Source organism: Nuphar pumila, chromosome 17 (assembly GCF_984573655.1).
Source record: "Nuphar pumila chromosome 17, dmNupPumi1.hap1.1, whole genome shotgun sequence".
NCBI lineage: Eukaryota > Viridiplantae > Streptophyta > Magnoliopsida > Nymphaeales > Nymphaeaceae > Nuphar > Nuphar pumila.
This window is the reverse complement of record NC_143265.1, coordinates 59,616,155-59,738,050: the sequence shown is the minus strand read 5'-3', so window position 1 is coordinate 59,738,050 and position 121,896 is coordinate 59,616,155. Positions and strand designations below refer to the sequence as shown.

The 121,896-nt window shown below is 37.9% G+C and overlaps 1 protein-coding gene across 2 annotated transcripts; it reads left to right on the top strand.

The window, feature by feature from the left end:
• The first annotated feature begins 3,182 nt into the window (after nucleotides 1-3,182).
• Nucleotides 3,183-71,822, top strand: CPSF73-II (cleavage and polyadenylation specificity factor 73 kDa subunit-II). Of its 2 annotated transcripts, none has more exons than XM_089992735.1 (13): nucleotides 3,183-3,280; nucleotides 3,353-3,524; nucleotides 3,636-3,708; nucleotides 5,547-5,664; nucleotides 6,745-6,818; nucleotides 7,581-7,717; nucleotides 8,751-8,814; nucleotides 51,519-51,584; nucleotides 57,749-57,818; nucleotides 58,455-58,559; nucleotides 60,405-60,546; nucleotides 68,210-68,306; nucleotides 70,838-71,822. In XM_089992735.1, exons 1-13 carry the CDS (start codon nucleotides 3,256-3,258, stop codon nucleotides 71,708-71,710), a joined length of 2,016 nt encoding a protein of 671 aa, XP_089848861.1. In that variant the 5' UTR covers nucleotides 3,183-3,255; the 3' UTR covers nucleotides 71,711-71,822. The 2 variants fall into 2 exon arrangements, with proteins under 2 accessions (XP_089848861.1, XP_089848862.1); XM_089992736.1 differs by having other exon boundaries at nucleotides 68,210-68,250; nucleotides 70,838-70,994.
• The last annotated feature ends 50,074 nt before the right edge of the window (nucleotides 71,823-121,896 follow it).

Genomic DNA, 121,896 nt, shown 5'->3' with positions numbered 1-121,896 from the left:
CTTTTTCCTATAGAACCCTAAAGTAAGCTTGTGTGATAAACTGTTTACCTAGGAAACCGATCTTTTGAATTTGCTTGTAAGGTGAATTAATTACGTCCTTGTTTGTCATCCTAACCCAATTGGTAGATCTAGGAAGAGGGTTATCATGGAGTGAACAACTGACATTTGTGACAACCTCAAAATTTTTAATGGATTTATTTTTGAATTAAATAGTCTTTCATTGAAACAAACAACCCCTCTTCCAATCAAAAATGGAAGATTGACGTACTACAAAACGAATTCCTTCCAACCGGTCGCATAACAAGGTGGATGGACTAAGGTTTGCAAATCAAATGAAAGAAAAATTTCCGTAACAAGGTATTTGGGTCCTACAAACTGATCCAAAGCATAAAGATGTTGCACACATACATAAAACATCATTGGTAATTTACCAAAAGTTCACATATCGCCACTAAGGCAATTATATACAAAACAAAATGTTCAAAATAACATCAGAAGTGTCCCAGATCGGTCAATTCAGGTCCTTGAGTGTGTCTGCATCCATCTGCCTGCCGACTTTTGAGCAGCTGAAAAAAAACAATTAAAACAGTAGTGTGAGACAACAACCATCTCCGTAGGTCTTTCTACTCAACACACTCTAAGGGTAGTATAATGGTGTAAGCATAGTTAAAACATTTTCCCATCAAAACATGAGTCACATATGAACCATTAGCCCACCCCTCTAAGGCGACAAACAACACTTTAAATCCCACTACCTAAGGAGGGGGCACTTATCAAGGTGTTTATGGGACCAACCCGTCCCAAAATGCAATGCTCTCATAATGCATGCACATATCTTATTTATTTACCTTTTGTTTCTATTGTATTTACATCATACACACACAAACATTGTTTTGATCATGTTTACTTAATCTAGGGCATAACTCCTTAATGTTACTATGGGCTAGGATATATATAAATTGTCATGCTAAATCCCAAAATCTCATTTTTCATAAAGATAAACATGTTGGTCTAAGATCTCGTACATTCAGATCATCATAAATAAAACAACACAGGTAGGAGTCGACTCATGTATAGCAGGAGTCGACCTATAGGTTACAAGGTATAAAAATCACAAACAAAAGTCTATCGTTGCATTGCATGTAACAACACAAAATTCTATAGCAGGAGTCGGCCCTTGAAAAACAAAATAATTGTCTTCCTTGGGTGGTCATGCGGGAGTCTACAAGACCCAACAATAGATCAAGGGCTAACTCTATTGGCCTAAGATGAAGGAGCATGTCATGAAGTTTGTTAGAAAGTACCTCGCTTGCCAAGCTAACAAGTATGAAGTCATCAAGCTCGCCGGCTGCCTCCACTCATCCATTATGGACTATGCTTGGTCCAACATCTCTGTGGACTTCATTGAAGGTTGATATATTTATTTTTTTTATTTTTTATTTATGTAGTGGTTGATATATTTATCAAGTTCTCATATTTCATGATTTTAGCTTGCAAGTATTCTACTCAAATCGTAGTAAAGGTCTTTTACCGAAATGTAAGAAAACTCTATAGAATGCCTGTCTATTGTCTGTGATCGAAACTCCTTATTCACTATCCGGTTTTGAAAGAAGTACTTCAACCTCTTAGGAACCAAGATGAAATACAACACAACCTATCACCCACAAACCAAAGTAGTTAACTGAACCATATAGACTTGCCTTCATTGTTTCACCAGTGAAAAATCCAAGTCATAGAACACCTTCTTCCTCTTCAACCCAAATGTCACTCTATGAAGCCTTTTATAGTTAACACTCACCTAAAACCTTAACGTATGAAGAATGAAGTGCCAAGTCCCTAGATGTACACTGACAACTCTAGACAAAAGATGAACTCTTTCTAGTTTTCAAAGATAACTTGGCTAGGGCACAAAATCGAATGCGACAATTGCACGATAAGAACCAGAAGGATATGAAGTTTTAAGTTGGGGAATGGGTATGGCTCAAAAGGACTCAAAAGCAAATACCCGAGCAAGAACAGGTCATGCACAAGCTCACTCCTCGCTACTATGGGTTGTACCAGATTCTTGAGCAGATTGACCCAGCCGCCTACAAGGTCAATTTGCCCCTTATGTCCATATACTTCCCGTGTTCCATGTGTTTAAGGAACACCATTGAGACCTTACTGATGGAGTGATAGCTTCCCTAAACTAGGTTGAACCCAAGAGATCAGTTCAGGTCCTCAAAACCTGGAAGTTGCACATCAATGATTATAGAGTCAGGAAGCATCTCGTGGAATGAAACGATGATGAAGCTCCAACATAGGAATTCAATTATAATTTGCAAAGTGGGTACCTTGACTTTTTGCCTAGTGGACAAAGCAATTCTTAAGGGAAGGGGATGACGAAGACTCAGTTCTAGATCCAAACCTTTAAATGGATACGTCCTATTCCAGAAATCACAGATAATGTTTGTTGGATTGCTTCATCCATATTTGTAATTGTGAGACAAACCAATTCATAAAAAACAACACAATAAAGTTTCATTGATATACGTAGTGACATACCTATCCTCAGTCTCCTAATGTTGGACGTGAAGGTTCAGGCAATGGAACTCTGCAGTGTATTCGGCCACGCACTTCGAACACACATTATCAGTAGGCTTGCTGAGATTAGCTGAGAGGGACAAACTTGACCTCCATAATCCGTTGCATTTTATCCCATGTCTCAATTGGTCTAAAACCTTGCTCCTCACTAACAACCTGGTGCAAGTCATCCACCACACCAAAGCTAAGCCACAAAGTCGAGTTAAGTCAGGTCGGACACTAATTCAGGCTTCAGGCTAAACAAGGCAGCCTGAACCCAGCCCATCTCGGGTTGGATAGCCAACCCGGTGCACACGACACAGATAAAGTGATCTGCCAAATCACTTTAAAAGTGATTTGGCATCCTCAGCGTTCACGATGTACACAAGACCATGAGGTCCTTGTTGGATGAAGAAATGGACGGTGAAGATCTTGAAGTGATTTGACAGATCACCTGATCTGGGGCTGGGTAGCCAACCCGATGCACACCCATGCTTGAAACTTGAAAGCAAAAAATACGGACCCTGTCGGACCTGATCCGGACCCACGATAATCTGACACAAACAGGACCCGTTTGGCGCCTATACAAGAACTCCCAAGCGCGAAACTTTGGCGCCGATCCCTTCGAAAGCTCGCCCTCACTGGCTGAGGTGCTCGAGCGCTGAAGCAGCGAAGCGGTCGCGGGGGAAGGCGATGGGGATCGACTGCCTGGTCTTAGGTAACACAACAGTTTGCCCCTTCCGAAACCCCTAGGAACCCTCAAAACCCTAACCCTAGCGAGGTATCGCAGGTGCGGGGCAGGAGGTGGGGAAGAGCTGCGTGGTGGTGACGATGGGCGGGAAGAGGATCATGTTCGACTGTGGCATGCACATGGCCTACCAGGACCTCCGCCGCTTCCCGGACTTCTCCTCCGTCCTCCGTTCCGGCGAGCCCGACATCGCCTGCGTCATCATCACCCACTTGTGAGTTCTTTTACCCCTTGCAATTGTAGCTCTCATCGCGGAGAATTCACAGAATTTTTGTTAGCTTTTGCTATTTTTGGGGGTTTTGGATTTTTTTTCGGTCGTTTTCAGCCATTTGGACCATGTCGGGGCGCTTCCTTACTTCACGGAGGTTTGCGGATACAGCGGGCCGATCTACATGACAGTGAGCTCCTCCTCTCTGGTTATTGTTGTTGTTGAACTTGAAAATCTTTAGTTCCGCAATGCTGCATTTAGAAGCCACTTTTCCAGAAATGTGAGATTAATGGAGAAATTGTGGTACTCACCCCCAATGCAATTCCCCAGCTTATTCGATTGTTGGGGATGTATCGATGCATCCCAACATGGCCAAATGAGCTGCTTGGACGCATATCACATGGCAGAGAATTGCGTTGTGCGCCAATGCGTTTCCCAAATTACCCCGCTTTTCTGGATAAGTTGGAGAGATTTGGTAGTGTTGTTAGTGGAATTTAGCAAAGTATAGTTTTAGTTTGTTCACTTTGAGTTTTGCCATATCATGGTTTTTCTGCACCGAGTTTTACGCTCTTGGTATTCATAGCTAATTAGGAGTTACTTGGAAAAGTTTGTGCAAGTCATAGCTGACGACAGAATCTCATTCCTGCCATTTTTGTTTTTCTTTTCAAGCTTTGTTTTCATCATTTACCTATGGGGTATAGAGATATATCACAACAGTGGGTTGTGGATTTCAAATCTGAGAGTAATTTTATATGTAAGAGATCTGATGCCATTGGAGCTTTCAAATACGAAATGGGTTCTAAATCGATGCAGGTCTTACTTTAGAAGGCCAGATATGGCATTGTGTTCTGTCTTGAATTGTATTGCTAACGATGATGAACAAGTCCTGTGGAAGGACAAAACCCATGATTGGATTGTTATATCCAGCACACAATAATTGGTTGTTTGGACATGAGGGGGTCTTAATCACCCATATTAATAATAGAAAAAATTCATTTACCTATGGGTGAACTGGTATAAATATGTTCTTGTTGTAATATTTCTGCATACTGGAGAGTGACCTTCATCTCCAACATCTTCAGCTCATTTTGTGCATATCATATTAGTTTCGGCCTGGCTGAACCCCAACAGAGCTCTTACATGGGCTGATCTTGTGGTCTGATTGGGTTTGGATTGGGTCACATCCAAAACCGCTCCACCTATAGAACCATTTTGGTTGGGAATCGAGGCCTATAGACTCGAAGAAAGTAGAGATCGGACTACACACCAGAAGGAACAACTCTTTCTCTGACCCATACCTGTGAAGTACCATAACCATACCTCTGTCATAATGTGTCAACATTGAGTATGGGACCCTTCTGGAAGTGCCCATGTAATGTTGCTTATCGCAGCACATTGTTTATTTTTCCTAGTTTCATGGGTCTTGCCTAAGTTTTGCAACTAGACATACTTAGGTTAGATGCTGAATACTAGTTGTTCAACTAAGTGCATAGTCATGCCTTTAACTCTGTAGTTTTTATTATTGAAATTTGTATGGTTTTATCATTTCTTGCCCTGTTTGTTCCTTCCCAAAAGAAAAAAAGTTCTTGTTTCTAACTTTCTTCATTGCACAATTTATAGCAATGAGGTATGTTTTTGATCTTCTTTGAAGTAAAAGATTTTGTTTCTCTCCCTTAGGGAAGTTTTTCATCATAATGTATGTGGGTGTGGAGGCCATGTGATAAAACTCAGTAATGCAAAAATGAGGTAAATTCTCATGTTATATGTTATATGCACATATGTGTACATAAGTGCAAAATGATAGATCTATTCCTTGTACAGCTTGTATGGATTTTAAGGCATGCATTTTCTTCATATCGGTCTTAGAAAAAGTTCCATCTGCTATAAAATGTCCATTTAGCTATGTTGTGGACAAGAAGTTTGCTATATCCTTAATTTTTCTATTTGGGAAGGGTTTGTTTATGTATTCTAAACCAATACTGAAGTCATGTACCTTTAAATGTCTCTATGTTTGTTTAATTGGTAAAGTATCCAACAAAGGCTCTCGCACCTTTGATGCTCGAAGATTTCCGGAAGGTTATGGTTGAAAGAAGAGGGGAGGAAGAACAATTTACTGCTCATCAGATTCAGAGCTGTATGCAGAGAGGTGATTTTTCAAGCTTAAGGAATTAAATAATTTGGTGGCTATTATTTGCATTTTGCTGTTTTTTTCCTTTATTGCTAATAAACTGCTGATACTTTGAATCCACATGTATATAAGCACCATAGAATCAACATTGGAAAAATACATAGAGTGGTGCATAGCAATTGGTTGGAATATGTTGCTTGAAAATGGGTGGTGAGAGTTCAATATCCATTGTTATTAACCTTAAAAAAAAACCTTTTTTTCAGTTTGGGAAGATTCAGATTTGTCTTGGATTGGAATCACTACTAGATTAGGATCCACTTGATGTTAAAAATTTCGGTTTCTCTTATGTTACTTTGATGACTTCTTGCCACCTTCTTATTGATTAATTTATGCTAAACCAAAAATACTAAAATTATATCAATTATAACATGAATGATATTTTAATGATTAGCCTCCCTGCTAGTTTGTTAGAAAAATTTCTAACTTCAATTTGGTGGAGCAGCCTCGTCAGGAGAATTTCTAACTTCAATTTGGTTGAACCTGTCTTACTCAGTTTGTGCACGATGAATGCTTCAGCATGTTGCAGGCCTTACATTCTTAAACTTCTTTATTAATTAGTTACTCTATTATGCTTACATTTTGTTTCTTTAATATTTCATACAGGCTAAAATTCTATATGAGAGAGGTGATCTTTTCTATAGATTATCATGAACAAGTCATTCTTTATCTGCATCTATTTTGATTCTTTGTAACCTTCCTACAACGCATATGACATCTTTTATTGACTTCTTCTATTGTGTTCTTGGGTACGCAAAAGTGAAAGAGAAAGAATCCTATTTGATCCTAATTCCATCTGGGTAACATTTTTGTTATGTCTTAGAATGATTTGAATTAGATTGGTAAAATCAGCTCTCTAACAAGTTGTTCTTGCATTGAGAAAAAAAAGTATCTTAATTTGTTGCTATGATGTTGTTCAAACCCATACAGAGATTCTATCTTTTCAATATCAGATTCAGAAGGACCATTAAACCACCTAATATTTGTTCTCATGCAACTTGACTCTAATTGTATTTCTAAAATTTTTTATTGTCTATATAGTTATAGCAGTGGACTTGCGTCAGACAGTGCAAGTTGATCAGGACCTTCAGTTTCGTGCATACTATGCAGGACATGTAAGTTATATGATTTTTATTTATCTAGTTTAAACTATGAATCGTGCATTTCAGGTCCAAAGTAGTCTTACTTAATCCACTTCTATTAGTGTGGCATGTTGGATTAGGTATGCGGTATGCCTGTACTCCAACCACACCGGTAGAATTTAACCCTTAATTTGAACTCCTACAAATGAATGATTGGTTGGAACAATGGGGGAACCTTGCTGTGCCTTAGTTGAGATCCAAAGGTAGCGTTTCTTAAGTGAGTTCAAATTAAATTTTGACAAACTGAATCTTCAAGTCATGGCCATTCTGTTCTTTGTTTGAAAGAACAAAGATCATGTTTGGTCAAAAGTTCAAAACCGTGTTAGACACATTGACACTCGCCCACAATCCAACATACACTCTAGACATCATAATATTTTGTTTGGGTTCAATATCTTAAACGTCAAGCCTAATCCAATAAGTCTTGTGTGTAATTTTTAAATACATTCACTAAAGCTGTTTGTCTGTTTGGGGGTTCAAGAAACTGAAACCCTTAAAAAGCACATTCATAGTACAGCTGAAAACTCATCTCAATCTTATTTCTTGTTTCCACTTTTTCTTTTGCTTCTTTCGCTTTGCAATCTACTAGATGTAATGCATTTCTTCACATGATCTTGCATCTACTGTTATCTTGGGAATCTCCATTTGGGATAACTTTTTATCTGCAAGGAATATGGCATAAACATGACTGCATTTCTGCATTTCTTTGGGGATTAATTAGATGCATCTTTCAAGGTCTTGGGAGCGGCAATGATCTATGCAAAAGTTGGAAAAAGTAGTGTTCTATACACAGGGGACTATAATATGACGCCTGACAGACATCTTGGAGCAGCTCAGGTCGATTACTTGCAGCCAGACCTACTCATAACTGAGTAAGCGATCTTGCTGTGTTAGATTTTCTTTTGTTATGTCAGAAGTGCATGTGGAAGGAATTATTGCTTGTGATGCAATTTCTATCGTCCAACTTGTTCCAGAATTGAGTATTTAGTGGAGACTAATCCTTTTCTAGTCACTGTTGCCCATGGTTTTCCTTCAGTAGCAAGGAGCATGTGGGAGCAGCCTAGGAATGTGGGAATTGGAAATTCAACACAAAGATCTCAAATCTGATCCCCAATATTATTATCACCATGTTGTGATTGTGCAATAGGTGCAGACACAATACTCATGCCATAAGGAGTTTCATGATATTGACCACAACTCTGACCTATGAGTTCAGTTATAATTATTAATTTATCACTTTGTTACTCCTTGACATGATTTTGTGTGCATTCATCGGCATGCTGTAGGATTACATGGATCTCTAGGGCAGCTTAGTGACTATTATTTTGTTCTCATCAAGTTTGATGGTTGCAACTCAGGGATGTGAGAGAGATAAAATTAGCAAATGGAGGGCTAACCATGAAGTAAATATATAGGTGCCTTTTAATAAGAACCTTACATGATGCGTACAATGTTGATGAAAATTTCAAGTAATACATTGTGCAAATACTAAAGCTTTCAGTAAAAAAAATCTAGTAAAAAGGTTTTACTTGCCATAACTAGTATAATGTTGGTTGGATGCATCCCATTTCTCTGTGAAAATCATCCAAGATAAGTGCTTTGTCCTGATTCTACTCAAATAAGAGAAATGATTAACTACCTTGTTGTCTGTGATCTGGGGTTTTGTTTAAGTTACATTAAAACTTGTAATCTACTCTAGGCAAGATAGAATTACTTTGCTCGGATGAGTGTTTAAGTTTTTATCATCATGGTGCTCTGGAAAATTGTCTTTTTCTGATTGTTCACATTACTTCCCAATTCTCTTCTGGACCAATATTCTTGTGCAGATTGACATATTCAACAACCATCCCCTCCCCATTACTCCAAATATATTTTTAATTTTAAATCTTTTTAATTGTCATGCAGATCTACATATGCAACAACTGTGCGAGACTCAAAGCTTGCCCGTGAGCGGGAATTTGTTCAGGCAGTGAGTTGTATTGAAGCTAGACTAAAATTTACATTTCCAGATTAAGTTAAAATGTAGGCCATCTTTGGATGTTTTTGGGAATCATTAATAACAGCAACTTTATTTGACATGATTGTCATTACCTAGTTGACATTTTATGTATTTGTGTCATGTTAGAACTGTAAATTCAAGACATGCGATACTTGTTGAATCAGGCCAGACTAGATCCATGTGTATTAGTTATGGCACAAATAGGTATAGGACAGATGGAAACACCATACAGCTTAGTTATGTACCTCTATTTTTCTACTCATAAGAAGTGAATGATCAAGTACTGCACTATCCTTCAATACATTATGGGAGCATTGAAACGGAATTCTTGACAACTTACTTTGATCCACGTATTAATTGACCGGAATTAGCCTTGGGATGCATGCCCTGCAGTTTTTTCAATAAAGAAAGGAAAGTAAGAGAGAAGGGGAAAAGTTAGAGAGATGGGAGAACAAGGATCGTGCACTATTCCTTTAGGACATCTGTTTATATAAAGATTATAAGCTGATGTACAAAACTATCCTTTACATAATGCTACAATACCCTAACGTACCATATTAAACACAAATGACATAAATACCTCTTATATTGACTCTTCTGACATGCCTCCTCAAACTATACATGGGTTGCAAACAACCATGAAGAACTTTCCTTTAAGATGCTGATATCTTGTTCTAGGCAATGACTTGGTAGATAGATCCGCTACTTTATCATCTCTCTTGATACAAACAGGTTGAATCTTTTTGTTCTCAACCTTTTCTCTCACGAAATGTTGATCTAGTTCAACATGTTTCATTTTACCATGTTCAATTGGATTTGAAACAATGGTGATAGCACTTCTGTTGCCACAAAGCAATAATGATCTTCTAACATATTGACCCAATGATGTTAGTAAATGCCGAATCTGTAACGCCCCAAAAATCCAGGACTTGTAACCTTTAGAATAGTTTAGAAAGCTTTGAAATCATACAATAATCAGAGTTTGAATAGTACTTCAGCAGAAAATGATATTTTTAAAACCACAAGTCAATGGACCTTGAGCGCATTACAGCGTAAACTTTCTTTTGCCGAATTCCGCACAACTATTGAAATCAAATGATTTTGAAATGCAATTTCAATGATGGAGAATTTGTTTGTTGAAACCGAGAAGAAGTTTACTAAAACAGTTTTAGTAACTCAAGGTTTAATAAAAAGAGAAATTTTGGAATACCCTTTATACAAAATTTACCAACATGTCCTCAAGAGCGAAACGTCAGGGAAAGAGCTCTATCTTGATCTCATCACGCCATCGTGTCATCGCATACTGTATTACCTATCCATTACCTGCCCATAAAATGGGCCAGTTTCGCTAAAAACTGGTAGGTGCACAGACATGACAATATTGAACATAATTAAGCAGAATAATTTAATGTCAAGTAGACAGACAATTATATAGCAATTTAATTTCAACAGATTCAAAGAGCAACTATCATGAGCACAATGCTAAAATTATTACAAGCATTTTACTGACACAAGTAGGCTAACTATTACAAGCAAAGCACTGCACAAGAAAGTTAACTAGCAAAACACAATGCTTCATCAACCACACACACAATTCCATAAGTATTGAACATGTTGTACCCTATAACTTTCATACGTGCATAACTGAACACATTGTGTGATCGAATTTAAATTATGTTTCGATATTAACTGGCCAAGCGGGTACGCACAAGGCACGACTCTAGAAACAGCTTAGACTGATCCGGGGGTTTATTATGTTATGTATTTTATGATAACCCAGATAACTGACTGAGTCCGCACCTAAGGGGACAGTCGGTAACCAAGAGAGAAATCCCCAAAGCAGCATAAACAATGGATGCATCCCAAACATGGAGAGCTACCACCTAGGATAATTATGGTAGGCCCATTCCCCTAACTTCGATGACTGGGGAAGCCGAGTCTTTTGCTCGTAACTGCCATTAATGGCCTGTCCATCGAAGTTTTGTACCTTTCTGTCCTCTTTCCTGACAGGAGTCAGCGATTCGAATGAGTACATCAGGGGTAGTTAACTGAAGACCCATTCTACATACTCTGGCCTTTCGACCAATTCGAGTATCTTGCCGGTGAAGGCGGAAACATCACTTATTTAGGTGATCACAACATTTTGTTATTTGCACTCATCGAGGTTGCCACAACCTACTCATCCAATCATCGCTACTTAAGAAGACGTACTTGTCAAAAAGTACGGTCGTACTTGTCAAAAGTACGACTACGATGAAAGGGTAATGGTTCCACCAAAAGAAACCCTAACAAATATTATCTGCAAAAGAATTAATACAACACCGCCTGGCAAGATAAGTCTTGAGTTCACTTCAACGACATTTTTCATATATCATAATACAAGGTCATCTCGGATCTCTCGTCCGATCAACAAAGTACTTAACATGTTGTGCATGTCTAAAAGTACGCTATACTGAACCAGGGAGGTGTGTGGGCTTCTCAAAAGGAACACCCAACACACAACTTCATGATGATCCCAAGAATAAAGGAGTGCTCATTTGGCACGATTCATCCTTAAAAGCCATAATGCCACATTAAGTCATTCACACAAGACACAACACTATCAATCTTACATCCAAAATTTATCTTAGTATCGACATGTGACACTAGATTGATACATAAAGAATGGGTCCTTCAACAGAACCCCACTCATTCATATGCTCATGCCCCTGATCGGGGTTATTCAAAATGAGCCGCAACTTGAATCAAGGTTATAAAACATTTCTCCCAAGTGTGTGGACTTGGGAGGGGCCAAATGTGACTTCGCAATCCTGCAAGACTTAATCATACTTTGCAAAAGTTGTGCATTTTGAAGAGCACCGGGTTCGCAGAAGGAAACTCATTTTTAGAGAACTGAAATGCACAAGCACAACTTCTAGTGTTTTGAAAACAAGTGAAATCAGGATGGACACAAGACTACATTTATGTAGGTACATATTTACCATAAGTGTCAACATATGCAGGTTATAACATGACGACAGCAACTCTCGACTTGCGATGCCGCATATCGAGCGAAAAACACATAAGTAACACAGGAGGTACCAAAACCATACCTTGACCACTTAGATAAGCAAACACATAAGGTCATAAGTAATACACGAGACACGAAGTCGTACCTCACTCAAAGGTAATGTGCAAGCAAACAAGGGCGTACGTATTTCAAGAAATACGAAACCACACCTCAAATTCATAAACAACTACACAAAATAATAATCGAAGAATGAAATTGAACATCAACCCATGAGCATGCAAAACAAGAAAATACACATTTCAGAAGCCATATAACTCTAAGCATGTCTAGCATGGGCATCTTAATTATTTCAACTTAAATGCGTTCATCAATTGCCCTTTGTGCGACTTTACCCTACCTTGGGATGTCGTGCAGCTGCGTACGCCTACGCGAGAGGATAATACGAGGGTTGAGCCGTGGAGCACGATCGGGACCTGTTGCGTAAATATGCAAGAGTGTTAAATATTAAATTTTGCTAATATAATTAATGGTGCGACCAGGACATGGGTAGGTTTAGGCGACAGGGACGAGCCACTACCGAAAACAGCAAGGTGGCAGAGAAAGAGCCATTGCCAAACATAGCGAGGCGGCATGGGGCGAGCCCCTGCCGACAACAACGAATCGGCAGGGGGCTAACCCCTACCGACAACACTAAAGCGGCAGGGGTCGCACCCCTGCTGACGGCAGCGAAGCGGCAGGGGGCTAGCCCCTGCCGACAGCAACGAATCGGCAGGGGTCGCTCCCCTGCCGACAACACTGAAACGGAAGGGGGTCGCACCCCTGCCGACGACAGCGAAATGGCAGGGGGCTAGCCCCTGGCGACAGCAATGAATCGGCAGGGGTCGCTCCCCTGCCGACCATACTAAAACGGCAGGGGGTCACACCCCTGCCGACGATTGCGAATCGGCAGGGGGCTAGCCCCTGCCGACAGCAATGAATCGGCAGGGGTCGCTCCCCTGCCGACCACACTGAAACGGCAAGGGGTCGCACCCCTGCCGACGACTGCGAATTGGTAGGGGGGCTAGCCCCTCCCGACAGCAACAAAGCGGCAGATGTCGCACCCTTGCCGACGGCAGCAAAGCGGCAGGGGGCTAGCCCCTGCCGACAGTACTGAAGCGGCAGGGGTCGCACCCCTGCCGACGACAGCGAATCGGCAGGGGTCGAGCCCCTGCCGATGACAGCGAATCGGCAGGGGCCGTCCGACGAAAGGATGATGGCAGGGGGACAAACCCCTGCCGAAGAGAGAGAGAGAGAGATTGGGGCGAGGGGGTGTCACAGGGCCAATGGTCCCTCTGTCGTGCCTTCCGGCGAGGTGACAGAGAGAGGGGCGAAGAGGGAGGAGGAGGGGGAGGTGAAAAGAGAGGTGAAGAGGGCGTACCTGGAAGGAGAGGAGGCGAGATGGCTGGCGGTCGGCGGCGTGCGCAGGAAAGGAGGAGGCGTCGATCGAGGTTGCCGCCTGCAGGGAACGAGAAGGGGGGCGGGGCATCGATCCTCCCCTCCCGCAATGCTCTTAAAGAGCTCGGGGAGGGGCGACAAAAGGGGAAACCCCGATGGGTTTCCCTATCGGGCCGAAGGCGCGGTGGGGGGTTGCGGCGCACAGGAGAAAGACCTCCTGTGTCGGGTTTTAAAACCCTAAAGATGCTGGGCCCGGGTCGGGTCCGGACCCGACCCGGCCCGGGTCCGATTTTTTTTTTGCAGGTTTTACAGAATCAGTAGAATCTTTACTGTTACTGCCACCATCGCTTTGTATTCGGCTTCAGTACTAGACTGTGCCACGGTTCGTTGCTTGCGGCTGGACCATGATATTAGACGAGGACCCAAAAATACACCATATCACGTGACTGATCGTCTAGTAGCCGGATCACCTGCCCAATCTGCCATTATTGTAAGAGACAAGCATGTCTTTGTCTCTCTCATGTGGCTCTTATAGACAAGCCCATCCATAATGGTTCCTTTAATGTATCTCAGGATTCTCTTTGTCGTCTCCATGTGACTTCTTTTGGGAGCATTTATAAACTGACAACAAACACCAAATCAGTGTTAGATTTTCAATCTCCAGGTCGTTCCACGCGTGAGAGCTGAGAAACAGAGAGAGATAGAGAAAGGGAGAGAGAAGTTGGGGAAAAAACCGATACCCTATTATCTTAGGGTCGGTTGTTGTGTATACTCATTTATATTAACATGCTATTACAAAAATTAGGGTACTAAAGTACCCTCATTACAATAAATTATATTACACAATGCCATTAATGAGAAGTTAATGTCACGGGTCTGGATCTCCAGATCCATGACTCGTAACAAGGGAAAACACTTCTTTTCACCCTCCCTCAAGTTGTGCATGATCTTGAACCATGAACAACTTGCCTTTTAACATCCAAAATCTGTCTTTTGTCAATCCTTTTGTAAATATATCCGCCACTTGATCTGTAGTTCGTACAAATTCAGGCTCAATTTCTTTCTCTTCTACCTTTTGTCTCACAAAATGCTGGTCTATTTCAATATGTTTGGCACGACTGTGATGGATTGGATTAAAGGACATACTAATGGCACTCTGGTTGTCACACAAAAGAAGTGATCGAGAGATCAATTCTCCTACTTCTGTCAGTAGGTGTCTAATCCAAGTAGCCTCAGCAGTGGCGGCTGCCATTGACCTGTGTTCAGCTTCTGTACTGGATCTGGCAACAACCTTTTGTTTCTTACTACTCCAAGAAACCAAATTCATCCCAACAAACACACAATAGCCGGATACTGATCTGCGTTCATCTGGGTCTCCTGCCCAGTCCGCATCAGAATAAACAGTGATCTCATGTGCATTTTGCCCATTTGTCTTTCACTTATATATGAGGCCATCCCCAACCGTTCCCTTCAGATATCTAAGTATCCGTTTAACTGCTTCCATATGCCCTTCACATGGTGCATGCATAAACTGAGAAACTTGATTCACCGAGTAGACTATATCAGGGCGAGTAAAAGTGAGGTATTGTAACATACCCACTATGCTACGGTACTGTGTGAGATTATCAAATTGATCTCTGTCTTGAGAGCTAAGTTTTTAATGAAGAACGCTAGGAGTGCTCAAGGGCTTGCAGTCTTTCATACCCGCTTTATTGAGAACATCAATGATATACTTATGTTGAGTGAGAGTCATCTCTTCAGAAGTACTGTCGACTTCAACTCCAAGAAAGTACCGTAGTTTGCGAAGGTCCTTCATTTTGAACCTCTGATTCAAGAGATGTTTGACTTCTTCAATGTGCTCATTGGAATTACCAGTGATGATGATATCATCCACATATATCAACAACAGAGTAATTGTGTCTTGGTTCTTAAATATAAATAAGGAGTGGTCAAGAAGAGATTTCTTAAAACCATATTTTTGTATTTCAAGAGAAAAGCTGTCGAACCAAGATCGAGATGCCTGCTTCAATCCATATATCGCCCTTTTTAGTCTGTAGACATATTTTGTAGGATTGCCTTCTGCGTAACCAGTGGGTTGTTCCATGTATACTTCTCTCAAATCTCCATGAAGAAAAACATTCTTCACATCAAGTTGGCTAATAGTCCATTGATGTTCAATAGCTAAAGAAAGTATGACTCTGATTGTCCCCATCCTCACCACTGGACTAAAGGTTTCATCATAATCCTGTCCTTGCTCCTGTGTAAAACCTTTGGCTACAAGTCTCACCTTGTATCACTCTATAGTCCCATCTGGTTTATACTTTATTTTGTACACCCATTTCGAACCAACAACGTTTCTGTCAGGTGGTCTTGATACGACATCCCACGTACCTCATTCATTGCTTCAATCCATCTTCTGGAATTTGATGCTTGAGAGAACGTTGTGGGTTCATCTTCTTTATTCAAGGCTGTTAGAAAGAGTTGAAAATCTAATGAGAAATTTTCATAACTGACCCACCTTTCAATTGGATGGAGAGAACATGTGGATCTTCTAGTATCAATGATGTTGGATATAGAGGATGCGTCCATATCCGAATTAACTATGGTGGGCGGCTCTCTTTCTCGTCGAGTGTAGACGAGGCCTTTATACCTTTCTGGATTCAAAGTTGGGTCTGTATATTCATGGGCAATCATTTCATCAGTAGACACAGGTTTTTTATCCTTTTGAGTGCAGTTTGAGCAAACATCACTAGCTCCTGAGAGAAGTTCATAATTCAACCAAGGATAATAAGCCTCAACTTTAGGTTTTGATTTTAAAGAACTAGTACATCGACAATCAAAATTCAATTCATCGAAGATGACATTTCTTGATATTTTGATGCGCTTGCTCACCGGATCATAGCACCTGTACCCTTTATAGTCATCAACATAATCCACAAACCTACACTTCAGGGCCTTGTCCTGAAACTTATGTCTCATTGAACTGTCAACATGAACATAGCATAAACAACCAAACACATGCAAATCACAGTAGTTGGGATGTACACCAAAAAGGGACAAGTAAGGAGACTTGTTTTCCAAAATAGTCATGGGCAATCGATTTATCACATGAACTGCAGAATGAAAAGCCTCTGTCCATAAAGTGATCGGAAGACTACTGTCATGCATCATGCTCATCGCACTCTCAACAATATGGCGATGCTTCTTTTCAGCAATCCCATTCTCCTGAGGTGTGTGTGGGCAAGACACCTTTTTCCTTATCTCGTTACTTTGAAGGAAGTTAGTAAAGTCAATGGAAGAGAATTCACCTCCTCCGTCACATTGGAAACTTAGGATGTTTTCAGAAAATTGGTTTTTGACAAAGTAATGGAAGTTTCAGAACAACTTGAAAGTCTCAGATTTGTGTTTCATGAAAAATATCCAAGAATAGCGAGAATAACTGTCAACAAATAAAAGATAATATCTAGTTCCAGATATGAAAGCAACTGGAGCAGGCTCCCAAACATCAAAACAAATATTCTCAAAAGGTCTTGAAGCTCTTTTATTGATAGAATGAAATGGTAAAACATGACTCTTACATAAGAGACAACTAGAACATTTGTTGTCATTGACATTTATTCCTAAACTAATGAGGTTATTTGAAACAAGCTTTTCAATGAAACTACTACTGCAGTGACCTAGACGACCATGCCAAAGTTTTGGCTTATTGATTTGAGAGACACTAAAAACACAGGTAGGATTTTCAGAAGGCAACGATGATTGAAGTTTCAAGTTTGGGTCTGCAGAGCGAATATGTGCTGAAGGATCTTCTTGAAAGACATACATATTGCCTTGCCGTTTTCCTCTAGCGAACGTCTCCTTCGTGCAAAGATCCTTGACAAGAACAGAAGATGGAGTAAATTCAACTGAGGCTTTGATATCATCAACAAGTTTAGAAACTGAAACGATGTTTTTCTTGATATTAGGAGCATAAAGAACTTTTGAAAGGTTGATGGAAGATTCAGGCAAGGGTATAATGGAGTTTCCAATATGAGAGACAGAGTGGTGTGATCCATCTCCAGTAACTATACTACTTCTACCAATGTAAGGAACAAGTTTTAGGAGCTTACCTGCATCACCAGTAACGTGAGTCGCTGCGCCAGAGTCCACATACCAAGTACCTTGCTCATTTTGTTTCAGATTCAATTATGCTAAACTGACAACAATAACTCCTTTACTTCTCCGTTGGTCCTTGTACTGTTTGTGCCTCTTTTTGCTTCAGTTTGTGTTGATTTTCCTTTATTTAGGGGATTGAACCAACAATTAGCTTTGATATGTCCCTTTTTATTACACAAAAAGCAGGTAGGAATTGGCCTCTGTCTTTGTGGATTGGTATATATGTTGGGTGTAGGCAATAATCTACGATCTCCTTGACCACTTCTTCCTTGTGCTCCCTTTCCCTTGATATCATAGCTTCCTCGTCCTCGTGCATAACTAACCCCTGTAGCAAGAACTTCTTGTGCCCCAGTATGCATAGATGATTCTTCAGAAAATCCCTTTAGATTCATCTCATATTGTAATAATTTTGCACGCAGATCTTCAAAGTTGGGCAATTCAGGTAAACATAACAGGGAAGTGACAATCATATGATAGTCGTGTCCCAATCCACTGAGGGTTTGCTGTACCAAATCTTTATCAGTTACTGTACTTCCAACAACTGCTAGCCAATCTGTGATAACCTTCATTTTGTTCAAGTATTCCAGGATGGTCATGGAATCCTTTTTTAACATTTGAAATTCTCTTTTAAGAAACATAATCCTGGCCTGAGAAACCTGTGAGTATGTCTGAACAAGTCTGTTCCAAAGTTGCATGGCAATGCAATCATCTGGAATGATACAAGTACCTCTTGTGATAGTGTAGATGTAATATAAGCAACTAGCACTTGGTCTCTTTTCATCCAAGCCATAAATTCAGGATTTCTAACATATACTGTAGTAGATTCCCTTTTGCTGTCCCTTTCTTCTCGTGATATGAACTCAGGAGGAACTGGAATAGATCCATCCAGATGTCCAGAAAGATCCTGACTCCTAATGAAAGGTATGATTTGCCTCTTCCAAGTCAAGAAGTTACCATTATTTAATTTTTCAGACGCGAGTTGGCTGACGAAACTTGAAGAAAGAACCGACTGGCTAGGAAGTGAATCCATGTTTCACAGTATTAAGAGTGTGTTCAGCACAATCTGCCTACAGTTTCTGTAACCTTTTTTTTTTTGCAGAAACTAATTCAGATCAATGGCCATTAAATTGCTGATTTGAAACAAAAATTGAATATCTATCAAATTTCTGATTTGTATAGGAAATGGAATATTGGATATGAAAATCACAAAAAATTTGTGAATATGAATTCCCACTCGGTATTGACGCAATGCTTTCAAGCTAAAGGAGATAAAATGGTAGAAATGAGAGTGTATCGGCTTGATCAGATTTGATCAAGGGTGCACTGGATCAAAATAGGGCCCCGATTGCGTGATTAGATTACGCTGTGATCAAGAACGATAAACAGGGTATATTGATGACAGAATGAAGAATGAAAGAAAAAGGTATATTCAACAAAGGGTTTGGGGTCGAAAATCTGGGCTGAGTCACTCAGTCCTCTCTGAGTTGACTCAGATTAGGTAGGAAGATAGTTTGATCAGATCTGATTAACGTCAGATCTGAAAAAAAGAAGGAAGGCAGAAGAATGAAGGCAAATCTGATTATCGTCAGATCTGAATAATGTCAGATCTGATTGAGAAGAAAAGAATGGACTGGGTCAGACGTAAACAGAAAAAAAAATTCAGACGAGATGAGGAGACAGAAAAATATTTTCTTGACTTAGAAGAGAAAATCGAGAAGAGATAGATCTTTCAGATGTACCTTTGAGATCGATTCCAGTTTCAGCTGAAGCGTGACTCTGATACCATGTTAGATTTTCAATCTCCAGGTCGTTCCACGCGTGAGAGCTGAGAAACAGAGAGAGATAGAGAAAGGGAGAGAGAAGTTGGGGAAAAAACCGATACCCTATTATCTTAGGGTCGGCTGCTGTGTATACTTATTTATATTAACATGCTATTACAAAAATTAGGGTACTAAAGTACCCTCATTACTATAAATTATATTACACAATGCCATTAATGAGAAGTTAATGTCACGGGTTTGGATCTCCAGATCCATGACCCGTAACAAGGGAAAACAGTTATTTTCAATCAGATCAAGTAAAGGTCAAGTACTGTAAAGCTCCTACCAAACTATGAAACACTTGGGGTTCATCTAGCGTTTCATCCTTAGGATGATCCTCCACAAACTTTGTAACTCACTACTATAGGAATAGCTACTGGTTTGCAAATCGATCATCCCAAAATGACTAAGTCAAGGGCATATTTATGTTGTGTAAAAAACCATGGATGTTGATGTGCGATCAACCTCTGCTCCAAGAAACTATCTCAAATTTCCTAGATCTTTCATATGAAACTTAGAATTAAGCATGCTCTTCAACTGAATGATTATGGATCACTTCCAGTGATAACAATATCGGTAACAAACCAAAACTATAGTAACATGTCTACCATCAAGATGAATAGACAAGGAGTTGTCACATTGATTACAAATAAAGCCAAGAGAACAAAGAGCCTTACTGAACGTTTCAAACCACGTGTTTAAGTCCATAAATAACTTTCTTCAATCTAAGCACTGTGGCTTGTTGGTTTGCCTCTGAATGTCCAGGTGGATGTTTGATGTGCACTTTTTCTTGTAGGTCTCCATGTGAAAACGCGTTCTTCACATCCATCTAACTCAATTCCCAATTATAAATCACTGCAAGGGATAAGACAACTCTGATAGTTTCCATTCTAACCACCAGACTAAACGTCTCATCAAAATCTAATCTATGTTTTTGAGTGTAACCCTTAGCCACCAGCCAAACTTTAAATCTCTCTATGCTACCATTAGCCTTATTTTTTATTTTGTACACCTAACATGAACCTACTACATTTTTGTCAGTGGTCTAGGAACTACTTCCCCGGTGTTACATTCATGAAGGGATGCAATCTCTTCATTCATGGCCTCAATCCAATGTTTACTCTGACATGCTTCGTGGTAAAATCTAGGTTCCTTTTCATGCAATACATTTGCTGCAAAACCTTAAAATTTTGCTTAAAAAGTGTCTTAACTCACCCAACGAGATGGAGGATGCCTTGCTTGAACTGATCTCCTGAGTTGGCCAACCGACGGCAGATATGATGTACTGGTCTCACCATGCCGGTCATCTACACTTCCTAATTCAGATCCAGAACTGTTTGGGAACTCTGTAGAAGAAAAGCTCGCTTATTGCAGAACTTCATTTGATGACATGGATTGGGAACATGGGATCGGCTGCTGCTGTCCATGTTGGATTTGAATAGCTGGCTGAGTGCTGGCCTGTTTTCTTCTATAGTAAACATAAGGGAAGAACAGAAAATCTGTCACACTTAATTTTCTGCTTTGCTGCAACTTCTAATCTCGTTTCAGGCTGATTCATAGGCTGAATTACTGCTGGAACTGCACCTCTATTTTCACTCAACATAGGAAAATCATTTTCCTGCATGGGTAAAGAACTCAGCCAGAAAGAAAGTTATAGACTCATGCCCTGCATTATCACGTGGAATATAATCCTATTCACATATAACGTGTCTTGAGATCAAAAGTTTTTATGTTATAGGGTTAAAACTGTAAATTCAAGTCATGTCACCATATCTTCACAAGAGGGAAGACAAGAGAAAAGAGAAGGAAGAAGCTGCAGCAAATATTCTCCACACCCTTTCCTCATGGGTTGTGGGTTACTTTTATATCAAGATCATAATACATTTCAAGAATACCCTTGAATACAAATTAAAGATACACCAGAGGGGTAAAAATAGAAACATAAAATACTACATAAAATATTACATAGATGAGAAGAGAACACAAACATTTCAATATGGATTTGGATCAAAATCCGGAATGTCACATCTCAATAACCTCCTTCAAGTTGTGTGGATAACTTGCTCTTCAAGTACCAAAAATGTTGTTTGCTTAGCCTTTTAGTGAACAATCAGCTAATTGATCACGAGTCCCAACAAACTGAGTTGTGATCTCCCCACTTCTTATTTTGCTTCTGATGAAGTGTTGATCTATCTCAATATGCTTTGTTCTTCCATGTTGAATTGGATTGAGAGAAATCTTAATCGCACTTTGATTATCACAAAACAACATTGAACTTGGCTTTTTATGGTTTAGATCAAACAACAAATACCTGATCCAGTTGCTGCCATTGATTGTTATTGAGCTTCAATATTGGAACAAGCTACTGCCTTTTGCTTTTTGCTACTCTATGAAACTATATTTTTTTCGATGAAAATACGGTTAAAATATATGTACTCATATATATATATATATATATATATATATATATATATATATATATATATATATATATATATATATATATATATATGAAATACCTGATAGGGGTATTTTAGTCATTTCATATAGTTGTTTTAGAAATAAGATGTTTTTCTTTACTTAATTTTTTCTTTTTTTCTTTTTGAATTTGCTTTTTTATCAAAGCATTGGGGGTCCCACATGTAGTCGTTGGACCCCCAACGGTCATAAATATGACCGTTGGGGGCTCCAACGACCGGATGTGGGAGCCCCCAATGACTCCCACTTCTTCTCCTTTTTTGTATAAATAAGGGGTTCCCCTCTCTTGTATTTCATGACTTTTTAAGCCCTCATTCAATAAAGTTCATATATTTTTATGTGTTGCCTCTTTGACAGCTTCTTGTGTTGTCCTTTAGTGGACTATTTTTATATTCCTCATTGTGGGTTTGTGCTTGTCCATCATTGGACCGTGTGCATGCATTAAGCATTCTTGTTATACGTTTCCGCATACTTTTCTTACATGGTATTAGAGCTCGGTTGTAATCAAGCTAGTCCTTCGGTGCATCAAGAAGCGTGATATTAAAAAATTTGAAAAAGTGGTGAAGTATTTGTTATCTCTTATCTTTCTCTCTTCTGCTTGGACTTACTTGACATGTATTTTGACATTTTCAAGTATTTTAGCCCATGCATTACGCATGAGAAAAACACTTGTTTTTCTTTATCATTGTATATATATATATATAATCATATATATATATATATACATATTTTGTATGATTAAAATAAAAACAAAATACATGTTTTTGAAAATTTTAAAAAATAATATTTTAATCATCGTGGAACTTGTTTTAAGGAAACTAGATATATGTATCATGTTTGAATCTTGAAGTTTTTTTCGAAAATATCTCATATATATGTATATATAATCACGAATTATTGATTCTAGATGGTTCGTCAATTATATTCTTACCTTAAAATAATTTGATAATTCACAGAATATCATCTTGCTTGAACTTGCATTTCACACACACACACATACAACAACAACAACAACTACGCCTTCATCCCAAAACAATTGGGGTCGACGATATGAACCAAAAAAGAAAATCATTCTGGGTCCTCCACGTGAATCCTTCTCCTCCAATCATTTCTATCCAATGCCATGTCCTCGGTGAGGTTCAAAGCATTCATATACTTTCCTATCATCTCCATCCAAGTCTTCTTAGGCCTACCTCGACCTCTTTTGACTAATATATTTTTTCACTTGTCCATCCTTCTAACTGGAGCATCATTAGGCCTTCGCCGAATATGTCCAAACTACCATAAACGATTTTCTCTCATCTTATTTTCAATGGATGCAACGCCTACCTTCTTACGTATTTCCTCATTTCGAATCTTATCTTTTATTGTATTTCCACACATCCATCTCAGCACACACATCTCAGCTACACTCATTTTTTGAATATGATGTCTCTTGGCAGCCCAACATTCCGTACCATATAGTAAAGCGGGCCTAATCGTGGTCCTATAAAACTTTCCCTTCAACCGCAATGGCATTCTACGATCGCACAACACTCCAGTAGCACTCTTCCATTTCATCCACCCAACCTTTATCCTATGATTTACATCTCCATCAATTTCTCCATACTTTTAAATGATAGATCCCAAATATTTGAAACAATCATCCACCGATATTTCTTGCTCACCAAGCTTCACTATACTCCCATCACTACTTCGTTGCTTACTAAATCGACATTCTATGTTTTCTGTCTTACTCTTACTCAACTTAAAACCTCTTGCTTCCAATGTCTGTTTACATAATTCTAACTTAGCATTAACCCAGCTCTAGACTCATCAATCAAAACAATATCATCAGCAAACAACATACACCACAACACATTTTCTTGAATTGATTTCGTAAGCTCATCCATCACTATAGCAAATAGGAAAGGGCTTAATGTAGATCCTTGATGTAACCCAACTCTTATAGGAAAATTGTTTGTCACCCCTCCACAAGTGCGGACATTGATTACCACTCCTTCGTAAGTATCTTTAATTATAAAAATGTACTTGAGAGAAACACATTTCTTCATCATTGTCCACCAGAGAACATCCCTAGGTACTCTATCGTATGCCTTCTCCAAATCAATAAAAACCATATGCAAATCTTTGTTCCTCTCTCTATTTCTCTCAATAAGTTGTCTAAGAAGATGTATAGCTTCCATAGTTGATCTTTCAGGCATAAAACCAAATTGATTCTCCGATATCATGACAACCTTCCTCAACCTACACTCAATCACCCTCTCCCAAAGTTTCATAGTATGACTCATGAGTTTTATACCACGATAGTTTGTGCAATCTTGTATATCACCCTTGTTCTTATATAGAGGCACCAAAGTACTCTTCCTCCACTCATTAGGCATCTTATTTGTCCGCCAAATCTTGTTAAAAAGATTTGCCAACCATTCTACACTTTTCTCTCCCAAGCATTTCCAAGCCTCGATAGGTATACCATCTGGGCCAACTGCCCTTCTTGATTTCATTTTCTTCAAAGCCTTTGCAATTTCTTTCTTTTGAATCTTGCGCATAAAGTCACGATTCATTTCATGAAAAGGAATGGAGAAGTCTCCAAGATCCTGAGCATGACTTTCATTAAATAGCTTATCAAAATAATTTTTCCATCTCTCCTTAATCTCCTCATCTTTGACTAAAACCCTTTCGTTTCATCTTTGATACATCTAACCATACTCAGATTCCTCGATGTCCTATCTCTCATCTTTGTAAACCTATAAATATCCTTCTCGCCCTCTTTGGTATCAAACCTGTCATAAACCTCCTTATATACCTTATCCCTCGAGTTCCGAATTACTTTTTTAGCTTCCTTCTTTGCTATCATTTACTTCTCCAAATTCTCATTATCACGACTCTTACTTAGATTTCTATAACACTCTCTTTTAACCTTAATAGCTAATTTGACATCCTCGTTCCACCACGATGTATCCTTACCTAGCGGTGCATCGCCTTTAGACTCACCCAATACCTCCTTAGCCACCTTTCTCATGCCACCCGCTATCTTATTCCACATTGATTCTGAATCCTTCTCGAGACACCAATCAACTTCCTTAACTACCCGCTATACAAACATTTCCTGTTTAGCTTATTTTAGTGCTCACCACCTGATTCTAGGATTTATCCTATGTCTATCCTTTTTGCGGCATTGTCTAATTCTAAGATCTAAAATTAAGACTCTATGCTGTGTAGTTACACTTTCTCCCGGTATAACCTTACAATCGATACAACAACCCCTATATCTCTTTCTAAGTAGGAAAAAATCTACCTGACTCGTATTAACCCCACTTTTAAATGTTACTAGGTGAGACTCTCTTTTCCTAAACCAAGTGTTTGCTAAGATCATATCATAGGACAAACCAAAATCTAAAATCTTTTCTCCACGTTCGTTTCTTTCTCCTATACCATAGCCTCCATGGATACTCTCAAATCCATCCCTACTAATGCCTACATGCCCATTAAGGTGACCGCCGATGAAAAACCTTTCTCCATAAGATATCCTTTGTACTACTCCATCTAAATCTTCCCAAAATTGATGCTTAATGGAATCATCTAAACCTACTTGAGGTGTATAAACATTAATAATATTAATAATATCCGTACCTAATACTAATTTAATAAGTAAAATCCTATTACCCTTTCTACGGACCTCAACTACATTATCTATAAACTCACGAGTCATAACAATCCCTACTCCATTCTTATTCCTATTTATTCATGTATACCAAATCTTATATCCCCAAGGTTCTATCACTTTTGCTTTCTCACCTACCCATTTGGTCTCTTGTGGACATAAAGTATCAATCTTTCTCCTACACATAACATCTACTAACTCTACCAACTTACCAGTTAAAGACCCTATGTTCCAAGTGGCTAACCTAATTTTATAGTCTTGGACTAACTTCTTTACCCCCACCCGTCCAACAAAGTGAGGGAATCCTTGCCTATTTGACACCACACTCGGGCGTCGGTGTGACGCGTCGCTTCCGGGCGACGACCTAGCAACCCTTGCCCATTTATCACTGCCTCCGGGCCTATAAAGTACAACACGTCGCTCAATAGGGAACACCCCAACAAAATTCTCATATTGGTTCATATTCATAGGATATGACTAAGTTTTTATGCTGGCTGTCACAGGCCTACCGCAACCCTCCTCCTTTATCCGGGCTTGGGACCGGTAGTGTATAACTAAACAGTTACACACACACACACATATATATATATATATATATATATATATATATATATATATATATATATATATATATATGATAATCGTCAACTACAATTTGTATTTCATCCTTGATAGACATGCGTGTTCATGTTTGAAACCCTTGACTCATTACATGGTTAAAAATGTAAAATTTCATCACTTGCATATATGCTTAAATTTGATTGGAAGCATGTTTATTTTATGAGACATGTGGCTTTAATTATCGCATGAGTGCTTTTGATCTCTCTATGAGAATGTATGCACTTGGTCTCTTATATCGTTTCTTTTATCTATACATATAAACTCTTTTGTGTTATCTTTTTGTAATGTGTATTTTTGTATATCTCATTACAATTGATAACGTTAAGATGTTTTTCTCATAATACAAAACTAATTCTTTGAAAAACATTCTCGATTGATAATGCTTGAGAATGATCCTAGATTTTTGTGTTCATCTCTAGTTTGTTTTGTTTTTGAATGCATTTTATAATATTAACTCAATTTTCTCAAAAAATGTGTCATAACTACACAAAATAGATTGCATTATGGATAAATGATTGGTAATAATTGTGTTATAAAAGGTCCTTCTAAAAACTTCTTGTGTGGGCTTTATCCCACTTTAATGAGATATATTCTCTCTTTTGTGTGTGCAATTTTTTTTAGTAGTTCAGTTGTTGTGAGTGTGTTGTATGAACCATTGTGTTCATTGAAAAGATCTTTTATGAGCTTCCTCTTCTTACATGATATAAAAACTTCATATGCATTATTTGCTTAATATTTTATATTATGTTTGTTGCATAATAGACTTTTTGATATAAATGACTTCATTTTGAAGAATTGATTATGTTGAGCATGATCCGTGTTTATGCAAAATTGTTGTCGTAAGGCATATTGTTGTGTATCTAAGTAAGAGGAACTCGGCAAAGCAGGTGCCTCGACGCGGGTGCGGTCAACACACCCAGGGTCGTTTTCGTCCATATTTCATACGTTAAAAAAAACCCGATGAAAAGGAGTGATTAGGGCAATTTTTTTTTACTCAAATCACTCCTCTCCTCTCCTCTCCCGCGCAGCTCAGCTCGAGCCCTCTCCTCCCGACGCCTCGACGCCACCTCCTAAGCTCCTCCTCTCCCTCGTCGCAGGCATGTCCCTTTCGCTCTCTGCATGTGTCGGCAGGGGAGGGGCCGAGCCTCCCCTGCGCCCTCTCTTTCTCTTGTTGGGTCGGTAGGGGAGGGGCCGAGCCCTCCTACACCCTCTCTTTCTCTTGTTGGGTCGGCAGGGGAGGGGCCGAGCCCCCCTTGTGCCTTCTCGCTCTAAAGGTGGTTCAGCAGGGGGGGAGCCCACCCTGCTCCCTCTGATTTCGGCAAGGGAGGTGTCGAGCCACCCCTGCTCCCTTTGATTTCGGTAGGGGAGGGGCCGAGCCCCCCTTGCTCCCTTTGTTTTCGGCAGGGGAGGGGCCGAGCCCCCCCTCTCGCTCTCTTGTTGGGTCGGCAGGGGAGGGGCTGAGCCCCTTTGCTCCCTCTGTTTTCGGCAGGGGAGGGGCCGAGCCCCCCCTCTTGCTCTCTTGTTGGGTCGGCAGGGGAGGGGCCGAGCCCCCCCCCCTCTCGCTCTCTTGTTGGGTCGGCAAGGGAGGGGCTGAGTCCCTCCCTGTTTTTGGCAGGGGAGGGGCAGATCCCCTCTCCTTGGTGATTTTATATCAAGATAATGTCAATCTGTATAATTGATTTAAAATTTTGAATGTATTTTTTTTTTGTGTTTTCAGGATAAAAATGACGGATAAAGGGAAAGGACTTGCGTCATCCTCATCCCAACATGTGAGTTCTGCTGCTAGTTTTGCTAATAGTTGTAGTGAGATTGATGATGTGAGGCCGCTATGAGTATATATAGATAAACTTGCAAAAACTGGAGAAGGAGGTGGTGGAAACAAGAGATTTCGATGCAAGCTCTGCGAAAGAGATTTTGTTGGGCCTTACACAAGAGTGAAGGCTCATTTGTTGAAGATACCAGAATATGACATTTCAACTTGCAAAAAAGTTGATAAGGCAATGCGAAGACAATACAAGAAAATACAAGAATAATATGAGAAGAGAAAGACAATGGCCGGTTCTTGTGCAGTTAGTGTGCCATTTGCAAGCCACCAAGAAGATGCTGAAAAAAAGAAAAGTCAATGTAGGAGGTAGATGAACGATACAAGCATCATTCAGTACATATAGAAGAGAAGAATTGGATAGAAAAGTTGAGAGGTATTTTTATTCTGGTTCACTCCCATTTAATGTGGCTAGAAATCCTTATTGAAAGGATTTAGTAACATCCTTGGCAAATTGTAATTTGAGTGGTTATGTGCTTCCAAGTTCAAAAAAAATACGAACCACACTTCTTCAGAAGAGAGGGCAAATGTGGAGAGGTTGCTGGAGATTAAAAAATATTCATGGGAGCAAAATGGAGTTTCTATTGTGTTTGATGGATGGACAAATATTCAAAGGCGTCCATTAATCAATTTCATTGCTTGTTCGCTTAGTGGCCCAATATTCTTGAAAACAGTTGATGCATCTGGAGAATATAAAAATGTAGAGTATTTGAAGAGATTGTTTATAGAAGTGATAAAAGAAGTGGGTGATTAGAAAGTGGTATAAATCATTACAGACAACGTTTCAGTTTGTAAAAGTGCAACGTTGAGTTTGGAGAGTGAGTACCCTCATATTTTTTGGACTCCCTGTGTAGAACACAACTTAAATCTAGCCCTAAAGAGCATTTGCGACCTCAAAGAAGAAGAAAATTCACAAGCATATGCTTTATGTTCATGGATTGAAGATTTAGAAAGAAATGTCAAAAACATTAGGAATTTTGTTGTTAACCACCATCGTGCTAATGCTATATTTAATAGGCATTCTAGCCTGAAATTGTTGAAGGTCGCTGAAACACGTTTTGCGTCCATCATTGTGATGGTGAAGAAGATTAAAAAAGTGAAGAATGCTTTGGTTACCATGGTGACTGATGAAAATTAGACATTCTATCGTGCTGCTGATGATATCAAGGCTCAAGAAATTAAGAAATTCATTCTTGATGATGGATTTTGGAACATAGTGGTATACTTTCTTCAATTTACGCAACCTATTTGAGAAATGTTAAGAGAAGTTGATAAGGATGAGCCCATGCTTCACAGAGTTTATGAAATGTAGGATAATATGATTGAAAAAATACAAGCTATAGTTTTCAAGCATGAAGAAAAAAATCTTGCATTGGGTGATTCATAATTTTTTAACTATATTCATTCAATTTTAGCCAGAAGATGGGATAAGAACAACACTCCTTTGCATTGCATGATACATTCTCTTAATCCAAAATATTATGCAAATAAGTGACAGGCTGGTGGTATTGGTCGTGTCCCTCCAAATTTAGACCCAGCGCTATCAAGACATAGATATGTGTATGACAAGATTTTTTTCAGAAGCATATCTTCTATATCAAGTCACACAAGAGTTTGAAAAATTTTCATCTTCGAGATTATATGGATCAACATTATTCGCGAGAGAGGAGGATAATATAGATCCTATCACATGGTGGTCAACATTTGGATCAAAAACACCTCTTCTCCAACGTCTTGCATTAAGATTGCTATCGCAGCCTACTAGTTCATCTTGTTGTGAAAGAAATTAGAGCACATATTCTCAAATCCACAACATGAAGAGAAACAAACTCACCAGCAAGCGTGCAAAGCATTTAGTATATGTTCATTCAAATCTTCGACTACTTTCACGAACCAATAATGAATACAAGTACTAATTTGCTATCTTAGTTATTTGATTATTTCTTAGTTTTTCATTTAAATATACTTGTATTGTATTTAACATTTTCAAATTGGGTTTGTAACGTAGACAAGGAACATCCAAATTTTGGGATGTAAACCCAGAAGAGTGTGACTTCGAGAGAGAGCATGATTTCAACATAACAAACATGGATTTAGCTGAGCCCAGTATTCCTTCTAATGATGCATTTGATGATAAATAAGAAAATTATTAACATCCATTACTTCATCAGGATATACTTTGGTATGTAATTTAGTTCTTTTATGCTTTACTTATTTGATTTATATTAGGTTGATTTATGTAATTGCTTTACTTATTTGATTGATAATTTGATATTTAGGTCCATATACTGCATGCATGATGAATGATATTACGACAATGTTAATTGTTAAATGTTAAAACTTCAAAATTATATATATATATATATATATATATATATATATATATATATATATATTTTACATTTTTGCCCCTGTCGCACCCCCGCACCCAGTTTTTTTGGAAGTGCCGCATCCCGCACCCGCACCCATGTGACATAGTTGTGCATATGATTGTGCTTTTTCTAAGATTAATTATCTACCATTATTGGATCTTTGATTTGACTTTTCAAATCAGCTATCTTTATAAAATCACCTATTTGGAAAATGATTTCCGTAAGTGTTTATTGCCTTCTTATGGCAATTGTATTGTCCATCACAAACTTTATATAATGCATCAATTTTCTTGGCCTTATTATTACAAAGATGTTTGTTGGGGTGAGTTATGTGCACCTCGTGTTATGTCTTTTTTGATTGTCAACTTATAGTTTGACTCTAAATGACATGTTATGTGATATTTGATTGTGAGTGTGTGGTATCACTCGTTAGTTCTTTGTCCATTGATTTTATTATGAATGCTCTTAATTATGTGTACCTGTGATGAATGTCTAACTTTTGAAACCATAATGTTTCTAGATATATTGAAAAATTGATATCTTTTTAATTGTATTTCCATTACAAGCCTTCTTGCCTCAAGTGTCTTCTCTTTTTATTCCTCTTATCTAAGTGTCATCATATGTAGACAATAAATGGTTCTTCGCACCTTTGTGTGTGCTTTTAGCCCGTTGGCTTTGTGCTCTTGCTCTAGTAGCTGATATACTTGTTTTAAGTGTCATTATATATAAACAAGAGATGTTTAGTCACACCTTCGTGTGTTTTTGGCCCATTATTGGCTTTGTACTCTTGCTCTAGTAGCTTATACACTTATTTTAAGTGTCATTATACGTAGACAAGAGATGTTTAGTCACACCTTCGTGTGTGTTTTTAGTCCATTGTTGGCGTTGTACTCTTGTTCTAGTCCCTAAACATACTTGATTTTGAGTGTCATTATATGTAGACAAGAGATGTTTGTTCACACCTTTACGTGTGATTTTAGCCCATTGCTGACTGTCGTACTCTTGTTCTAGTCGCTGATACACTCATTTCAAGTATCATTATATGTAGACAAGAGGTGTTTATACCAAGGTTTTAAAACCCGTGACTCGGAACTCGACTCGTTCTTTATTGACTCGTGACTCGGCGGGTCAACTCGGTGACTCAGACCGGGTTTTGTTAACTTTTGATTTTAAAAGAAAAACAATATATAAATTATCATTTAAACATATAAAAGTTTGTAGAATGACTTAATTACTAGTATAATTGATTAATAAGTAAAATAACATCAAGTAAAACTATATCTAACTTATAATTACTCATCTAATAGCAATAAATCGAACAACCAAGCAAAACAATAATTCAATATTTCAATAGAAATAAGCCCTAAAGTAAAGTTAAGTTACAAAGTTCATAAATATAAAGTTAATGATCATAACACAATGACAAAATCAAATTTCAAACATCCAAAATTCATCCACTTTTACAAAATATGACATCTCAATTCTCAAGTCAAGAGTCAATGACTCAACTCTCAAATAGAGGCGAAGTGCTATTATTTGGAACTTCATTTGAATAAATTCTTGAGTTGGAAGTAGAAATTAATGGCTGAATTGGAGTACTAGTGGTTGCATTTTCCCTTGCATCTTCATCTTCAACTCCATCACCACCTTCGTCATCAATAAGATTAGCTTCTTCAATGTTTTCAACTTCCATCTACAAGTCTCTTAAGAAATCCTTCATTCAATAAAATATGACACATTTGAGTTAACATGCAATAGAGAAAGACGAAAAATTAAATTAAAAAAATTGATTTCAAGTTAAAATATCAAACAAACTTTTACGATTTTACCTCATCTCCATCTAAAACTCCTTGCATGACCCATTCATCCATTGGTGTTTGCAAATATATATTGTCCAAAGAAATTGGGTCAAGACGTGTTCTCTTTAATTGCTTTTCTCTTAGACGTAAATTATAATGGACAAACACTAAGTCATTAAGTTTCTTTTGAGCTAATCTATTTCTTCTCTTAGTGTGAATTTGATCAAAGGTACTCCAATTTCGTTCACATCCAGATGAAGAACATGTTTGACTAAGTATACGAATAACAATTTTTTGAAGATCGGGGGCACATATTCCATGCATTTTCCACCACATTGCTGCATAAAGCCAAAACACACAAAAATGAAAAGTTGATTAAAGAAATGTTCTTTTGCACAACACAACATTAATGTTAAAGATAAATCACCTGGCTTATGCTCATCTCTAGTCATAACAGCTATAGAAGTGCCAAAATCTGCACTTGCGTCTTCAAATAACTCAAGTTGCTTGCATGCTCTTACTCTAGCTGAAATATTTGACTCCAACTTCTCAATACATTGAATTAAACCACGCCTTACTTCAGGATGCTTTGTGAATTACATGAAATAGTGCAAATAGTCAAATACATTAAATTGGTAATTGATAAAAGAAATTTCATATTCAAAATTTAAAACAATTAATAAAAAGATATAAACAAATACACACCTTAGAAAATTGTGGAATATAGTGGTATTTGGGATTGAGATAGTATGCTGCTGCATGAAGAGGGTGATGAAGTTGATTTTCCCAACGATTGTCAATTATTTTTCAATAAGGTTTATACTTTTTCTCGTCAGTGTCATGAATTTCTTTTATAGCCTCTTTGGCTCTATCCATAGCTTCATAAAGATAACCCATTGTAGGATTTTCTTCTCCATCGACCATTCTCAAAACTTTGACCAGAGGTTCTATAGTTTTAACAGTTGATTCTACGACTCTCCAAAAATTACTATTCAATATAATATCCTCCATCTCTTTTCCCTCAGCAAATGATGAATATTTTGAATTGTTCCATTCATCTGATGCCATCATTTTTCTAAGACCACTTCGATGTTCTAGCAAAGATTGAAGCATGATAAAATTAGTGGCAAATCTTGTAGTAACCGGTCTTAGAATTTCTTTCTTATTAGAAAATTGAGTTCTCATTAGGTTCAAAACAAAAGTATGATTGTAGATGAACTTCGTGATCCTTTTTCCTTTTTCCACACATCTAACTATGTTTTTTATCTTAGAAAAATCTTAAAGCATGAGATCTATGCAATGAGCTGCACAAGGAGTCCAAAATATGGTTTTCCTCCTATCCTCCAACATCTTTCCAGCTGCTTGATAGTTGGTTGCATTATCTGTGATTATCTGTCATTTTTTAATTCAAAACATAGACAAATTATAAATATCAATGTTTAATAGAAAATTACAAAAGAACAGAATAATATACCTGAACAACATTTTCTGCACCTACTGTTTCCACCACTTCATCAAATATTTTTAATAAATTTTCTCGATTCTTCACGATACTTGTTGCATCAACTGATTTCAAGAAGTAAATGCCCCTTGGACAATGAACCAAAAAATTTATCAATGTCCTTTGTGTTGCATCTTTCCAACCATCAGCCATAATAGAACAACCCATTTCAGCCCAAGACTCCTTGTATTCTTTGAAATAATTATCAATTTTTTTAATTTCTTCTTGTAACAATCTTCCAGAAATCTCAGATGAAGAAGGCGGCTTCAATCCCATTCCTACTGAGGAACAAACTTCAATCATCTTCGTAAAGTAAGGAGAATTGGCTGCGTTGAAAGGAATGGCTGAATGATAAAAAAATCTCGCAATAGCTCCATCGTGCAACTTGCAAGCGTAAAGCCATTAGCATGCAAACATAAGAAGCGGGTCCGATAAGAACTGCAGTAGCACCGGACCCCGATACGAGGGTAGGCAGGGAGCTCAACTCCCTGCAGAAAAACAACAGAGGCAACAAGGCAAGGAGTCTTGCTGCTTGCCTGCCCAAACAGAAGAGAGGGTTAGGGGCTCAGTTCCCTGCCAACCCTGCAGAAGGCGCAGAGGCAGGGCTTTGCTCCGGCCTGCAAGAAACGCAGAGACAGGGGCTTGGCCTCTGTCTGCCAAACAAAATAGAAAGAAGGAAAGAAAAAGGAGAAGAGGGGCCCGACCCCTCTTCCACAAGGGCAGAACACAGGGAGGGGCTTGGCCCCTTCCCTGTGACAGGGGGAAACAGGGAAGGCTTAGCCCTTCCCTCGCAAGAATAGGGCGACAAGGAAGGTCCTAGCCCTCCCACTGCACCCACATGACGAAACGATAAAGACAGGCAAGGGGGGGGGGGGGGAATCCGCCCCTGCCGGCCAAAAGAAAACACAATGGCAGCGGGCGAAGCCCCTTGCCGGCCAAAGAAAAAGACATAGGCAGGGGGCTCCGCCCCGCCCTGCCTGACAAAAGAGGAACACGACAGGGGGTGGATCCCCCTGTCGGCAGAAGAAACACTCAGGCAGGGGCTTCGCCCTCCCTGCTTGACGAGAAGAGACAACAGCAGGGGCGAAGCCCCTTGCCGGCCGAAGAAAACAAGGACAGGGGGTTCTGCCCCCAAGCCAAAAAGAAAAAGCGGCAGGGGGCTGAGTCCCCTGTTAGTTAAACGAAAGCAAAGATGGGGGCTCAGCCCCCCACCGAGAAGAAATAACGGCAGGGGGCGGAGTCCCCCTGCCGGCCAAATGAAAACAAAGTTAAGGGGCGAAGCTCCCTGCTGGTCGAGCAAAAAGAAAGGCAAGGGGGCGGAGCCCCTTGCCGGAAAGAACTAGCGGCAGGGGGAGAGCCCCCTGTTGACCGGTCAGAAAGAGAGACACGGGGAGGCAGGATCCCGCTATCGACAAGAGACAACAACAGGGGGCTCTGCCCCCTGCCGTCCGAACAACGAGAAACGAAAGGGAGGGAGAGAGGAGGTTACATAAGGAGGAGGCCGACAGTGATGACTCCAACGTCATCGGAAAACACAGAAGAATAGGGAGAGGGCAACGAAGCCGAGCGGTCGATGGCGTCGGAGAACCCAGCAAGGATGAGAGAGTACGGGAGGCAGTGGAAAGGTGAGCTCGCCGACGCAGTCTCCGATGGACGTCGACCGAGTTGCCGGAGCGGGAGGAGCAGGCGGTGGGTCGTAGAGGGAAAACGGGAGGAGCCGAAGAAGAGAGAGAGAGAGAGGCGAGGGGTTTTTGCCCCTTGTCCGACTCAGCCTGTGTCTTAAAGACACATGCTCTCGAATGTGTGTGTGTGTGTATATATATATATATATATATATATATATATATATATAGAGAGAGAGAGAGAGAGAGAGAGAGAGAGAGAGAGAGAGAGAGAGAGAGAGAGAGAGAGAGGCATGTTTTTTTAAAGGTCATTTTTTTAGTTTCATTGACCAGGTTTGGATTTGTCCAAACCTGGTCAACGAAACCAACTTTGTGGTTTAACCAAGTTATAAAAAGGCAAAGGGCGTAGCCCTTTCGCTTCTCTCTCTGGTTTCTCTTTTCTATTTGTCTCTTTGTTTGTTGCAGCGAGATAAAGAAGAAGAAGAAGAGGAGAGGAGGTATTCTCTCTCTCTCCTTGGTCTCCTTCTCCCCCTCTCTTGCTCTCGTCTTCCCAATCTCTGTTTCTGTCTCTCTCGCTCACTCGATTTACCCCTCTTTCTCCCTCTCGCTCTCTCTCTTTCCCTAGTCTCACTCCCCCCCCCTTCGTCTTCCCTCTCTGAGAGAGAGGAAGACATAGAGGGAGAAGACAAGAGGGGTAAATTGAGAGAACGAGAGGGGGAAGACGAGAACCAGAGAGCGAGCCTCGGGGGGTGTAGCGACCCCAACTGACCCTCGTAAAAATGGTATTTTTTTAAAATAATTGCAGAAACTCACCCAAGGATCCAAGGCATCATAAATTTAATACACCAAACCACAAACCAAACCATGCATTGAATCAATTGAAGAAATAAATCAAACTTTATTAATTTAATCAACTGTCAAAATAGTTTAAGATACATGTATATGCGAATCAACAAATCGAAAACAACAAAACATATTAAGATGTATGCATATGAAACTCGACAACCTGAATCAAACTAAATATAATCAGGTTTGCGAATACATATATAACTCGACAAATTTGATTCAAATAGGTATATTCAAATGTATGAGCATGAGATTCAACAGAATCTGAATATGAACAAGCAACTCGTTAAGTCTGAAACACACACATATATGTTCAGCTTTATAGAAATCAACCAACCTGAAATTTATCTATATATACATATATATTCAGCTTGCATGAGCAAGAAAGCTCTACAAACCAGAATATATATATATATATATATATATATATATATATATATATATATATATATATATATATATATATATATATAATGCTGAAACAGAAAATAAAATTGACAACTATATATATACTCGGTATGCATAAGCAATAAAAATTGAAAATCGATATGCCTATTCTTAGATGTAAAAATCGTCAAATCTGAATATGTATATGCATATACATGTTCAGATGCATTAACCATGAAATCGACATTTATATTTTCAGACTTTTAATGCATAAGAGAGATCGTCATTCATAAAAAAAAATCTATATATAAATATATTTAAAGTCGACATTATATATTTATATATATACACATGAAATCAGATTTTTCTTTTCCTTCTAATACTTATACGTAAATCAATTTATACGTATTCTTAGCCCGTAACAATTTAGAAAGAAACCCGTACCTTGATCGAAGATCAGAAAAAGATCGAAAATCGATGGATGTTTTGGAAAAAAACTCTTTTCTTCTTCTCCTTTTCTTTTCTCTCTCTTTCTTTCTTTCTCTCTCTCTCCACACGATTTTCATGATTATTCTCTCACCTCTCTCTCTATTCTACACTCCCTCTCTCTCTCTAGAATACGAATTCTAGAGAGAGGGAGATCCTAATGTAAAACCCATTTTTTTTAAAAAAAAAAATTGTTTGGACCCGGGCTGGGTCGGGTCCGGACCTGACTCGGGCCCCTTTTTTTTAGGGTTTTAAGTAACCCGAGCTTTCGAGCGCCGCTCCTCCTCCCCTTCGGTACCGGGCGAATTAGGGAAACCCATTGAGGGTTTCCCCATTCGGTTGCCGCCTGTGGCTTTAAGAGAGGCGTTAGAGGGCGAGGGGAGTCACGGCTCCCTCTCGCAGCCCTCGCCCCCATTTGCGCTGATCTCCTCCCTGCTGCGCACGCCGTCGACGCCGACCACCACTCCCAGGTACGCCGCCCTCTTCTCCTCCCTCTTCTCTTCCTCACCACCTCCCTGTCACCTCGCCGGGAGGCCGACAGGCGGCTCACAGCCCCTGCCGCGGCCTCCCACCACCCCTATGTGCCCATCAGGGGCCTGACAGGTGGCCTACGGGGCCCCTGTCGTCCCCTTCTCCCTCTGGGATTCGCCGGAGTGCCGGCAGGGGACCTGTGGCCCCTGCGACACCACTTTTTGCTGCCCCCTTCGCACTGTCGGCAGGGGCTCAGCCCCTGCCACTTTGTGCTGTCGGCAGGGGCTCAACCCCTGCCACTTTGTGGCCGTTGGCAGGGGCTGGCCTTCCTGCCGTCCTGTGCTGTCGGCAGGGGCTCAGCCCCTGCCACTTTGTGGCCGTCGGTAGGGGCTGCCCCCCCTGCCGTCCTGTGCTGTCGTCAAGGGCTCAGCCCCTGCCACTTTGTGCTGTCGTCTGGGGCTGGCCCCCTTGCCGTCCTGTGCTGTCGGCAGGGGCTCGGCCCCTGCCACTTTGTGGCCGTCGGCAGGGGCTGGCCCCTTTGCCGTCCTGTGCTGTCGGCAGGGGCTCAACCCCTGCCACTTTGCGGCCGTCGGCAGGGGCTGGCCTCCCTTCCGTCCTGTGCTGTCGGCAGGGGCTCGGCCTCTGCCACTTTGTGGCCGTCGGCAGGGGCTGGCCCCCCTGCCGTCCTGTGCTGTCGGCAGGGGCTCAACCCTTGCCACTTTGTGCTGTCGGCAGGGGCTCAGCCCCTGCCACTTCGTGCTGTTGGCAGGGGCTCAGCCCCTGCCACTTGGTGGCCGTCGGCAGGGGCTGGCCCCCTGCCACCTCAGTGCTGTCAGCAAGGGCTGGCCACCTGCCACCTCGGTGCTGTCGGCAGGGGCTCAACCCCTGTCACTTGATGGTTGTCGGCAGGGGCTCAGCCCCTGTTGCTTCGTTGCTGTCGGCAGGGGCTGACCCCCTGCCGCCACGCTATTTTCGACAGGGGCTCATCCCCTGTCGCCCCGCTATTGTCGGCAGGCAGGGGCTTGTCCCCTGTCGCTTGTCTGTTTTCGGCCAGCAGGGTCACACCCCCGCTGCCTCTCTCTTTTTCTATTGGCAGGCTTGTTTTTCTACTTCTCCGCATGATAATTAACGTAGCACTGTTGCAGACCTCGTATCGGACCCCCGCTCTGGCTCCACGGCCTGAGCCTCGTATCATCTACACGCGTAGACGCACGCAGCTGCACGACATCCTGAGGTAGGGGAAAGTCGCACGAAAAGTTTGTATGAACAAAATAAAATAAGACTTCTGAGATAGAATAGTTATTTTACATACCTGCTTATCTGAAGAAGTATTGGCTGGTCAGAGTTTTACTTATTTCGATTCTTTTGAAATTGCATGTTTAATGTAAATTCTGTGGTTTGACTCATTCTAGAAAGAATCAAGTAGTTTAATTGGCATACTTGTTTACGTGTAGGATTACTTAACTCGTGATTGTCTGTTCAGCATGCTTATTATTTTGAAACTGCATACTTAAGGTAGACTTTGTGAATAGACTCAATTCTGGAAAGAAAACCACTGCAATTGCTATTGTAACCGAACCTTAAGTCATGTACGGTATGATATTTATGTGAGGTCATGGAGTATCCTGAAGTGGGAATCAACACTTTATTGATTTTGATGTGATATTATCGGTCTCCACAGACCAATTGCTCAGAAAAGCAATACATGTCATGTATGAACCAATAGAATCATAAAACCTTATATGTTGCCCTCTCATCATAGTCGTACCTCTAAGGAGGTACAACCGTACTTTTGGACAAGTACGTCCCATGTGGGTTACGATGGTTGGAGGATGAGGTTGTAGCAACCTCGATGAGTGCAATTAGCACAATGCTGAGATCACATAAATGGTGACCATTCTCCTTCACAGGCCCGATGCTCGAGTGGGTCTGATAGACCAGAGCAAGTAGGATGGGGCGGCGGTTAAGAAAATCCCGTCGTCCCCATCCGATATTCACGGTTCATCAAGGGAGATGATGGATGGTACAAAGACTCCGATGGACAGGTTGTTAACAACCACCCACGGGCAAAAAACTCGGTTTCCTCAGTCATCGAAGTTAGGGGAATTGGGATTACCATAAATTATCCTAGGTGGTAACTCCCAGGCACTTCTGCAGAAGTTGGATGCATCCATGGGCCACAAATGCCTTTGGGGATTTACTCTCTTGGTCACTGACCGTCGCCTTAGGAGCGGACTCAGTCAGCCATCCGGGTTAATGAAAACACCTGACATAATAAACCCCCGGATTGGTCTCGGCTGTTTCTACGTTTCGCGTCTGTGCGTACCCACAGGCAAGTTAATATCAGAACTTAAAGAATATCTTCATGAATAGTTGTAGATGACTGAGACTTACAGTGCTTCAACTAACAACTCTTTGCACATATTACATTTGTTAGAATAGACTACAATTGTATTAATTGCTTAAATATCATGACTGCTTATCTCATGAATGTCCTGTTTTATTTTTCTTCTACTTATCTGTTCGTGCACCTACTGGTTTATTATGAAACTGACCCATTTCATGGGCAGGTGAGGAGTAGGACTTCACTGGCGGCCGATGGCGTGGTGCAACATGAATCAAGATTTATCTTCTTTCTTCTGGCGGCTTGGCTCTGAGTCTTTTTGGAGTTTTCTTTAGTTTGATTGAACTTTGGAACAAAATGCTCATTTTGTAATAAACTGCAGATTTTTAATTTATTGCCTTATTTCTTAAATTCCTTTAAGTTGTTGTACATGTGAATGATGTTTTTTCAGCTAACGTACCCCGGATTGTTGACTTGTGCTCCTTTCTAAATATCTTCCGCTGTCGTTTTTAAAAATTAAAATTTTAAATCTTTGAAAGGTTTTTTGATAAGGTTTTCGAAATCACAAGTCGAAATTTTGGGGCGTTACAACTTGGTATCAGAGCCAGATCAGAAAGAGGTGAATCTTGACTATTGAGCATCCCATCGCGCTGTAAGTAAGTCTTTGATATTTCATAATATGTTTAGACTAAATTATATTCTTGTTTTATTCGTAGTACCGTCTGATAGATGGATCCGTTTACTGGTTCTAGTGGTTGTCGCGGTAGGGGCACGCGTAGAGTACGTGGCCGTTCCGTAAGGGAGAGGGGCGGACATGGGATGTTCGGGGCTGGTTACTGGGCTAACCGCCCTCCTCTACCCATTTTTACGGATGAGCAAGGCTTCCCACTACCGATCACCTACCAGATACCCTTGGCAGCAACGTGGGCTGAGGTGCATGCTCGAGAAGGTGGTTTCGCGCCTTCACACGTTCGGGTGCACCATCAGACACCACAGGAGTCGTCAGGAGATTTTGTTCCCCCTGAGTTAGCAGAGGAGTGTGGTTTCTACGGAGAAACATGACACACCATGGATGCTTGCCTCCACAAGGCCGAGCATGACAGCAAGATCGCAATTTCGACTGCAGGCGAGCAACCGCCACCTCCAGCAGACCCAGTGGGCGGTGTATCACCCACATACACACCTGCGACGGATTCTTCAAGTTATAGTCTTGGCTCACCGGAATATACTCCGGCGACGTCTCTCTACGGACATGAGACCTCCTACGGGGAGCCACTTCCCTTCACCCCTAAGCGCAGATTCAGGCGCACAGACAATAGAAGGGAATATCTTAGGAAGTACTCTAGCCGTCCCTAAGAGGAGGTAACACTTACCCAGTTTGGTTGGAGTCTGTGAACTCATTTATAATTACGGAATAGAACTTTTGCTTATGTACCAGCACAGCTGGATTTTAAATATTTGACTTTCGTAATAAAGATCTATGTTTTTGCCTTTGCTCCTATACTTATGCCTACTTGTACGTCTTCAGTATTTTTGACCTTAATCTTGGTTGCTTTTTAAGGATGGCGGGAAACTCAAGCAACAGCATGGCCGATGAGTTGCGTGAGCAGAGGGGATTCATGATGGATACCCTCAACTCCTTAGCTGAGGCGATTCGTAACCAGGGTCGCCCCCATCAAGATCCGGGTTCCCTTGTTGGGAATGCACCAACTGCCACCTATGAAAAATTTCTGAAGCTGGACCCTCCTACCTTCTCTGGCAAGGTTGACCCTGACTTAGCGGAGAGTTGGGTCAAAGAGGTGGAACGGGTGTTCCAAGTGTTGTCCGTCCCTGACGATAAGAAGACGATGTTCGGGTCCTTTCGATTGAAGGACGGCGCTCGCGAGTGGTGGGACACTACACGGGAGGTGCCTTTCGAAGGGTTTTTCTCGGAAACTACTTCCCTCATGCGAGGGAAAAGAAGAAGGTGGAATTTTTGGAGCTGTGCCAAGGCAGCTTAAGTTTGAATGAATATATCGCCAAATTTCAACGGTTGGAGCGCTATTGTCCTCACCTATTTGAGGATGATCATGAGCGGGCTAGGAAGTTCATTCGCAGACTGAAGGAAGGACTCAGGCATAGGGTTCTCACCAGCATGCCCGCGACTTTTTCCGCGGCGGTAGCAGCAGCCACCCTACTGAACGAGGATTGGGAGCGTTCAAAAAGTGTGCAAGCCAAAAAGTCACCCGCGTCAGGTGGTGATCAGAAAAAGACCTATCCCGGCGGCCCAGGGCAACGACCACCATTTCCACTGAAGACTGAGGGAGGGAAGAAACAGTTTCCTCCGGCAAAGCGCCAACGACAGCAGGGCCATCCACCGCCCAGACAGCCGTCGGGAGATAACTGCCCAAGTGCAAGAGGCCTTATGTGGGACAATCTTGTCCGCGGGACACTGGCGGATGCCTGTACTGTGGCAAGATGAGCCATTTCATACGTGACTGCCGGAAGAAAGCAACATATGACCTCTAGCGAACCGGCAACGTATCTCAGCCTCCTCGACCACCTCATCAGCAGCAACGAGCACAACCAAGCAGTGCCAGTGAGTCGGGTCGAGTTTATGCAGCCACGGTCGAACAATTGACGAAAGGGGATCTCGTTCAAGGTACCATTCTTGTTGCTGGTCAAGCAGCTTTTGCACTCTTTGATTGTGGTGCCACACACTCATTTGTTTCAGAAAAATTCGTAGAGCAATTGCACATAACTGTAAACTCACTTGATAATGCTTTAGACGTGTATAACCCCGTTGGGAAGAACACAGTTTGCACCACTTATATACCTGAATTGGACATAGTTGTGGCAGAGAGGCACTTGCCTGCTTGTGCTATCCTGCTTGAGATGACAGAATTTGACGTCATCCTATTCATGGATTGGTTGCACAAGTATCATGCCAAGATATTTTGCCGAGATGGCAAGATCGTTTTATCACCTCCAAGCTCTCCGAGAGTAGAATTCAGAATTCCCAGACCTGTTCGAGCAAGCCGGACGATCTCGACGCTTAAGGCACATAACTTTTTGCGGAAGGGATGCACTGCCTTTTTGGTTAGTGTTATCCAGTCAGATCCAATGCCTATTCCCATCAGTGAGTTGTATGTGGTTCGCGATTATCCCAACGTTTTTCCTAAAAAGCTGTCTGGACTTCCACCGTCTCGGGAGGTAGAATTCAATATTGAATTGCTACCAGGTACGATGCCAATCTCCAAAGCACCCTACAGAATGGCGCCAGCTGAGCTTGAGGAGCTGAATAAGCAGTTGCAGGAGTTGTTGGATCAGGGATTCATTCGCCCCAGCGTTTCTCCTTGGGGAGCTCCTGTGCTCTTCGTGAAGAAGAAGGACGGGACTTTGCGTCTGTGCATCGACTATCGAATGCTCAACCAGGCCACGATAAAAAACAAGTACCCATTGCCGCGTATCGAAGACTTGTTCGATCAATTGCAGAAGGCTAAGGTTTTCTCGAAAATCGATCTTAGGTCTGGATACCATCAACTCAGAATTAGGAATGATGATATTCCTAAGACGGCTTTTCGGACGAGATACAGTCATTACGAGTTCACAGTCATGCCGTTCGGACTGACCAATGCCCCCGCAGCTTTCATGGACTTGATGAATAGGGTGTTCAAACCATTTTTGGATACCTTCGTGATAGTATTCATCGACGACATCTTGGTGTACTCAGAAAGTCGAGAACAACATCGAGAGCACCTAACGATTGTGTTGGAGACCTTGCGAAAGGAACTTTTGTATGCCAAGTTCTCTAAATGTGAATTCTGTCTCGAGGAAGTTATGTTTTTGGGACACATTATTTCTAAGGAAGGAGTGTCCGTGGACCCTACAAAGGTTGAGGTTGTGATTAGTTGGCAGCAACCAAAGAACGCACGTGATATCAGAAGTTTTCTTGGACTAGCGGGTTACTACAGAAGATTCATTCAAGATTTTTCTAAAATTGCGTTACCCCTAACGAAGTTGCTGAAGAAAGAGGCTAAATTCTTATGGGACGAGAAGTGCGAGGCGAGTTTTCAGTTATTGAAGGAGCGACTTACCAGTGCTCCTATTTTGACATTACCTTCTGGTAAAGGCGGATTTGTGATTTATACTGATGCCTCTAGGTCAGGCTTAGGGGCTGTGCTGATGCAGAATGGGAAAGTAATCGCATACGCCTCTCGACAACTTAAAATTCACGAGAAGAACTACCCAACTCACGATTTAGAGTTAGCTGCGGTGGTGTTCGCATTGAAGATTTGACGACATTATTTGTATGAAGAGCAATTTGAGGCATTCACCGATCATAAGAGCCTTAAGTATCTATTTTCGCAGAAAGAATTGAACATGAGACAACGACGTTGGCTTGAATTCCTCAAGGATTACGACTTCACCCTCTCCTACCACACAGGAAAGGCGAACGTCGTGGCTGACGCTCTCAGCCGCAAAGCACCAGAAGTTTCGATTAATACCTTATTTGCTGGATGGAGGTTGGTCGAAGACCTAACCTCTTGGGAACCTTTCGCAATCACTCAAGGTTCAATCGGTCTATCCCACCTTGTTGCTCAACCTGAGCTACTTGCGAGGATCATCAATGGACAAAAAACTGATGCACGCTACGAGAAGTTGAAGGCTCAAGCGATACTGGCAGATACACCTTTTCGTCTAAAGGAGGATGAAAGTATATGGTTGAAGGAGCGCCTTTGGGTTCCTAATGACCCGGTCCTTCGAGATGAAATTCTTGCGGAAGCCCACAAGTCTAGGTACACCATTCACCCTGGCGGCACGAAGATGTTCAAAGACCTACAACGCAGTTATCGGTGGAACGGTATGAAGCGAGACGTGACTGTGTATGTCTCGAAGTGTTTAACGTGTCAGCAGATCAAGATCGAGAACCAGAGACCCGGGGGGGTCATGCAACAGATAGAGATCCCTCTATGGAAGTGGGAGGATGTTACCATGGACTTCATAGTCGGTCTTTCGAGGACGCGGAGAAAGCATGACGCAATTTGGGTGATCGTCGATAGACTCACCAAGTCGGCTCACTTCCTACCTATCCGTCTCAACCAATCGTTGGATAGTCTCATTGATCTCTATGTTAGAGAGATTGTGAGATTGCACGGTGTTCCAATCTCGATTATCTCCGATCGTGATCCTAGATTCACTTCAAGGTTTTGGGGACAACTTCAGTTAGCGTTGGGCACAAAGTTAAAGTTCAGCACTGCGTTTCACCCTCAGACTGACGGGCAGTCGGAACGTACGATTCAGACCTTGGAAGACATGCTTCGAGCCTGTATGATGGACTGGAAGGGAGAGTGGGATTCCCACATCAGTTTGGCGGAATTCGCGTATAACAACAACTATCATGCGAGCATCGGGATGGCCCCATACGAAGCTTTGTATGGGAGACCATGCCGATCACCTGTTTACTGGGACGAGGTTGGCGAACGAAAATTGGAGGCACCTATAGTCTTGCAACACTATACTCAACAAGTGCAGGTGATTCGAGAACGACTCCGTACCGCTCAGAGTCGGCAGAAAAGCTATGCAGATAGACGCCGACGAGAGCTTACTTTCGATATTGGCGAGATGGTTTTTGTTAAAGTATCTCCGACGAAGAGCGTATTTCGGTTCGGGAAGAAGGGAAAGCTGAGTCCTAGATACGTCGGACCGTTCGAAATCCTGGAGCGGATTGGAGAAGCAGCTTATCGCGTGGCGTTACCTCCGCAGTATGCTCAGATCCATAATGTTTTTCACGTATCCATGTTGAAAAAGTATGTTCACGATCCATCGCACATCATTCATTATGATGATGTGGACATTAGAGGGGAGTTGACATTCGAAGAAAGACCAGTGGAGATCGTCGACCGTCGTGACCAAGTGTTAAGATCAAAGACCATTTTCTTTGTAAAGGTTCGGTGACAACATCATGGAATTGCCGAGTGTACTTGAGAACCTGAGAACGATATTAGGGAAAAATATTCTGACCTGTATTTTGATTCTTCAAGGTAATATATATTTCGCGGACGAAATTCTTTTAAGAGAGGTAGGATGTAAAACAAAATTAAAAAAAAAAATTTGTTTGGACCCGGGCCCCTTTTTTTTTAGTGTTTTAAGTAACCCGAGCTTTCGAGCGCCGCTCCTCCTCCCCTTCGGTACCGGGCGAATTAGGGAAACCCATCGAGGGTTTCCCCATTCGGTTGCCGCCTGTGCCTTTAAGAGAGGCGTTGGAGGGCGAGGGGAGTCACGCCTCCCTCTCGCAGCCCTCGCTCCCATTAGCGCCGATCTCCTCCCTGCTGCGCACGCCGCCGACGCCGGCCACCACTCCCAGGTACGCCGCCCTCTTCTCCTCCCTCTTCTCTTCCTCACCCCCTCCCTGTCACCTCGCCGGGAGGCCGACAGGTGGCTCACAACCCCTGCCGCGGCCTCCCACCACCCCTATGTGCCCATCGGGGGCCTGATAGGTGGCCTACGAGGCCCCTGTCGTCCCCTTCTCCCTCTGGGATTCGCTGGAGTGCCGGCAGGGGACCTGTGCCCCCTGCGACACCCCTTTTTGTTGCCCCCTTCGCGCTGTCGGCAGGGGCTCAGCCCCTGCCACTTTGTGCTGTCGGCAGGGGCTCAGCCCTTGCCACTTCGTGCTGTTGGCAAGGGCGTAGCCCCTGCCACTTTGTGGCCGTCGGCAGGGGCTGGCCCCCTTGCCGTCCTGTGCTGTCGGCAGGGGCTCAGCCCCTGCCACTTTGTGCTGTCGGCAGGGGCTCAGACCCTGCCACTTCGTGCTGTTGCGCACCTGCCACTTTGTGGCCGTCGGCAGGGGCTGGCCCCTCTGTCGGCAGGGGCTCAGCCCCTGCCACTTTGTGCCGTCGGCAGGGGCTCAGCCCCTGCCACTTTGTGGCCGTCGGCAGGGGCTGGCCCCTCTGCCGTCCTGTGCTGTCGGCAGGGGCTCGACCCCTGCCACTTCGTGCTGTTGGCAGGGGCTGGCCCCCCTGCCGTCCTGTGCTGTCGGCAGGGGTTGCCCCCCCCTGTCGTCCTGTGCTGTCGGCAGGGGCTCAGCCCCTGCCACTTCGTGCTGTTGGCAGGGGCTCAGCCCCTGCCACTTGGTGGCCGTCGGCAGGGGCTGGCCCCCTGCCACCTCGATGCTGTCGGCAGGGGCTGGCCCCCTCCCACCTCGGTGCTGTCGACAGGGGCTCAGCCCCTGTCACTTGATGGTTGTCGGCAGGGGCTCAGCCCCTGTTGCTTCGTTGCTGTCGGCAGGGGCTGGACCCCTGTTGCCTCGTTGCTGTCGGCAGGGGCTGACCCCCTGCCGCCACGCTATTTTCGACAGGGGCTCATCCCCTGTCGCCCCGCTATTGTCGGCAGGCAGGGGCTTGTCCCCTGTCGCTTGTCTGTTTTCGGCCAGCAGGGTTACACCCCTGCTGCCTCTCTCTTTTTCTATTGGCAGGCTTGTTTTTCTACTTCTCCGCATGATAATTAACGTCGCACTGTTGCAGACCTCGCATCGGACCCCCGCTCTGGCTCCACGGCCTGAGCCTCGTATCATCTACACGCGTAGACGCACGCAGCTGCACGACATCCCGAGGTAGGGGAAAGTCGCACAAAAAGTTTGTATGAACAAAATAAAATAAGACTTCTGAGATAGAATAGTTATTTTACATACCTGCTTATCTGAAGAAGTATTGGCTGGTCAGAGTTTTACTCATTTTGATTCTTTTGGAATTGCATGCTTAATGTAAATTCTGTGGTTAGACTCATTCTAGAAAGAATCAAGTAGTTTAATTGGCATACTTGTTTACGTGCAGGATTACTTAACTCGTGATTGTCTGTTCTGCATGCTTATTATTTTGAAACTGCATACTTAAGGTAGACTTTGTGAATAGACTCAATTCTGGAAAGAAAACCACTGCAATTGCTATTGTAACCGAACCTTAAGTCATGTACGGTATGAATTTTATGTGAGGTCATGGAGTATCCTGAAGTGGGAATCAACACTTTATTGATTTTGATGTGATATTATCGGCCTCCACAGGCCAATTGCTCAGAAAAGCAATACATGTCATGTATGAACCAAAAGAATCATAAAACCTTATATGTTGCCCTCTCATCATAGTCGTACCTCTAAGGAGGTACAACCGTACTTTTGGACAAGTACGTCCCATGTGGGTTACGATGGTTGGAGGATGAGGTTATAGCAACCTCGATGAGTGCAATTAGCACAATGTTGAGATCACATAAATGGTGAGCATTCGCCTTCACAGGCAAGATGCTCGAGTGAGTCTGATAGACCCGAGCATATAGGATGGGGCGGCGGTTAAGAAAATCCCGTCGTACCCATCCGATCTTCACGGTTCATCTAGGGAGAGGATGGATGGTACAAAGACTCCGATGGACAGGTTGTTAACAACCACCCCACGGGCAAAAGACTCGGTTTCCTCAGTCATCGGAGTTAGGGGAATTGGGATTACCATAAATTATCCTAGGTGGTAACTCCCAGGCACTTCTGTAGAAGTTGGATGCATCCATGGGCCACGAATGCCTTTGGGGATTTACTCTCTTGGTCACTGACCGTCCCCTTAGGAGCGGACTCAGTCAGCCATCCGGGTTAATGAAAACACCTGACATAATAAACCCCCGGATCGGTCTCGGCTGTTTCTACGTTTCGCGTCTGTGCGTACTCACAGGCCAGTTAATATCAGAACTTAAAGAATATCTTCATGAATAGTTGTAGATGACTGAGACTTACAGTGCTTCAACTAACAGCTCTTTGCATATATTACATTTGTTAGAATAGACTACAATTGTATTAATTGCTTAAATATCAGGACTGCTTATCTCATGAATGTCCTGTTTTATTTTCCTTCTACTTATCTGTTCGTGCACCTACTGGTTTGTTATTAAACTGACCCATTTCATGGGCAGGTGAGGAGTAAGACTTCACTGGCGGCCGATGGCGTGGTGCAACATGAATCAAGATTTATCTTCTTTCTGCTGGCGGCTTGGCTCTGAGTCTTTTTTGGAGTTTTCTTTAGTTTTATTGAACTTTGGAACAAAATGCTCATTTTGTAATAAACTGCAGATTTTTAATCTATTGCCTTATTTCTTAAATTCCTTTAAGTTGTTGTACATGTGAATGATGTTTTTTCAGCTAACGTACCCCGGATTGTTGACTTGTGCTCCTTTTTAAATATCTTCCGTTGTCGTTTTTAAAAATTAAAATTTTAAATCTTTGAAAGGTTTTTCGATAAGGTTTTCGAAATCACAAGTCGAAATTTTTGGGCGTTACACCTAACCCTTTTTATATATTTTTATTATATTATATATTTTTAATTGTTTCTAGATAGGGGTGACATCCCCTCACGAATACCTCTTATGGGTAGAGTTCTACTTCATGTAGAACTCTACTCTATATTCTAGATATTATATTTTTATTAATTAAATATTTCTATTATTTAATTAATTATCCAAAGGAATATTCTAGGGGGTTTCGCCCCTCTTCTCGAAAGCTCTATGGGGTAGAGTTCTACTAGAACTCTAGCTCATCCTATTTTAATGTAAAGTTGATTTTAAAGTTTTAAAATGGCTATGGTTGGATTTCGAATCTAGATCTGGATCCATGATCCAAATTTATATCCAAATCTACATGGATCTTATCATAGACTAGGTCTAGATCCATATTAACTTGGATCAAACAGAGCGGGTCTAGTTTGATCCAATTAAAAAAAATGTCAAAAATAGAGTCGGGTCATTTTTGAAAAATGCATTTTTCGGGCCAACCGTAATCCGAATTCAGAAAAACAGGTCGCTAACGCGATCAGTATTTCGAGGTGGATCTAATAGTGGTCATACATGAATTTCGTCTCCGAAATTCCCCTGAATATGACTTGAATTTCGCTTGATTTGTGCTTGAATTTAAGGTTAAAAACAAAAAAAAATTCAAATTATACTTAGCTCAATTAGCTTATGTGAGAAGGCTCTGGGCCACGCCTAGACCCTGCTGATGTCACCTATATTTTAATATATTTTTTCATAATTTTATCAATTTAAATATAGTATATAATTTAAAAATAAAATTTTTTCGATTTTAAAAATCATGGAAAAATGCATGATATTACCCCAGTGAGGTTTGGGTACCAGGCATACTCGCAGTGAGCCTGGTACTTGTACCTGTGTCGACACGGGTACGACAGCCAAACCACCATGTCGCGGTAACACAGTTGTATGTTAACTTGTGATGTCTATTTGTGCAATACTACAATCCTGTTTTCATTATAAAAAAAGTGCTTAAAGTGCCTTGCCCAACTATAGAGAAACATAGTGGGCTGATTGCTCTGCCTCTATTCTAAAACCCTAAATTGTCAGGGCACTCCTAAACTAGCTAACTGATCTACTAAATGTACTATATGTGGTTTTCACATTGTACCTTGTAGGGCAACATGATCTTTACTGAAGTAGGTTTCTTGAGATTCAACATACTTGGGCATCAACTTATTTATTTATTTATTTTTTAATTCCATCAATTAGTAGAGCATAAGGCAAGATCTATCTCATAATTCATCACAATAGATGTCCATCCTTGCAGAAAGTATGCAAAGATTCCCGGATCCCTTATCTCAATTTGCCTATGAGCTTCTATATTTTTTTTGTCTAGCATTTGTCAATGACTTTTTTTACTACAATCACCTACATTAAACATTAGAATATCTTTACCTTGAGAAGAGTAATTTGGAAATAAGCATCAAGATAACTACATTAAAGTCTAATTGAAGGTAATGCCGCATTAAGTAAAGTTTCTGAAACCAAGCTTGAGCATGTTAGGTCCTTTATACTGGAAGGGAAAAGCACGCACACCTTGACCAGTCATAAAACTTGCTGGGCAAATAGAAGCATGGTAATGTAATTGCATAGTAATTTCCTTGTACTGCTTCTCTCTTATATACAACGCAGCATAATCCAGTGAAGTGGTTGGTATTGCTTGAGCAGATGTCCAACATATGAGAGGATCACACCAAAACTCATATATTCTGCAAGTGCATACTCAAGTAAGACTACTGTGTAGGAATTCTTGGAATGTAAACTGATGGCTAGTGAGCGAGTCTCTCTACATCAATTTATTCCTTTGAAGTTTTTGCTAAATGACAAAGAGGCTTAAGCGTATTGATTGGTTCTCAAGACCTCAATTACCCATCGAATGAGTAAGTGGCCTGGCCCGCCTGGTGGAAGCAAAGTTCTGAGGATCATTTGATGTGTTGGTTATCTATTTGTGTTGTTGAATTTATAGTTTCATTGAACTGGTTCTTTTTCCCACTGTTAGCTTGCTTGTTGATATAATTCTGATTTTTGGTGACACATGGAGCAATGTACAGTAAATATGCTAGAAAAATCATGCCAGTTAATTATTCTTCTATGAATGCGACAACTAACCAAGTCCTGAAAAATGGTGATTCACATATCTTTTGATTTGTCCTGTTTAACAATAAATATTTGCATTCCATGACTTCTTGAGAAGCAATCATAAACTTTGTTCTTTCCATAACGGTTATGAAAATTAATTGGGTAGCATTTATTTTTGCTATGCGATGACATGAAATTCTCTGTTTTAATGCACATAGCAAGCATGATTAGCCTTCCAAGTAGGCCTGTGATATACTTTTACTGTTCACTGTTTTCAGCTAAGATAAGAAAAAAGCTTCTATTGAGATACAATTTTTTTCTCAGATGATACTGTTTGTATATCGATTTTGCCTTTGTATTTCTAACTGTGGTCGTAACTTCCTGTTGTAGAAAGAAATGTGTCCCCTGTTTAAATGATTGTATGATATTTACTGCCCCTCAGGTTCATACTTGCGTAGGAGGGGGAGGAAAAGTGCTGATTCCTGTATTTGCTATGGGAAGAGCACAGGTAATGGATGGTTGCTTAGCGTCTTGTTCATCCACTGAGTTTGTGATAAAATTCTTTATATTGGGTAAATATTTCCAGTAGGGGTGTCAACAGTTCAAGTGAGTGACTTGATCCTGACCCGTACCAGATCTAAGGTTCTGGGTTTGGTAATAAAGAAAGAGGTCTGACTAACCTGGGTCGCATGTATAGGATCCAATTAACATGAGGCATATGAATTTTCATACCAGGCCGAGATCCAACCTGAGTTTGGATTAAGATCTGCATTTTTTAATGTAAAAGATGTAAAAAAATATTATTTTATTGGGTCTGGTATGGTTATGTTATAAGATCAAGGTATTGTTTTCGCCTATGGTTGATCTGGTTGGATCCACACTTGGACCTGTACCAGCATTCATAGTTGAACCTGGATCTGGACCCACCCTGGTTTGGTAAAGGTCCCTTGACACCAAGGTTGTAAGTAGCGTATCGTTACTCATATCGGTTGGGCCAGTAGTAACACCGTATCATAAAAATTTCAAAAAAATACATAAAAATCAAGAAAAATCAGAAATATTTAGTAAAAAATCTAAAAAAATCATATCACATGAAATAATGATGAATTGTGCAAAATACAATCATGAAATCACATATGAAGCATTTATGTCTCTATAAACTGCGTAAGACATCATCAAATGACAACTAATATATAATAATAGATAATATTGCATGCATATCTCACAAGAACAATGCAAAATATTAAATATCTTGCAATTAAGAACATGTCACAAGACTCGTATTTTAATATTACATAAATAAAAATATTATGGCAATAGTTGCACCCAATTTTCAATCGGTTTCACTCTTTACTTGAGTGCTCATTGCCATGATGGATCATCTTATGCCATCTTTGTTGGTCTGTGGAGCTTGATTTATACCTTAATATAAATCTTTAATTTTCGCGGATCTAACTTCGTGGTAAGTTCGAGGGGGGTTGTAAGGGGGGGGGGTGCAGTGCCCCCCCCCCCCCCCTTAGAGGCAATTTTTTTTTTGGAGAGTAACTTTGTAATTTTAATCATAATAATTTTTTTTTACCTTAACCCATTTTTTTGAGTGAAAAATGGTAGAAATGCACTTTTTTTACCTTAACTCACTTTTTTGAGCGAAAAAACTGTGGAAATGAACTTCTAATGGCCTCTAGACCAGAGTTACCGGAAGCGCCTAAGTAAAAGGGGAAGCGCGCTTCCCCGAAGTGCGCTTCGGAAGCGCGAAATGTCGCGCTTCCAAAGCGTGAGGGGAAGCGTCCCCCTTTTTTGGGAAGCGCGCTTCTCTTTTATGGGAAACACGCTTCCCATTTATGGGAAGCGCGCTTCCCCCTCGCTTCCCCATTTTTTTCTATTTTTCGCTTCCCCCTCGCTTTCGGTTCGCTTCCTAGGTCGCTTCCGGTTCGCTTCCGAGACGGTTCAGAATTTTCTTCTAAGTGGTCCCCCGCTTCCTAAATTTTTGAAAGTGCCTCGCTTCCCGCTTCCTCGACTGGTAACTCTGCTATAGACAAATGGAGAAGTCGACTCTTTAAAACCCAAGATGAAAAAAACTAACTTTCAACCTTTTTAAAGTATGCCGAAGGTGTATCGTACGATACGACACGATACAAAGGTGTATAGTACGATACACCCGATATAGGTATAATATACACTCATATCGCAATACGAGTACGTATTGTATCGTAAACCCCAAAAGTAACGATACAACATAATACAGATAACCTTGGTTGGCACCACTAATTTCCTGTATGCTGCTTGATATCATCCTTTTATTTCTTTTTTCCCTTTGTCTGATTCTGTAGTTGTTGAGTCCAAGCTACTTAGATTAATTTACTAACTTTTTTAGGGTATGAATTCATTAAATTTTGTTGATAACTATAACTTGATTATTAACAATAATGATCATGTAAGCCATTAAGTTTAATGCTTGAAATCCCTTTTACTATTTTATTTTGATGCCCTTGAAATGTGGAAGTGAGTTAAAGCTGATCATGCAAATTTGAGAAAGGTAAATGGCAAAAACAAAATCCAAGAAGAAATGTGTCATTGGCTTTGTAACGCCTCGAAAGGTTAACCAAAAAATATGAGGATTTTTTTTTATACAACGGAACCATTGTACATTTCGAGGTTAAGCATTCAGAACGGTACAAGAAAGTAAAGACCAAACAACAACACTTTATTTATTTCATTTATGAACATCAGAGTTTTAATGACATGTTCAACTAAATCAAAATGAACTCAAAGTATCCCGGGAACAGTAAATCCAAAATCTCAATCGAAGCCTAATCTCGCAACCACTCAGAGACTCTATTCTTCACCTGAAAAATGGTAAATTTATAGGAATTAGACTACAACTGTCTAAGTAGGAAAACAATAAATTTTATTGCAGGTATATCATGAATCTAGTATGTGACGTGGGTGTCATGTGTAGTTCTTTAGCATATGCAAAAGTAAGTAAAGCAGACGAATTAATAGCAATAACAGATATATACCTAAGCAAGTAAAGCAGATTATGCAACAACAACAATATGCATAACTTTCATGTAACACTCACAATTTGAATTCAATTATCTCATAATTACAATTTTTAAAATATACTGAAATTTAAGGAAATACATTATGCAAGAACAGGTAAGACTAGCAATATACTAAGTCTATTCAATGTGATACCTAAACTGTTCTAATTAGTGTTTATCTTATCTTATTCCGTGGGTACACACGAGCCAAGACAACCATCATAGAAAAGATTGTTCGGGGGTATATTATTCAAGGTTGTTTTATTAACCCAAACCTTCTAATTGAGTCTGAAATCCCAAGGGAGCGACCAGTAGTTGAGAGAACCTCCTAAGGGTCGAACCAAAACAGGATGCATCCCTAACTTCTGCAGAAGAACGTTGAACTACCACCTAGGACACATAGGTAGTCCGAGTACCCTAACTCCGAGGACGGGGGACCAACGAGTCATTTTTACTCGAAACCAAAACACATGTCCCCGGAGTTTTGTACCACTTATCCTCTCCAAGGTAAGCCCAAGAACTGAGTTGTTTGATCTTTTCATTTAATTAATTTTCCGAAGTACAATGACATTTTTTTTCAACTTTCTCCTACTACCATAGTAGTAGATTCCCATCCTTAGTCATATTACCAATGTATATACATATCTCATCTGTTTCATATTGATTGCATAAACCCACTCAGAATACTCCGGTACCTTTAAACCAGTCAAGCACACAAGCCCCGATACCTTTAAACCAGTCAGACCACAAAAATTAAATTTAATTTTCTCATCAGTGTTATGATTATTACTCAGAATGCTTCGGTACCTTTAAACCGTCAGGCACCGATTCCCCGATACCTTTAAACCAGTCGAGCACACAACATTTAAGATTAAGTTTTTCATCGATTTTACTGCCACAACACACAAGTTAATGGCCCAAGTACCCGCATCGGGTAATCAATTCATATTGCCCACAAGGCCAGGTTTTCCCAAGTGATTGTCTCACGGAAAAGCACATACCCAAATGTCACTAAGGGCGCCATAGTATATTTGAACTCAATGTAACAACCTTAAGCATATACAGGCTTCTGTATACGTTCATCAATGGTGTATGTGGTCAGTTATCACAATTCATCATGCAATTTTGCCCTAAAGCAGAAAATTGGGAAAAGTAAAACGATGTATAGGCATCAATTTCATATGCAGCTAAATAGTAACCCGAACGACCTCATAATAGGCATAAAAAAGGCATTAAGTATCGGCTTGATGTGTAGCTTTTTATGAATACGGAATATCATCGTAATAGGCAACTAACTATGCAGTGAGCATCAGATTAATGTGAATTTCATATGAAGTAGAGTATCCTCAGAACATGCACCATTTTGCTAACATAATCTTAAGTACGTATGCCATATTTCACAGACTTTGCTAAAAATACACAGACAATAATAATAACATGATTAGGTACCCTATGCCTAAAAGAAATACATGAATTTCCAATGCAGTTCGGCTACCACACAACCTACATTAAGCATACTCTGTTTCACAGAAAATAACAGGCACTATTCAGCAAACATAACCTAAAATAAGCATGCTGTATTTCCCAGACTCATGCTAAAAATACACAGTCAATAATAAAAACATGATCAGATACACCATGCCTAAAAGAAATAAAAGTATCTCACTTACAGTTCGGCTAAGCTAACATAATTTAAAGTAAGCTTACAAGGCAATCTTTCCTCTTTGTTGGGTTGTGAAATTGTATAAATCTTATATATTATCTCAGTCAAATCCTCAATTTTGGTTTCTTTTAATATTTTATGCTGACATGCCCAAGAGTTTCAGGAACTCAGTTTTCTTATAGGTTGTTGCGGCCTTAATGTTTTTGTGCACTAATCACATTGAACACCCCAAGATTTCACCCTACTCATGCAAAAATCAATGCACAATATTATTCTCTATGCTGAATACAAGCCACCAATGCTCGAACTCATATAATAGGCCTATCAATACCACCCAACTACAACAAAACTCTCATGCACATCAACAATATACTCTCATACTAATATTTTAAAGAGTGTGACCAGCATGATGCACAAAATAGGCAACTCGATAGAATCAAAACAAAAAAATACAGTCACAGACTGCATTAAGCATGCTCTGGTTATACTCCCACTGCATACCGAGTCCAAGATGTATGAAATTAAAACAGGAACATCGTGACTGTGGTGAAGTCAGGGCATATGCCCTTATCAGAAAATCTGACCCCCCCCCCCCCCCCCAATTCAAGAAATTGGGGTTCTCGGTTTAGCCGTGGCCTTCATCATTTGAAGTTTTCCCCTTGACCAACCCAAGCACACCCAGACCCATTCAATAAACCACAAGAAAAGTTACCGATCCTACCTGTTCCGACGCTCAGAGGTTGCTCTCGCAGGTGGAGGGTCGCCGGCTCCGGTGAGGGTGGCTGCCGCAGCGAGAAATCAAGACCGGGAGGGGAACATAGAGACAGTGAGAGAGCGAGAAACAAAGGGAAGGAGAGAGCGGAGGTGGAGAGGAAAAGAGATGAGAGACGAGCGACAACGAGGCAGCTGGAGGAAGAGAGACAGGGGGACGAGCGGTGGGGAGAGAGAGATGAGAGGGGAGGTAGCGGGATGAAGAGGGGTGAGACCCCTCTCTTCTCTCCCCCCCCTTTATCGAGAGGCGACCCCCCCTCCCCCTTCCGGAAATGGCGGAGGGGGTAACCCTCTGGTGGTTACAGCTTCTTGCAAGAATATCTTTTAAAATCTTGTTTTATGGTTATAGCCGGGTCTGGGTCCGAACCCCGCGACCCGCGACTTGGGATCCAATCGGGAATTGGATCCGAGTCTGGTTATAAGAGTGGATCTGGGTCACGTTATGAAGGTCTGTTTTTGGGACATTTTTTGCGGAGTGGATCTGCAGGTCGGACCCATCTGTGGATCCTCCCCGAGCAGTTTTATAGTATATACATATATATGTATATATGTATACACTTATACATCTATATATATAGTTCCATTGTCGACCTTGGATCCGAAAGGTGGATCCCAAGCCCATCTACATATTATTTAAAATAATTATCACTCAAAACATTAAATTAATTTAAAGTTATTGCATTTACATATACCTATAAGTTTGTACGATATAAATATATATGTAGAGACCCCTTTATGGATCCTGGATCCAAAACTTGGATCCCAGGCCCAAATCACAATATTACGAAATTTGTATATAGTATTTCTAAATAAATGCATAAAAATTGCGGTTATTACAGGCTTCTTTTCGTTTTTCATCCTTAAGGCACTTGTTAGACATTCAGTTCACTCGTTTGGTAGTGGCAGTTGAGAAATGAGAACATTTTATGGAATATCTTAACTAAATCATGCAAGCTTTTGTCTTTATGAATTGAACTTATAATTCAGTTTTACTAAAATTTATTGATTGAAATGACTGATAATGTGTTATTATTATCAACAATTGTTTAATATCATAAGGATTGAAAAAGACTAACCACTATGGGTGCGGTTCCTCTGTGGATGTCATCTGATGTCCTTTGTGTGATCTGCACATGCTTGTTATTTTTTAGAACTTCAGAAATCATTGGTGTTGAATATGTTATTGTCATGTAGGAACTTTGTATATTGTTGGATGACTACTGGGAGCGTATGAATCTGGACGTTCCTATTTACTTTTCTTCTGGTATGTTCAAGCTTGTCAACAATAATTCTAGTAAAAGTGCAAATATAATTTTTTATAGCTTGTGAAACTCCCTTGGATACATACTGCGGATGGCTATATTTTGGTATCTTACATTTCTTATTCATGTAAGCTACATTCAGATGTCATTAGACTAGAAAATATCAATAATTTGGAATTATGATCTTGTTATTCTTGATGTGAAGAAATTATTTAAATTAAATATTATGGTGCATTTGGAAGAAGAAAGATAAAATGGGGAAGGAGGTAATTATTCTTTTCTAAGGAGGGAAATGAGTTACCTAATTTCCTATTTTAAGGAAAAAGAATAGAAAAGAAGGGGTCAGGTGGTTTCCTTGTTTAAGGTTTTCTCTCTATTGTAGATTCTATTTATATATACCACAATACATCTCTAAGACATATCAAGAATGATACACAATCGTGCCAATGAACAGTAAAAAATTTATTGATCATGTCAACATGCAGTGTGTTGGATGATCAACAAACCATATCCTGTAAAAATTTTTATGATCATGTTCTTTTCCCTATTTTTTTTGTTGCTGATAGCTTCCCTTTTCCATAAGTTTATGTTCTAATTGGTTTTTGTTGTACTTAAATTTTGTTTGTTTTCACTTTCAGGTCTGACAATACAGGCGAATATGTATTATAAGATGCTTATTGGATGGACTAACCAAAAGGTCAAGGATGCATGTGTAACACGGAATCCTTTTAATTTTAAACATGGTGATTTTCTTTTACCAAATTAAGTTTGGTTCAAATATTTTCACTTCCATCATAATGCCTCAATGACCTTGTTAGAATTTATTAGTTTATTTTATCCACTCTTTGCACCTCAGTTTTGAAGTATCTTTATCATATGTTCAATAATAAATAAATAAGTAAACTTATTACACTTGCTGTTTGCTTTGAGTAGTTAAAAATTTCACAAGTTTTATTAGAAGGTTGTTTTGTCTTTTATAATAATGTTGATTGTGATGAGAAGTGAAGTGTAAGACGTCTATTATTTCATTAAGAAGAAAGCAACACCTATACTATATAACATATTAACATAAGTGGGAAAATAACAAAATAACCACAAATATAGCAAAAAACAAAGAATAGGGAGTCGAAAAACTTATCTGAATAAAGAATGAGCAAATAAGTTTTTATCATTTGAATGAAATGAGTAATAAATGAGATATTATATTCACCCTTATATCTGTATCACAGGCTACTCCAACTTACTTCCGTGTTGTGTCCCTTGTATACCATTTTTATTTAAAAACTACACAAGAATGGTATGTCTTGTTTTTATCTTGTCCATGTGAAATAGCCTTACATGCTAATATTCTGCTCAATCTCAGTGAGATTAAAAAGAGCTCACAAGCCACTAATGGGCATAACACAAAGGCATAAAAAATATAATTTTATTATATTAAGAAATGCTCAATAGAAGCATAACAGCAAGGAACAAGATGTCCCTTATATACTAGAGAGAGGGAATAAAGGGGGCCACTATAGCCGTTGGGGCCTCCCTAATGGCTAGAAATATAGCCATTGGGGAGCCCTCAACAGCTATATGGCCTAAAGGCCATAATTCCCTTACATAAAAAGGGAAAGACAAAAAAGAAAAATAAAAGAAATAAAAATATCAAATCTTCCCCTAATGGGTAGGACCTATTACACATGCAGAATTACAAAAATACCCCTAGAGGGTATTACTTATTACAAGAGAAGAAACACACACACACATATATGTGTGTGTGTGTGTGTGTGTATGTACTGTATATGTGAACATATTTAACAAATGTTCTTTTGGATTGATCGATTGCATTGTGCACATTGTTCAATTTTGTCACAAGTTCGTTAGCCCTGGACTTCCATCAGTGACATGAAATGAGAAAAGGACTCAAAACATCCCCAGTTTTGAATAGGAAGCAACTGTGTGCTGAGTATTTAGTTGGTCTTTCTATTATCACAAATTTTCAAGTAACCTCTTGAATATATTTGAATGAACAAAGTAGCTTGTTTTGTATATTGTTCTCTATTCCTGCATGTGTACATTCTTAAATTAAAGTACTAGTAAAAACTTGTCAAAGTTTTGTTTTTTTCTCATTTATTTTAAGAACGTGAGATGTGTAAAAGAAACTGTATACTGCAAAGAGTTGGACAAGAGAGTCTATGAGGAGCTTGGATGTGCACTTTCTGTGATACGTTTGGGGATCAAGGGCTCTCTTTGGTTGTGGTGGGTCAAGGAGGCTTGGTCAGGTTGCTATCTTGGGCTGGTTGGGGCTAATATGATTGGCTCCTTTAGCCAATGCTGCTCTGATCTTTTATGAATTGGAAAATGGCATCTCGTCGTCTCCTTTATTGTACAGTGGTTCTTTACTTAATTAGTTCATTCTTTTCTTCTTGAAGAAAAGAAATTCAGAAAAAGTTATTCTGTATATGGTTTCAGCTATATATACTGTTTCATGCTCAAATGGAAGTCATAGAGAAAAGTTTCCAGTTATCGCATTTATTTTAAGAAAATGCAATGTGTTGATTAAAATGTGCACTGGATATTGTTTAACATGTCACATCATGCAGTGCATCATTTTGATCGTTCTCAAATCAATAATCCTGGGCCATGTGTTCTCTTTGCTACACCTGGGATGCTCACTGGAGGGTTCTCCCTTGAAGTCTTTAAGCATTGGGCTCCATCTGAAATGAATTTGGTTGCTCTGCCTGGGTAAAGTCCTCTCTTTCTCCTGAACTATAAGTTGGTCTATTTGGATTTGGTTGCAACTTGCAATAAGTTATAGGAGTATCATATGAATATTCATGCCCTTTTCAGACATATACTGCGGGTCAGGCACACAACTTATTTCTATTTATATACAAGGATGTTATGCTCATTAGAAGCTTATAACTATTTTTTCATGGAAAATTCATATTTAATCAAATTGAATATTGAACCAAAGAAATGTACCTTTCTATGGCATCTGTATGAGCACCATCCTTTTTGATTCATGTGCTACTATAATAAATATTCTAATATTATTAAGAATCTGATAGTATTCTTCAAGGTTTTCCTTACGAATGTTGTCCAAAATGTTTAGAAATCATTTCAACACATAAAGAAGCTCACTCAATATTATAAGCAGATGCTCAATTTTCTTTTACCGTATCCAATTCTTGATAGGGTGATATCATTTCCCTAACATATTAGTAAGATTAGTGGAGGTACTAGCATATCAGATAGTGTTAATGTAACATGTAGGCATCCTTGCCCTTTTCTGTTTGAATTCGATTATGATGGGATACTGGAGGGTGTTTTTGTGTTTGCTTTTTAATGTGATTCTCTTAGTATGAGTTCTGTTAATCCATTGTCTGACCATCTTTTTTGTATGTTATATGTGAATCATATACGAGGAAAGAAATGAAGTTAATAGAAGAGGGCAATGGATGATGAGTTATGTTCTCATTGGGATCCACAATTTTGTGATGTAACTCCAGGATTTTAAACCTTATATACAGTGTAGTGCACAAGAGATGGGTTTGGTCATCATCTTCACCATTTGAAATTCGTTTCTAACAATCACAATTCACTTTCTTGATCTTTAATTCTCTCTCAATTAAATTGTTCATATCAATACGTGTTGTCTTATTATGTTGCACTAGATTTAAGCATAGAAATTACACTTCAGTTATGACAATAAACCAAAGGTTTTTTAATGTCTTAATGTAAATACATAAGATGATTGATAGTCTGTCTTGGTGCTGAATCTAGCTGGGCATTGCTTTCTAATGCTTTAAGAGAGAAATTTGGTGTTGAAATAAGCACAATATATGGACATTGTTTGATTCTGAATCTGCTGCCCCAACTGCAGTTCTTGATTGGTTGATGGATTGGACTGTGATTGCCTATAAACAAGACCTCCCGCAAATCAATGTTGTAATTATCGTATTGGAAGTTGGAACCCGTATTAGATGGGCTAGAGATATGGGTGTATCGTAAGATACAGGAAAAAGCTCAAATTAAAAATTACAAAAATAGGAAAAAATCTCTAAAAATTCAAAAAATTCAGAAAAAAATCATAGAATGCAATAGAAAAAACATGAATATATGCATTATGAGTAATTAAATATAAACATTCCCTAGTAAAATATTCAAAATGAAACTGATAACACTACTAACAAACTTACAAAATTCGCAATCCACAAATATGATTGTTTGATGTCAAAGTTATATATTACATAACAAAACAAAAGAAGAATTATCCTAATCTTTTTATGTTCGTCAATCATAATAAAAACGATATTAAAATGATGGATCTTCTTCTTTTAAGTTGCCTTCTCCTCCTTCCTCCACATTCAACTCTGGGCCAACATAATCATTGTTTTCATCATCCACTTGAGCCTTCATCTCGACCTCCAATTGCCTCCAATTCTCATCATCATCCAAGACGTCATGCTCTTCTTCTACCCACTCATCCAATATGTTGAGTTGTCTATGCTGATGTGGTTGTACTTGCTCTTCTAGCATTTTCTTAATTCTCTTTGTATTTGTTTGCAACATTCAAATATTAATTATAATACAAGTTGTATAAAGTAAATCCACTAATTGTATCTTAATGTTACATTTGCTTCAATCTCATGTTGTAGGCGATAAATACATGATCATTCAATCATGAGTGCTCTAATCTATTCCTTTTCTTTGTGTGGATGCACTAAAAAAACTCAATTTCTCTTGCATTCACTCGCGTTGCATCCCTAACTCAATATACGCTGTGTAAACCTATATAATGCAGGCTGCAGGGGCATCTCCACCAAACCTATTCCACCATTGATCTGAACCAACAAAAAAAAACATATCATGAGAGAAAAATCCTTGCAACACAAAAAAGTATAATTAAATATAATAACATTGAATTTCAAATGCATACACAACTGCAATGAGCTACACAATTGGATTGCGTTCCTTCTTCCAAAGTCCCCATATTTTTGTTCATACTTAACTCCAAATGAATGTCTCTGGAGACTATGATTTATTTTTAGTTTCTTAATGTAATTCAGGACACCTGTTTCCACTTCCGTATCATATACGAATGTGGGGGAAATTTTGATGGCAAGATTGAGGAGGCAACAACATGAATGTCTTGATGGAGTTGGCGAGTTCATCTCTTATCAACCACCTTACAAACTGGCATATAACACCTTTTCTTGTCATTAAAATTTTTCTCTAATATGCTCTTTTGCTTGGTCCATACATCATACAAGTAGGGCATAACTAGGCTCTCATCATGGCACACTTGTGGTAAAAAAGAAAAACAAAAAAAGAAAAAGAGAATAAAAAAAGAAAGCTTTTGGGGAAGGAGGAATAAGAAAAAGAAAAAAAAAAGACAAAAAATAAAAAATAAAAAAACATGACAGCTATGTCCCTGCGGCTTAGGCATGGACAACCTAGGTAGCCTAGGTAAATAAACACGGCCCTATCGCCTAGACCCATAAGCCTAGGCGGTGACCCTACGCCTAGCTATCCTAGGCGCAACTTTTGACAACTACGAGCCTTAGTGCTTTTTGGATTGTCCCATAGTGGACTTGTGCATATGCACTTTGTGATTGCATTCTTCATAAGCCCTTAGTGGTTTTTGTGTTTTGAACGATTTGTGAGTGTGATTTATGCCACTTGAGTGAGGTATGTGAAGACTCCTTGTTTCATTACATGGTATCAGAGCGAGAGTGTTCTTGGACCTTTGAAGTGTGATCATCATGTGATCGTGGTGCCCGTGTGATCGTGATTGTGTTGTCTAGATCATTCTCTTTCTTATAATCTTTCAAGTTAAATATAGCTACATGATGTGGGCTTCGGTATGTATTCTAAAATCCTTATATATATATGACTATTTTTTAGTTCTCTATCTTTAAAAAGGTATTTATATATTTTTAAAAAATTTGTTTGAAATATTATGGTTATTTCTTAATTGTGTAAAATGTATTTTCTTTAAAAATTAAATTGGAACTAGAGTTTGTGTTTTGATATTAACTCATAAGTAGCATATTGATGAGCTCTTTATGATAAATCCTCCATTTTTTACTTTTCTAACAAAATATATATTTTTTATGCTCTCGTATATATCCATTAGTAAATTTGTGTACGCGTTCATTCAAAGTATATATATATTTTTTTGGAAATTTTTGAACACTTTTATGATTATTGATAATTTCATGCATATGTGAAGGCATGTTCTTTGAAATCTATGTGGAGTTTTTAAAAATAAGTTAATGCATCTTGCATGTGTTATGATTAATAAAATCAATATTTTTATTTCTTGTTCTTGTTCTTGTACCCCTTTAGTAGGTGTTTGTGAGTGAATCTTTTTGTGGTTCTTTGAGTATTCTTTTTTTGTATTTTAGTAGAACTCTTTTGAGTGTCCATTGTTGATGACTTAGTGTGAACCCATTTTGTAGCTTGTGAATGTTCTTTTGATACTTTGGTGGAACTCTTTGAGTGTCCACTTTGTTGTTGTGGTAAATATCTTTTGGAGGACCTTGTTTTGGTGAACATCTTTGGAGACTTTCATTTTCTTGCATATTAATTCAAAGTATATTTTGGATATATTAATGTCTTTATGTTTATTTGTGTATATTCCTATAATAGATTAAAAATTATGTTCTAAGTGAGTACATGGTTTTTAAATGTTATTATATGTAGACAAGAGATGTTTGTTCATACCTTCGTGTGTGGTTTTTAGCCCATTATTGGCATTATGATTATACTCTTGATCTAGTGGTTGCTACACTTGTTTTTTAAGTGTCGTTATATGTAGACAAGAGATGTTTGTTCACACCTTTGTGTATGATTTTAGCTCATTGTTGGCATTATGATTACGCTCTTGTTCTAGCCGCTGATACACTTGTTTTGAGTATCATTATATGTAGACAAAAGATGTTTATATACACTTTGTGTGTGTCTTTGGCTCTTTAATGGTTTTATGTTTATGCTCTTGTTCTAGTCGTTGATACACTTGATTTTGAGGATTGCAGGTCTAGTGAGATGATTGCTTGTAATGGCCAAACTATTGTTGAAATTTACAAACATCATCCATTGTGATATATGAGATTTTTTAAATCTCTCCACAAAATTTCTGAATTTTTACTACTCATTTATCTTTATATGGGAAGTGGTTATTGAAATATTTTCATGCATTTTGCATCGAATATGTTTTTATTGCATGATTAAGGACACTTTAATTTTGTTTCATGATAGACTGCCTTGTGTGTTTCACATATATATTACTATTTGCAAAAATATTATTTCGTGAGATTTGTGAAATTTTTAATCTCTTATAAGTTATTTTCTCTTAGAAAAGTTTTTATTGGTCTATAAGTGACTCTTTCATTGACTCAAACTATTGCATGATTCATTCATATATGCATGATTAATATTGCTTCTAAAACATAATGTTTGATTGATCCATGTTTGTCATATTTGTCTTATCTTAACCTTTATTAAATGATTTGAATTATTTTTTATATCTTTCGCTATGTAAAAATGACTTGTTCTCAAAAGGAAATCTATTTATGAGTCAAATTCTTTGTGGGATTTTATGATTTAAGCATTTTTTTGTGAGTCATTTATTCATGGTATTAATATTACTCAACAAATCATATTTCTTGTCTTGCATGCATTAATGTGTTGTTTCTTGATAAATATATGTGTTGATTATCCTAAAGTTAACTTTTTTATTTTTTGGCTCTTTCTTGAGTTTTTCACATCTTATGCATGACGGTGAAGTTTTCTAGGTTCTACTTTCTCATTTTGAAGTATTGGGGTATTATGTATATTTTCATAAATGTTTAAATTGATTAATGATTTATGCCTCCTATAATATCGATATATTTTGAGCAATTAATATTTTAAAATTTCTCTGTTTTTATGATATATATGTTCTTTTGCATGGATGGGATATTTGGCTTGCTGATCTATTTACAGGTTTTCAAGTATTGAAGAGCCGTTTTTGAGCAAATGATTCAACAAAAATATTAAAGACTTTATACATTCTTCAATGAAAGGAACTAAGGAAGAAACATGATGAAGACTATTAAGACTTTTAAAGACTTGGGTTCTTTTTTATTTGCAAACTTACGGTTATATCATCCTAAGTTTGAGGGGGGTGTTAAGTTATATGTATAACTTCATATATATATATATATATTCAAGTTATATGTAACTATAATGAATAATGTAATTTAGATTGCTCACTAAGGGCATTTTGGACAAGTTAAAACATAGTTTTTTTCTATTCTTTTTCTTTTTATTCTTTTTATTTTTATTTCTTTGTGTAAGGGCATTATTGTAATATGCCTCCACATAGTCGTTGGGAGTACTCCCAACAATCATAAATATGACCGTTGGAAGCCTCCCAACCACTATTTTGGAGTCTCCCTCTTGGCCTCTTGTCTATAAATAAGGGCTTAAGGCCCCTTGTATTAGTAAGCTTCTTTGAAGGTCCTTGAAGAATAAATTCATTATTTTTAAGTGTTGTCACTCTTTTGATATTGTATAAACTCTTGTGCTTGTGTAAGCCTTACTGCTTTTTAGATTGACCCATAGTGGACTTGTGCATGTGCACTTTATGATTGCATTTTTCATTAGCCCTTAGTGGTTTTTGTGCTTTGGACAATTTGTGGGTTCAAGATATATGTAACTATATATGAAGTTATACATGTAACTTAACAAGTTTAACCATGCCACCCATCAGTTTGGTGACTCATTATTTTTGTAGAAAAAATGTATTTAGAAAGACCTTAAAATGATAAAAACAGTAAATATCTCAAAAAATAAAATCAAAATATGTTTATATAGTTATCAATGAAAGTGATGTAATATCTATTATTGGACAATGAAGCTTTTGCGTATGGCCCCCATTCGAACAAGTTGAAATGAATTCATGAATCTTACATACTTGATGATTACAAGATAATAACAAATTCAAAATTGGGCTTTATATTAAAAACACCGATGGTAAGTTTATCTTACATCCTAGAGTTAAAATGACAAGGATGCTTGTGCCATTTATCAAAAGCACATTTAATTGCTTGACTTATACTAGGAACTTAGATTTGATTTTGGTGTATCACTTCTTTGAAAATGCAGAAATTCTCATGTTTAGTTCCTCAGAAAGCATCTTTGTGCAAGGAATAAAACCAATGAATAAGAAGGAAAAAATCTAATAGAAGAAAAAGATGAGCAAACAGGAGTACAGGAGGCGGAAGGAATTAGGAGGCTTATGGGCTTAACTAGAGATGTAAACGGTTTGGATTTGGGTAGGATATATCCAGTACCAGATCCAACTAATCATGTATTGGCTAAACAGACTTGGATTTGGATTCTGATTCAAATGTAATTGGATTTGGATATCCATCAGATTTGGTAGCAAAAATCAAGAACCATATCCTAATCTGATTATAATTGGATATGATTTTGCCTTATGAATCTGACTAAATGGAGTCAGTTTTGGTCAGTTATTGGATAAAATCTGATCCTTTGACATCTGTAGGCTTAACGGAGCAGGATCTGATCACATTTCTCTTATACCATCAAGTTTCTCTTCATCAGGAAGTGAAGGAGAAGACATGCAAGTGGAGTTTTGGAGCACTAACTGCATGGTTCCCACTGTGGGTCATGCTCTTTAAATCTTCATTTTTTTTGTTAAATACTGGAAAAGCATGTTGCTAATAAGTAATTAGAAGTGAGTCTTAGAGGATCACAATATAAGCATAAAAAATGCATATATCTACAACATGTTCCTAGTAGCTTCATGTGAGTGATAGTTGATCAATCACTAAATGACTGACACTATCCTTTGTGTTGTGTGTCATTATTCTCAAATATGGATAAGACAGACTGGGAAGTGCCTGCTAAGATCTTGCTGAGATCAATGTGACTAATCTCGGTGTCATGATTTTCTTGGCAATGGATTTTTTTTTATAATCTCAGGAAAATATCCGTAAATATAAAATATTAAAAAAAATTAAAGATAAAAGAAAAATACTAAGAATCTATTATTTTGCACAAATATCACATTAGTGTCAAGATATTTCAAAAAAAGGCGATATTGTTAAAATAGTGTGATATTTTGGATTATATCTGCTTCAAAAGATATTGCAATTAAAAAAAAACTTGCTGATATTTGTTATATAGTACTCTAGCTCACTGTATTATTTTTAGTTGTGTGAACTGTTGAATACTGTTTTTTTGTTTTCCTGGTTACATCTAATACTTTACTATGATAATTAAATATATATCATGGATTTTTCCATATTATGCTCAAAATTTCTGGAAGATATGTTTCTAAGTAAACAATTGTTCTTCGTATTCATAAGTCCTTCAATGTGTTATGTTTCAGTTATTCTGTTGCTGGAACCGTAGGCCATAAATTGATGTCAGGTAAGCCAACACGGATTGATCTGGACAAAGATACACATATTGATGTGCGGTGCAAGGTATTTGTTTGCTGAGCTCTGAGCAAGATATTTGTTCGTTTGCAAGGGTTTTTTGCCTCTGAAAAAACATTTGTCATCAAATTCTATGCCAGTTACGTGATGCAACTTTTTCAATAAAGCATGTTTAAAAATATATTTTCAATAAAACGTTTTTGCAAACCGTGCATCAAATAATAAAAACCGGTTCACACTAGTGGTGGAGTTTGGGTCGATCTCAGGGAACGGAAAATACTTTGTATTCAAGCACAATTAAACTACGCTTTATTGCTAAAAATAAAAATCAATTAATTGAGTAAATAAGGAGAGAGTGCAACCCTCGGCGGAAGACTTTAAATAATAAAATAACGACCTTATTGCAAACCCAAATTAATTGATTTGAATAAAATAAAACCTAATCTAAAAATAAAGGAAAAGGTCTTTAGTGCTTCGAGTCCTTTGTCCCTTTCAGGTAATGCTTGTTTTCTTGAACTTTTGCTTCTCTGAGGGCCTGAGGGGACCTTTTAGAGAGCTCTTCAGGGGTACAAAAAGGGGCTCACCGCACGTCCGATCGCTTCCCTGCAAGAATAAAAAACAAACCGCAGCAACAAATAAAACTAAACAAAAATCTAATAATTAAAGAACTAAAAATTCAGCAAGAAAGGAAGGTCTAAACTATACAAACTAACTACACTAAAAGACAAAATAGCAAAACAAACTACTAAAAAACAAGAAGCCAATTGCTAACAAACTAATAAATAACTAATTTAAGAAACTAACTACTAACAAATTAACTAAAAGACAAGACTAAAAACAAAAGAAAATAAGTAACCAAAAAATTTAGAAAGAAATTAAACTAATATGACTAACTAATCTAACATCACTAAATGACAAAAGCTAACAAGAACTATTAAATTCAAAATAAAAACACTAAACAACTAATATTTAACAACTAATTTAACACGGTTTTCAGGATTAAAATAAATAAAACAAATACTAAACTAATAGCATGATTCAAATAAAACTAACGTGCCTAAATTAAACCTAACTAATTATTCGATCAAGTCGGTTTTAACCAATAAACTACTTAAATAGGAATACATGAACCTAATTAAACTAAAAGAATTAATCAAATAATATGTAACTGCATTAGCTAATTAACTTGAAGCCACTACTACATAATTTCAAAACACACGGCCTGTAACAAATGAGTCAAGAAGACATATTTCAGCAACTACAAAAACTAATTAACAATATATCAAGCTGAATTAAATTAAACAAACCAGATTGCTACGGAACAAACAATAAATTATAAATTAATGACTTGACATAAAATAAATAAAATCGTTAAATCTAACTCCACTAACTGCTGGTAGACTCAAGATAGATTGATCAACCTATGCTCACATCAACGAAGAGTTGATGCTATCGACTCTAACCGAATCAAAACACACTGGCTGAATTTGGGTTTGACATTAAATGCAATCAACCATACATGTGTCTTGCGTGAATCACTCACCCTGCTGAACATCAAACAAAGATTTATGTTTCGGTAGCTATATATTGATTCCGGCAGCTGACTCTAAAAATCTAAATTAAAACTGTGTTTTCTAAGATGAGACAAGATGTTATTATGATGACAGTAAAATAACAATAAATACTACCCTATGATGCACGTATCCCTAATTTAATATGCAGAAAACAAGACTAGCAAAAAAATATGAGATCAACCTAGATGATATGATGTTGCTAAAAATAACAACGCTGTATGCAATAAGAAAGTATGATTTTATGCATGCGATGAAACAAACTACATCTACACTATATGCATAAAAAAATATAAAGAATCGGGGGAGAAGAGACTCACCGAACGGCTCGCCTCCGACGGACGGGTTGAGAAAAGAAGCGGTTGTTCTCGGGCTGCATGCACACCTCCCCGATGAAGAGGAACGAAAACGCCACTGACGAAGAGGCTAGAAGCAAGAAGAAGAAGAGGAGGAGAGGGGGAGAAACCGACAGCGAGAGAACAAGGGAGAGAGAGGAGAGAGAGAGAGAGCAAAAGGGGGCGTGGATTCAGCCAGAGAAAAACGTTCTCCTTTGCTGAAAAAGTCATATTTATAACTTCTACTTAGGTTAAAGCACTAGTTTTCAAAAAGAGTTCGATGATTTTTCAATAATTTCCAAAAAGGGTCTCTTCTTAAAAACATGTTTTTCTAAAATGAAAATTCCTAAATTAACTAAAATTAGCTAATTACAGCCTAATCTAACTAAACTACAATTAAAAAAATTCTAAAACTAATAAAAATACTAAAAACGCAGGACTGGATCAAAAAATGCGATGTTTTCCCAAAAAATTCAATTTAAAACAAAACCTCGAAAATAACGATAAAGATGGATTTTTAATGCAATTTTATCATGGATCATGCATAAATAGAGATGAATAAAATATGAATATTATGCATGATCATTACCTTCCTATTCAAAGCATCTCTAGCTGTTCTTTGAGATTGAAACCATTTATGGTGACATTTGTCTGTTTCCAATCTGTTGACCAGATTCACCAGGTGTCTTTCAGTCCACATACTGATGCCAAAGGGATTATGGATCTTGTCAAGTTGGTCTCTCCACAGCATGTGATACTTGTTCATGGGGAGAAGCCTAAAATGGGTGTACTGAAAGGTAGAATCCAGTCAGACCTTGGGCTTCCTTGCTATGATCCCGCAAACAATGAAACAGTGCATATACCTACAACTCAAGCGGTGAAAGTGGATGTGACAAAAACATTTGTGAGAAGTAATTTGAGCATGATCTCTGACTGCTTGTATAAGACAGTGAAGGGTGAACGTGATGCATTATTAAGGTGGACAGCAGAGGTGGGAAGAGAGCGTAGATATCAAGCTGCAACTGCAGAGGGCGTTTTGGTTATGGAGAAAGCTAAAAGAGCCAAACTTATGCATGAAGTAGAGCTTTTGCCTGCTTTGAATGCTGAGGAGCATGAAATTCAGTTTGCGTACTGCTGCCCTGTGCATATTGGCAGTATCCAACATACAAATACTCGTGTGTCACTTGTGGGATCAATTCAGTTACTTGGTGATTCCCATTTTCATGAGTGTACTTCTGTACCGAGTTCAAATTTTAGTTCGGATTCTTCTAACCAAGTTGACTGCACCTCTTCAGGCTGCGGCTGCGCGCTTCATTGGTTGTTTTTAAAATTAAAGGAAGCAATAGATGAAGATATTGGAGTTACAGTTGATTCTCTGCAGTTACGCTCATTAAATATCCAGACTTGTTCCCAAAAGAGCTGCCCATACAGGAAAGAAGAAAAAACGGTTGGTGACTGCCATCCGACAGTATTCTTTTGCTGCAGATGGTCCTTGGTTGATGATAAATATGCAAGTACGGTTCTTGCAGTCATGAGAACTCTTTGAGTTTGAATGGTGATTGACAATTCACCACAGCAAACTACTGGTGTATATCAGAAAAAATTATGTTTAGAATGATTTCTTATCGAAAAGAGAAAGCATGATAATTTATGCCTGACCTCACCTATTTCTTTAGACTAACTTGAAAAAAAAGAAATTGGTTAAATTCTTGGTTGATGATAAATGTGCAAGTACGGTTCTTGCAGTCATGAGAGGTCTTGAGTTTGAATGGTGATTGACTATTCACCACAGCAAACTCCTGGTGCATGTCAGAAAAATTATGTTTAGAATGATTTCTTATCGAAAAGATATATCATGATAATTTATGCCTAACCTCACCATATCTTTAGACTGACTTGAAAAAAAAGAAATTGGAAAAATTCTGTATGCCTATGGTGGTTGGATATTCTGCTTTGATGTACTCGCATTGCTTCTTGCAGTTCCCTTGCCTGTCTCGTCTTGGTTGCTCATCCAAGAGCTCGTGTATCATTTGTACATCGACATAAATCTGTAGTATTAGAGTATAGAGTTTTGATGGGTATCTGCATTGTTGCAGTACACTAGTCGTTCAAATAATTCATGAACAGCAATCAGGGTTTCTTTTTGTTGAGTGGGGTTGCGTTCCAGGTAAGCATCCACAAGTAACTGGAATATGTATTGATCTAACAGAAAATTGAAGATGATTCGTAGGGGAAAAGCCTCTCACAAGGTGTTGAGGAACAATGATCAAGGCTCACGAGGGTTCGGTCCATCTGGTAGTGGCTACTAATGAACGGCACCAAGTGACGAGTTTGAAACCCATGTCTATACGTCCTTTGCCACGAGGCAAAGTTGATTGTACTCTCTGGTGGGGAAGGTGGACCTGGATTTTACACCAATGAATTGGTCAAGTGGGGTAGTATTTCCCTGTTATCTAAGAGAAAATGACGACCATGAAGATTGTTGTTTCAAACTCTTTGTACATTGTTCATGCATGCGATGTTCTTGTTGTGCACAGCCTCTTATACCTTTTAGTGTGGTTCCTAATTATCAGACCTGGTGGATTGAAAATTACGTAACATTAACCAAGAATACCCGCAGAGTTGTGAAAATTGGATCTTGGTCTAGCTCATTTATGCTACATAAAATCCACGTTTAGATGGATCTTGGTCTTTCTGATCTGTGTAAGGCACACGAGGATACCAGTCTTTCTGAGCTGGTATAGTATGTGGTAATGAAGCAGCCTTTGATAGGCTTAAACTGGTCGAATTTTGAAGGATTCAAGTCTGGGTCCAACCTGAACCCTAGCCTGGATCAGGTTCTGACAAGCTAGAACCTGGATCCTGCATTTTTTTTTGGCTTTTCTTGGTTAAAGTAGGGGTGAAAATTGTTGAATTTGGTAGAACCTACAATCCAGATCTCACATTTCTTGGCTATGATTCCTAGAGTTGCATGGTCTGACTTAGCCATGCAATTGGATCACTTTAGAGTTGGATGGTCTGACTTTTTTTTCTTGTTCATATTAAGGCCGATCAGCATCAATATTTTCCACCAAATCTATTTTCAATCCAAATCCATTTATATATTTTGCAACTAAAGTGCTTGTTTCCAATCATTTCTTTTTTATCAAGCGTCACCATATAAGATTGGTGAGCCCTTATTGCAGCTAATGCTACTGAATCTACAGAGCTGTTTGAAAAAGGATCTTAGAGCGATTAAGGTTGGTCCATAAGGGTCACTTAATGCCTTCTTTTTTTCGAAAAATGACTGCACTATCATTGTAAAATGGCACAATTTCATAAATGCCTTACAATTTTCTGAAATCCTTCTCATGTCTAAACTGTCTGATTATTTACTTTTTTAAGACATTTTTTACCCTTCGCACAATCAAACCTGCTGATGTTTGCATGATAGATACGTATGCCGTTCAAAGGTTGCCAAATCTCAATAAAAAGGAGTTTCACATGAACATTTCATGGATTTGTTGAAATTCACATAAAAAATTTGCAAACTTGCTAAGTTGAATCCCACCAAAGGAGTACGTTCACAAATATATGTTTGACCTTTGCAAATCTGTGCTTCAAATGTCCCTAAACTTTGTATGTTTTCTGATTCGAGCTCAGTAGGTTCACATCACACATTAGTGAATTTCACGACCTTCACAAAAATACCATGCAAACCTCCTTTAAGTAAAACTCACATAAAATCTGGATGTATGTATGTAAATGTGTGTCTTCACATTTGTAAACATATCTTGCGAACAACCTTACCTTCACATGTTGTCTGATTTGTGCACGAATGATTCACGTCAAGAATTTGCAAACGTTTTGGTCTGTACACACATATTGTGCAAACATCCTTAAACTAAATTCGCATAAAGTTTGGACGTACATCCATAAAAGTTAGACATTTGCAAAAGTCTCACATTCGCAAATGTTATATGCGAGACTCTTGTTAATGTAAAACAATTATAATTAAGATGCGAATGTCCTTACCTTTGCATGCGAATGTCCTTCACACATTTTCAGATGTCTTCTTGACGTTTGCATGAGGACTCGTGAACATCCCCCGTACATGCAAAACTTTTGACCTTAGTTGCAGACATCCGAACATTCACATATTTAACATGAAATTCACAAATATTCTCATGATGTTTCTGCAAATCTCCTTATCCTAATTTATAACATTTGTGATCCTCTGTACAAGCATTAAATGTGATGCTCTATATATATGAAAACTCTGTTTCATATCTGAGGACCATTTTTGCATAAAATTAGGGTTTCTTAGAGAGAGTTTTTGGTCCCCAACCTGTGTGGCCCCCAACTTGTTTTTCCAATTTTTTTTTGGTGAGATACCATTTTTCTTGTCTTATCTCCATCGTGCAACGACATATCATCGAGACATTCTTTAGCATCAGACACATTATCAGTAGTGAGATATTTTGTTAAGCACAAATTTCGCTAATTGTAATGGTTGAATCAATTATTTTTGAAATAATTATTTTGTGAAACAATAACTTGGTTCTGAAGCTATTTTTGCATATTCAATAGCCTATTTGATTTTTTTATTTAATTCAATTTCATGTGAGTCACCTTTGCCCACATTTTTTCTCTTAATTTGATATGTCTCAATCCGCAAATTTGGTTGTTTATCTTGTATTATAAAGATGACAAGGGAACAATAACATGATTAAGTTATTTTTGCATTTTCAATAGTCTATTTCATTTCTTTTTTGCATTTGAATTTCATGTGAGTCTTCTTTGCCTACTTGTTTATTTCTACCATTGAATTTGGTTTTGCAGAAAATTGTTCATCATCTATTATAAAGATGACGAGTGAAGAAATGGTCATGGAGGCACCAATACCTACTGATGGATTAAAGAAAGATGTAGGATATGTACATGCTACAAAAGGTCATTTGAATATGCTCTCTCTACCAAGTTGCTCTTTTTTAAATACTATTTTTTTTCATAAACAATACCCACTTGTTGATGGTTTATACTATGAGGTACAGAAGAAGTTTGATACACGGATAGACAAAGAACCCTGTCCATGGCCAAGAGCATGAGTTTATGATATAATTTACCAAAAATAAAGCATTTGTAAGATGAGGCCAAGATTGTTGCGATCAAATAAGAACTTCTGTCATATTCACTGAAAAAAGAGGCTTTAGTAAGAAAAATTCTTACCACAAAAAAGGTTAATGCATTTGTGTCCAGAATCATGTCTTACCTCTAGGAAGCATCTAAAGAGGGGGATGTTAGTGAACAATAAGTGGTTAAGAAGTGTAAGAAGCCATCGACTTTGGATTACTCGATAGTTGCTAACATGCAGGCTCGACTAGAGGAAGCACAAGACGTAACCACTCATAGTGACAATGATAAGATGGAGAGGGAGACAGTGGACACCATGAGGATAGAGAAGGTGGAGGAGGAACCTCAACATGAGAAGGATACCAGGGCTGAGGTGGAGGAGTGTATAGAAAAGAGAAAAGTTTTACTTTAAGTAAATAAAGAGGCCAATGCTGGAGTGAAGAGTGAGGTTGCTAGTGGTGAGATGGTGGGTAGAAGAGAAATCTCAACAAAGAGAGGAGGCAAAGGCTGATGTAAAGAGTGAGAGGGTAGAGAAAAATCCTCAGCAAAGGGAAGAGGTTGAGGTGGAGAAGAGGGTGGAGAGGGAGGATGGCCAAATTGAAGAGGAGGATGACAAAGATAAGATGGTAAAGGAGGGGGAGGGCGAAGATTATGTCATGGAGGAGGAAGTGCATACTCCCATAAAGAGGTTGCAATATCGGGTCACAAGGTCTAGTGTGGATATGTACTTTATTAATTTGTTGTTGTATGCAATAGTGAATCATGTTTGTAAGATGTTTGCTATCAATTTTAATGTTATATTCTTAAATTGTTATATGTGAGTGTGTGTAGATCATGTTTACAAAATAACCAGTTTGAATATTACAATTCATGACCATGCATTCAATGATTGATGTGTATGCAATAGTGGGTCAATATTTTATTGATGTGTGCAGTTGTAATAAGTAAACTTTTTAATCAATTTTAATATTATATTAAATGATTAAATTATAATATGTGAGTGTGTAAAGCATGTTTGTAAAATAACCAGTTCAAATATTATAATTTATGATTATGTATTTAATGATTGATGTGTATGTAATAGTGAACTAATATTTTGTTGATGTATGAAGTTGTAACTACTAAACTAAAATGAATCAAATTTAGTATTATATATTCAATTATTAAATTATAATATATGAATGAGTGTAAAGCATGTTTATAAGAGAACCAATAATATATTGCAATTTATAATAATGTATTTAATGATTGATATGTATGCAAAAGTGGACCAATTATTTGTTAATGTGTAAGGTTTTATCTAGTCTACTAAAATAAGTCAATTTTAGTGTTATATTTAACGATTGATGTGTGATATGTGATTGATTTAAAGAAAATTCTTGATAATGTGTGTAGTTTTAACTAGTCTACTAAAATGAATTAATTTTATTGTTATATTCAACGATTGATGTGTGATATGTGACTGCATTCATGCAATTTCTATTATCATTACAAGATTCACAGTCACAAGTAGCAGAGGATCCATAATGTTTGACACATCGGTTCTACTGGTTCCAAGCACACAAGTGGTTTATAACGATATTGGAGGAGAAAAAGGACTTGCAGGATCAAATCCATTTCTGGAGTTTGCATCATGGACTATTGGTCATAGTCTCATAGATTCCATGATGCAATTTTGGAATCCCATAATGAGCACTTTTTAATTCTTCGAATTTGATCTGACTATAATCTTGGAATAGAGAACCAATAAATGCACCAAAGTTTTAAAACTTTAAGTATGAAGTTAAAGTATTATTGGGAGCAACCGAGGATGCATTTGAATGTGACAGGCTGAAGCTATCACGGTTGAGGAGGACATATGACAACATCAAAGTGAGGAGACTGAAGGAAAAGTTGCCTAGTGTGGGAGGGAAGGGAGATCACAAACTAGACAGAGAGTTGAGGGCATTTTGCTGTATTTCTTTGGCACATGTGAATTCATCGACATTGGTGGGAGGGTGGTCCATGCATCTTATATGCAACACCTAGATCATGTCGATAACTTTACATGGGGGCAACTTCACTTGCACACCTATATGAAAGTCTGACTTAGGTAAAGAAGAAAAGAAAAAACTTAGTCAACATGCTAGTTTTGTTGGAAGATAGGGTTGATCTTCACTTCTTTGGGGAGTGATAGATGATAGGCCATTTTTCCTATCTATTCCTCAACCTGGTATAGTCCACAATACTTTGGCAGGAAATTTTGGTAAACTTGGCCCAAAAGAGTATTCTGACCTCTAAGTTTGCATTTCAGCCACACTCAGTATCCTACCTCAAATGCCCGATCAGATCGACACTTATTGTATATATGTTTAATGTATTGTTGGGCTTTCGCGATGTTCTGCTACAACATAGTGAGAATCTCATTATGCGTATTTAAAGCATAATCTATCTCGGGGGATGTAATACTCCCATGCTCATATGTGGCCACTAATATGGGGTGGAACTTATATAACGTCTCAAATAGAGTTATCTCTATGGATGAGTGATGATTGATGTTGTAAGCATACTCCACCCATGGTAAAAAGTGGCGCCACTTGTTTGAGCGATCTCATACGAAGCAATGGAGGTTGGTATTTACCATCTTGTTCATAATCTATGTTTGCCCATCTGTTTGAGGCTGGTGAGTAGTGATATATTTCAACTTTGTTCTACTTAATTTGAAGTATGTGGTCTAATATTGACTCAAAAAAATCAAGTCTTGATCGCTCACATTGCTCCTTGGCATCTCGTAGAGTTTCACCACGTAGCTCACAAATAGTTTAGTCAACAACTTGGTAGAATATTCTCATGGTAATCCAATAAAGTAAGCATACTTAGAAAACCTATCTATCACGGTCATGATGTCCTCTTTCCGCTTATATGAGGGCAAGGCTTCCACAAAGTCTATGGAGATATCTTGTCATGCTCGCTCAGCGATCGATGAAAGCCATAATAACTCGGGCAATTTCATCGTCTCACATTTATTGGCTTTGCAAACTATGCATTGACACACATATTCATGGACACAAGCCTTCATGACCAACCAATAACAGAAGGCTTTCAACCTCTAATATGTCTTGGACACACCCCCATGTTTGCCACTAGGCATGTCATGCTCCTCCTGCAAAAGAGCACATATCACATCACTCTTCGATGACAAATAGATCTGTCCTTTGTAAAACATGTTACGACAATAAAGCTGTACATGATATTTCAAGTACAAGGTTTTGATGATGATCAAGTGAATCAACTGCATTTCGGCTAAGGCAATGAAGAAATATGACAAGCATTGAAGAATTTTATGAAGAATCTTTGAAGACTTTTGTGAAAATGTAAAATTTATTTAATGTCTTAGATTCTTGTAAGAGCCTTACTTAAAGTGCATATTTAGGTTGCATTTTACCTAAAAAGTCTTTAGAAAAACTTTTCTAAAAGAACCCTTCATGATTTTTTTTTTTAGAAAACTCTTTACTTAAATTTTCGTGGTTATTAGTCGACCAATAGACTCACCAGTCGACTAATCCTTTCGCGCCAAATTTTCTAAACAAAATGTCATTTTTGTCAAATTAGTCAATCGAAGGTTTTATCAGTCGACCGGACAGAATGTCTGTTTTCTGAAAATTTAGCAGCAGTCGACTAATGACTTTATCAGTCGACTGGACAAAACATGTGTTTTCTGAAAATTTAGCAGTAGTCGACTAATGATTTTATCATTCGACTGAACAAAACATGTATTTTCAAAAAAATTTAGTAGCAGTCGACTAAAAGGTTTTTCAGTCTACTGATGATATTATCAGTCGACTAATTTTTTCTCTACTCGACTAAGTTTCAAATCTTCAGATTTTCAAACGGCTCGATAAACAGATCAGTCGACTGACGATTACTGTCAGTCTACTAATAGCTAATTATTAGTCGACTAACTACTGTTCCAGTCGACTAATTTTGCCATTTTTCCTGAAACTTTAAAAAGGCGTGTCTTTTCATTTTTCAAACATTTTGATCGTTCAAAATGGACTGTTTTGACACCCTTTCATACCCTCAACGTATGAAATGTTTTAACTATAAATATGAGTGCATTTTACACTCAAAAGCACTGCAATTCAATCAATTTGACTCTATTACTCTTTGCTTTTCACTCATATTCATTTTTTTTACTCACGTGATATTTTTCACTTCAGTTTTTCACTCAAATTCTTTTGAGAGACAGTGAATTTGTGAGTAGAGTATTTCAACAACCTCAAAAGCCAGTTGCATCTCATTTGCATTCATAAGAAGGTCTCGTAGGTTGTTTTGTAAGTTGTTACTTATTTCAATTTTCTGTAAAATGAAGGACTCCTTGGTTTAAAGGAGTTGTTTGCTTTCAGTAGGTGTGTTACTGAAAGTGGGACCGGATTTGATCTGTATGGTCTTGTAGTTATACAAGGTTGATAGTGGAAATCTCAAGTGAGTTTTGCTTGGGAACTGAATGTAGGTCGGGAAAAACCGAACCAAGATAAATTATTGTGTTCTTTGTGTGATTGCTTTGCGAATTGCAAAATCCGTCAAAATTCTGCAGACTATATTTAAAAGCAATATTGACCCCCCTCTAGTGCTCGTTGTCTCGATCCTACTGCACTTTCATTTGGTATTAGAGCAAGTTTGCTATTATTTTGATTTGACCATCATCTAGCATGACAACTACAACATCTCAGCACAAAGAATGATGCTCCTCTGTTCGTCCTCCTCTCTTCTATGAAACAAACTATGGATACTGGAAAGTGAGAATGACAATATCCTTACAATCCATGGATCTCGAAATTTGGAGATTTGTTTCAGAAAAGTACCAAATGCCATCAACTGATTTCAGTCGATGGACCGATGAAGAAAAGAAGTCTGCTTCACTTAATGCCAAGACTATGAATGCATTGTATTGTGCCGTTGACAAGGTAGAGTTCAATCACATCTCTCAATGCTCTACAACAAATGAAATCTGGCATACTCTTCTCGTGACTCACGAAGGTACGTCAAAGGTAAAGGAATCTAAAATTGCTTCTTTAGTTCATAAATTTGAACTGTTTAAAATAAAGTAAAATGAATCTATATCGGATATGGTAACAAGAATGATCGATATCACTAACACTCTGAAATCCCTTGGAAAAGAATATTCACAAGTGGATTTAGTCAGAAAAATTCTAAGGTGTTTAACTCCTGAATGGGAGAGCAAAACCACAACTATTGAAGAAGCAAATGATCTAAACACTCACACTCTTGAAGATTTGGTTGGTAACTTAATGGCATATGAAGTCCAACTTCAAGACAGACAAGAAGATGAACTCAAGAAGAAATCTCTTGCTTTTAAGGCTACTTCTGACTCTGAAAATTCAGAAGAAGATGAAGATGAAGATGCAGATATTTCTTTCATTACAAGGCAATTCAAAAGATTCATCAAAAGGGAAAGATTTCAAAGAAAGGTAAAGAAAGTGGATTCTTCCAATCCCAATGAAGTCAAGTGCTTTAAATACAAAAAGGCGGGACACATCAAGAAAGATTGTCCTCTTCTCAAAATCAAGCCCAAGGACCAATTCAAGAAGAAAAAGGCATTTCAAGCATGTTGGGATGATAGTGACTCCTCTTTCGATGAAGAATCAAATGAAGAAGTCGCCAACATATGTTTTGAAGCTCAAGAAGACTCGGTAAGTCAAATTGAATATGATGATTTATTAGAAGCATTTAATGATTTATATGCTAAATTTAAGAGTCTAAGTTCTAAAAACAAAGAGTTAAAAACTGAAAATTCAACTCTTGACTCTCAAAACAAAATATTACTTCAAGAGATAGAAGATCTCAAGAAGGAAAACTATTGCCAAGCATTTGAGATAAAAGAAATTGGAATTAGAACTAATCTCTTACAAAAAGAAATAATTAGTCTAAAAGAAAAATCAAATGATCTTCTTTCTATAGTGACAAAATTCACAAATGGACAACAGAATCTAGAAAGACTTCTTGGTTCTCAAAGATGCTCGGTTAATAAAACCGGATTGGGATATAGTTTCTTTGATACTCAAAATAGACCAAACTATGTGGTGAAAAATCAAAGACAATATTCTCAACCATTTGTTCAAACAACTAAATTTTCTAGTAGAAATGCATCTAATCATGGAACTTATAATGTTTATAAGCCTAGACATGATTACTCTAGAAATGCTAAATCTTTTTATAGAAAGAATATTTATTATAAAAAAAAAAACCAAAATCCAAATGGATATGGGTTCCTAAGACTAACTCTCATGGACCCAAAAATAGAAAGGGGTCAAATGCTTTGTCGTCTAATGTTGTTGTAGGTACACAAAATAAGGAGCAAATGAATATTGGACAGCGGTTGTTCCAAACATATGACTGGAAGGCCGGAGTTATTTTCCACCTTCCAAAGTAAGGATGGAGGAACCGTCAACTTTGGTGACAATAACAAGGGAAAAGTAATAGGTATTGGTAATATTAGTAATCCAAAATTTCCCTTGATAGAAAATGTTCTTTTAGTAGATGGTTTAATGTATAATTTATTATTCATTAGTCAATTATGTGATAAAGGTTATCTTGTTTCTTTTGAACATGATTTATGCTTAATTTCTAATTTTCAATCTAAAAAGATCATTTTTAAAGGTAAAAGAAGGAACAATGTGTATGAACTTTATCTAGATGAGTTACCCACTTTTAATGAAAAATGTTTTATTGTTTCAAATGAAATTCAATGGTTATAGCACAAGAGACTTGGACATGTTAACTTTAAAATTATTTCCAAGTTATCCAAGAATGATCTTGTTCGAGGCCTACCTAGAATACCATATAAGAAAGATCACTTATGTGATGCTTGCCAAATGGGTAAACAAATCAAGAGTTCTTTTAAGGCTAAAGATATAGTTTCAACAAAACGTCTTCTTGAACTTTTACATTTATATCTATTTGGACCATCTAGAATTCAAAGTTTGAATGGTAGCAAGTATGCTTTTGTTATAGTAGATGATTATTCTCGATTTACATGGGTAATTTTTCTAAAAAGAAAAAATGATGCTTTTTATGAATTTTCCAAACTTTGTAGAAGAATTACAAATGAAAAATCTACATTTATTATTAAAATTCGTAGTGATCACGGTGGTGAATTTGAAAATGAATCTTTTCTAAAGTATTGTGATTTACATGGTATATCTCACAACTTTGCTTTTCCTAAAGCGGCTCCACAAAATGGAGTTGTTGAAAGAAAGAATAGAACTTTGCAAGAATGTGCTAGAACCATGCTTCAAGATAAAAATTTACCAAAATACTTTTGGGCTGAAGCAATAAATACAACATGTTATGTTTTAAACCGTGTTCTTATTCGACCAATTTTACATAAAATATGTTTTGAATTGTATTATGATCGTATACCAAAGATCTCATATTTCAAAATTTTTGGTAGTAAATGCTTCTTGTTAAATACCAAAGATAATCTTGATAAGTTTGATTCAAAATCAGATAAATCAATATTTCTTGGATATTCTTCTAGAAGTAAAGCTTATCGTATTTTTAATAAAAGAACATCTTGCATTGAAGAATCTTTACATGTTGCATTTAATGAGAATTGTGAGCAGGTTATACCTCTAAGCGAAGGAGAAGAAGTAATACTTCAAGAAGAACCTTTGATAGAGAGTACTTCTCAAGATAATGTTCCTCTTCAACCGATTTGGAAAGAAGTTCTCAATCATTCACATGAACAAGTTATTGGAGAAATAAAGAGTGGTGTCCAAACTAGAAGGCAATTAGAAAAATATATTGCAAATATTGCTTTCATATCTAAAATAGAACCAAAGAATATCAATGAGGCTTGTGATGATGAATTTTGGCTTTTGGCCATGTCTGAAGAACTTAACCAATTTACTATGAATGATGTATGAGATCTAGTTGATAGACCAAAGGATCATCCAGTAATTGGAACAAGACGGGTCTTCCGAAATAAGTTGGATGAAAATGGCGAAGTCATTTGAAACAAAGCAAGGCTAGTAGCACAAGGCTATAATCAAGAAGAAGGCATAGATTTTGATGAAACCTATGCACCGATGGCTCGATTGGAGTCAATTCGAATGATGCTTGCTTTTGCTGGTTACATGAACTTTAAGTTATATCAAATTGATGTTAAGAGTGCATTCTTAAATGGACACATCAATGAAGAAGTTTATGTAGAGCAACCTCCAGGCTTTGAAAATGAGAAATATTCAGAAAAAGTCTACAAATTAAAAAGTGCTTTGTACGGACTTAAACAAGCACCAAGAGCGTGGTATGAAAGACTACGAAATTTTCTAGAACAATCTGGTTTTTCGATTGGTCAGGTAGACTCCACTTTATTTATTAAAAATCTTAATTTAGATATTCTTATTGTGAAAATTTATGTTGATGACATAATATTTGGTTCTACTAATGATTCTCTTTGTAAAGAATTTGCTAAAGCTATGTAGGAAGAGTTTGAAATGAGTTTGATGGGCGAATTAAACTTCTTCTTTAGACTTCAAATAAAGCAAACTGAAGAAGGAATCTTCATCAATCAGGCTAAGTATACAAAAGAACTTCTCAAGAGATTTGGGATGAACTCATCAAAATCAAGAAGAAATCCTATGAGTACAACTACTTCTCTTGATAAAAATGAAAATGGTAAAAATGTAGATACTAAGCTCTACAGAGGTATGATCAGATCTCTATTATACTTAATTGCTAGTCGACCTGATATTATGTTTAGTGTTTGTATATGTGCTAGATTTCAAGCTAATCCAAAGGAATCTCATTTAACCGCAGTAAAACAAATTCTTTGTTATTTGAAAGATACTTCAGATTTTGGTTTGTTTTACCCAAAATCATCTTCCTTTGATTTAATTTCATATAGTGATGCAGATTTTGCAGGAAGTAAATCTGATCGCAAGAGTACTAGCGGAACTTGTCATTTCTTAGAAAATTCTTTAGTCTCTTGGTTTAGTAAAAAGCAAAATTCAGTGTCACTTTCAACAACTGAAGCAGAATATATAGCAGCTAGTTTAGCGTGTTCACAAGTACTATGGATGAAACATACCTTAAAAGATTTTGTTTTGAATTATTCCACAGATCTTTCTACGGCTCTTTATGTCTTATTTGGAAATATTTCTGTAAATTGGGCCAACGTGTATTTTACTAATTTGTGGAAACAAAAACCATTTCTTCCTTATGGATGTCTTCTTACTCGTATTTTCAGATATTTCAAAGTACCCTTAACCAATGAAAAATATATTGAGCAAAAGGAGTTCTTTGATCAAACTATTTTTAAACATATGAAAATCAAATATCTGCCTCCTTTAAACTCTGATCAAACTGAACCATCTGAACCATCAATTTCTGAACCATCAATTTCTGAACCCTCACCATCTTCTGTGACACCTTCATCTTAAGCAAAATGAAAGAAATTCTCTACTAGTCAAGACAATGATGAAGTTTTACAGCGACTGAAAGCTTTGGAGCTGCATCAACACACTTTTCGTGAAGATGTGACTCAACAACTTTCTTCGATTCAGAAAGATATTACTGCAATCAAGGAGTTGCTCAACTCACTTTTCTGATCTTTGTTTTCTGTCCTTACTGAACTTTGATACTTTATGGGTTGTAATATTTTGAACTTGAATTTACATTTTGCTTATGCTATTTCTGCTCTTACTCTTTTTTATTATGACAAAGGGGGAGAAAAAGATAGAACTTGCATTAGATCTTATATGAGAAAAAGGAGAAAAATGAGAAATTAAGAGAAAAAGATAGAAATTGCATATTGCATCATGACATGAAAATTACATCATGTGAAAGCATTAAAAATTGCATTTATGAAAAAGTTTTAAAAATGCATGAAGTAATGATGGAAATGCAAAACCAATCAATATATGATATGTGTGCTTTGAATGTACTAACTTTTAATATTTTGCAGCATATTGATAGGGGGAGTAAAATCTCCATCTATGCATCTAAATGCTCCATCTTTGATTAGTTTGTCATCATAAAAAAGGGGGAGATTGTTACGACAATAAAGTTGTACATGATATTTCAAGTACAAGGTTTTGATGATGAGCAAGTGAATCAACTGCATTTTAGCTAAGGCAATGAAGAAATATAACAAGCCTTGAAGAATTCTATGAAGAATCTTTGAAGACTTTGTGTGAAAATGTAAAATTTATTTAATGTCTTAGATTCTTGTAAGAGCCTTACTTAGAGTGCATATTTAGGTTGAATTTTACCTAAAAAGTCTTTAGAAAAACTTTTCTAAAAGAACTCTTCATGATTTTTTTTTAAAAAAACTCTTTACTTAAATTTTCGTGGTTATTAGTCGACCAATAGACTCACCAGTCGACTAATCCTTTTGCTCCAAATTTTCTAAACAAAATGTCATTTTTGTCAAATTAGTCGACCGAAGGTTTTATCAGTCGACCAAACAGAATGTCTGTTTTTTGAAAATTTAGCAGCAGTCGACTAATGACTTTATCAGTCGACTCGACAAAACATGTGTTTTCTAGAAATTTAGCACCAGTCGACTAATGATTTTATTAGTCGACTGAACAGAACATGTATTTTAAAAAAAAATTAACAGCAGTCGACTAAATGGTTTTTCAGTCTACTGATGATATTATCAGTCGACTAATTTTTTCTCTAGTCGACTAAGTTTCAAATCTTCAGATTTTTAAACGGCTCGATAAACAGATCAGTCGACCGACGATAACTGTCAGTCTACTAATAGCTAATTATTAGTCGACTAATTATTGTTCCAGTCGACTAATTTTGCCGTTTTTCTTGAAACTTTAAAAAGGCGTGTCTTTTCATTTTTTAAACGTTTTGATCGTTCAAAATAGATTGTTTTGACACCCTTTCATACCCTCAACGTATAGAATGTTTCAACTATAAATATGAGTGCATTTTACACTCAAAAGCACTGCAATTCAATCAATTCGAATCTATTACTCTTTGCTTTTCACTCATATTCATTTTTTTACTGACATGATATTTTTCACTTCAGTTTTTCACTCAAATTCCTTTGAGAGACAGTGAATTCTTGAGTAGAGTATTTCAACAACCTCAAAAGTCAGTTGCATCTCATTTGCATTCATAAGAAGGGCTTGTAGGTTGTTTTGTAAGTTGTTACTTATTTCAATTTTCTGTAAAAGGAAGGACTCCTTGGTTTAAAGGAGTTGTTTGCTTTCAGTAGGTGTGTTACTGAAAGTGGGACCGGATTTGGTCTGTATGATCTTGTAGTTACACAAGGTTGATAGTGGAAATCTCAAGTGGGTTTTGCTTGAGGACTGGATGTAGGTCGGGAAAGACCAAACCAGGATAAATTATTGTGTTCTTTGTGTGATTGCTTTGTGAATTGCAAAATCCGTCAAAATTCCATAGACGATATTTAAAAGCACTATTCACCCCTCCCTCTAGTGCTTGTTGTCTCGATCCTACTGCACTTTTAGAACATGACTCCACATCTAAGGACTGCTCAAACAGACTCTTGATATCAGTGAAATTGCGGTACGCCTCCCATAAAGACCGTGGAGATAAGCATGAGATTCCGTCATGATCCATGCGTGGATACTATGCTCCACCAGCCAGGTTCTGTAAAGCCTTCTGCTCATCATAGGAGGGAAAAATTCAAGAAGAATTGATTTTGGAGAATCTCACCTTAAGGTGGAGAAGTGATCCTCAATATAGTGATGCACTCATCTAAAGTAATTGTTAGCTCCCCCATCGAAAGCCAGAATGTGTTGATGCTTTGATTTCATCTTTTCACAAGTGTTGAAATAAGTGAGTCATTCACCTTGAAAGCACAAAGTTATGCAACTAGCAACAAATTAAACATGATCAAATATTCCTTGTGATAGAGTCCGAACACAGACACCTAGTCAACGAACCAAGAGGGAGGAGTGATAGAGGGAACAATGTTCTTCAAATTTTGCACCCAAAGGAAAAGGAAATGCAGAGTTAGAGAAAAAAACAAAAGGAAAAAAGGAAAAAATAGTATTACTACATCCCCTTCCTCCATGAGATAGTACTCATGGGTTAGCTCCAAAACATTAAAGAGAGGAAAGACATTATCCTTTCAGATCATCACCATGATTAAAAGAGAGGAAGATGCAGAGGAAGAAGGATTGAAAAGGGCTCATTGATGGTCTGAAATAGAAGAAAGTCCTCAAGTTTTTAAAAATTGTCAAAAAGTGTTAAAGACAAATTAAGTTGTTGTCACCAATAAAAGCAGTAGGTCCATGATTTATCATCAATCCCTGAGGAAAGTTTCCAAAGGAAAACCCAACAACCATGATTAACATTAGAGAGAAGGGAATGATCTTTAACGACACATTAAATTGTCATTAACAATTTGAAAAGCTTCTATAATATTAGAGCAAAAGGCATGATTTCGAGCACAACCACATGTCCTTAGCAATATTGTAATGCCCCAAAATCCTGGACTTGAAACCTTTTATGAAAAAGGTTGAAAGCTTTGAAAACAATCATTTATCAGAGTTTGAAACATAAGTTCAGCAGAAAATCATGTTTGAAATAGCAAGTCCCTGGACCTTGGGCGCATTACAACGCAAACTTCCCTTTACAAACTGATTTACAACTGAAATATATATTTCATTGAAATGAAAAGAAGAACAAAGTTTTGGTAATACAGTTTTAGTAATCCAGAGTTTTAATCAAAAGAGATGCTTTCAAAGAAACTTTATACTATATTTATCAAAAGTGTCCTAAGGAGCGTAACGGCAGGTAAAGGGCCTCACCTTGAATGCATCACGTCATTGTGCCATCGCAAGTTATCTCAACCTGTCCACCACCTGCCCATGAAATGGGTCAGTCTCACAACAGACTAGTAGAGGTGCAAAAGACAAGAAGGAACAAAGACTGCAATAAGCAAGATAATTGCTAGAACAAACAAGAAAAAGCAAGACTAGCAAATCTAACCAAACGTACTGTGGAGTAAGCAAAACTCTAGTAAAACAAACAGCTAAATACAAGAGCAGTAAAGACCATAGTTCTAAACAAGCAACTATAACGATCCAATTGATACTATAGGCGAAGAGTGACTAACTCTATCCATTAGTCGAACAAAGCAATTACATAAGACAAGCATTCATAACAATGCTCGCAATATAGATAATTACCATTAGATGGTTCAGTCCATTGACAAGTAACTACATTAATCGTAAGGCACAAGCTATTGCATCACAAGCAATTCATATGCTACACATGATAAGCAATCGTACGGTAGCAGTTATATCACAATATGTAAGCAACTTATAAGACAAGCGGCTACATATATCCTAGTAACCACCAATTCGTAGATTACAAGCTGTATGCAATCACATCAATCCTAAGAGGCGCACACCAACGAATAAGCATTTAACTAGTATGAGAAGCTAGTTATTACTAAGCAAAGAACTGCGTAAGCAGTTTAACCAACTTAGAGTAATGCCTTGACAGGCGTGCATAGTTCAACGAGTAGTGTACCAAACTACCGAGCTAACAAGCAATCAATTTACGTTACAACACATATATTTCATAATCATGTGCATAGGTTATATCTTGTTCTCATTATGAATTGGCCATTGTGGGTACGCACAAGGCAAAACGTAGAAACAACCGAGATTGATTTCGGGGTCCATTATGCTATATATTTTATTATACCCCGAATGACTGACTGAGTCCGCTCCTAAGGGGACGACCAGTGGTCAAGAGAGTAAGTCCCCAAAGGCAAAACTAGGCCTATGGATGCATCTAACTTCTGCAGAAGTGCCAGGTGACTACCACCTAGAATAATTATGGTAGCCCCATTTCTCCTAACCTCTGATGACTGAGGAAGTCAGACCTTTGACCGTAATAGCCATTAATGGCCTGTCCATCAGAGTTTTGTACCATCCATCCTCTCTCTTGATGAACCATCCCAAATGGGCACGGCGGGGGGTTTCTTAACCGCCGTCCCATTCTACATGCTCTGGTCTTTCGACCCACTCGAGCATCTTGTTTGTAAAAGTGCATAGTTATCATTATGTGAATTACACGCGTCACTGCACGTTCGAGGCAACCACACACCTCTCATCCTACTCACCGCAGTACGCAACATACATGTTCAAAAGTACAACCACGATGAGAGGGGTAAGGATCTCTCGCAGGAAATCCCCCAACACATCTGCTTTGCAGAAGTCCACAGTGAACCCATTCGAGTTCCAATGTATCACGCTCGGGTCCTTTAGACAGTTACAAGCATTTTGCCTATTAGGCGAATATCAACATTACTCGATTTACCTTACAATGTCAATACACATTTTGAGGTTGCTATAGACCTCTCATTCTACTCTTCGTAGTCCAAACATATCGTACATGATCGAAAGTACGACTACAAGGAGAGGAGCATGAATTTCTTAAAAGAAATCCATCAACAATACCTCCGCAAAGAAAGGAAGGCGCTACTATCTTAGTTTGACCAGAAGGCCTAGTAACTAGGTCTCACATTAGAGGTGATGCGACAAAGATCTAACAGGTTTCTTAGTAGAACCTTTGCCTAACTCGTGCGCATGCCTCTAAACAGGGTTATCTGAGTCGTATCGAATACGCGAACTGAAGTTGTAGAACACTTCTCCCAAATGCATCAATTTGGGAGATTCAGCCGCTATCTCATAAAAGGCTTTCAAAATCTGCTTTGCAAAACTATATGTTTCGAAAATAGGTTGGTGCTTAAAAAGTCATCCTTTGAAGAACCAAGTGCATAAGTGTGCATTGTGTCTTTTAAGACAAATGAACAAGTTGAAATACGCTCGAAGCTGCACTCTGGGAGTACAAGCTGACAAGGGGCAAACCCGTGCACAATATAGTGTCGTGGCAAAATGAAGAGCAAGACTCGACGTGTGAAGTTGCACCTCAAGGGTAAAACATACAAGCCACACATGAGGTATGAAACCATATCTCGACCATCGAAACACACAAGCAAATAACTACGTAAGCAACTCACGGGGTATGGAATCCTATCCTGTCTAAGAAAGTGCAAAAGATGACTCACGAGGCATGGAGTTGTACCTCGATAAAACGATAAGCGAAAGCAAGTAAAGAAGAATATGACAAAGATAAGAATACACGTATGAGCAAAACATATGCACGAAGTGAGGTAGCAAGGTCAGGACAAACACATACAAAAAGTGCAAAAGCAAGCACGACTACAACAGAAAAGTAAGGTAGTACATAGTAAGGCCATGTCGCATAAAGCGCGCGACAACAAAAGTAAATGCAGAAAATAAAGTGCGAGAACGTAAAGGAGGACCAGGATTGCATCCTGGAGTAAAAAGACATATATATACAAGTAAATGCCATGGTGCAAAGCGCGGGGCAACAGAAAAGTAAAGTACGAAAAGGTAAAGAGGACAAGGATCACGAAACCGCATCCTTGAGTTAAAAAAACATAAAATGTAAAGACGTGAATTAAAAGCCTGAGCACATATGGTGTGGCGGCAATAGAAAAGGAAAGTGCAAGAAAGTAAAGAGGACAAGAATCGTGAAACCGCATCCTTGAATTAAAAGACGTACATATATATTTTATACGTATACATATATCATCATCCTCTTTTAGTTATCTTTCCTTATTTAGCATTTATTCGTTCATTGTCCTTTTATGCAAGAATCTCCTACCTTGAGGGGTTGTGGGTCCTTGTACGCCTGCAGCGTAGGTAAGCGCAAGCTCGAGCCACAAAGGCGAGTTGTATCCACCGTTCAACCTGGAAAGCTTAGAACGTTAGGACATGCCATAATATAAATGAGAAGTGGGTTGGATAAGACCTGCAGTGGTACCAGACCCCAAACACGAGAGTAGGCAGGAAGCTCAGTTCCCTACAGAAGAGCAACAGAGGCAAGAACCCTGCACTCTGCCGACAAGGGTGCTAGACACAAGGGTGAGACCCCTGCATGGCAAAAAGCAGCAGAGGCAGGGAGCAGAAGCTCTTTGCTTGCCAGAACAGAGAAAGGCAGAGGAGGGAGCAGAGGTTCCCTGCCACACCTGTCACAACAAGACAGGGGGGAACACCCCCTGTCAAAACATGAATCAAGACAAGGGGCGCAACCCCCTGCGGGACACAAGACAGGCAAGGGCTCTACCTCTGCCGATAGCAAGAACAAGGCAGGGGGCAAAGCCCCTTGCCGGAGAACAAGTGAGGTGCAGGGGGCTTTGCCCCCTGCTCTAAAACATGAAGAGGGCAGGGGGGCTTCACCCCCTGCTGGGAAACCAAAGGAGGCAGGGGGAGCCTCGCTCCCTGCCGACAAAACGCAGGAGGCAGAGGGCAGAACCCTCTGCTAAGAAGCAACAAGAGTCAGGGGGCTTCAGCCCCTGCCAAGGAACAACAGAGGACAGAGAGAGCCTCTCCTCTTGCCGGGAAACAACAAGGGAGCAGGGGAGCCTCGCCCCCTGCTGCAAAACACAAGGCAAGGGGGCAGAGCCCCCTGCCGAAAACAGGATGGGGGCAGGGGGTAGAGCCCCTTTTTGAAGGACCACAGTAGGTAGGGGGCATAACCCCCTGCCGAAAAACAACAAAAGCGACAGAGGGTGGAACCCCCTGCCGATGAGAGGCGACGATAGGGGCTCAACCCCCTTATTAGTCGACTCCAAAGAGGAAGGCGGAGGGAGGTAACCACTCTACCGACGAGAGGCAATGACAGAGGGCTCAGCCCTCTGTCTATCGACCCCTCACAAAGAAGAAAAAGAAGTAAAGAAGAGGGAAGGGTTTACGTCAGAAGACCGCGACGATGAAGGAGTCCAAGGATGACTCAGGCGAAGGCGATGGCGGTGACGAGACCTCCTTCAACAGGCAAAAAGGGATGAAGGAAAGAGAGGAGGCTCTCGGGGTCACTGACGCGCGCTCTCTAACGAGCAGAGGGAGATCCGACGTCAGGGGCTCCTCTGTCGAACCGAAGAGGCAAGAGGATGAGGGTAACGGGGTTGTCAGAGTGTCTGCCAGGCACAGAGGGGGAGGAGGCCGAACGGGGTTGGTCGTCGGCAGCTTTGATCGACGGTGGCAGCACGGAAGAGATGGGGAGACAAAAGGGGGAAGAGTGACGGTGTCAAGTGAGGGTCGTTGACAGGAGGTCACCGGCGATCAATAGTCGCTGGTGTCAGGCGGTCGTCGGCATGATCGTCAGTGGTTGTAGAGGAAGGGGAGGAAGCGGGGTGTTGCTGGAACTCGAAGGCCACCGACAACTTTTGTCATCGGCGTCCTGCCCCACGGGATGGAGATGAGAGAGGCAGAAAGGAGAGAAAAGGGGCACCGAAAACAGGAGAGTCGTCGATGCTCGGAGGTCAGCGATGCTCGAAGGTCAACGGTGAAGAACTCATGCGACGAGGGAGATGGTGGTAAGGTCATCGACGACGCTGATCGTCAGAGATGCAAGGAGGTCGTCGGAACTCGGAGGCCGCTGTTAGCTTCAATCGTTGGCGTCCTGCGACACAGAGGACGAAGATGGGGTGTCAGACTCAAAGAGGAGGCAGCCAGATGGAGTTGATCGCCGACATCTCCAATCATCGGGGACAACGTGAGAGAGACGAAGCAGAGGAGAGAGAAGGGGCGAGGGTTTTTGCCCCTCACCCAAGACGCCTGTGTCTTTTAAAAGACATAGGCTTCTCGATCGTTTGAGAAATCGGGTCAGGCGGCTCGGGTCCGGGTATAGGTCCGACTCGGATCTGACACAACGGGCAGACCGCGACACGTGCCTAGCACGTGTCTTGGTTTTTTTTTTAACGGGCTTTACAAGTATGGATCTATAATTATTGGGACCCTTTAATGACTATAAATTGTCATAAGATATTGCCCTACATGACAAGTCTTCAGTCCCCAAAAGGTCCCCTTGGTGATCATTTTCATGCATTTTAGTCATTCTTCTATGTATTCCAAACATTTCAGCTGTCTCTTCCAAGCATCCATTCATATTATATGCACTTTTTTTCATGCATATCATGAATATTCCATGACATTTTTTCATACATTTAGACATTCTGCATCTTCTAATCTGCATGTGTTATAGAAAACCTAATTGGACCAATTGACCCATTAGAAAAAGCTTACCAACCCTACCTTAGGATTATCATGTAGATAGATGGACATTAGGTCCTTAGGAAGTCCCATGGATTGATAGAGAAATCTGATAACCCATTTGATGAGTGCATAAACTGTCATAAACCCAATCTTATCTCAAGAGGCATGTGTATGAAAATGGCATCATTCCATTCCATCCCATCAAAAGTTAAAAATGTTTCAATCTTTTTTATGCTTTTGCCCCAAAAGGCTTGTCTTTATCTTCATCTTTTCAAAAAGAAGTCATTGTGTTTGTTAAAATCATCTATTGTCTTTTATGTAATTCCAAGCGATACGATACTTGTTTCGTCTTTGTTTGACCACGCTCATCAAGACTTTCAGCTCACATCACTGAGTTCAAGAAAAATCCCTCGTGTTAAACAAGGCACTAGTTTAGTATGTAGACCAACCTCAAATGGCCAAACCTCTTTACCTATGAGTTAGGCACCACAGAGAGACCCTCATGTTAACGTACACATCTTTAGCTAACGTCAACTGTCAAGTTACCTACCCAAAATAGGTTATTTTAAAGGCCAAAAATTAGATTTAGGTTAACCTTGCTTTGGATTAGGCAAAAGGATATGGATTTTTGGTATGAAAAATATCTCAATAAAAAATGGGATGCCTATAATTTTCCACACGTTTTCCATTATCGTTTAAATCACTGCTTCTTCAATGGCTAATTTGTTCATCAACTGCTTCTTCTACTTGTTTAACTTTGTCATCTTGTATGATAATAATAATTAATTAAATATCATTACTACATAACATAGAGTCTGCATATCATCATCATCCAGAATGACTATCAATCTTTATTAACTTTCTATGTCTGCAGAATAATTGTATCAAAGGCTCATATACTCTTGCATATCCAGTTTTATAAGACATTAAACATACAAATTCTCTAAAGATATTATTTTTAGACACCATTGTAGATTTCTAATGAGGGTAATCAATGAGACAATAGTGCACTTTAACCCTTTCTAAGAACATCATTAATTTCTTACACCAACTGCATAACATATCATTCATCAAATGAAAATAGCATGTAAGAAAAGACCATACATATAACCTTCATACATTCAATTAACACAACTACCTACACAAATCATGCTTGTTTTTTCACAATGAAAACTGACCACTTCAACCATAACCTCATTATCCTAATTGAATTCTTGTGCAGAGTCAACCCTAAGCCTATTATCAAAAAATAAAACAACTGAATATTAAATAAAAGATAAGCAAACAAACATAAATCATCAATGACAATAATCAAATATAAATATTATAAGGCCAACAAATGTATATATAAAACCCGTCAACCCTAAACATATAATTTGGTACCAAATATTAAATAAAACACAAAAAAACAAACATAAATCATCAATGAAAACAACCAAGCACAAATACTACAAGGCCAACAAATATATATATATACAAAAAAAAACTTAAGAATATAAGAAACATATATAACTCACTTTTGTCTTAAGTTTTTGGGGACTAGAAGATGGACAAGTTGGCCAAAAAGTTTTCATAACCTCACCGGAATGATACAAGATGAATTGCATAGGAATCACTGCAAGGAGAGAGGACAAGGGTTAGGGTTCTAAAAAACAAATGGTTAGGGTTCTAAGAAGAAAAGAAAATTGCCAATAACTTTATATATGAATTAGAAAGCATGTGAAGGTAAGAACATTCACAATATGACATTGCATTAACATGAGCTTTACTATTACATCTCATAGTGTGAAAGACACCTCAGGATTTGCCCTTTCAATCAAAGATGTCACCTCACACTCCTTGGGGAGTAATTCTAGCTTGTGCGGCATTATGCAAATGTGGAAGCTTATGTAGTTGAATATAGTGTGAAAAATCAAAGGACACATGTCTGCTTTCCATTTAAGGAAAGGAGGAGGATATGGATCTCACCAAAAGGACACATGACATACAAGGAGAGCTCTCTACAAGAAGAGAAGCTTTGCTAATCTATGAAAACACTTAGCATATAAAGAGAGAAGGAAAAAAAAAAGGAAAGTGGCTAAGTTAGAGGAGGCACAAAGTGAACAAAGTGGGGCGCATAGGGTGGGGAGTTCCTTGTGAAGGAGAAAGAAAAAAAAGAAAAGGAAAGAGGGAGACACTCCCTACTTTCCAAATTGAGTGGGGGTGAGGGGAGGGCATCTCCCCTCTCTCCTACTTTCTATTTTGAAATATGGGTCCCATAAAGTATTTGTTTTTAATTATGCTTTTAGTAACTTTGTTAGGATAACTACAACCTAGTTAGAGAGGGACACCAGTCAGACTAACTGACCTTCTCTCTAGTTTAATTTTAATTGCTAGTTAGGACCTTATTTTGCCAGATAGAGGGTATATGAGGATTTTAAGTTATATTTTTTTATTTTGGATTGGGGTTGAACCCAACCCAGGTCATACACTATATAAGGTGTCTTGGAAACCCGTTGAAAAGGTTATGCAAATTGGATTATTTATTCTTACTTTCTCTCTTTGTCCCCCTCACTGTATGTCTCTTTGTCCCCGTCACTCTATCTCTCTCTCTCTCTCTCCTCTCTCTATGATCTCTCTTATTCTCTTGGTTCACGTGATGACCAAACTAGGATAGCTAGTTGGTCACCTCTTCTGAAGAACCCTTGCTCATCAGGTGCACCTAGGTCGTGTGATCCTGTTTCTTAGTGAGCCATCTAGCGTTGTAGATCGAGTGCCTGCGTATCAGATCATGGGAGAAACTTTTTCAGCCTTCTATAGACACATAAGTGAACTCCATAACTGAATCATAGACCCTACCTAGCCTGTACCTATTTTATGAAGTTTGAAACTCAAAACTGGCCTCTACCGTCAGACCGGTCTACCTAAATCGATAACCCTTGTGTATCAGCAGCCCAAATCCATATCCTACTCCTATACCAGACCCTCTCACATGTCTCTAGACCTCTCTATAACCCTTGAACTTGGTCCTATACATTTTGGACCCCGTTACATACATGAGACATCTCCAGAGCCAAAACTGCACTTACCCGTTAACCAAATTTGTCGTGTTTCACCTGTCCCTCATCGTTTGCCACAATAAGGAACCTTAGGCCTTTTTTCCATCATGTCAATCGGGGTTAAGACCCTAGAAAATGTCTCTCACAGGCCCCAAGGTTAAGAAATAGCAGGTTTGATAATCTTGAGTCCATTGGACTCTAGTTGAAGTACCTATTGGTAGCAGATCAAGATCTTCCTACCGGGTTGTCTCTCGATTCTAACACCAGTGCATCCAACACTAAAACACAATTTTTTGAGTGTAAAGCAAGTTTGTATCATAGTGAAGTTTATAACATGGAGGTATCCGTCTCATTTGTTGATAAGAACAAGGAAATTTTCAAGCATGCCGAACAGGCTAGGGCGATTGCCAAGCAAACCCAAGCCGAGTTGTTTTGACAAAGGCAAGAGAGAGCCGAACAAACCATCTGCTTGAAGCACATTGAGAGGGTTGTAGCATCCCTAGTAGATCAGATGGATGCTCTTTACATGCCAAAGCATGGCACCAACCAGGGTTTCACTTTCAACGGTGGCCGAAAGGGAAACCCGAATGAATCTACTCTCGAGGAGCCACTGCATGACTTCGTGTGAAGCATGTATAAGAAATTTTGATTTAAAGTTCCTTATTTTGCTAATGAGAATGTGTGAGAGTGAATTTTCAAACTTGATCATTTTTTTATATGTCATATTGTGCCCGCCCAAGGCGTGCATTGCCTAATCTGTTGCTCATCTAGAAGGCGATGTGTTTCGATGGCATACATAGTTAGATATCATATATTGAAAGCCCTCATGGGATGATTTCATTGAGCATATTATGGAGAGGTTTTGACCCATGGTGTTGGTCAACCATAATATGGAGCTCAAAAACCTCAAGCAACAAGGTAACTTGCATGAGTACCAAGCCAAATTTGAGAACCTTTGTATGCTTTTGCCTCTGATTGATGAGGAGACCTTATTCGGGTCCTACATTGGTGGGTTGTGAGAGGACCTTTGTATAGAAGTCGTAGCTACAGATATGAGGAGTTCAAAGGAGGATTATAGGGGTTACCAAGCTCTATGAAGAGAAGCAATGCTGACTCCAAACGATACGAAAGCCAAACCGACCAACTGATTTTTGCATACATTCTTTAGGTGACCCGTCCAAGTCGGAGCTGCAAGAGGGGGTCTTGTTAGCCCCTAAAGTGGAGCAAATCACACATGCAGAACATAAGGAACATATTAAAAAAGGCCTATGCTTCAGTTGCAATGAAAAATAGTTCAAGTGCCATACTTGCAAGTGCTAACACATTTTTCAAGTGATAGATTTCAAGTCTGACTAGGAGGAGTCATTGGACAATGAACCATTAGATGAGGTGGAAAGCGAGCAAGAGCCTTTCCATAGCCTCTCCTACTGTGCACTCTAGAGCGTCCCAACTCTATGCAGATATGGGGCTTGATAATTTCTCAAGAGGTAAATATTCTTATTGATATGGGGAGCACCCATAACTTCATCCACGAGGGAGTAGTTTGGGAGACTAAGTGAAAATTTAAAGAGAACCCCATTTTTAATGTGATGGTTAAAAATGAGTCACACCTCAAGTGTGTGGAGGTCTACCTGGATGCATATTTGAAGTTCCAAGGAGTGAAGTTTGTGCTTGACCTATACATCCTACCTATGTGGTCCTAGGTATACATTGGCTACATATGCTAGGAAAAGTAGCCTCAAATTTCTTCATGATAGAGATGGCATTCTGGATGGACAATGGGGATGTCATACTCGCTACCATCAGACCACCTACAATGAAGGAAGTGCAACCATTGAAGTTATTGAAAGGCACCCAATGTGCCTATTTGCTAACTTCCCAAGTTGTAGAGCAGAAACTGGCCATGATTTTTATGGACATCCCTACCGATTTGGCATGTGTGTTGGCTGCATCTTCTGATGTATTTGATGAGCCACACAGGCTGCCTTCGAGGTCTTAAGACCATAAAATCTCCTTGAAGGTTGGCGCTGGTCCCATGAATGTGAGGCCTTATCGGTATGCACACTTAAAAAAAATGAGATTGAAAAATTCATAGAATAGATGTTGAGCCAAGGGATCATCTCCCCATACTGTGTTATTTCTCATCACTAGTGCATTTAGTGAAGAAGAATGATGACACTTGGAGGCTTTATGTGAATTACCGAGCTCTTAATGAGATTACAGTGAGAGATAAGTTCTCGGTCCTGGTCATCAAGGAACTACTATACAAGTTGCATGGTACCAACAACTTCACCAAGCCAGATCTTTGTTTTAAGTACCACCAAGTGCACATGGCCTGTAAAGTTGTATACAAGACAGATTTTCAAACTCATGGGGGTCTCTATGAGTCCCTAGTCATGACTTTCAAGTTGACCAATGCACCAACTATCTTTCAATCAATTATGAATAATGTTTTCAAATTGATACTTCAGAAGTATGTGCTATGTGCTAGTCTTCTTTGTTGATGTTTTGACATATAGCCATACTTGTGATGCACACTTGCAACATGTGTTGTTTTGAGGACCTCGTGAGAGCACCATTTGGGTGCTAAGATATCCATGTGTCTCTTTGGATAAGCCAATGTGAGCTACCTTGGCCATTTCATTTTTAACCATGGTATTCGAGTCGATCTGAACAAGATTGAGGCGATGCAAGCATGTCCAAAGTCACAAACTATGAAAGCACTTCAAGTTTTTTTGGGGCTGGCTGGATATTATTGAGGATTTGTGAGGGATTACAATCACATTGCTCAACCCCTTACCTCACTCTTGAAGAAGGATGGGTTCATGTAGTCCAACAAGGCCACTTATGAATTAGAGAGGTTGAAAGATGTGCTATGTCAATCCCTCGTGCTTGCTTTGCTGGATTTCTCCAAGGTGTTCATAGTGGAGATGAATACTTATGACAATGGGGTAGGTGTTTTTCTCTCCCAAGAGGTACACCCATTCCATTAATGAACAAGGCCTTGCCCAATCAAATCCATGCATTGTCTACTTACGATAAGGAGATGCTTGCTACGATACTTACGGTGGAGAAGTGTCATTCCTACCTCTTCGGGCATAAGTTTGTTTTATATACCAAAGAGCTTCAAATACTTGGGACAACAAACCACCACCATCGACCAACAAAGGTGGGTTGCAAAGCTCATGGGATATGACTTTGAGATCCAATATAAGGACATTGAGAACAAGGCCGCTGGTGTAAGTTTTATGAAATAGATTTTTAAAATAATATTTTCAATAAAAACAATGTGAAAGCCAGACACCAAATACTAAAAACTGGCCCGCACGAGTGGTGGAGTCTGGGTCGATCTTATGGAACGGGAGAAAACTTTGTATTCCACAGAAAGCTAATATACTCTTTATTGCCTTAAAAAATAAAAAAATAATTAATTAATTAACTAAGAGTGCATCCCTCTGCGGAGGGCTTAAACAAATAATAAAAGAATAATTAAATTGGATTATTATAAACTCAGAATAAATGAATGAATAAATCCTAAGCTAAAAATAAAAGAAGAAGGGTCTTCAATGCTTGAGCTTCTAGTCTCTTTTTATGCCTTAGCTTTATTTGATATTTCTTTACTTATTATTGAGGGCTCCCTAAGGGGCTCTAAAGGGCCTTTTGAGAGGACCTCAAAGAGCTCTTCAGGGATACTTTTGAGGGCTCACTACATGTCCAACCACTTTCCTGCAAAGCAATAATATAAAACAAGAACAAAACATAGAAGAACTAGGCAGAAATTCAATGTTAATCCAAAGAAAAATCACAAAAACAAGAATCTAATTAACCTATAACAAACTAACTACATATAACAACTATGAACTAATATGTAACAAATTAAAATACTAAATGACAAAATAGCAAAACTAACTAAATAACTAACAACAAAAAAACTAATTTGTAACAACTAATAACAATCTAACTAAATCAAGAAAGTAAACTAGCTGAAAATCAAGAAAGGAATTAAAACTAATATAAATAACTAAATAATTAATTAATCTAACATTAATAAATAATGAAAACTAACAAGAACTAACTAACCTAATATCTAACCACTACTATACGAAAATAACAAATTTAACAATCTAGAAATAAAGAAAACTAACTTAAATCAAGAATTGAATTTAACAAACAACTAGCTAAATGACAAACAAAAAAACAAACTAACTAACTAATTAACTAATTAACAATTACTATCTACTGTACGGGTCAGCAAAGCTAACTGATTAGATTTGGAAATAACTAATAATAAAAATTAACTTAGGCTATTTAACCTTCTTTAACTATTAAACTAAAGAATCGACTATTCTATTTCTTTAATAAACTATGTAGGATAAACCCAATCTAAACTAAAACTAAAACTAAGTAACATGACTCTATTTAAAGCTATACTAACTAATATATTAGTGTAACATTCATCTGGTACAATAAATAAATTGATCTAAGCTACCTACCTAACTAATAATGAATTGAAATAAAAGAGAAATCGACATCTACTATTATAACTTATCTACATGGTGTACATGATTAAACATAATTCTAAACTAATTAAATTACTTGAATCAAATAACCTAATCTAACTTCATTAAAAATTACCTTAATATTTAGCTACTCACGTTAAAAAAATAATAATAACTATTCTATTGAAACAAAAAATGATAATTGGGATAAAAACATAATTCAACTAATCTAATTAAATTTAGGCTATTTAATCTAATTTAAACTGATTTACTTCTAATGTAATTAAACTAAGTACAGTTCCAATCTAATCAATAAGAAAAGGGATTAACGTAAAATTTAAAACTGTTAATAAAAAAGAACTATTCTTTATCTAAATCGGCTAGATTAAAAACTAATTAACTATGCTAAAAAATATCGGATAACCAAAAACCTAATGTAAATTAAATTTGAATCTAAACTAGTTAAAAATCATGAAGATCATAAAAATAAACTACTCTATAACTATCTAAATGCAAACAATATGCAATGAATATGCCATGCTTTATGCAACGAAACACTAATCTAACTAAAAACTATAGAGAAACAAAGCAGAAGAAATGTACCTCACGATCCATTTCTGATTGATAGGTTAAAAAAAAGAATGTGGTCTTACCTTTGAGTTTCACGTGCCTCCATCGAGAGGGGATAAGAAGAACCAATGCTAGAAAAAGGTTAGAAGCAAGACAAAAATGGGGGGGAGAAAGAAAGAGATTGAGGGAGAACTGATTGAGAACGAGAAGGAGAGGGAAGAGAAGAGAAGAGGCCTGCATTTTCTCAAGAGAAAGACCCCTTCTATGGCTGTAAAAATAGAATTTATAATGAAAAATTATGTCACACAATTTTTCAGAAAAAGTCCGATTAATTTTCAAAAATTCCAAAAGACCATCTCTAGAAAAACGTGTTTTCAAAGAGAGGACATTTATAAACCAAATAAAATACTAATTAAACACTTGTGAACTTATTAGACTAATAATTAAAAAGTTCTAAACAAAACTAAATAGTGAAAAATGTAAGAACTTGAAATATGTGATTTTCCCTTTATTTTCAATTTAAAGCAGTTTCTCAAAAACACTGATAAGAATGAGTTTTTAATGCAATGTTTCACTAGATCATGCATAAAATAGTATAAATAAAATGCAAAACTTATGCATGACCAACCGCTGATGCACTTTCCCGATGATTTGTGGAGCCATTAAGCTTTCAAATACTCACTACGAATGAATGTATTATATGAAGCTAGACATGTAATACTCAAAAGGGCCACAGTGGAATACAAAAGATTGTGTGTGGGTTTGGTAAAGACTTGGAGAGTCACTCTAACCACACAGTTAGAGGTGGAGTCCTGTTCTATAAAGGACATATCTACTTACTACTCAAAAACAATGTGATCTGAGATCTTTTGCACAAGGTGTATGATGCTCCGAGTGGAGAAAATGGTAGTGTGTCCAAGACATATCAAAGGATGAAGACCCTCTTTTATTGGCAGGGCATAAATAGATATGTCTGCGAGTATGTGCGTAAATGTTTGGTTTGTTATGTTAACAAGTATGAGGTCATGAAATCGCTTGGGTTGTGATGACCCTTGTCGATCCTCGAGTGAGGGTGGCAAGACATATCTATGAATTTTGTGGAAGCCCTGCCCTCTTGTGAGTGAAAAGAGGTCAACATGACCACAGTGATAGATTTTTGAAAAATGCTCACTTCATTGGGTTGCCTCGAGAATACTCCACAGAGTTGGTGGCCAAGCAATTCATGAGGCATGTAGTAAAGCTACAGAATTGCCCTCAAATATTTTGAGTGCTCGAGGCTCCATTTTTGTGAGTCATTTCTAGACCACCTACTTTAAGTTGAATGGGACCAAACTAAACTATAGTACGCTTACCACCCACAAACGAATGACCAAATGAAGATCATGAATAAGGCAATTGAGACTTATCTTTGTTATTTTGTAGGAGACCTCCCGAATAAATGACTCTACTTCTTACCATAGGAGGAATATGCCTACAATAAGAGTTATCATTCTTTCCTCGGGATGACTTTGTTTGAGGCATTGTATGAGTTTCCTTTCCCTCCAATGATGGCTTATGAGTACGAGAGTGTTGTATCTTCCAAGGTTGATTGACTTGAATATGTGAGATGAGATTCTTGCTACCTTGAGGCAAAATTTTGCCAAGGCCTAGCAGCGTATAAATAACTCTACTTCTTACTTTGGGAGGAATTTGCCTACAATATGAGTTATCATTCTTGCCTCGGGATGACTCTGTTTGAGTCACTATATGAATTTCCTTCCCCTTCAATGGTAGCTTATGAGTACGAGAGTGTTGTATCTCCTGTGGTTGATCGAGACCTGAAGATGTGAGATGAGATTCTCACCACCTTGAGGCAAATTATTGCCAAGGCCTAGCAGCGTATGAAGCAAATATATGACAAGGGTCGTTCCGATTGGTCCTTTAAAGTAGGAGATTGGGTGTGTTTGGAACGAAGGCTGAGAAGTCAAAAGACTCTATTGAGACGAGATTACCACAAGCTCTTGCTGAATTACTATGATCTGTACGAGGTTGAAGAGCATGTAGGAAAACTCGCCTACTGTCTGACACTCTTTGGTGAGGTGAAGATTGCTACAAATGTAAATATATGCACACACACACACACACACACACACACACACACACACACATATATATATATATATATATATATATATATATATATATATATATATATATATATATATATATATATATATATATATATATATATATATATATATATATATATATGTATGTATGTATGAATGTAACTAGGTTAGTAACTAGGATCGGGATTAGTTAGTTTAGTTAGGTTAGTCTTTTTATTTTTGTTTAAATTGGGATTGGATTGGCTTTTGTATTTTTATTTTTGTTTGTATTAGGATTAGTTATTTTTGTTTGTATTGGAACTAGTCAAAACAAGAGTTGTTGGGGATTCCAATGGCTCTATTTAGAGTCATTGGAGATGCCAACGACTCTATTTAGAGCCATTGGGTATTCCCAACATCTCTCTTGGAGCTCCTCTATTTTGTGTATATATATGGGGTAAAACCCCTTTCATTTTGTATGCTTTTTGTATAGATCAACATCAATACAATATTATTTTTTATTCTTGTGTTTATCCTCTTTTGGTGGATTTTATGTGTGAGTCCATTTGTGGCATTTTGTGTGTTTATTTTGATATTTTTGGTGAAACTCTTTTGAGTGTCCACTTTGGTAATTTGGTGAATATTCTTAGAAGAACTCATTTTCTTTCATGGTATTAGAGCTTGATAATTAAGCTAAATTTTTTTTAGTGCATTGGAAAGCATGCTACTTAAAATTTAAAAGTATTGAAGTTTTTTTTGCAAATCTTTGTTCAAGTACTAGTGAGATCGTGATTGTGCTCCAAGTGATAGATTGGTGGAGCTTACTTGGTGAAGGAGTGTTCATGCTCATGATTGATGGTGCTTGTTTGGTGGTAGAGTGCTCGTGATCTTTTCTTTGTGTTTTTTCTCTTTTCATTTCACTCTTCTCTTATTTCTCTCTATCTTTCTTCTTGGTTCTTTTTGCCCGTGTAAAAATAGATTACAATAAAAATGTCAGCATAAAACCCATCAAGCTCAATAACTCAAATTATGTAACATGGGCTTTAATCATGAAGCACTTTATATGAGGAAAGGGGTTGTGGAGACTAGTGGATGAGACCGATTCAGAACCCAAGCTAATCTTCTCCAAAGTAGAAGGTGAAAAAGAAGTTCCTCTTACGAAACATAAAAAAAAACAAGGCAATGGCCACCTATAAAAAAAAATGGAAGGAATGGAGAATGGTTCATGCCAAGATTATATCTTGGCTTATTAGTAGTGTTGATATTAAAAAATGTTTTAGTCTTGCTAAATTCGAACATGCAAATAGTACATGAGATTATCTCAAAAGAATGCATTATCTTAAAGATATTTCATATGTGTGCAATTTGCAAGACAAAATACAAAATATGACTCAAGATAGATAATACTATAATAGATTGTCCAAACTTTGAGAAGAGTTGGCCCTTCTTGAGCCAAAATGACATTATCCCAAAGATACAGAACTCTACAAAAAATAAATTATTGTGAAGCATTTTTATCAATTCATTACAAAATTATGAACAAATTTAGAATCCACCAAATTTGCCCATCTTCATCAAGGGAAAGTTCTCTCAATAGAAGAATTAAGTATGAAAGAGAATTTTAAAAAGTAAAGATGACTCGGTTTTAGCCATATCTAGACCAAGAAATTATATTCGTACATACAAACCACCACACTATGGAAGGTAAAGCGATGAACATTATAAAAAAATAAGTCAATAAGTACGAGAGAAAGAAAGTTATTTGCTATTATTGTCAAAAACTAGGACATGTAAAAACCTGTTGTCCTAAGTTAAAAAAACCTTATGAAAAAAATGTTGCATGTATTAGACCTTCACAAGAGTCAAGTGATACAAAATTCACACAAGATCCATCTATTGGAAACATGTCCTTTACACAACTAGTGGAGGCTCTTCAACCCCTACTTAAAGGAACAATCTCATCAATTGGAGCCACGATTTTTTCCTTCATCTTCTCTGATCTTGGTAAATCTCTTTGGCTTCTTGACTCTGGCGCCTTTTTTCATATGACATCAAATAGTGATGTGTTATCTGAATGTTATAACTCAAGTGAATCAAATGTGTTGATTGTCGATGGGATATCTTTTGAGATAAAAGAAATTAAAAAATTGAAAATATTTTTGAAAAATTCAGAAAGATTTTTTATTCCAAAAAGTAGATATATTCTTAAAATAAATTTAAACCTTTAATTTCAAAAGTATTTATGAAAAATTTAAAAATATTTTTTATTCAAAAAATTAGATATATTCCAAAATTAAATTTAAACCTTTTTGTCTATTTCTCAATTATTTGACTATGGGTATAACATTTTCTTCTTATCTCGTGGTTGTTAAGTACATGATCACTAGTCAAAAATGTTGATTGGGGAATGCTATATAGAAGGAGGCTTGTACTACATGATTTTTTTTGAAATACCTAAGAGTATATTTTGTTGTAATGTTAAAAAATTAGACTTATGTTTATGGCATAAAAAGTTTGGCAACCATAATGTATCTAAGATTCAGTATTTTTCAAAATAGAAAATTTTTGTAAATCTAAAAATTTTACATGTGAATATTGTATTTTTGACAAAATGAAGAGATTACCATTTTAAGAAAGAACCTTTGTTTCTTCTCGACTACTTGAGCTAATACATTCGGATGTTTAGGACCCAACACTAGTTATATCTAAAGGTTGTTTTGTGTATTATGCAATTTTTGTAGATGATTTTATTATATATACTTAGAACTATTTTTTTAAACACAAATATGAAGTTTTCTTATATTTTTAAATATTTTATAATTTGGTAAAAAATAAATTCTAAAATATTATTTTCATCTTTCTTGCCGATTCAGGGAGAGACTTCTTAAATGGTATTACACATCAAAAATATTGTCCTTATACTCTACAACAAAATGGTTTAGCTGAAACAAAACATAAGCATATTATAGAAATAACAAGAATTTTGCTTATTACAAATCAAGTACTAAAAGAATTTTGAGCTGAAGCTATACTGACTGTTGTTTATCTCATTAACCGAATGTCATCATCTTCTTTAAAAAATGTGTCACCAATTGAAAAACTTTTTAAATAAATCCCTAATTACTCTAAATTGAGAGTTTTTTATTGTAAATGTTTTATTTTTATTGATAAAAATGTTAAACTTTTTCCCCATGTTATTTCTTGTATTTTTGGGGGTATATAAGTAATAAAAAAGGCTATAGATATTTTGATTTTAGAAATAAAAAGCTATATGTTTTAAGAAATGTGTATTTCTTAGAAAAAGAAAGGGTTTTTTAATGTGAAAGTCTAAAGAAATAATTTAGTATTCATTTTTGTTGGATCTAATTCCAAAGTATGATAATTGTAATGATGATCTTGATGAACATCAAGAATTTAGAGATGATATAGCAAGTGAACAATCTAGTGACAATGAGATTAGAGAAGAACAACCTAATCAAAATTATATACAATATTCCAGGCATAGTGATCCTAGACCCTCATATGCATTAGAAAGATATACTAATAATGAAAACCAAATGGAGCGACAAATTAGAAGATCATTTAGAGTATCAAAACTTTCTAAGAAATTTGTGTCTTATGATTCATTTTTACCTAAATGACACGCTTGTATTGCATTAATACATTTATATATAAAACCCTCGACCTATGATCAAGCAAAATAATACTCTCAATGGGTAGAAGCTATGAGCATAGAGCTAAATGCTTTAGATTGGACTATTCAAGATATTCTCTTAGAAAAGAAACCTATAATTTGTAGATAGGTGTATAATATAAAAACTAAAAGTGATGAAACTCTTGAATGATACAAAGTCAGATTAGTCGCCAAGGGATACTCTCAAGATTATGGAATAGATTATGAAAAAACTTTTGCCTTAGTCTCTAGGATGACCACTGCTAGAACCTTAGTACTTTGTCAAAAGATAGCCAATATATCCAATGGATGTTAAGAATGCATTTCTGAATAAGAATTTAGTTTAAAAAGTCTATATGGATGCATCACTTAGGATAACTATTCCTAAAGAAAAGGCTCTTTGCTTAAATAAACCCTTATATGGTCTTAAGCAAGCATCAAAGGCTTCGTATAACCAGTTAGTCAAGTTATGCTTGATGTTGAATTTCAATCTTGACATAACTCAGTTTATTAAGATTTATGATACAAGTATTATTACTCTTCTCCTCTACATGAATGACATAATTATCACTGAAGGGGACAAACAGAGAGTTGAACACATTAAAAAACTTCTCAAAACATATTTTTAAATGACTGATTTGGGTTTTTAAAAATATTTTCTAGGTATTGAAGTTGCTTATTCTCTTAGAGGGTATTTATTAACTCAATCTAAATTTGCTCTAGATATTGTTATCAGGTCTGAAATCTCAGATGATAAAAAGGTTGACACTCTTGAAGTTGTTTATATCAAAATGAGAATTGATGATGAAGAATTACTTGAGAACTCGACACCATACAAACAGCTTATCGGGGCACTATCTTATCTTTCAATTACAAGACCACACTCAACCAGTTTCAGCATGCACCCAACTTTGTTCATATGGGAGCAATTTTATGCATTATTAAATATATCATGACTTTCATTTATCAATGACTTTTTTATATGCTTTTTCTTTTTTAAATTTAACTGCGTATATTGATGTTGGATGGGAAAGTAATCTCACAATATCCGACACTCAACCATAGGTCTTTGTGTTTTTTTAGGTGTCTCGTTGATCTTATGACGATGTAAGAAGCAACAAAGTGTCTCTATCTCTTGGACTGAAGTAGAATATCAAATCATGGCTACAACCACTATAAAAGTGATCTAGCTAAGAAGATTGATGGTTGACATGGGCATTCAGATTAAAGGAGCATCATGAATATGTTGTAACAACAAAAGTTTTATCTATATTGTCAGCAATCGGACATTCCATAAACAAACCGAACATATTAAGATGGATTATCACTATGTACGAGAAAAGTATCTACATGACACTATCGATATTTCCTATGTTACTTCATAATCTACACCAAACCTCTCGTTACTCTTAGATTTCACTTTCTTTTAGGCAAACTTTCGATTATTCAACCATAAGTTCGAGGGAGAGTGTTGTATGTATGCATGTAACTAAGTTAGTAACTAGGATTATGATTAGTGAGTTTAATTAGGTTAGCCTTTTTATTTTTGTTTGTATTGGAACTAGGTTAGTGTTTTACTTTTGTCTTTTTATTTTTGTTTGTATTGAGACTAGTCAACACTTGTTGACTAGTCAAAACAAGAGTAATTGGGGATGCCCAACAGATCTATTTAGAGTCGTTGGGTATCTCCAATGTTTCTTTTGGAGCTCCTCTATTGTGTATATGTATGGGGTAAAACCTCTTTCATTTTGTATGCTTTTTGCACATATCAACATTAATAAAATATTTTTTTTATCCTTGTGTTGACCCTCTTTTGGTTGGTTTTGTGTGTGAGCCCATTTATGACCTTTTGTGTGTTCATTTTGATATTTTTGGTGAAACTCTTTTGAATGTCCACTTTGGTGATTTGGTGAATATTCTTGGAAGAACTCATTTTCTTTGAAAGATCCACCATGCTTTTTATATATCTCGCCTTAAGCCCTTCCATGACAAGCCTCTAAAGGTTATGAATGTGCCTTGCATGATGAAGACAATGAGCCTCAACTCACAACCATACTGAAGACCCAGAGACTTTGAAAGTACGATCACATGATACAAAATCATCTAGTTGAATCAAAGCATGGAGGGAAGGATTCAACAACATGAGAGTGAGAATTTGACCTAAAAAGGAGGTTCTCAAATTTTGGACCTTAAGGAGAAGGTGATGCATAGCGTGGTGGAGCTATTACTACCTATACTATGAAAGATGCTTCGGGATTCATGCTCCAAATCAAAGATGTTACTTCATGGTACATAGAATCTATTCCAGCTTGTGTAGGGTCTATTATGTTAATGTGGACACTTATGTGGTTGAATGTACTATAAAAAAAAGTCAAAGGACATATGTCATCTTCCTATTCAAGCAAAGGAAGAGGATATGAGTCTCATCAGAAGGACACATGACATGGGTTTCCTACAAGAAGAGAAACATTCCTTATCTATAAGGTCACTTGGCATATAAAAGGAGAAGAAGAAAAAGAAAGTTGAGTGGATAAATTAAAGGAGCTACAAATTCAACAAAATGGAGTCCATAGGGTGAGGTGCCCTTTGTGAAGGAGAAAGAAAAGAAAAAAAAGGAAAGAGGGGGATGCCCCCTACCTTCCAAATTGATGGGTAGGGATGTTTTCTCCTCTTTCCTACTTTATATTTTGAAATATTGGTCCAAAAAAGTATGTTTTGTTTTAATTTTAATTATGCTTTTAGTAACTTTGGTTAAAGTCACTAGAGTCTAGTTAAGGAGGGAGGTTGTAGCTGCATTTGGGAAAGGATGATTCACTACCATCCAAAAATCTATCTATTCTCTCCCAATTGATTGGATCATAACCATAATTCAACTTTTATTCATCATATTTTGTTCAAATCGAGAATTAGATTTGGTCCTATTGCTTAAAAATTTGAACTCAGACTCAAACACCTAGCTTAATTTCACATGCTTGGGAGTTGTTTCATCCCTCTATGATCTCACACCAAAGCTGAGTGTGGTAAACAACTCGAGGTCGTACATGGGTTTGGATTTTGCCAACCAAATTTTGGATCCCCTCAGTGTGTCCAGGCCTGGTCCTATCAAGTGGTCTGGCACAGGTGGGGACTGCACCAGTTGCCACCCAATTATTAAGTTGGTGACCCATTACCATCATCACAATAGTAGAAGGCAATCCATCAATTCAAACGTTGCTTTTGCCCACAAAATTATTGGTACTTTAGCTTGAAAATTAAAATCCATGTCTTGTTGCTTTCATGGAAAAGTTCCTAGGTTTTCATGAACTTGGTCATTCTTCCAAACACCTAACCTTTTTTGGCTGTCACATTTGGAACCGTCTGGCGAAATGCCTCAGTCTTCAACATCAAGCTTTTTTCAGTGTGTCCTAACCCAAGCTCTATACCCTTAGCTTTTTCTAATGAGATGTAGGCCCCACCGAGAGGGCTCCTAAAAATCTCTTGGCCTTTACTTTGACCTATATTGTAAGACCCACAATTTTTTCAGTATCTTTCTGAAGAAATTCACGAGGCATTTCCAAGTAAAAATAGTATCTGAACCCGAAATACGAATTGAATTGATTTGTACGAACCAGATATCCTTAGGATATTCGTCGCTTCACGAATATATGCTTGAACACTCTGGAAGCCATAACTTCCTACCTGGACGAAATCAAGAGATTTCCTCAAGCCAACTTTTTTAGTTACGTCAACACGAAGAGAATGACGTACTTAGAATTTTTCAGAAAAAAATCACCGAAAACCCGAAATTTTTGCGGGACCCACAGAAATGTTGGTGGGACCCACAAAATATTCCTCAAAAAATATCTTGTGGGACCCACAAAATATCCTATAGAAATATCTTGTGGGCCCCACTTTAAAGGGAACCTCTTGGAATTAAAATAAAGCTAAGGGCATAAAGGGAATGGAAAAAATCCATAAAGGAGGTGGGCTTGGGCTATAAATAGCCCTCCCACTCTCTCTCTTCTCATAATTTTGACCCCCTCTCTCTCTTGCCTTCTCTCTCTCTCCTAAACCTCCCCTAGTGAGCCCAAGTGGGTCTGAGCCCACCTGATCTGGCCTGAACCCACCTAACCTGGTCTGAGCCTGCCTGACCTGGTCCTACCTCACCTGACCTAGGTCTGAACCCACTTGACCTGGTCCAAACCCAATTGACTTGACTTGAACCTAGTTGGGTTTGAAGTCAAAGTCAAAGTCCTTTTTGGTTCATATTCTGGTTTGGTTTTCTGAACCCAGACTTAGCCTGCTTGGGTTGAGTTCGAACCTGCTAAACCCAGTTGACTTGGACCGAACCCAGTTTGGTTCAAACCACTTAGGTTGAGTAGCTTGACCTACTCTTCCTCTTTCTCAACTAGGTCAACCTCATCTGACCTAGTCTGATCTCTCGAAGGAAGGCTCGAACCCTCGGAGTCGTTTCTTCCACAATTTAAAGTTAGTTCTCTTCGTTGATCCATCTCTCTCAAGTATTTGCTTGTTTGTATATAGCGTATACTTTCTGAAGTAGTATCTGATCCTAGTTCTTGGTTGAGCCCTTTGGGACACTCCGGTGTTTAACCACTCGCCTCGTAACTATTGTCAGATATATATGTTGAATACGCAGTATATGCATTTTAAAAATGGTATCTTACCCTAGTTCTTGGTTGAGCCCTTTAGGACACTTCGGTGTTCACTCATTCGCCTCGTAACTCTCGTTGGATACAAATTGAGGTGTATATCAACTGGATAATGTCGACGCATCTTATATCGCACAGGCTTTATAATTTACCATTCGTTGTTCGTCGTATGATGCCAAGGCTTCTGCTTTCTGCAATTTCTGATTAGTGCACTTTCGATTATGCATTTACTTACGCCGTCGTGTTGAAAGACACCAAAGCTCCTACTTTCTGCAAATATATATGTAGAATATTTCATTCGATTAAACACCCCGAACAATAGTATATGCATTCCTTTACGCCGCTGTTGTATAAAGCACAGGTTTCTGCTTATACTACATATATGGCACGTAAAATGAGCGTTAAAATGGAGATCAACTCCAAATAGCCAATGTGATTCCCTTATCGCTCCTCGTTCAAGATTTTGCTTGACGAATGAAGCCCCTATGGGAAAGGCTTCACTTTTTGGCAAAATGCTCTTTACGTAAAGACTAAGTCAATTACGTATGGCCTGGCTATGGCCCAGGGTTCCTACAACCTTGATGGATGCAAGATACGCATGATGGTGCACATTCATTTCCCGAGTTAAGCGTAGCGATTTCCTATCAAAGAGGGGAGATGCCGCTGAAATGGATAAAAGAAGCACATGTTTTCTCCGTTAAAGAGAGGAAGTGTTGCTGAAATTTCTGAAGAAGCTAAGAATAGCTCAGAAAGAATGTAGCAGGATACTCTGTCATATAGCAGAGTGCTACCCAGTTCATGGAATGCCTTCTACAATGTAGAAAGGTTCGTTGCACCACTGCCAATAGAGTAGAAGAGGTGCTGACGAAATGGTTGGCAGAAAAGCTACTGAAACCAGTTAAATGATATAATGATGTTCGTTAATGGAACGATGCCAGAATGGCTCGTATCCCTGTGAGGGCCGCTGAACCAGATTAGAGGTTGAGCCTTGTCTAGGTTTGAACTCGTTGCGTAAAAATACGCCGAGCAGCCGATCTATTTAGATCGAGTCATATGCATGCCCATTGAGAACGATTACACAACCAGACTCATAAGGGCCGAATAGTCAGAGTGTGTTGTTTCCACCCAAAAGAGGTGTGATGCTCGTGGTGGCCGCAGTGCCAAGAACGGTGTTCTGCATGCATATGAATAAGACTTAAGGTCGCACATACTCCGTGGTTGAAAATCGTGTTAGGGGTACCTCCTCAGTTGATGACTGTGTTGGGGCATACTGAATGGGATCGGATACATATTCCTCAATGGCTGCCCAATAGGCATGCAATGTTCGACAAGATAATAATCAAACTGGTAGACCCCTTCAGGAATTATGCTCACTGTGGAATGACAGTGATGGTACAGCCTTGAGTGACATGTATTAAACTTTGGACCTAATAGAGTCTACGATGGCCTCATTCACTCATAGGTTTTGGGGTCGTGGTTGTCCTTAAGATCTAAGGATTAAACCCAACTACTGCAAGTAGAGGATGCATCCGAATATGGGCCTAGTAGGATTCTCCCGGTTGAAAGACACCGCCCTACTATGGATAGGGTCAACAGGCCTCTGGGGTATCTAAAATACATAGAATAATCAACCTCCAGAACGTCGCGTTGATGCCCGGACAATGTTTTAACCCCGTACCAAGGGTGGAAGAGGTTAAATATTAAAACAATGCATTAGCTTAGGTTCAGCAATGCTTGAATGTATGAGTGGATGGACGTTGTTGAGTCAGTTCTGCATAGCCTTTGTGAAGGTGTCATGATCGGTATACGACTGGACCGACTAGGCAAAGACCCGTGTTGTATCTGCACGACTAAGTGAAGCTCGAGGAGTTGTCCTTAGATTCGTGGGATACGGATGTACCAGGTATGAAGACTTGAGCTAGACATCCTTTGGGATCCGAAAGAGGTCACGACTAAGTCGTGGAGACTTAAGTGGTTATTCCAATCACAACCCTAAAGAGGCTAGCGCTAAGTCATGAAGACTTGAGCAGATGTCCAACTCATAGCCCTGAGGAGGCTCTTGCGATTTACGCTAAGTCTGGGAGGCTTGAGCGTCGCTATTGCGAACTGCGACCCTGAGTGGTCAATGCATTTACTTGAGTTGAATAGATATGTGATCGCTTGCTTATCAGACCATCAGTGGTTCTGACCCCGTTTAATGGGGATTTCAAGTGTTAGACCTGCGTTGCGATATGCGGAGCAAGGCGGCATCGAGTTCTAGGGTTTCTCTAAACAGAGTTGTACTGCTTCCTTTTAGTGAATCTATACTGCTTTTCTAAACAGTGATGTAATAAACATGGGGTTTTCGATAAAATGGAATACTTCGGTGGTCAATGAGTTGCTTGGCCACATACCTGTAATGTACTCAGAGTTTTCTAAAACTGACGACTCATTATCGTCTGATTCCGCTGCTAAAAGCTTTTGTAAGTTCCGCTGCAAAGAAAAAAAAAAGAAATTCATGAAAATTTTAACTTATCTTTGTTTTGGAAATCCGGGGCGTTACACATATGATCTTTGTGGTTACACTAATGGGCCCAAGTAAACTGTGTGACCTTAGGATATATATTGTTGAGCCGGATCAGATAGGATCGTAGTTTACATCCAAGTCACAATGAGTATCTTTACTACTTCCTAGGAATGAAGCGAGGGTACCTTTTGCACAAAATTGCAAAATAGTAGACATGAAAAACCTTTGAAGTATAATGTCATTATTTTCTTGTTTTGAGAATTAATGCCATTATTTTATTATTTAGATGAGAGGTGTTTTAAATCCATGTGCTAAGAATGTATCTTGTCTTCCATACTGTAATTTTGATTTTAAGGGCTTGTTAGACATGAAACATCTTTTATTGGTGAAACTTTTATATATAAACCCCAAACCAGTATGTGTTTATAATAACATCCAACTGTTAGACATGAAATATCTTCATTGGTGAAACTTTTTTTTTGAAGATTTATTGGGTCGTCCTCATGCTAACTTCTTCAAAGGATTTCTATTGAGACATCAGTGGAAGTTCATAAAGGTAAAAGGCTCCAATTATTTGTATTATGAGAAAATGGGGTACAACTTACAAGTCTAATGTTAAGTACTAACACAACAAGAAGTTTATCGTTAAGATGAGGAGATATATGATGTGATTCTCATTCAATGATAGGGCATCTATTGTTATAATTTAATCAAATATTGTCCCTGACTTTAGGGGATTGAGATCACCAAACATAGAGGTAATAAACTTGCCTTGGATATATATATATACAACAATAAAAAAACTTGTTCATTGAAATCTATTTTTCTTTTAAAACCATTTCTTAATACTTTCCCTCACGCTGGTGTGTGAATATCAAGGACACTCAACTTAAAAAAGTACTTAAAAAAACTAACATTTGCCTAATGCTTGGGTCAAGAAATCTGCAACTTGGCTTTGAGTAGGGGTATAAGATGTGTGAATTAAGCCTTCGTCAATCTTTTTGCAAGTAGATGGTAGTTGATATTAAGTGGATTGAGGAAGAAAGAAATGTAATCCCTCATAAGACCAAGTAAGTTGGCATATGACATTTAGTGCTCACTACAAGAAATCAGACATTTATTTATGCTAAATTAGTGTCAGTAAAAGTTTGCCTAGCGTCAATAAAGACTTTTGGTGGCGCTAACGTAGCGCCAGTAGTTGTGCCAAAACAAGTGTTGTTGGTAAAGCCTTTACTGGCGTTAAAGTACCACCAGAAAAAATACCATTTTTAGAGCTAAATAATGCCAAAAAAAATTACCACTAAAATAACAACAAAAAAATACCTTTTGGGCTAATTTATTTTTTTCTCATGCATTCATTAAAAAATAAATTGCTCATAATATTTATTTTAAAATGAACTTGCTTACACATACATTCATTCATGCATTCATTCATTTAAAAATGAACCAATTCATATATTCATTCATTCAAAATGAACTTGCTTATTTATTTTATTTATTATATACATTAAAAAATGAACTTGCTCATATATACATTCTTTAAAAAATGAATATGCTCATATATATATATTCATTCATCATTCATTAAAAAATGAATATACTCATACATACATTCATCAATTTATTCATTTAAAAATGAACCAATTCATATATTCATTCATTTGAAATGAACATGCTTATTCATAAATGAATTTATTTAAACATACATTCATTTTTTTCATTTAATATAAACCAACTCTTATAATTATTCATTCATTCATTCAGCACCAAGTGAATATGCTTATACATATATTCTTTCAAAAATAAATTTGCATTCATCCATTCAGTTAACTTAAAGTAATTCATATATTTATTCATTTTATTCATTCTAAATCATACTTCTCATTTGTTTTATTCATTCAATAATGAACCCACATATCTCCAACATTTTCATTTGAGCCCTACAAAAAACATGACATTTAAAGTATACATACACACAACTATATATATTTCTTCTTTTAGCCCTCCATAACTCCAACATTCACATATGAACCCCATAACTCCAACATTCATATTTTAATCCTTACAAGAAACACAACATTTAAAGCATACATATACACACAAGTGTATATATTTCTTCTTTCAACCCTCTATAACTCCAACATTCACATATAAACCTCCATAAGTCCAACATTCACATTTGAAGTCCTCTAAGAAAGACAACATTTAAAATATACATACATAGACAACTATATATATTTCTTTCTTAAACCCTTCATAACTCCAATATTCATATTTAAATTTAAAAACATAGAATATTAAAAAAAAGCATGAATTAACATGTTAGACAATGCTAGATAACAAAAAAAAGAAACAAGTTTTATTTTAAATATGTATAAACAAATTTATAATTCATAAAATATAGAAATGATGAAATCTCATAACCTAAAGTTTTATAGTTCAAAATAATGCATCAATTCTAACCACTGATGAGAAGGGGTGTAAGGTGGACGTGTTGTCAGACACTCATCGAGAGTACTATGTTGCTTGAAGATCTTCTTAAGCTCACACCTGAAGTTTCTCCAAGCTTTTGCATATTCCTTCAATACCCATGCTTTTATCATCTAAGGAATGTCAAACTTTTCTTTCAATAACAATATATATATATATATATATATATATATATATATATATATATATATATATATATTACCTATAGTTGAATGAATAAATGTTAAAATTCAAAAAATTACACTATACATATATAAAGAATATACATACCAACACTAAACTCTAAGCATCCTCCTTATAAGAATTTGATAATGCATGTCAAGAAAAAAAATGTAAAGGTGTGTGGTGAGCCTCTCATGCAATTATTCTTATGAAGCAACTTAGGTATTGTGCCTCTTGCCCAATGGGTAGGCCATACATATTAATGCCGACCTTAAGATTTTGTCTTTGCATTTGTTGAAAATTTAACAATAAGTTAACAATATTTATAACAAAATAAGCATTCAAAATAAGCATGCGTTTAATAATATATTTTAAAAATATCGGTTATAATTTAAAGCCCTAAAATTTAAATCATACTTAGAAAATTTGATTTAGGATGCATTCAATCAATATTAACAAAATATGGACATTATAAGAAAACATAATATGGTATACCAAATAAATAAAAACCTACTATTATCATGTAGACATTTTTCTATGAGTGTGTTAATTGGGCTTTTAATATTTATTTCAAGGATATATGTCCTAACCCAATTTATATCAACATCGCCATTTATACTTTAGACATTAATAACATGTGGTTCACTAGCCCAATATGGTTCTAGCTCATTGTCATTCATGTCATGCAATTCACCTACCTGTTTGTTGTGCATATCAAATATATCCCGTGGTTTTGTTCTAATAACAATATGCCAATTTGCATATGTAAGATCTTGCATATCAAAAGTTTGTTCTATCACACAAGATTCATCTTTCATGCAATACAAGTTCATGTTGATAAATGTGAACCAAATTCATCTTTCATTATCTCTTTTGTACCATGATTGATGACATCATACCATTCATACTTGAATAGAACAAATCATATATCTTCATGATATTTAACGTCAATGATGTCACTAATGTATCCATAATAAATAGCATCACTAAATGTCTAGTTTCTATCTCTTACACTTGAATAACTTGAAGTTTGGGTACTAACAATGACACTACTATTTTGGGACTTCTTTTTTTCTTCGTATTGTTTTGTATGAAACCAAAAACCACTTATGACAAAACTCGTGTATCCCCTTGCAACTTCTCGAAGATATTGAGGAAGTTATATTATCACATTTTGAAGTTCATCAATGGTACCTCCATCACGTAGTTGATGAATCTATTACATTAAAAACATGATTAAACATATTAAAAATATGCACGAGAGGACAAGGTAGTAGTTTTTTACATGGTCCTAAAACCGATTTACAATTTTGGCCTTATGAATGAGATCAAGTTCATGCTAACCCCTTAAGCGCCGACTCTGAAGCGATATTATATAGTCTCATAAGTTCACCATAAAAATACCAGTTGATATAGTTTTTTAGAAACCTATTGCACATTATATGATCGAACGCATCCTACATTGACTGCCATAAGAGGTTGACATACTTTCGATATGGGCACTTGAGATTTTCCTGGCATACTATATTATTGTTCTCAGTAACTTCTAAGAAATTCTTAACTCCTTTCAAATAGCAATCAAGGTTTCTCATATGAAATGAAGGTTATCAAGGAAATGTCATCATCAACTATTGCATCCAATTTCAATCTTAACTCGCAGATAAGGCAACTAAAAAAAAGTACTTAAAATTACCTTTCAATTTGGATCCAACTTCTATCATCCACAATGCCTATAAAGTTCTTTAGATATGCGCAATTTGAAAGAGCATTTCCTAACTGGATATCATGTAAAAAATATTAAAGAACTATATATACATATAATTAATTAAATAACCCTAACAATCTAGCTATATATAAATACATATTTATTAAATAAATTAAAATTTAAAATACAAAACCCCTAAAATTTAAACTATAAATAAGAACAAAAATTGAATTTAGCATGCATTCACATAATAAATTATAAAATTATTAATTAAAATACAAAACCCCTAAAATCCAAATCAAATTTTATTTTCAAGTATGATTTAAATTTTAGGAGTTATGTATTTTAATTGCTAATTTAGAAATTTATTTAGTGAATGCATGCTTAATATGATTTTATTTTCAAGTATAATTTAGATTTTAGGAGTTCTGTATTTTAATTACTAATTTAAAATTTTATTTAGTGTTCTTATCAAAATGCAGTTATATGCAACATTATTGAGACCCAAGATATGAAACTACCTTTGCACATACTTTGTTTTCTCCTCATCAAAGAGGCAGTGAGAAGCAACATTCTTGTAAAAAAAAACGAATGCAATATATAAGCATCTTTATTTTGTAAAAAAATAAAATGAATACAATGTATTAGCGACTTCATTTTGTAAAAGAATGGAATGAATGCAATGTATAAGCACTTACATTTTGTGAAAGAATAGAATGAATGCAAACAATTTTGCATATATCTTATGCGTGGATGAAGAAGTTCGCATATATTTTATCGAGAAGACCTTACGAAGTCTACATAAAATATAGGTAAAAAATGATTGATATTTACAAGGATGAGGAAGTATGCATAAAATATATGTGAACTTACTTATCCTCGCATATATTTTATGTGGACTTACTCATCCTCGCATATATTTTATGTGAACTTCATCATCATTGCATATATTGATCATTTTTTTGCATATATTTTACGAGAACTTTGTGAGGTCCTTCAAAAAAATCGTGCAAATCTACCTTTTAGTCATAGGGTGCGATAAAACTCTATTCAAACTTAACATGGTCATATATATTCATTATATTCATTAAAAAATGAACCTACTCATACATATATTCATTCCAGTTATTTAAAAATAAACATGTTCATACATATATTCATTTCATTCATTAAAAAATGGACATGTTACAAACATTCACAGTACATAGCTTAATATTAAAGGGTTCGGTGGACTACATCGCAGATGGTTATTAATTGATGAAACAGAGAAAGGCTCAATATCAAGGAGTTTGTTGTTTGGCTTCTTAATCCCAGTAGAGTTACTGATTTTGTTTGCAAACCCTCTTTTCTTTCGAGCAAATGAATGAGGCAAAATTGCCTTGTCTATAAGGTCTCATTTACAACCACAAATAGCTCTACATCGGAGGTTAGAGTGACATTAAGAAGCCAAAGATTGAACCTCCAATGTGGAATTATGTTTGATTGAAAATGAGCCCTTGGAAGAACAATTGCATGTCCTTAGGGTCGGATTGCAGCTGGGGCGGTTTCACCTCAATCATTTGCTTGAGAGAAAAGATGGTATGCGGACAAAAACAATAACCTGACTGACATTAAGAAGTCAAAAAATGAACCATCTTCTCTAAAATTTTGTCCACTTCATCCATGACATCCGCCTCTTGCTGTTTCAAAATCTTATCCACTGTCACTTTTTAAAAGTGAAAACAAACCCTAAAATGTGAACCATCATTTTTTACTATCGAAGCATCATTATAAAAATAGAAACGTTATAATTAATTTTGATAAAAAATATTTACATATTTGAGAAGAACTTCGCATATTTGGAGGAACTTCACATATTAGGAGGATATATATCTGAACTTAGTTAGGTATTTGTGAAGTTTCGAGGTTTGGGCTTAAAAGGATGTTTGCAAATATTATTATATGAACTTTGTAATTGACTATTTACGATTTTAGTCATGCGACAAATTTTGGCAAATTGTAGGTTTTTAGGGAAACACATCATTTTTTCGTAATTTAAATATCTATTTTTTAAAGCTCTTTAAAAGCTCATTTATCAGTTAGAACCCCACAATATAAAATATGTTTATCATTAACCAAATTTCGCACATCGTATTTATATGCCTTAATTTGCAATGCATGAGACAAAAAAATTAGGCAGGCTAAGCTTATCTAGTAGGGGCAACTTATGAACTGCATCAAAGAGGATTGTTTTGATGACCATGCCAGTGAAACCTCTGCCGAAGAGGTAGAGGCACAATTGAAGCGGAACACTTTGACTCAAGGAGCAGCAAATCAACGAGACTAACTGTCACAGAAGTCTTTTCAGGTACTTCTTTATTCCCAGAGGAAGAAAAAATCAAAATGTTGGCTGAGAATGGGCAGGAAGTGGAATAAAAATTTGCCTCGAAGATGGAACCAAAAAGTCCTCTAAATATATCCATCCCAAGTATTGGCGTATCTTGTTCCCAACCTAAGGGCGTTCTGAAAAAACCTGAAACATTTCTATTGGATGGCGTCGGAACGACGATGAGCCATTTGAAATGATGATGGGTAGGGTTTTCGCCATCGATCCAATCATGCCCCAAAAATGAAAGGACGTTGAGAGTTCCAAATCCACAGGTGTGCATTTTTTACTGCAGGTGTATTTTTTTTGTGGTGGGCAAGGGTGACCTTAGGTTATACATCAACAAACTCGCGGATGAGGAGAGGGTGTTGCGTGTGCACCCCCGGAACACGCACTGTAGCTATAGTGCATGTTTCGAGGTCCCGACTAAGCGTCATGTGACGCTCAGTCGGGTGTACGAGGGCGCCATACATCGGCCGTACATCCCGCAGGTTGATGTACGTCGGTGTACGACACCCCCTGCACCTGACTAAGTGCCACGCAGTGCTTAGTCGGGACTCTGGAACATGCACTGTAGCTACAGTGTTCCGGGAGTGCACATATAACCTGCCTGTGCAGTTGAGGGAGGGGTTTTTCCCTGTTATCCGAAAAAAAATTTGTTTTCATTTGGATTTGAATCCAAAACACAGTGGGATCCAAAGGAAAAAGGAAAGATAGGACGAAACTTGATCCTTATTAGAGTTTTTTTTGGAGGTATATGTTTTTGAAGAAGTAATTTTTGCATTTTAAA

Excerpts from the sequence above, each read along its gene's own strand:
- CPSF73-II (XM_089992735.1), top strand. The coding sequence starts at position 3,256 with ATGGGGATCGACTGCCTGGTCTTAG. Across the intron at positions 7,718-8,750 it reads CCAGACCTACTCATAACTGA|ATCTACATATGCAACAACTG; the intron begins GTAAGCGATCTT and ends ATTGTCATGCAG. Across the intron at positions 58,560-60,404 it reads TCCTTTTAATTTTAAACATG|TGCATCATTTTGATCGTTCT; the intron begins GTGATTTTCTTT and ends CACATCATGCAG.